The sequence below is a fragment of the Oncorhynchus tshawytscha genome, linkage group LG23, assembly GCF_018296145.1.
Source record: "Oncorhynchus tshawytscha isolate Ot180627B linkage group LG23, Otsh_v2.0, whole genome shotgun sequence".
Classification (NCBI taxonomy): domain Eukaryota; kingdom Metazoa; phylum Chordata; class Actinopteri; order Salmoniformes; family Salmonidae; genus Oncorhynchus; species Oncorhynchus tshawytscha.
The window spans coordinates 20,597,716-20,704,631 of record NC_056451.1 but is presented as its reverse complement, the minus strand read 5'-3'; the positions used below and the strand labels follow the sequence as shown (position 1 = coordinate 20,704,631).

Sequence of the window (106,916 nt, the reverse complement as noted above, 5' to 3'; positions counted from 1 at the left end):
TCAATGATACCGAATTCCTAGCTGCAGGCTAGTAATTAATATCAAAGACTTGTTCTTATTCTGCCGGTATCGAGAGTCAAGAGTTTAACCACGTGGTATGGTTAAAAGATTCAGCAATAGTCTACAACCTTCGTCCAAACATGGTCTGGTGATAATTTCTCAAAGTTGGGTTTTATTCGGAATTGCAGAAAAGGGGCTGTCCCAGGATGCCTGACCCTAAGGCTCAGGGGCGGTCCTCTGATTTAGTTCAAATCAAAAGGGAATTGTATTTTCCTTCATTAACTTCTTAAGGATGATGCAAAATACTGTTCCCACGAAGGAACAGCACTCAGCGGATTTCAGAGCGCCACCTATAGTTTTTGATAAAACTCATAATTTCATGAAACTTTCATTAAAATACACATTCAAGGTAGTGAATTAAAGCTACACTCGTTGTGAATCTAGCCACCAAGTCAGATTTGTAAAATGCTTTTCGGCGAAAGCATGAGAAGCTATTATCTGATAGCATGTACCCCCAAAATACTGCAACGTCACCTAAACAGACAGATTTTGCGGTAGACGGCGCTACCCAAAACGCATAAATAAAATATAAAACATTCATTACCTTTGACCATCTTCTTTGTTGGCACTCCTTGATGTCCCATAATCAATATTGGGTCTTTTTTTCGATTAAATCGGTCCATATATAGCCTAGATATCGATCTATGAAGACTGTGTGATAAACGGGAAAAAATAGCGTTTCATAACGTAACGTCATTTTTAAAAGTTAAAAAGGCGATAAACTTTCACAAAACACTTCAAATACTTTTGTAATGCAACTTTAGGTATTAGTACACGTTAATAAGCGATAAAATTCATCAGGAGGCGTTGTAAATGCTATAGGCAATCGTCTGGAAAAAATGACCGGAAAAACCTCGACCAAAACATCCTGTTTCAGGTCGGAGGGAATCGGTTCCCTTGGGTTGGTTCGACCAAGAATCAAATCCGAATCAAATGAGGAGACTCTATACATCCTGTGGAAGCTGTAGGTACTGCAAGCTCGGCCTCATTTAATACGGTTCACCTTCAACAATTCATGTAAGTGGCGCATGGATATTTTTTCCACTTTCAGTGATCAGATTTTCCTGCGCTTTTCGATGAAACAGACGTTCTGTTATAGTCACAGCTGTGATTTAACCAGTTTTAGAAACGTCTGAGTGTTTTCTATCCACACATACTAATCATATGCATATACTATATTCCTGACATGAGTAGCAAGGCGCTGAAATGTTGCGCGATTTTTAACAAAAAGCTGCGAAAATTCGCAGCCTCCTTAATTAAACAGTCCAAAATCATATTACACAATTTTAAAAACAGTATCATACTCATTCATCTTATACAACAATTAGATGTAAACCTCATATCTGAGGCTGTTATATAAACAGCGTTATGGTAATGTGGCCGCACCGTCTCCCATGAGCTTCCCCAAGTTGTAACAAACGGACCAGTTCATAGCTGAATTCTTCACCGATCTTTTATACTTTCTCCGGAACATGACATTTATTCGTACCTCAAGTTCTGTGAGGTGGAAGAAATTCCTTTGTTCTCTATGAAAATGTACTCTCTCTATACTGTGTCCATGAGGAGATCCTAAGGAATTTACGACGTCTCTCTAACCACAGCAGCCTAGTTGAAGGAGGAAAGGGGGAGGCAGGGAGAGGGGGATGGGGCTTGCTATCCCCAAAGAGGGCAACGTCATGACAGTATGGTTGACATAAATCTGCTCTTATGAGACCTACCCAAGAAGACTCACAGCTGCAATCACTGCCAAAGGTGTTTCCAACATGTATTGACTAAGAGGAGTGAAAATGTATCTAATCAAGGTATACTATAGTGCTCTCCATAGCCTATATAGTGCTCTCCATAGCCAAAGTAAGTAAGACCTTTAAACAGGTCGCAGGGCCAGGCGGATTACCAGGACGTGTACTCCGAGCACGCGCTGACCAACTGGCATGTGTCTGACCAACTGGCAAGTGTTCACTGACATTTTCAACCTGTCCCTGACCGAATCTGTAATACCAACATGTTTCAAGCAGAGAACACCAAGGTAACCTGCCTAAATTACTACAGACCCGTAGCACTCACTTCTGTAGCCATGAAGTGCTTCAAAAGGCTGGTCATGGCTCATATTAACACCATTATCCCAGAAACGCTAGACCCACTCCAATTTGCATACTGCCCCAGCAGATCCACAGATGATGTGATCTCTATTGCACTCCACACTGCCCTTTCCCACCTGGACAAAAGGAACACCTACTCTTTACAGCTTCTCTGCACTCTTCAGTCCACCAGGGAACTGGCATTCTCCTTCTCCCCCCTGTACCTGTGTGTGTCACCTGCCTTGAGGCCTCTACTATTGCCCCTCTTACATCATTCACTGTTTCTAAATCTGTACGGAGATCAACCTGAGACAGCCCCTGTTCACTCATGAGGTAGTTTTGATGTAGTGAACTACTTTTTCAAAGTAACTAGTTAAGTAAACTATATTTTTCTTAAAGACTTGCTCTGATACTTTGGCGACTAAGAAAGTATTTTTTTAACCTGCCGCTTTGGATGTGGCAATATCATGACACACGGCGAGACCCAGATGCAGATGATTGGAGTCTTACAATGTTTAATAATCCAAAAGGGTAGGCAAGAGAATGGTCGTGGACAGGCAAAAGGTCAAAGAGGTACCGAGTGGCAGTCAGGCTCGTGGTCAAGACAGGCAGAATGGTCAGGCAGGCGGGTACAGAGTCCAGAACAGGCAAGGGTCAAAACCGGGAGGACTAGAAAAAGGAGAATGCAAAAAGCAGGAGAACGGGGAAACGGCTGGTTGACTTGGAACATACAAGACGAACTGGCACAGAGAGACAGGAAGCACAGGGATAAATACACTGTGGAAAACAAGTGACACCTGGATGGGGTGGAGACAATAACGAGGACAGGTGAAACTGATCAAGGTGTGACAGTCAATGTAGTTCATACATGCATAATCTATGAGCAGACTTACTGTCTAACTTCAATTAGCCACGAAATCCCTAGTTTTCTTGAAGCTGTGCTGCACCATTTTCCCTACATATCCCAGCATGTGGGCCAGCCCCTTAGCAATTCGAGTTATAGCCCTTCGCACTTGAGTGGCAGCTAGCAAGAGGACTGCCCAGCATTATCCAATGAGGTTACAGGGAGGCCCAATGGCTCAGTTGATACAGCAGAGAGAGCAATGACGTGGTGCACATACCTGCACATTTGTGATGGCGTACGCAATGTTCGGGGGCCACTTTTAGCTTGTGAGTGCTACGTTCAGAACTACTGGTTAAAAAAGTATATAAAAGTACAGGAGAATCTCTTTAAGTGTGGCTTAGGGTTCCCCAAACCCGGTCCTTGTAACGTGTGCGCTGGGATGTCGGGAAGCAAGTTCAGGAAGTGAATCATTTAATAAATGAACAAAACATAATACATGCTAGTGTAGCCTAACTTCTTCCAGTGAGAAGTAATTGGTAGCTTGGTCAACTATAGAGTAGCTGTTGGAGGCTATGTTGGACTATCTGTCTGCTTTTTAGATTATGGGTACTGTAGATCCTGCTGCTACAGTGGAAAACAAATCCAGGCTACTCACAGTGCATCTACATGAATTGAAATTCTCCCCTGTGCAGTCTAAGCACATGAGAATGAGAAATCCCCTGGCTTTGATCAATGTCGCCCTCTGCATCCCACTGGAACACCAAAACAAAATGATTTGCTCTGGGTGTAATGAAATAAAACTATACAGTTTCATGTCACTACTAAATAAAGAAATGTTACAGGAGAAAATTACACTCTCCCTGTACTGCTGGTATACTGCCAACATACCAGTTTCCTGTAAAAGAGATTTAGCAAAAAGACATCACAATTGGGGGTTCATCTCCTTTTATTAAAAAAAAAAACAATTCTGGAAAGTACATTGCCTGGAACACACGTAACAACTTTCATTAGACGCTATAGCTGCCATCGTTTCAATCAATAAATACATGTAATTTATAAAGCCCAGTAAGACAACTGCGGATATAAAAGGTGATTTACCTGGGCCTGGGCTAAATCCCTAAGCAAGTAGCAGTAAGTCAAAACTCCCTACAAGGAAAAAACCTTAAAAGGAACCAGATTTGGAGCAGAGGTACATATGACCATCTAGTGTTGTGGTGTGCATCTCCCATTGTATTGTGTTGAACTTTGTGTATAATGTATTGTAGTTCCGATTTTACAAAATGACTTTCTATTAAAATGTATATTAGTATAAAAGTCTGTCCCCCCTTTATGTTTTCTCTGTAAACAAGCTCTGGCATAAAGCCTGTTGAGTGACCATGGACCGAAGGCCATTCTATTCTTCTGTTTTCTTATCCTTTTTGGTCTCCTGCTCAGACCTCTTCCAGGATAACAGGAGCACCAATCCCAGCAGCATTAGAAGCAGGGGATATATCAACAATCTGCTCCTCTGCTCAGCAGGCATCACATAGCACACTGTGGAAGGGAGGAGAGAAGAAAGGAGCACTCAACCTCAGTAACTGAAATAGACAACATTTCCCTCTATATCTGACTGGTGTTTTATGAACTGTAGTAGAGTATTGTGAACAACACAAACATTGGCACAAACACACACGCACGCATACACACGATAGCATACGCACTATACATACACATGGAGTTAGTACACATTAATAATGTTAAAACACATGAATGATCAATAATCCAAAATATCCAATAGTAAAAAGAACTCCAAATAAAGTATCTGATAACAACATTGAGTCAAAAAACAAACCTTGGAACCCTGATATTTTACCTGGTGGTGGGTGGAGTGTGAGAAACTTGGTGAAACTCTGGTCCAGCACCCTCAGTCTCAGCTCGGCTGTAACAGTCAGAGTGCTGTTCAGCCTCAGGTCACCTCACTCTCCAGCTCATAGAGCCCCTTGCTGTCTAACTCCATAGTGGTGTTGGTACTGCCCATCACACCTTTCCACACTGCCTCTGGCTGGGGAAACCCCTGAGAAGCACTGAGGGTCACAACAAAGCCGTCACAAGTGGCTTGGATGGATATCCTGGGCTCATCATAAGGGGCTGGTTTGAAATATTAGAAATACTTTTGTAGGGGCAGTTATCATTATTTACACTATACAATATAGATGGAGCAACAATGGAACCTACCTGCCACTAGAAGTTGTAGCTTTTCCTGGGTGCTTCCCTGTTCATCTGTCACATCACAGGTGTATGGGCCCTGGTCACTCGGCTGCACACCACTCAGTCTAAGTGAGGCATTTCCCACAGTGAGCTGGTCTTCAAACAGATGAGTTCGTCCCTTGTAAACAACACTCTGTCTTTCCAGCTGATCTCCCCCATGGTAATATGGTAATAGCTGTGGACCACCTCTGACTCCCCACGCTGCCAGTTGACGACCAGGTTGTTGAGGTTCAGGTTTTTAGACAAAGAGCAGCGAAGGGTGATGTCACTGCCCGGAGCTGCCACTTCTCTTGGTTGTAGAATGGTTGTAGTTACCACTGATGATATCACTGATAAATGGAATAGGTGGAATGAGAGAAGGATGATGTAGGAGAGAGAGTGGTGTTGGTAATAATTACAGCAAATCAAGCATTGTTCTAACATGTTATTGTACAGTTGAAGTCGGAAGTTTACATACACCTTAGCCAAATACATTTAAACTCAGTTTTTTCACAATTCCTGACATTTAATCAGAGTAAAAATTCCCTGTTTTGGGGCAGTTAGGATCACCACTTTATTTTAACAATGTGAAATGTCAGAATAATAGTAGAGAGAATGATTTATTTCAGCTTTTATTTCTTTCATCACATTCCCAGTGGGTCAGAAGTTTACATACAGTATATTAGTATTTGGCAGCATTGCCTTTAAATTGTTTAACTTTGGCCCATTCCTCCTGACAAAGCTGGTGTAACTGAGTCAGGTTTGTAGGCCTCCTTTGCTCGCACACGCTTTTTCAGTTCTGCCCACAAATTTTCTATAGGGTTGAGGTCAGAGCTTTGTAATGGCCACTCCAGTACCCTGACATTGTTGTCCTTAAGCTATAACTTTGGAAGTATGCTTGGGGTCATTGTCCATTTGGAAGACCCATTTGCAACCAAGCTTTAACTTCCTGACTGATGTCTCGAGATGTTGCTTCAATATATCCACATAATTTTCCTTCCTTATGAAGCCATCTATTTTATGAAGTGCACCAGTCCCTCCTGCAGCAAAGCACCCCCACGACATGATGCTGCCACCCCTGTGTTTCACGGTTGGGATGGTGTTCTTCAGCTTGGAAGCCTCCCCCTTTTTCCTCCAAACATAATGGTCATTATGGCAAAACAGTTATATTTTTGTTTCATCAGACCAGAGGACATTTCTCCAAAAAGTACGATCTTTGTCCCCATGTGCAGTTGCAAACCATAGTCTGGCTTTTTTATGATGGTTTTGGAGCAGTGGCTTCTTCCTTGCTGAGTGGCCTTTCAGGTTATGTCGATATAGGACTTGTTTTACTGTGGGTATAGATAATTTTGTACCCGTTTACTCCAGCATCTTCACAAGGTACTTTGCTGTTGTTCTGGGATTGATTTTCACTTTTCGCACCAAATTACGTTCATCTCTAGGAGACAGAAAGCGTCACCTTCCTGAGTGGTATGACGGCTGCATGGTCCCATGGTGTTTATACTTGCAGACTATTGTTTGTACAGATGAACGTGGTACCTTCAGGCGTTTGGAAATTGCTCCCAAGGATGAACCAGACTTGTGGAGGTCTACAATTTGTTTTCTGAGGTCTTGGATGATTTATTTTGATTTTCCCATGATGTCAAGCAAGGAGGCACTGAGTTTGAAGGTAGGCCTTGAAATGCATCTACAGGTACACCTCCAATTGACTCAAATGATGTCAATTAGCCTATCAGAAGCTTCTAAAGCTATGACATAATTTTCTGGAATGTTCCAAGCTGTTTAAAGGCACAGTCAACTTTGTTTATGTAAACTGCTGACCCACTGGAATTGTGATACAGTGAATTATAAGTGAAATAACCTGTTTGTAAACAATTGTTGGAAAAATGACTTGCGTCATGCACAAAGTAGATGCCCTAACCAACTTGCCAAAATTATAGTTTGTTAACAAGAAATTTGTGGAGTGGTTGAAAAACAAGTTTTAATGACTCCAACCTAAGTGTATGTAAACTTTAGACTTCAACTATATCTCTACTTCTTTGCTGTCTAACCATGAAAGGGCGGAATGGATGAAATGACATAATCCATACAGTTCCTATAGAAAGTCTACACCCGCTTGAACTTGTAGTGGAATATTCTAATCAAGTGAGAGAGACCTTGTAATTTCTTCAAACAATCATCTTTATTCAATATCGATGAATTATTGCAATAATGAGGCTGGTTCGACCCAACACCCTTGAGTGTTGGACCGAGTTAACTAACCTTTACAGAATGCAGAGTTCTACATATAGCTGACACTAAGAATGCTTAGTCATGGCTGGTTCCACCCCAATGGGCATCATAAGCCACTCTGGGTTCATCCGGTCATTATCTGTACAGTGTTGTTGTCTTAATCTCACCTTGGCTTAGTTTCCCAGATGCCATGATGATTATGAGACAATGAGGGATTGTTCTAAACTCTTCCAGGCTACCGCTATCTCGGTTACACCCACCACATCTCATCTATGTAATGCAGTTTTTAACTAATTTGTCAGCTCAAGCCATCTCTACTGACCATACGCCCAGATTGGCTGCAGGGAACTAGAGTGGATATCATAAAGACAGAGCAATAGTAGGACAGAAATGTCTTGCTATTAGTTAAATCTTAATCGTTAACCATTAATATCAAATAAATCAGGTAAATACGCAATTTTCACAAACTTTTTTCACATTTTGTTGCATTACAAAGTGGAATTGAAATATATTTATATTAATTTGTCATTGATTTACACAAAATATCCCATAATGTCCAAGGATAAAGAACATTCTACACATCTTTACAAATGAATAAAACTAATAACTTGAATAGTCATTGCATATGAATGCACCCCTTTGATTAGGCTAGCCTAAATTAGTTCAGAAGTCAAATTTGGCATAACAAATCACATAAGTTATATGGACTCACTGTATGAAATAGAGGTTGACATGATTTTTTAATGACTACCCCTTCCTCTGTCCCACATACAGTACAAAGAAAATCTGTATGGTCCCTCAGTCAAGTATTACATTTCAAGCACAGATTCAACTACAAAGACCAGGGAGCTTTTTGTAAGCCTCATAAAGAAGGGCAGTGATTGGTAGATGGGTAACAGTAACAAATCAGACATTGAATATATATTTAATTATGGTCAAGTTAATAATTATGCTGTGGGTGATGTATTAAACCACCCAGACACATCAAAGATACTGTCGTCCTTCTGAACTGAGCTGCAGGACAGGAAGGAAACTGCTGATGGATGTCAGTGAAAAGAAGAATACAAATATACAGAATAAAAGTATTCCAAAACATGCATCCAGTATGCAACAAGGCACTAAAGTAATACTGAAGCAAAAACCCACTGCAAAGGAATACCATTTTTGGCCTAAATGCAGTAGCCTTATGTTTGGGGTAAACTTTATGTTTATGTTTGGGGTAAATCCAACAACACATCACTGAGTAACTGCCTCCTTTTTTTCAGGCATGGTGGTGGCTGCATCATCAATCAATCAAATGTATTTATGAAGACCTTTTTACATCAGCAGATGTCACAGGGTGGTATACAGAAACCCAGCCTAAAACTCCAAACTGCAAGCAATGTAGATATGTAGAAGAATGGTACGGGTATGCTTGACATCAGCAAAGGCTGGGGAGTTTTTCAGGATGAAAATAAACGTTATGGAGCTAAGCACAGGCAAAATCCTAGAGGAAAACCTGCTTAAGTCCGCTTCATAGCAAACACTGGGAGAGGAATTCACCTTTCAGCAGGACTATAACCCACAACACAAAGCCAAATCTAAACTGGAGTTGCTTACCAAGAAGACAGTGAATGTTACTGAGTGGCCAAATTACAGCTTTGACTTAAATGTACTCTTAGGAGACCTACCAGAGAAGAATCACAGCTGCCAAAGGTGTACCTATTGCACTATTGGTTAGGGCCTGTAAGTAAGCATTTCACTGTTGTATTCGACGCACAAGACAAATAAACTTTGATTTGAGTGCTGCACAAATATGCACTAATCAATGTTCACGTGATCATTGATGAGGGATCCCATTTATTTATGAATTACTAAAAAAGGTATTTGTAAAGGTTTGATATTTGCCCTACTACTCGTCCATACACACCATATGAAAATACTCAATTTTTACTTACTGATAACAAACAGCACAGAGACCACACACAACCTGAAAGACAAAGAGAGACACATACTCTTTGAATTCTGCTTCTAATAATCCATGGACTAACTTTATCCTGCATTTTCTTTATCCTATATAATGCATTATAGAGCCTATTAAGCATGGGAATCCAATTATACATATACCCCTTAGTTTCTAAACTTTGTTAAAAATTTGAGTGAATGAATGAAATGTTAGCACTTACCCCATGTGCAGAGGGAACAAAGAAAGTGCAGCACAGGGTGTAGATGGCCAACTTTAACTGTGCATTACCGCCACCAACTGGACTGGAGTGTGGACCAGAGACAGAAAAGGTATAAATCCAATCCATTAATCTTGTCTCCCTAAGGAAACTAAATATGCAAAGAAATACATCATGTGAAGTTTGCCTGAACAGTACAATTAAACTTGTCTCTTCAACACCATTATTCCTTGAATCTAATAATAATCTCTCCCTTTCCCTCTCATAGTGCTGGCACTGAAATAAAACATGTTCCACTGTCTCCATCTCCTCCTGAAAGTGATCACACTTCCCAGTTGGATGTTTTCCTACCAATTTCAAATGTGTGTTTCAGCCTTGTATGTCCCAGTCACAGCCTTATTACACTTTCCACCCTTCTCTCTCAACCTGAGGACCTCCGTGCCCCTACCTTTTCCTGCATCTTCCCTTTCCCTCCCTGTTCCACATTTGCTGCCATTTGTAATTAACTACTGTTATTACTAGTCCATTGGCTTCTGCTTTTCCTATTGTAATTTCCCTGTTGTGGCAGACCAAGGGGTTTGGTCAAGACGTTTACACAGATCAGACACGGACAGAGTATGATTAGCTCGGTTTCATGGGTGTTTATTTAAATAATAAATCAAAAATAAAATGATAGGTCTCCCCCATGAGACCCTCTCTGGGATACCGTCTTCTGGTCTCGCTGTCGGGATCAAAACTGCACTCACTCCGGTTACCGCTGTAACCGTCCCCAACTATACGGGATTCCTTTATTTCCCCCACTCTCCCTGTGTGCTGCCCTTCTGGCAGCTTTATGGGCAGCTTTATGGGCAGCTTTATGGGCCTTTATTACTCACCAACTCCCAATCAGCCACAATTAGTCCTGGCCGGAGAACCCGTCAAGACCTGGCACGTCCAGCAGATGGAGCCATCACCTCGTTGATTTATACACCGTCTGTCACCAGGCCTCGACGAGTCTCCCCCTAGTGGCTGACTTGCTGTACGCCACAATGTTAACATTAGGATATTTAAGAGCCTGCTTGGCAAGAACATCCGACTCCTCATTCCCCTCTACTCCCACATGAACTGGCACCCAGAGGAACCTCACAAATGCCCCATATGTCACAATCTAAACAGGCAATGCAAAATCTCATACAAGACATCTTGTCTGCTCTGTGACACAAATTAATTTTAAGTTCATCAGTGCAGCACAGAAGTCAAATCATATGACTATCCAGTCTGTCTTCACATCCTCCATCCCCTCTGCAGCCAAGAGTATGGCCAGCAACTCCATTGTGTAAACAGATAAATGATCCATTGCTCTTTTTGTCACTGCAACCTTAAACCCAGGAACACTAAAAGCTGCACCTATCCACCCTGTTTTAGGGTCCTTAGATCCATCAGCGAGTACAGTATATTCAAGAAAGCATAGTACTGTGTTCTAAAGTGTTCACTTACAATATTTACTGGATCTACTCCTTCCTCACCAACCTTTACCCTCTCAAGCAGAACTCCTTCTCAAACAGTCCCATCTCTCTCGCCATAATAACTACCTATCCAACCAAAATTGTATTCAGCGCTATATATAGCATTTTCAACACCATTCTATGCAGCCCCCACTCCATTCCTGACAGGCAATACATCACATTCAATATTTTATTTCCTTTGACAACTACTCTGTTAATATGCTCCACCCACGTCATTCAAGAGTCAAACCAGACCCCCAGGAACCAAAACGCCCGTACACCTTCAGGCATATTTCCTCCCCAAACTTCCTTCTAGTAAAAAACAGTCTGTATTTTATCAATGGAGAACTTGAAGACCCACCTGAGTGACCACTGAGCAGCTTGTCTCCTTGAACTCTCCTGGCTGTATCGGGAATATTTCTCCCTCTCTTCCACAGTGCCCCGTCATCGGCAAACAATGACCTCCCAATATTTGGTCTCACCTTGGAGAATACATTATCTATCACAATGGAGAACAACAAAGGGCTAATGACACTTCCCTGGGGGATACCATTATCCCCCTCATACCTTTCTGACATAGAGCTCCCTACCCTCACTTGTGTTGATTGTCCAAAAAGAAAGACCTTTATCCAGTTAAAACACTTCCTCCAACCCTCATGATTTCCAGTTTGATAAGCAGACCTTCCTTTCACATCACATCACATAAGTTCCATATGTCTGACTCTAGGCACAGTACACTGCCTTTTCTAAACCCACTTTGGTCTGGTGACAATAGTCCTCTGCTCTCCAGGAAGTAAGTGAGCCCTTCTGTTATCATCCTTCCATACATTTACACCAATGGCGATTTTAGCATGTAAATCTTGGTGTGGCAAAAAAATATATGCATGCCAGAAAAGCCACTACACAACACTACACAATACATTAATTGCATTCTAATGGTGACAAACGGTGCCCACAAAGTGTTAGGGCGTACATAAAGCTATCCCAACAGCAGTCCCAACACCTTACCACTGCCATACATTGCTTTCAGCAGAGCCTTGTCTGGCAGCGAAACAGTTCATTTAGCCTCATTTACTACTTTACTATTAAAAAAAACATAGCTGATATGGCTGACTTGCTTTAACAAATGTGGTTTCTACTGACAATTGAGATGTACAAACTATGGCATAAGGGGACGACAGGCGGATAAGAGGCAATCAGTCATTTCAATTAAGACATTAATGAGCGAGCTAGGACATAACTATAAATAACTATTTGTTCAGCACTTTTGGAATGTACAATGACAGAATTCAGAACATGGGCAGTCCTTACAGTATTCTCCCTGTAGACCAAGCGTAGGATAAATAACAGGGGCATATAAGCAGACAATGAAAGCTCTTACAATCATTTATGCAGCAGCATACAATACATTTTTGGACTAACATTGTTGTGGTGTGCTCACTGCTCACTTCTTTCCAAACCACTCATTGTTGAATTTGCGATTTCCAACTTGTTGTGTAATGTTTATGTCCAATGGCCGATGAGCACTGATACGTTTTATCTATAATTTATCTTCATATGACAAGGATTGAAAAGGATTGTCGACTTGATTCATGATGATGACTGCTAGCTAAGATTTTGAAAGCTACTGTACATTTAACGTGATTTGACATCATTTTATCTGTAGCCAATGACCTTGAGCCTTCTTGGATGTGCACTTCTAATGTAACTATATCAGAAGCAAAAGGGCTAGAATTTTCAAGGTCTCCCCTTACACTTTAACGGTGACATAGTGTCCCCATGCTCTGCAGATTTTTCTGCAAGGAGGCAGAGTCATTAGATCGTTTATTTTGGTACTGTCCATATGCTGAAGGGTGGAATTAATAACAGCAAGATAGCAAATGTAAAACATATGGGGTCTGTAAAATGTATATACGGTCAGAACTTTTGTGAAAGAGCACAGTTATAAATATATGGTGGGACTAATAATGTAGATATTCTATGTAGATATTCCATAAAAAATCAGCCATTTCCAGCTACAATAGTCATTTACAACATTAGCAATGTCTACACTGTATTTCTGATCAATTTGATGTTATTTTAATGGACAAAAAATGTACTTTTCTTTCAAAACAAGGACATTTCTAAGTGACTCCAAACTTTTGAACGGTAGTGTATATATTTACCCCAAAAATATATGGGGGTGTCACGTCCTGACCTTAGTTTCTTGTTTTTGTTTCTATTTTAGGTTGGTCGGGGTGTGAGTTGGGGTGGGCATTCTATGTGTTGTTCTAGTTTTGGTTTTCTATGTGTTTGGCCTGGTATGTTTCTCAATCAGAGGCGGCTGTCAATCGTTGTCTCTGATTGAGAACCATACTTAGGCAGCCTATTTTTCCCACTTGAGTTGTGGGTGATTGTTTTCTGTCTTTGTGTGTCTGCACCAGACAGAACTGTTTCGTTTGTGCCGCTTTGTTTTTTCTGTTTTTTTCTTCCCTATTGTTCAGTTTCTTTATTAAATCCACCATGAACACGTACCACGCTGCACCGTGGTCCTCTTCACCTTCTTCCACCGAGGATAACCGTTACAGGGGGATTGGAAATTATGCAGACAATTACATTGATGGAAGCAACAAGCTATCCGCAATATTAAAACAAATTTATATATAGACTAAAATAACAAAAAAATGAAAAACAACTGTGTGCCCCTGGCTATCTGTAAATCAAAGATATATATATATATATATAATATTGTACCAAGTAATGCAGTAACTGATGCTCCTCCATCGATAGATGCTTTTAGTAACAGGGGTATATTTACATACATAAAAATGTTCCCTATTGGGTTGCACTAAAAAACAGTTAGCAGGAAGTTAAATAAAATTCAATTTCAAATCAAATCAAATCAAATCAAATGTATTTATATAGCCCTTCGTACATCAGCTGATATCTCTAAGGTAACTGAGCTAAACGACTACCGCCCCGTAGCACTCACATCCGTCATCATGAAGTGCTTTGAGAGACTAGTCAAGGACCATATCACCTCCACCCTACCTGACACCCTAGACCCACTCCAATTTGCTTACCGCCCAAATAGGTCCACAGACGATGCAATCTCAACCACACTGCACACTGCCCTAACCCATCTGGACAAGAGGAATACCTATGTGAGAATGCTGTTCATCGACTACAGCTCGGCATTCAACACCATAGTACCCTCCAAGCTCGTCATCAAGCTCGAGACCCTGGGTCTCGACCCCGCCCCTGTGCAACTGGGTTCTGGACTTCCTGACGGGCCGCCCCCAGGTGGTGAGGGTAGGCAACAACATCTCCTCCCCGCTGATCCTCAACACTGGGGCCCCACAAGGGTGCGTTCTGAGCCCTCTCCTGTACTCCCTGTTCACCCACGACTGCGTGGCCATGCACGCCTCCAACTCAATCATCAAGTTTGCGGACGACACAACAGTGGTAGGCTTGATTACCAACAACGACGAGACGGCCTACAGGGAGGAGGTGAGGGCCCTCGGAGTGTGGTGTCAGGAAAATAACCTCACACTCAACGTCAACAAAACTAAGGAGATGATTGTGGACTTCAGGAAACAGCAGAGGGAACACCCCCATCCACATCGATGGAACAGTAGTGGAGAGGGTAGCAAGTTTTAAGTTCCTCGGCATACACATCACAGACAAACTGAATTGGCCCACTCACACAGACAGCATCGTGAGGAAGGCGCAGCAGCGCCTCTTCAACCTCAGGAGGCTGAAGAAATTCGGCTTGTCACCAAAAGCACTCACAATCTTCTACAGATGCACAATCGAGAGCATCCTGGCGGGCTGTATCACCGCCTGGTATGGCAACTGCACCGCCCTCAACCGTAAGGCTCTCCAGAGGGTAGTGAGGTCTGCACAACGCATCACCGGGGCAAACTACCTGCCCTCCAGGACACCTACACCACCCGATGCTACAGGAAGGCCATAAAGATCATCAAGGACATCAACCACCCGAGCCACTGCCTGTTCACCCCGCTGTCATCCAGAAGGCGAGGTCAGTACAGGTGCATCAAAGCTGGGACCGAGAGACTGAAAAACAGCTTCTATCTCAAGGCCATCAGACTGTTAAACAGCCACCACTAACATTGAGTGGCTACTGCCAACACACTGTCAATGACACTGACTCTACTCCAGCCACTTTAATAATGGGAATTGATGGGAAATGATGTAAATATATCACTAGCCACTTTAAACAATGCTACCTTATATAATGTTACTTACCCTACATTATTCATCTCATATGCATACGTAGATACTGTACTCTATATCATCGACTGCATCCTTATGTAATACATGTATCACTAGCCACTTTAACTATGCCACTTGGTTTACATACTCATCTCATATGTATATACTGTACTCGATATCATCTACTGTATCTTGCCTATGCTGCTCTGTACCATCACTCATTCATATATCCTTATGTACATATTCTTTATCCCCTTACACTGTGTATAAGACAGTAGTTTTTTTGGAATTGTTAGTTAGATTACTTGTTCGTTATTACTGCATTGTCGGAACTAGAAGCACAAGCATTTCGCTACACTCGCATTAACATCTGCTAACCATGTGTATGTGACAAATAAAATTTGATTTGATTTGATCTCAAAGTGCAGTACAGAAACCCAGCCTAAAACCCCAAACAGCAAGCAATGCAGGTGTAGAAGCACGGTGGCTATTAAAAACTCCCTAGAAAGGCCAAAACCTAGGAAGAAACCTAGAGAGGAACCAGGCTATGTGGGGTGGCCAGTCCTCTTCTGGCTGTGCCGGGTGGAGATTATAACAGAACATGGCCAAGATGTTCAAATGTTCATAAATGACCAGCATGGTCGAATAATAATAAGGCAGAACAGTTGAAACTGGAGCAGCAGCACAGTCAGGTGGAAGTTGAAACTGGAGCAGCAGCATGGCCAGGTGGACTGGGGACAGCAAGGAGTCATCATGTCAGGTAGTCCTGGGGCATGGTCCTAGGGCTCAGGTCAGTTGAAACTGGAACAGCAGCATGGCCTGGTGGACTGGGGACAGCAAGGAGTCATCATGTCAGGTAGTCCTGGGGCATGGTCCTAGGGCTCAGGTCCTCCGAGAGAGAGAAAGAAAGAGAGAAGGAGAGAATTAGAGAACGCACACTTAGATTCACACAGGACACCGAATAGGACAGGAGAAGTACTCCAGATATAACAAACTGACCCCAGCCCCCGACACATAAACTACTGCAGCATAAATACTGGAGGCTGAGACAGGAGGGGTCAGGAGACACTGTGGCCCCATCCGAGGACACCCCGGACAGGGCCAAACAGGAAGGATATAACCCCACCCACTTTGCCAAAGCACAGCCCCCACACCACTAGAGGGATATCTTCAACCACCAACTTACCATCCTGAGACAAGGCTGAGTATAGCCCACAAAGATCTCCGCCACGGCACAACCCTGGGGGGGCGCCAACCCAGACAGGATGACCACAACAGTGAATCAACCCACTCAGGTGACGCACCCCCTCCAGGGACGGCATTAGAGAGCCCCAGCAAGCCAGTGACTCAGCCCCTGTAATAGGGTTAGAGGCAGAGAATCCCAGTGGAAAGAGAGGAACCGGCCAGGCAGAGACAGCAAGGGCGGTTCGTTGCTCCAGAGCCTTTCCGTTCACCTTCCCACTCCTGGGCCAGACTACACTCAATCATATGACCCACTGAAGAGATGAGTCTTCAGTAAAGACTTAAAGGTTGAGACCGAGTTTGCGTCTCTGACATGGGTAGGCAGACCATTCCATAAAAATGGAGCTCTATAGGAGAAAGCCCTGCCTCCAGCTGTTTGCTTAGAAATTCTAGGGACAATTAGGAGGCCTGCGTCTTGTGACCGTAGCGTACGTGTAGGTATGTACGGCAGGACCAAATCAGAGAGATAGGTAGGAGCAAGCCCATGTAATGCTTTGTAGGTTAGCAGTAAAACCTTGAAATCAGCCCTTGCTTTGACAGGAAGCCAGTGTAGAGAGGCTAGCACTGGAGTAATATGATCAAATTTTTTGGTTCTAGTCAGGATTCTAGCAGCCGTATTTAGCACTAACTGAAGTTTATTTAGTGCTTTATCCGGGTAGCCAGAAAATAGAGCATTGCAGTAGTCTAACCTAGAAGTGACAAAAGCATGGATTAATTTTTCTGCATCATTTTTGGACAGAAAGTTTCTGATTTTTGCAATGTTACGTAGATGGAAAAAGCTGTCCTCGAAATGGTCTTGATATGTTCTTCAAAAGAGAGATCAGGGTCCAGAGTAACGCCGAGGTCCTTCACAGTTTTATTTGAGACGACTGTACAACCATTAAGATTAATTGTCAGATTCAACAGCAGATCTCTTTGTTTCTTGGGACCTAGAACAAGCATCTCTGTTTTGTCCGACTTTAATAGTAGAAAGTTTGCAGCCATCCACTTCCTTATGTCTGAAACACATGCTTCTAGCGATGGCAATTTTGGGGCTTCACCATGTTTCATTGAAATGTACAGCTGTGTGTCATCCGCATAGCAGTGAAAGTTTACATTATGTTTTCGAATAACATCCCCAAGAGGTAAAATATATAGTGAAAACAATAGTGGTCCTAAAACGGAACCTTGAGGAACAACGAAATTTACAGTTGATTTGTCAGAGGACAAACCATTCACAGAGACAAACTGATATCTTTCCGACAGATAAGATCTAAACCAGGCCAGAACATGTCCGTGTAGACCAATTTGGGTTTCCAATCTCTCCAAAAGAATGTGGTGATCGATGGTATCAAAAGCAGCACTAAGGTCTAGGAGCACGAGGACAGATGCAGAGCCTCGGTCCGATGCAATTAAAATGTCATTTACCACCTTCACAAGTGCCGTCTCAGTGCTATGATGGGGTCTAAAACCAGACTGAAGCATTTCGTATACATTGTTTGTCTTCAGGAAGGCAGTGAGTTGCTGAGCAACAGCCTTCTCTAAGATTTTTGAGAGGAATGGAAGATTCGATATAGGCCGATAGTTTTTTATATTTTCTGGGTCAAGGTTTGGCTTTTTCAAGAGAGGCTTTATTACTGCCACTTTTAGTGAGTTTGGGACACATCCAGTGGATAGAGAGCCGTTTATTATGTTCAACATAGGAGGGCCAAGCACAGGAAGCAGCTCTTTCAGTAGTTTAGTTGGAATAGGGTCCAGTATGCAGCTTGAAGGTTTAGAGGCCATGATTATTTTCATCATTGTGTCAAGAGATATAGTACTAAAACACTTGAGCGTCTCTCTTGATCCTAGGTCCTGGCAGAGTTGTGCAGACTCAGGACAACTGAGGTTTGGAGGAATACACAGGTTTAAAGAGGAGTCCGTAATTTGCTTTCTAATAATCATAATCTTTTCCTCAAAGAAGTTCATGAATTTATCACTGCTAAAGTGAAAGTCATCCTCTCTTGGGGAATGCTGCTTTTTAGTTAGCTTTGCGACAGTATCAAAAAGGAATTTCGGATTGTTCTTATTTTCCTCAATTAAGTTAGAAAAATAGGATGATCGAGCAGCAGTAAGGGCTCTTCGGTACTGCACGGTACCGTCCTTCCAAGCTAGTCGGAAGACTTCCAGTTTGGTGTGGCGCCATTTCCGTTCCAATTTTCTGGAAGCTTGCTTCAGAGCTCGGGTATTTTCTGTGTACCAGGGAGCTAGTTTCTAGGGGTGCAACTGCATCTAGGGTATTGCGCAAGGTTAAATTGAGATCCTCCGTTAGGTGGTTAACTGATTTTTGTCCTCTGGCGTCCTTGGGTAGGCAGAGGGAGTCTGGAAGGGCATCAAGGAATCTTTGTGTTGTCTGTGAATTTATAGCACGACTTTTGATGTTCCTTGGTTGGGGTCTGAGCAGATTATTTGTTGCAATTGCAAACGTAATAAAATGGTGGTCCGATAGTCCAGGATTATGAGGAAAAACATTAAGATCCACCACATTTATTCCATGGGACAAAACTAGGTCCAGCGTATGACTGTGACAGTGAGTGGGTCCAGAGACATGTTGGACAAAACCCACTGAGTCGATGATGGCTCCGAAAGCCTTTTGGAGTGGGTCTGTGGACTTTTCCATGTGAATATTAAAGTCACCAAAGATTAGAATATTAGAATATAGATTAGAATATTAGATTAGAATATATTTCAAGACACTGTGCTGGTTGGCAGGACAGTTCATCATTAAGATGGGGGCGAATTAGACAAAATATCTAAATGAACTTATTATAAAACAGACTTTGCAAATGTGGGTCTGTTGTAGACCCACTTCTTCTCTGCTTACCTTATGTCAATATAAAAGTCCCCCACAAGTGATTACTTTTTTGTCCACACATGGCACACGTGCAGGACCTTTATTTTGACATGAGGAAGTGGGTCTACAACAACAATAATAATAATAATACCTTTTATATATTTTGTCTCAGTTCCACTCGGCTCTTTGAAGGGGGGGGAAAGATGGCGGAAGTGGATGTTCTGTTTGAATTAGATGGTGTGTCGACTGGAGATGAGAAGGAGAACAATTGGGTTACAGTGTGAAATACAAAAGGAAATAAGATAAGTGGTTGTGGAATCTAGTAAATCCAAGCCTAGTTCTGGGGAAAAAAAGAGTAAGGGTTTTGGGTAGATGTTAACTGGGAGACCTGTCCACCAATTGTGGATGTGTTGGATAAGGTGGTGTCGGTGAGAGTAATGAGAAGTGGGCTTATTTTGGTTTTCGGTGTATCTATGTAACAGAAGTAGCGTCCTTTGCTTTGCACCTCAAGAAGATATCGGATTGGAGTGTGTCGTGTTTATTTCCGAAGCAGAGTGCCTATCAATGGTGTTATCTCTGGGGTAACGCTAGAAGTGAATGCAAAGGATATATGTGAAAAATTGGATCAAGTGGTTGGTGCACACCGACTGACCCGCATGGTGGAAGGAGAGAGGTAGCCCACTCCATCCATTCTCTCCCTTATCACATGTATTTTTGGGTTTTGTGAGATACCCTGTGAGAGCTTTTGTACCCAAACCCATACAGTGTGATGAATGCAAAATATTTGCCCATGTGTCAAGTGTATGTAGACAGGAGGACTATCGTATGCCAGCTGAGCCTAAATGCTGCAATTGTGGTGATGATCATGCGGTGATGATCAAGTTCCCTGTTAGTGTGAAGGCAATGGAGGTGGCAAGAATAAGGGCTGTCCAGCATGTCTCTTATCCGGAGGTGGTGAGAAAAGTAGAAGAAAGAAGTGATGTTGAAGAAATAATGGTAGTAGGAGCAGAGACACCAGAGAATATTTATTGTCAACAGAGGGATCCTGACATGTTGCATGTTAAGAAGATGGACTTAGTAACGTTGATTGCATTGGTTATCATCAAACTCACAGCGCAAACAGAGAGGAAATCTGAGGAAATAGGCATTGTTGTGAGTGCGGCTGAACGTTTTGTGGGACTCAGGGACTCAGGGATTTTACAGAAGGAATTGTGGCGATGAATGCTCTGTCCTCACAGGCCCCGGAGTCTGTGTAGGAATGAATTTAACTTCTGGCTTCCCATGGACTGTTTTTTGTGCAACCCAATACAATAGGGAGCAACGTTAGTGTATGTAAACACCGGCAACATGTATTTGAGTTTTATGTTGCATTGATTGCCATGTGGATATCAATAAATCTTGAACTTGACCGCTTTCTGTGTGATTATCAGACCCTCTGGAAAAAGTTTTGCCTAGATGTGGACAGCTTGAGGTGGAGTTGGAGCAAGCTAGCTAGTGGACTTGCGGCAAGATGGAGGATGGCGAGATGACACAAGGCAGAAAAAAGAGCAAAATGATGTGAGGCAGAAAGAAGGGGGCGAGGTTCAAACCCAAGACGACATTTGCTAAATACAAGTCGAGTACTTTCTCCTTTGACTCAAGTACAGGAGAGATAATTACGTTACACTCCTGAAACCCTGAGCAGTCGACAGATAGTGAACTTGAAATTGGACCTGACAGAAGTGAAGAGGAAGAACCTGAACACTTAGGTGAAGGCTTTTGAGCCTCACCCCAATGATCAGGAAAATGCCTAAGATTACTCTGGCCCAGTGGGAGTAGGATTCATTTAGAAAGTGGATCTATGCCTTTTGACTGATTAGTTTGCTGGGTGAAGAAGTGAAAATATTCAGAAGTTGACTTCTGTAGATTTTTATGTGTGTCTGCTGCCCAGGGGGAGAGGGCGCTGCTCGTTTTGCAACTCGGAATGAGAGCTGTGTCCTGCTTTGCTCTCAGGAACAAAATTCTGCTGAAAGGCGTGATAACTGGGTTAGTGTTGAGGTGGATCGAATTATGTTGAGGATCCCCGATGTCTGTGATGCATGCCCCTAGACTGAGGACACCCTCTCTGTCCTTCTGAGTTTAGATGCAGTGTTTGTTGGATAAAGTCATGCAAGGGTATATAAGTTATCCCATGAGAGCTTTTATTCAGAACACACTACAGTGTTTCAGGTACCAAGTTTATGGTCATGTTGCAGGAGTATGTAGGAGGGAGATTCCGAGGTGTGAGAAGTGTGCAAGAGGACATGGTACAAAGGAGTGTGTTCTTTCGATGGGAAAAGTGGAGTGTTTCAATTGTGGGGGTGTCCATGTTGCTGGGAATCAGAAATGTTCTGTGCGAGTGAGACAGCTTGAAGTTTCCAGGATGAGAGCAGTGCAGAAAGCGTCATATGCTGAGGCAGTGAGAAAGTAGAGGATGGTGAACAAAGTGTGAGGGAAAGTATCCCTGTGAGTAGTAGGCCAGTACAGAGTGACTTGAACAGTTCTCTACACCAGCAGAGAAGTTTTTGGGTGTCAGATATTTTACTGCAGAAGAACTATAGTGGGTTTTGAGAGAAGGGGACACAGGCTCCCTGGCCAACGGCCTGGTGTAGGATCTGTGAGAGCCAAAGTAGTGGGAAGGGGTAGTGGGGTGTGTTGAGGATATTGCTGTTATAAACTGTTTAGTAACGTTCCTGGAGCAGTGAAAATAAATGTTTTGTCATACCTGTGGAATATGGTCTGATATACCACGGCTGTCAGCCAATCAGCATTCAGGGCTTGAACAGCCCAGTTTATAAATAGGGTTAGTTGGTGGTGCAATTTCCCTTTTTTGTGAACAAATGTGCATTGCACTTTCTGAACTGTGAAAGGCAATAATATTCAACAAAGTGTATTGTCTGTCGGAAATCTACGCGAAGAAGAAGAACAGATCCCCTGGAACGGACCCAACCACACAGTCGTGATGGAACAAAACCACGACTCCACGTCATAATAATGCGACTGGCCATTTTGGACAACGTTGGACTCGGTTTGTAGGGACGGATAAATACAAAAATTCATGCTTTATTTAAATAGCTAGTTAAGATTAAAGAGTTTTGGAACGTCACGATTTAGGGTAATAACGTTTTGTACGTATACGTGCTGTACTAACTTGCTGTTTTTTTTTATTATTATGGCATCCTGGTTAACGTTGGCCAGACAACTAGCGATAACTGTTAGCAAACAGTTAAAGTTACGAGCCAATACAGTAGCTATAACGTAAACAAGCTAACTATCAATGCCTTTGGTGTTAGCCAAACGTTAACTGTACACATTTTCAGTAGCTACCTAGGTGTGTTTACCACCAAAGAATGGACTACCAACAAAACGTTTGTCTTTGCAGTAAGTATGGCGATGAAATCAGGAGAGGAGCGGTTGAAGGAGATGGAGGCTGAAATGGCTCTGTGAGTACAAGAGTTGAGGCATGACACTTCGGTTACCTTCCATAAGATTGCAATGCCGTGTGTGGTGACTATGCCAAAAGAACCCCTACTGAATGGTCTTACTTCTCTATCAGGACAGGCAAACAATATCTCACGACAATCGTCATCTGTTTGTAACTCTTGTGTTGGTTCTGAACCAGGTTTGAGCAGGAGGTCCTGGGGGGTCAAGTGGCAATGACTGCAGGAGACCCTGTAGTGATGGAGTTGCTCCCAATGGGTGTTCCTATGACTGTTCCTATGATCCGACCCATCATCGGCACCAACACCTACCGACAGGTACTGAGCTCTTGAAGGAAGATTGATTGAACATTATATAGGAAAGATCAATAGTAGAATGAACGAACTCAAACCTATCTTCTGCTAAAAGCAAACAGAATGTGGTGGTAGCCGGATGCATCCAACTCCTTCAAATCCCCTTTCTCTCTCAGGTCCAGCAAACTTTGGATGCAAGGGCTGCCACTTTCGTGGGACCTCCACCCCCTGCATTTGTAGGCCCAGGTGACATGGTTTGATTCACGTTTATTAACATAATACTTTGCATTTGGAATGTATTCAGACCCCTTCCATTTTTCCACATTTTGTTACAGCCTTATTATTCTAAAATAGATGTAATACTTTCCCCCCCTCATCAATATACATCATAATAACAAAATGAATATCAGGTTTTTGTAAGTTTTGTAAGAAAAAAAAAACGGGTACCTTATATACATAAGAATTTAAACCCTTTGCTATGAGACTCGAAATTGAGCTCAGGTGCATTCTGTTTCCATTGATCGTCCTTGATGTTTCTACAACTTGATTGGAGTTCACCTGTGGTAAATTCAATTGATTGGACATGATTTGGAAAGGTACACACTTGTCTATATAAGGTCCCACAGTTGACAGTGCATGTCAGAGAAAAAACCAAGCCATGAGGTTGACGGAATTGTACGTAGAGCTCCGAGACTTGATTGTGTCGAGGCACAGATCTGGGGAAAGGTGCGAAAAAATCTCTGCAGCATTGAAGGGCCCCAAGAACACCATGGCCTCCATCATTCTTAAATCGGGGGAGAAGGGCCTTAGTCAGGGAGATGACCAAGAACCCGATGGTCACTCTGACAGAGCTCCAGAGTTCCTCTGTGTAGATGGGAGGACCTTCCAGAATAACAACCATCTCTGCAACACTCCACAAATCAGGCCTTTGTAGTAGAGTGGCCAGACAGAAGCCAATCTTCCCCAGTCCGCCCGTTTGGAGTTTGCCAAAAGGCATTCTCGGATCTGATGAAAACAAGATTGAACTCTTTGGCCTGAATGCCAAGTGTCACGTCTGGAGGAAACCTGGCACCATCCCTACGGTGAAGCATAGTGGTGGCAGCATTTTACTGTGATGCTTTTCAGCAGCAGGGTCTGAAATATAGTCCGGATCGAGGAAAGATGAATGGAGCAAAGTAGAGATCCTTGATGAAAACCTGCTCAAGACCTCAGACTTGGGAGAAGGTTCACCTTCCAACAGGACAACGACCCTAAGCACACAGCCAAAACAATGCAGGAGTGGCTTCGGGACAAGTCTCAATGTCCTTGAGGGGCCCAGCCAGAGCCCGGACTTGAACCCGATCAAACATCTCTGGAGAGACCTGAAAATAGCTGTGCAGCGATGCTCCCCATCCAACCTGACAGAGCTTGAGAGGATCTGCAGATAAAAATAAGAGAAACTCCCCAAATACAGGTGTGCCAGGCTTATAGTGTCATACCCAAGAAGACTTGAGGCTATAATCGCTGCCAAAGGTACTACAACAAAGTACTGAGTAAATGGTCTGAATACTTGACTGCCCTTGACCAGCACAAAACCATCCTGTGGCGGACTGCAATAGCATTGAATAGTCCCCGCGATATGCAACTGTTCAGGGAAGTCAGGAACCAATACACGCAGTCAGTCAGGAAAGCAAAGGCTATCTTTATCAAGCAGTCATTTGCATCCTGTAGCTTTAACTCCAAAAGTTTTTGGGACACTGTAAAGTCCATGGAGAACAAGAGCACCTCCTCCCAGCTGCTCACTGCACTGAGGCTAGGTAATACAGTCACCACCAATAAATCCATGAAAATTTCAATAAGCATTTCTCAACGGCTGGCCATGCATACCTCCTGGCTACTCCAACCCCGGCCAACAGCCCCCCCCGCAGCTACTCACCCAAGCCTCCCCTGCTTCTCCATCCAAATCCAGATAGCAGATGTTCTGAAAGAGCTGCAAAACCTGGACCCGTACAAATCAGCTGGGCTAGACAGTCTGGACCCTCTCTTTCTAAAACTATCCGCCACCATTGTTGCAACCCCCATTACCAGCCTGTTCAAACTCTTTAGTATCATCGGAGATCCCCAAAGATTGGAAAGCTGCCGCGGTCATCCCCCTCTTCAAAGGGGGTGACACTCTAGGCCTAAACTGTTACAGACCTGTATCCATCCTGCCCTGCCTACATAAAATCTTTGAAAGCCAAGTTAATAAACAGATCCCTGACCATTTCGAATCCCACCGTACATTCTCCGCTGTGCAATCCGGTTTCCGAGCCGGTCACGGGTGCATCTCAGCCACGCTCAAGGTACTTGAGATATCATAACCGCCATCGATAAAAGACAGTACTGTGCAGCCGTCTTCATCGACCTGGCCAAGGCTTTCGACTCTTGTCAATCACCGTATTCTTATCGGCAGACTCAATAGCCTTGTTTTTTTCTAATGACTGCCTCGCCTGGTTCACCAACTACTTCTCAGATAGAGTTCAGTGTGTCAAATCGGAGGGCATGTTGTCCGGACCTCTGGCGGTCTCTATGGGGGTACCACAGGGTTCAATTCTCAGGCCGACTCTTTTCTCTGTATATATCAACGATGTCGCTCTTGCTGCGGGCGATTCCCTGATCCACCTCTACGCAGACGACACCATTCTGTACACTTCTGGCCCTTCCTTGGACACTGTGCTAACTAACCTCCAAATGAGCTTCAATGCCATACAACACTCCTTCCGTGCCTCCGACTGCTCTTAAACGCTAGTAAAACCAAATGCATGCTTTTCAACCGTTCGCTGTCCTCACCCGCTGCCAGACTAGCAATCACCACCCTGGACGTTTCCGACCTAGAATATGTGGACAACTAAAAATACCTAGGTGTCTGGTTAGACTGTAAACTCTCATTCCAGACTCATATTAAACATCTCCAATCCAAAATCAAATCTAGAATCGGCTTTCTATTTCGCAACAAAGCCTCCTTCACTCACGCCGACAAACTTACCCAAGTAAAACTGACTATCCTACCGATCCTCGTCTTTGGCGACGTCATCTACAAAATAGCTTCTAATAGACTGTATCAGTTTGCTGAGTAGAGTATCACAGTGCCATCCATTTTGTTACCAAATCGCCTTATGCCACCCACCACTGCGACCTGTATGCTCTAGTCGGCTGGCCCTTGCTACATATTTGTCGCGAGACCCACTGGCTCCAGGTCATCTATAAGTCTATGCTAGGTAAAGCTCCACCTTATGTCAGTTCACTGGTCACGATAACAACACCCACCCGTAACACACGTTCCAGCAGGTATGTCTCACTGATCATCTCCAAAACCAACACCTCATTTGGCCGCCTTTCCTTCCAGTTCTCTGCTGCCAGTGACTGTAACGAATTGCAAAAATCGCTGAAGTTGGACTTTTATTTCCCTCACCAACTTTAAACATCAGCTATCTACCTACCTTATCTCCATACTGTTTTTAATTAATTTTCTGCTCTTTTGCCCACCAGTATCTCTACTTGCACATCATCATCTGCTTATTTATCACTCCAGTGTTAATCTGCTAAATTGTAACTATTTGCTCCTATGGCCTATTTACTGCCTACCTCCTCATGCCTTTTGCACACACTGTATATAGACTTTCTTTTTTTTCTACTGTGTCATTGACTTGTTTATTGTGTTATTGGCTTGTTTGTTTATTCCATGTGTAACTCTGTGTTGTCTGTGTCACACTGCTTTGCTTTATCCTGGCCAGGTCGCAATTGTAAATGACAACTTGTTCTCAACTAGACTACCTGGTTAAATAAAGGTGAAATAAAAAATAAATAAATAAAAACATATGTAAATGTGATATTTCAGCAAAAAATATGTAACCTGTTTTACCTTTGTCATTATGGGGTATTATGTGTAGATTGAGGATTTCTTTTTAAATCTATTTTAGAATAAGACTAATGTAACAAAATGTGGAAAAGGTGAAGGGGTCTGAATACTTTCCGAATGTGCTGTATATGCCATTTAGCAGACGCATTTATCCAAAGCGACTTAGTCATGCATGAATACATTTTTTTATGATGGGGGGTCCCAGGAATCAAACCCACTATCCTGGCATTGCAAGCACCATACTCTACCAACTGAGCTACAGAGGACTACTTATTGTCACATGACATACTTAAAATGCATATTTTACTCAAAGTGTTCATCATTTACACCACCATGTCTACAGGTCTCTTCAGTTTATGCTGTTCTTTTTTTTTCTTCTGCTCTTCAGCTATAACCCCAGGTGTCAGACCACCGCCAATGATGAGACCAGCGTTTATGCCGCACATCCTGCAGAGACCAGGTCATTTATTTCTACTGTTGCTGACTTCACCTCAGTGCTAGCTAAATGAAATAAGAAGGAGCATCAAATCTCTACAGCGATTCAGTCTTCAAATGAAAAACAAGGTGTTGGGAGGCTAATTTGAAATCTCTCTGTCAGCAGGTCCGAGGATGCCTGTGATGAGTGGTCCCCCTCCACAGGGTATGATGGCTCCCCCACTGCCACGCCCCCTCCTCCCCGCCCATGATGATGGCACCCCCATGCAAGGACCCCCTCAGCATCCTCAGCATCCCATGGACCCAATGGGGCATATGAGCTCAGTAGGACCCCCGGTTAGTTGCTACAGTGCCTTTTTTCTACCCCGAGGCTCCTTGGGCGACTGATATCAATGGCCTCCCTAAAGGCCCATGCAGACTCTACGATTTTAGCCATCTTATGCCACGATTTGGCCCTCCCAGACAGCATTTCTACGTTGTTGGAAATTCTTAGGTCATAAACGATTTTCTTGGCTCGTTCAGTGTGACATGGTCTTGGTCTGCTGATTTTGAGTACCAGTACATGCAGTCGTAGGCTCAGACAAAGTTCTGGCGGTGTCAGAAATGTTGAGCCTTTATCGTGTAGTGTGGCTGGTGTCACGAGCCGATCCCGGTGACTTACCAATAGGAACACAGCCGGCACTGAGTATGCACACAACAGTAGGATTATTGTGAATAGTCAGATTAATATACAGTGAGTTTCCATGAATGTGATGATTACAGATAATCCTGAATTGTGAATAATGATAAGTGAGAAATAAAATGCTAACCTCCCGTTATTGTAAAGATAAGAGGTTAGTCTTAGAGGTATGGTATTTGTGCGTCTAACTTTCTCACTCATTATTTACGATTCAGTCAGGATGATTCGTAATCATGGTAGCATCCACATTAATGTAGAAGTATTTAGAAACGTTCTATTGTTATTTTATAATAAACGTGACTAAAATCACACAATACATTATTTACCATTAATTTCTATTGGGCACAACCTAATCTGAAACAACCAAAACAAAGAGCAAATGCATCCAACAAATTTTAGCCAGAAGCTTGATGTAGTCATTTTGTGCTATGAATATGGGAACAAATACTTATCTTTTTACTACTTTAATACACAAGTGAATGTCCCAATACTTTTGCTCCCCTAAAATGGGGGGACTATGTACAAAAAGTGGTGTAATTTCAAAATGTTTCACCCAATACCCTCAAATTAAAGCTGCCAGTCTGCGCTTTAACCTCCATAGTCATTGTTTAATTTCAAATCCAAACTTTTGGAGTATGGATCCAAAAGAAGAAAACATGCTTCACTGTCCCTGTAATAGTTTGATTTAAACATTTAAATGCTTTGCAAGAAGAACAATTTCCCTAATCTTGTTTAGGCTACATCTGACATGTTTGACATCTGAAATCAGATGCACCGTACAGTGTTGGAAGGCCTTTTAAGGAAATTCGGCATTAACTGTGTCTTCAATTAGGAATGTGAACAGGCTTGGTCAATCTTGCCCTATTCTTATTCGAGTCATTATCTCCGTTTCTCTATATGCTCTTACCATATCTTACCATCTACAGGTGGGGTCGACCCATGGTACACCCATGGGACACTCCATGGTGTCTGCACCCTCCAGGTCTGTGACCCAGGCCCCTCCCAAGCTCACCCCCTCGATCATCTCTGCAGCCCCCACTGTCTACACGGCTCCCTCCGGACCCAAGATACCAGACATCCATGCCCAGAGAAAGGCTCGCATGGTAAGTACACTCACTTCTACTATTTAGTTTTCATTGCCTTTGCATTAAAAAAAAAATGTTGAGCGACTACTTCAAATTTGCATTCTACATACTTGCCAAGTTTGCTGCTGTTTGTTGCAAATTCACACTGAATCTCATCTATCATCATATCTCTGATTTGTTTTTTTCTGACTTCATCAGGAGGAGCTGGCAGCGTCTGTAGCAGAGCAGCAGGCAGCAGTGATGGCCGCCGGACTGCTGGAGGCTAAGAAGGAGGCCAGCCTAGCCGCCTCAGATGACAACGTTATCGGACCCAGCATGCCAGAGCCCGAGCCCGTCCACACTGAGGTACAGAACACTCTGCCTTGTTTATCAGCCCTGGCCCTAATTAAAGGGTTTAAACTTTTCTGCATTCAAAATGCTTGTACAATTCAATTGGTGGATTGAAATAGACTTGACCCAAACCCTACAAAGGATCAGTATTGCAGCAATCTCGAAAATATGTCTGACTCGAGAATCTTGTTTCTCTGCAGCCAGCGGATAGCACAACAGAGGAGAAGAAGAAGGGTAAGCAAGAGAAGGCGAAGAAGTGTATCCGTACAGCCGCAGGCACCAGCTGGGAGGACCAGAGTCTACTGGAGTGGGACTCAGGTAAACTAGCTAATGACTTCAGATTACACTGACACGATTATATAGCCCGCCGGATGCCAGAAGTTCAATCAAATTAAATTTCCACTTACTCTGCCAATTGTCCATAGGGTTGGTCCTTATGCAGGGGGGAAATTGAGAAAAAACATCTAATAGAACATAAATTAGACTTTCCAAGAGTGGGTCTTTCCTCAGCTTACCTCATGTCAAAATAAAAGTCCTGCACGTGCGCTATACATGCAAAAAAGAAAAAGCACGATATTGTGGGGGACTTATTTTGATGAGGTTAGCAGAGGAACATCTAAAAGGAATGCATAGTTAAACAGAATTTCAGGTGGGTCTGTTGTAGACATGCAGTTCCTGAGAGAGATCAGTTCTTCTGCTTATCTCATGTCAAAAGCCCTGATTTTTTTCTTTTTGTTAGTTATGGCACACGTGCAGGACTTTAAAAAAATACTTTTTCATTCCCCCTGCATAAGGATAATTAACCGAGTAAGTAGAATTTTTTTTAAATGATTTTGCAAGTTAATTCCCAGCAACACTAGTGTGTAAATTCTAGCGTTGCTTAAAGCAGCTACCTACTTGCCTGTATTGAGAATAGTTTTCACTACAATAGGCCACTGTCCCATTCCCTTTTTGTCCCTTCCTCTTTGCTCAGCCTCACACCTCATCTTCTAACTTCCCCTCCTCCATCCAGATGATTTCAGAATCTTCTGTGGAGACCTTGGCAATGAGGTGAACGACGACATCCTGGCAAGGGCATTCAGCCGCTACCCCTCCTACCTGAAAGCCAAGGTGGTGCGGGACAAACGCACAGGCAAGACCAAGGGCTACGGCTTTGTCAGCTTCAAGGACCCCAATGACTACGTCCGAGCCATGAGGGAGATGAACGGTGAGCAATAGTGTGTGTAATATGGCCCAAAAAGTTTTGTATCCAACCCCAATATGTCATTTTAAAATGGGGAGTAACTCCTGATCTGGATATTTTCATTCTGAGGCTCTGTAGTAGTGAGTAATATCTCGCTGGAACATGGACTTTTCTTTTTCATGCAATAACAGGATTTTCTGCATAATTGGCAAGAAAGCATAGTTAGAAAGCTAATGAAGGTGACAAATGCACGGCCAAGGGCTACAGCTTTGTCTGCTTCAAGGACCCTAACGATTATATCCGCACCATGAGAGAGATGAACGGTGAGCAATTGTTTGTGAGGGGAATGACTTACTCTTCTCCTCTCCTAACAGCTACCTGTGTGGTGGTGCCAGTCCAATTCTCAACTGATCGTAGACTTTTTTTGTCCACAGGGAAGTATGTCGGCAGCAGACCCATCAAACTGAGAAAGAGCATGTGGAAGGACAGGAACATGGAAGTTGTACGCAAGAAACAGAAGGAGAAAAAGAAACTGGGACTGAGATAGATGGTATTTCCCTTGAGTATGTATGTGCGAGTGTTGTTTTTTGACTGGGAGTGTGTGAAAATCACTCTGATGGCAGAACACTGTTGCCATTGCCCAGTTGGAAGGCCACTCATCCAGCTATCTGACATGTTTTCCATTACCACAGAGTAGGGATGTCATTTTACTCATGGAACATGGTTAAACTAGGCTACAAAACACTGTACATGGTCCTGGTTGTAATGGTTAGACATGAACCATGCCCTTCTGAAGTTTAGAATGTACTGATCTCCTGTTTTTGTTTTTTTACATTTTAGTTTGTAAAAAAATTCTCAACATCACTCAGAATTTCTTAGTTGGTATGGCTCCCATGCATCTCATGATTTTTGTCTGAAATGTGAGTTTGGTGATCTTGTTTATGTATATGCTATTTGTGGAAACTATTTCCAATGGCAATTATGTATTTCCGGAGAGCCTCTGTTATTCACACAGGGTTTAAAAAAAAAAAAAAAAATCGAAATATTTGTACATTAAAGTGGATTATTTTGAAGAAGCAGTGAATTGAAAATGCAAAGTTTTTTTTAAAATAAAACCAAATGTCTTAACCGGCTTGACATATTTGCCTGGCACTCACCTTTCCTGTCTCCTCCAGCCCAGGCAATGATAGCATTAGGTGAGGTGGGATAGTTTGGAAATTGGTCACAAGATGGGGCTCCAATATCATCTATTGATTATTTAATCAACCAACTATTGAAAAGTAACCTTAATATATATACCTTGCTTTAAATTGTAATGGTATACAAAATAGAAGATAATGTCAGCTTTGAAGATAACTTATGTTGAATATTATGGCCAACTACGATTTGGAGTATTCAATGTTACCATAGCCAGAGGGTAAGGCATTCTCAAGTGTGCTATACAATGGGGGAATATAGGATAACACTGTTGCGGATTTGATTTGAGACTAGGAAAGTATAGTGGAACTAAAACCTTTTGCCCTCACAGTGCACCATTTTTAGGAAATGGCAATGTGTTAAAGCAGATTAGAATGTCTGTCTAGGAAAGTAATTGGATGATAAATGATTGTATCAAGTCTCACCAATCTAAATATAATTCGAGGAAAAAGACGGTGAGCTAGCTGAATTGATTTTGTTGTAACTTGAAAGCATAAAAAAGGATAGATCGCCAGTCTGCTTCTTACGGCTTTGTCTGACCGGGGGCATCAACTGGACCTCAGCATTCACACAAAGCAGGGGAGCTCTATCGCCTCAATCTAAAAGAGTATTATTGGCTGATCAATGAAGATATAAAAAAAATGGTTGATGTGTCATTGTTGGCGTCGTTAAAATAATGTTATCTTATTTACGGTTAGCTAGAGCATTTCACGCTATCTTTGCGTTTCCATAAAATACGCATATCCCTTTGAGTTTTTGGTATTGGCGGATAGACACTGCTTATCCACATTTCAACCACATGTGTGTTGAAACGTCCCATCATTGCCTGAATTGAGGCAAAGAATGCAGTATACTGACAATGTAGAAAGGCCGACTTTGCATGAACCGAGAACTTATCTTCAGATTTCTAACTAGCAAATTATGTCGTCGATAATATGAGGACATTTGTCTACATTTTCATAAGGATCTCGCTGAAAATAAGTGTTTTTGCCAAAGCAAATAACTCGATTTCGCCACCCCCTCGTGGTCCCCGTCCCTCCCAGTCCTGTCTTGGAAGGGCTAGTGACGAGTGGTTTGGTCCTTTTTCGTGTTAGATTCACATCAACTAGGAATGATGCTTCGACATTTTCTAAATGTGAGGTAAACTGTTGGCATAGTTTGCTAACGTTACGCATCAATGTAAGAAAAAGAGGGCCACTTTAACGAATGCATCAATCAAACATTAATTTAAACCAGTGAGATTGGAATTTGAAGACGGAGACCCTCCGACCCTTTCCCCCGAAACTGGATATCGGAATGGTGGTAAGTCATTTTGTTTTTTATTTCAGGCTGCATATGTGTCCGTAGACATGAGGCAAGTGGGGAAAAAAACGTTTTTTTATTTTAGTTTGACCACAAAACATGTGCTAGCTAGTTTGTCGTACCATGTCTGTAATATATGGCTAGTCTGTGTGGCAAACTGAAACAGAGGATGCTGTCCAGTCCGTTGTTGCCATTAGTTACAGGGACACTGCTGAACCCTGGCCTGTCACTGCTTCGCTCAAGTAATTTGACATGGTTATTGTCTTTATCTGATCAACTAACTAAACCATATAGCTAATGTAATTCAGCCAGATCCCACGTGGCTGTTCCGTTTTTTTTTAGCTCATTTTAGCTAACTAACTAGTTACGTTATTTCATCTAGTGTGCTAGCTAACTCCAGTTAGCCACATCGCGCGCCCCTCCCTTGAAATGCAAGCATGAATGGCGGTGTTGTCTGTCAGCCAGGCAGGGTGATTCGGTTTTACGGGGCATTCATCACTTGGCTTAATATTGGTATTTATGTGCGGTCTACAACGTGTCACCGTTTAACACAATCTAGCAAGGCTAGCTAATATTATTATGATTGCCTTGTTACTGTTTGCCAGCTCAAACAGTTCTGAAAACTGACCGTCTTTTGTCTACTCCGGCCGCGGCTTCCATTTCATTAATTGCGCTCAAGTTAGTCACACAACAAAGAGACACTAATGTAGCTAATATGATTTTTAAGTTCGTACTAAAGAAACGAATGTTATGCTCAGCACATTACAATGACTGTTTCCCATTGCCAGGCTGCAACGTTTTCAGATAGAAGCTTGTTAATGTCCCTATCCTTCGCTTGTGGATACAATTAGTCCAATGGGAAAACAATTGATTCCAGCTAACTGCATCAGCGGGATGAAGTATCACTTCAGACCGTTTCAACGCTTTGCCGTCGTCTTGCACTTTAACATCACTTCACTGACTTCGTGTTTTCCTAAGAAATTAGACCTTATGGTTAGTCATAAGTGTGCTGTGCAACTTGAAATATTGTTTTTGATTGAATGGAGCGATTTGCCTGCCAACTCAATGTTGATATCTTGTCTACTCCCCTCGATTTATGCCGCGTTGACGTGCCAGTCAGAACTAGGAAACTCTGAAATTTCTGACTTCCTATATTTGACTAGCACGCGAACGTGGCATTATTCTTACATACAGCAGTGTTTTCAATAGACATTGAGGTTGTTCTAGCAGAGAATATGGTGGTTTATGGTCAGAGGACACAAATCCCCCTCCATCCATGAGTCTCCTGCTCTCAAGACTGACAATTAGTAATTTGGGTTAGGTCCCAAGACTGTCTCTTAGCCGCAGCACAGGGTATTTCTGTCATTAATGATCAGCCCGTCATTAATCTACCCAACCGCAGTGGACCCATTATGTTACAGCTGAAACAGGCTGAACTGGTGCTTAGCTTCAGATTATGTCACTTATGTTTATTCTCAGACTGTACATTACTTTTCCCTTGGAAAACTAGGAATAGCCAGGCCTATTTTATGTTTCTGTATTCTCTAATGCCTGGTAAAACAAGGCATGTGTGTCATTACTGCTTTTTCCTTTATGGAACTAAATCTTATGGTCATCATTGTGGCTCTGTTGGATAGACTCACTGGCTTCCATGTTCTAGAGAAGCATTACTGTGTTGTCAGTCCTGAGTTTAATGCTTCGCTCAAGGCTATAGTTTACCCTCCATCCCACAATCTCAAGAACCATTGTTTACTTTGACTTCCCTAGTCTGAACCCTTTCCAGTATCCAAGAATGTTGTCATTCTGATTCCATGTCCAGCTGGTGTAGTTTACCTGCTCTCCCCAATAGTCAGTTTGAGGATTAGCTCTGCCTCCAGTGTGAGCAGCAGTGGGTGATCAAGGTGTTTAATTACAAACCCAGCATCTTCATAACTCTGTCTGGCAGGAGCTGTGTGTTTCAGAGATTGAATGAGACTAAGACTGAGGGCCTGAGACAGAATGCCTGAGACGGAGACAGTGTGTGTGTCTGTGTTTGTATACCATACAGAGACTGAGCAACAGAGACAGAAAAATACTGTGTGTGTGTCTTTGTTTCGGACAGATGGTTTGTTTACAGCTGTTGGATGGACTCACTGGCTACATACCTAATTTATTTCCATTTAATTGTCTCATGTACGGTCACTTGCAATGTTTGGTAAGAGGAAAATCAATGCAGACTGATGGTAATGTTGTGTTAAGAGCCTTTTACGCTTGGACATTACATTTGCTGAGCAAAAGTTATTCTGCTTCCTTTGCATTGTTGGCACACTGTGTAGTCAGCTGCAGTTCAATGTGTGTGTAGTTTTTATGTACGTATTTGTAGTGAGACTATTATAAAGATTAGGCTTCCGTTGCAGCACAAATTAGCCTATCCCAGCCCCAACTGAACCCAAATGCTAGTTGTTTTCAACATGCCTGATTTAATGTAAATGCTCCCCAGGGTTGCTCACTTGCCAACAGGAGAATGAAATGCTTGGCCTGTAGCTGCCAACAGCTGAATGATAGGGGGCTCTTACTGTACAGAAAGGAACTCGCTAATAATACATCCTTTTTATTTATGCATCCGGTCCCATGTTAGTTGTGTTGCTCTGGTGTGCTCTGGCTAATTTAATCCTATTGAAGATTGTGCCCAGCTTTTGTCCCTTCTTGCAACCATTGGTGACCTGAGGAGTTAGAGTGGTAAGGGAAGTGCCTCAGTACACACACACCTTCCCTGTCCTCGGCACACCAGCATTATTATAACAAGTAAACATGAGAGGAATGGTTGATTTTGATATTCGTCAGAATCAGCACTGCTGTTACGTAACCTCACATTCTATTTCACTATTCCCTTCCCCCTCTGCCACTTGGGCTGCACAAATTACATAAAGATGTCCTCAATGTGCAAATAAGGTAGACAGAGAACCTAGACAGGAAGATGGAGAGAAAGGTAGAAAACAGAGACATGTCACAGCATGGGCACGCCCACCAATAATCCTCTCCATCTCTCCCAGCTTCCTGTTTACTGTGAGGCAATCCTACTCCCTTCCTCTCTCTACCCTGAATTCTTGCTTCTCTCTCTCTCTCCAGACAGACAGACAGACAGACAGACAGACACCTACCTACCTACCTACCTACCTACCTACCTACCTACCTACCTGTGTGGATCTGCCTGTAATGGAGCATAAACACAGAATACACACCCAAATCAATGGCTGCTTACAGACTCTGTAACACTAGCCGTTCTGGCCACACCTCTGTCATTGGCCACTGGTTTGGTTCCTCACTGACAGAGAATTATTTTATCACATACCGTATACTAAGAAAGGAAACAAACACAGCTGCATTAACAACAACATTCAGTCACAAAGCAAGCGGTTTATGTTTGAGCTAAAATGAGGATGTGGAGAGAGGCAGGGGGGACTTGTTTAGGCAGCGCACCGCTTGTTGTCAGGGGTGACGGTCAGACAGTCCTCCTGTGTGCTCAGTACTGCTCTCTGCTCGTCTCTACTTCCCCCTGCATGTGGACTCACCGTGAGGACAGATGTTTAGAAAGATCTAGTTTGACAACCTCAGAGTACTACTACGCCTATTGTTTGTCCTGTGTGCTTATTCTGTGGCATATTATTCAAGCAGCTCGCCAAAATGTGGTGCTGCATGTAGCCTAGTGGTTAGTGTTGGGCCAGTAACCAAAAGGTTGCTAGATCGAATCCCCAAGCTGACAAGGTAAAACTCTGTCGTTCTGCCTCTGAACAAGGCAGTTAACCTGTTCCTAGGCCGTCATTGTAAGAATTTGTTCTTAACTGACTTCACTAGTTAAACAAAGTAGAGGTCGACCGATTAATCGGAATGGCCTGTTTCAAGTCAACAATTGGAAATAGGTATTTTTGGGTGCCGATTTGCTGATTTTTTAAAATATTTTTTATATACCTTTATTTAACTAGGCAAGTCGGTTAAGAACACATTCTTATTTTCAATGACGGCCTAGGAACTGTGGGTTAACTGCCTTGTTCAGGGGCAGAACGACAGATTTTCACCTTCTCAGCTCGGGGGATCCAATCTTGCAACCTTACAGTTAACTAGTCCAACGCAATAACGACCTGCCTCTCTCTCGTTGCACTCCACAAGGAGACTGCCTGTAACGTGAATCAGTAAGCCAAGGTAAGTTGCTAGCTAGCTAGCTAGCTAGCTAGCTAGCTAGCTAGCATTAAACTTATCTTGTAAAAAACAATAAATCATAATCACTAGTTAACTACACATGGTTGATGATATTACTAGATATTATCTAGCGTGTCCTGTGTTGCCTATAATCTGACTGAGCATACAAGTATCTGACTGAGCGGCGGTAGGCAGAAACAGGCGCGTAAACATTCATTCAAACAGCACTTTCCTGCGTTTTGCCAGCAGCTCTTCGTTGTGCGTCAAGCATTGCGCTGTTTATGACTTCAAGCCTATCAACTCCCGAGATGAGGCTGGTGTAACCGAAGTGAAATGGCTAGCTAGTTAGCGTGCGCTAATAGCGTTTCAAATGTCACTCGCTCTGAGCCTTTGAGTGGTTGTTCCCCTTACTCTGCATGGGTAACACTGCTTCGATGGTGGCTGTTGTCGTTGTGTTACTGGTTCGAGCCCAGGGAGGAGCGAGGAGAGGGACGGAAGCTATACTGTTACCCTGGCAATACTAAAGTGCCTATAAAAATAGCCAAAGGTTAATGAAATACAAATGGTATAGAGAGGAATAGTCCTATAATTCCTATAATAACTACAACCTAAAACTTATTACCTGGGAATATTGAAGACTCGTGTTAAAAGGAACCACCAGCTTTCATATGTGATGTTCTGAGCAAGGAACTGAAATGTTAGCTTTCTTACATAGCACATATTGCACTTTTACTTTCTTCTCCAACACTTTGTTTTTGCATTATTTAAACCAAATTGAACATGTTTCATTATTTACTTGAGGCTAAATTTATTTTATTGATGTATTATATGAAGTTAAAATAAGTGTTCCTTCAGTATTGTTGTAATTGTCATTATTACAAATAAAATATCATAAAAAATCTGCTGATTTAATCGGTATCGGCTTTTTTTTGGTCCTCCAATAATCGGTATCGGTGTTGAAAAATCATAATCTGTCGACCTCTAAAACAAAGGTTAAATAAGTAAATGCCTAGTGTAGGCTATGTTATTGACTCATAACCCCAAACAACACACAACACAGATCATCACCTCAACTAGCTGTCTGTTAGTTTTTAGTTATTAAATGAAAAGGCTTTTTTCCTACAGTGATAATGGTGAATTGAATTACCGCTAGCTAATGTTTTGCTGAGCATTTTAACATGTTGAGCATCTTTCAAGCTGCTTTCACAGCAGGCCCTTTAGAGAGGTGCTGCGTCTCATGTGAGCCTTTACTATGTTATTACCAGGCACTTAACTGCTGTACCTCATGTCATGTGAATAGTAAAGGGATCTTTGATCCCTGATAGGTCTAGAGAGGTGAGCTGTAAGCTGAGATAAAGAGGCATGACTGGGGACACCAGCCCTGACCCCGTTCCTAGGGCCTAAAGACTGAACGGCTGGAGCTAGAGAGCTGTAGCTGGGCTCACAGGGCTGCTGCTCACAGCTTGGGGCCAAGGGGTGTCAGAGTCCCGCCTCAGGCTGGAGAAGGGCTGGTCTGATCTGGTCGAGGGCACTGCCTCACGCCTTGTCACCCATCATCTGCTCTAACGCCCTCAGAGGAGAAGCCAGCCACACCCAACGCATGCGCACACACTACTCACCCTGGAAATGGAAAAATACTCTTTAATGGGTGCTTAACATTAGATCTCTGTGTTAATACTGTGTACGATCATATATGGTTTATTTACTGTACATTAACCTGTATACAAACCTACGACTTTCATCCCTTCCCCCTCTCACTACTCCTCTCTCTCTGTCTGTTTTGGCCTGGAGGCTGGAATGTGTGCTATGCCAATATCTGTTTGCCTCATGGATCACCCTTCTATCCTTGACTTACAGTACAGTCAGTGCCTATAAACCGGTTTTGCATTATGATTCATATCCTGGTTGTCCAAGCCCTTATACAGCATCTTGAAGAGACACTGACTAAACAGACAGCATGCCTACCTATGCAGTACAGACACAAAGTCACTATCTTGGAGTGTAGCCCTCTGTCTGTCCATATACTCAGCCACTAGACATGCTAGCTCTATAGTTTAAAATCTTTCATGTTGCCTGGACATCCTCCACACACTGCTGAAGCATGTCTTCAGAACGCCTTCCCTCCCTTTTACCATGGCTGGGACCTTGTTTCCCCCACCAGACCTCCACATATGGATCATTTGTTTTCTGTGAGTGTTTTCATTCAATCATTCTCTCTTTCCCTCTTTCCTTTATGGTTTTTCTCTCTCTCCGCTGCAGTCAGATGCTCTGGGTGCCAGCTGCCTGCCCCTATAGAAACATCTGTTCTGAAGCCATGCCCACATTGTTCCGTACCAACACAAACGGCCCCCTCGTCCACTGTCCCTCATGTCTCGCTACACACAGCCACACACACACCACACACTTGTTCACAACAGTCAGTCTTCTGATGAATTCACCCTCTTTCTTTCCTCCCCTTCTTTCTTCACCCACATCTCTTTTTTTCTACTTTTTAGTCTCTTCTCTCCCACTCTTGTGTCTCTGTATCTCACGTGGCTGCAGCTGGAATGAGGGCAGTGTTTGGTGTTTAGTATGCTGCCGGTGGCTCTGTGCCTTTCCTGTCGCGTGGAAGAAAGAGGACGGGGCTTCCAGAGAGCCTCTTTTTGGGTAACGTGGGGGGTGACAGGGGAACTGTAAGAGGACTGTCTGTTTCCCAGGGACCCTCTTCTGGAATGTCAGTGATAGAGCCCACCTTGCTCCTTTCTTACACTACCCTGACCCTCCCCAGCCTTCCATCTCAGCTAGCCTTCCCTATGGCTTCCCACGTCAACTTCCCATGGGAAGGCCAAGGCCTGTTTTGTTCTATGAAAGGTCAGAGGGCAGTGGTGGGGGGGGGGCAAACGGAGCTCATGCATTAGAAACACACTCCCAGTACAGTTGTATTGAGGCTGAGAGACCGAGGAAGCACCCCTCTGGTACACCTCTACAGTGTTAGTGATGGCATACTACATCAATAACCAAGGGGCCTGAAACATGAAAAGTAATCATGTGCAGTCTAGCGTTGTTGTGACTATCTAGCTATACCTCACTGAGTGTATTTACATGTGCCATTGGGCTGTCAACCTGCTGAATGACTTGACCCCTGGCCTCTTGTGTCTGGATCCAGGCTGAAGCTTCTCCCCCATGTCCAGTCCCCAAGCTCCTGTCACCGTAGTAGCCCCTGGATTTGAACAACAGTCCCTGTCTGTCTCCGTCAACCCCTCCCCCCACGTGTGCAGTGTGTCCAGCGTGACAGATCGCCACTTGTAGCCACCACTGTACTTGGCCCACACTGGCCCATTCACGTCACATTAGCCCAGCCGCGACCACTTGTAGATGATGACAATAACAAAAAGAGCAGATTTGTGATGCCCATCCTCCTCACCCCGCCTCCCCCGAATTCTCTCAAGACCCGTCTCCCAACATTACTCACTTATTCAGTCCTCGGAGAAAGAGGGGCTGACACTTCTATTACACTGGGTTGCTACGAAAGAGAGGAGGAGGGAGAGTGAGCATGAAAGGACACTCTTTGAATCTTTTCTTCCCCCTGGAGAAGGAAGGAAGGAAAGAAGGGTGGAAAAGTGTGGGGGATACTCATTGTCCTCTTTCATACAGAAAGTGAGTGAAATGGAGGAGGAGTGAGAGAAGCAGGGCATGGGGAAGTAGCAGGGGGAGTTCTAGACAACGAGCAAAACTGTTGGAGCAGCTGGGTTACGCAAACAGACATTCACCTTTTGGGCTGTAGTATTCTCTGTTGGCAAGATTGTCACTCAGAAGACAGAAGAAGTAAAGTCTTCCTCTTATCTATGTTTGATGGCACATGCGGCCAGGCTTCCTCTTGTGGGTTTTCCCATTATCATCATCCCATTCAACCCAAGCCAGACCCAAACCAGGCCAAGCCAGACCCACCCAACCAACCCAAGCCAGCCCAAGCCAGCATTGTGCTGTGACCTGAAGAGGACAGACCCAAGACTCCTTGACTGTGAAGACAGTGATGCTTGGAGTGGGGGAGTTTACTGACTGTGGGAGAAAGAGGACAATAACAAATGGCTCTTCTTCTGCTTGACTGACCCTCTATCCTATTGTCTTATTTTGGGGTCAAGATCCAGGACACCTGCTGAGCCGCAGAGTCAAAACAATCATCGTAATAATAGCCAGCCAGGGATTTAGTTATGAGAGATTTGTCAGGATTCATTTACGCAGAGTGGTTTTGAGCTTGTTGTTTTTTAGTCGTCATAAGTATATGGTGCATATGTGTGTTAAATCTGTGTGTGTGTGAGACCCACTTCACTCAATACACCTACAGGCATGAGAGAGTTGCTGGCCACTGTCGCTACACCAACTTCTGTGTCAAGTCCAGAGTTAGTAAAGGAATGAGAGGAATATACACTCATGGTGCTCACTCATCCCTGCACACACACCGTCCAGTTCACCCCACACAGAGTCTAGCACATTTGATCCTGCTTAAATCCTCTCAATCGCACAAAGATAGTAGTTGAATCGGGCACTCTCACCATTATTTTTCTTTCCCTGTGAGAGAGACACACGCACACACACTCTAGTATGCACATCCACACACTCTCTTATCCTACTCTGACATCCTGTCCACCCAAATCTTATCCATGCAGTCCTTTATAAGCGCAAGCAAGCACACAATCTCCCTCTCACGGCCTGACATGCATAAACGCGCTGCGTTACCATAGCGATGCTGCCCACATGATGGAAGATCTCGGCAACTGTCGGTAAGGCCCTGGCTGACTACAAAGCACGGAGCCTCACTCCCACATCACAAACACCAACGTCTGACTGCACAGACCAACTTGCCGCCCACTGACTCTAGTCAACATTTTAAACGCATTCAATGCATGAGACTTAGTAAGGTTCATGGAACAGCCTCACTCATGTGTGATTCATAGGGTAGAGTAAGCCTAGCCGAACTCCCTACATTCACTCAGCCTAACCCCCCCACACACACAGCATAGCCACACCAAATCTTTTATACACACACAACTTAGGCCTACTAAAGAAGGAACAAAACGGTCACATTTAACCCATTTCCTTAGTGTGTTGACCCCTGTGTGTGACCCATGTCTGTCTGCTCCTCTCCCACCTCCAACTAACTAGATGAGTCAACTCCCCTCAGACAGACCGAGAGTGTGACAACACTTCACTCTGCTGTAATACTGGGAAGCCCAAGCACAATGATGCTGTCCGTGTTGACAACCTGACAGGTTAGACTGTTAGAAATGGTATGTGACTGACTTATCGAAATACCAAGGGTTGTTGTCAACAAAGAGGAGTATTCAAAACCAGCATAGGCATTTGAGATACGTTTCTCTCTGTGGGTTATGGGTTAGATGGCACTATTATAGGGATGGTTCTGTATGGGAATCAAGTGATCTTTTAATTGTCAGAGTGGAGAAGGCTTTCAGAGCAGTGGTGTTGATGCATGGCCTTGTTACATTAGATTAAGGGCTGGTTGGTTAGGATTTGGCTCTTTATGATGGAGCGTGAACAGTCAGCCAAGTCCTCTCGCTCCAGCTCTCAACACAGGCCACTTGGTGTTACAGCAAAGCTTAATAACATTGTGGATTAAATCCTCAATGTTAAAAAAAAATACTAAAAAATTTACCCTCAAACAATTAAGCTAAACAAAAGTCTGACTTTTTCTCCTGAATCAACTGTGAACTTAATCAAATCCCTCAAGGAAGCAGTCTAGAGTGTAATGTCTCTTGTCTACACACAATAAGCCTCTTGTATGAAGGGACGGAAATTAAATGTGCTTCCTTCGTTTTCTTTTTCTGTGTGAAGTGTCGTGACCCCAGTGGGTTGGGAAATGCACCATGTTTATACGCGCTATGAGTCGGACAGTCATGTCTGGTAAGTCTCCGTCTACCCAAACTATCTGTATGCACCTCTTTATGTCTGTGGGTATGTATTGTGCCTGTCTATATGTGGTCTGTCTGCATGTGTGTGTGTAAATGTACATGTGCATGCGGTCAACAATTATTACAAGTATTGTCAACCTCTGTCATCAGCACGATAATGTCTATTGGTGTGGCTTTACCCAGTGTGGTGTGAGTGATCTGCTATTCTGGTAGATATTCTATGCATGCTTGTTTTGTCTTATTTCCCTGAATGTCTCCATGGTGACCATGTCTCTCTGTGGCACTGTTTTCCCACTGTTCTGTGGCAATGTTCATTATGGCACATTGTTATGGACCTAACACTACCCAGCAATGGATGACTTTGTACCAGTGTTGGGGAAGCTCCTCTGTTAATATTGATTACCAAGCTACCAATTACTTCACACTGGAAAAAGTTAAACTACACCAAGTTCATTTGAAAAACTAGTTCACTAGATCCAAGCTACTTCTAGATACATTCTATCTAAATCTGAAATGTCATATACTACAAATTGTTAAAACAGATCACTCTGCAGTAAGATAACAGAATGTGCATATTAAACACAAAAACTGTATTTCAAATGAGAATTCGGGGAAGGGCTGATGCTAAAAAAGAAAGGAAATTCTTGTTTACTTCAGCCATATCATCTTTTCTATTTGCGAGAACAGTAGTGTGTAGTTCCAGTAGTTAGCTACAACGCTACATGGCAAAGAAAGTAATTAACTAAGTACTAAAACACTACCAAGATTGGAATTTAGTTCAACTACCACCAACTTCAAAATGTAGTTAAGTTACTTGTTGAACTACATGTAGTTCACTACTCCCCAACACTGCTTGGTACTGGGTAGACACTGGGTAGACACTGGGTACCCGGCTTGGTACTGGGTAGACACTGGTTACCCTGCTTGGTACTGGGTAGAGCTGGTGCTGAACAACTGCAGCCGCTCTTCCCAAACAGGCTTTGAATTCCGTTTTTTCCCAGTCCCTAAAGAGAGGCTGGAATACCAGGCATGCATTACATGGACTGTTGTTGTTGGATCAGGGCACAAACATTCAAACTATGTGGGTGAGATCTGATGACAGCGGCCTTACTGAGAGAACCAGGGCTTATCATTTAAAGATGTCTAAACTGAGAGGGGGTTTATATAGCATGCTGGATCCTCTAGACTCAACAGAACACGGTTTCTAGGTCAGCCTACTATACAGTTCTTCTCTGTACCACCAAGACTCCCTCCTCTTGGCCTTGTCGAAGCATTAAACGTGACACCTTTTTATAGCCCCCTTATGTGGTTTTGCTATGATGTGGAGGTTGTGTTGCCCTGTATAACTGCCAGTTGTCGCTGGATATATTAGGAAGGAAACCAAGCGTTTATATAAAGCGACCGACCGCCCGTCAGTCCGTCTCCTGCCCCTCTCACAGAACAGCTGAGAAGCCTGAGCTCTGGCAATTGCCCAGGGTTCAGATCGCTGTGTGTGTGTTCACACTGTGAAATGTTCAACATTCAAGTATGTGTCTGTGCACACGCACGCAGACGTAACCGCTAGGTCCACTTACCTGTCCTTCTGAGCAGAATGCACTGAGAGGGTACAGGGGTGATGGTGATGGCTGGGCGGAAGTAACCATGGGAGACTGATGGTGACAGACGGATAGATAGAGGAGATGCATAGCACTGGAGATAGACTACACCAACATCTAAAAATAACCCCCGCTCCCCTTGAAAGGTTTGGGAAGGGTCCCTCAATATGTTCAAGAAGAGGAGGATGCGGAAGGTGGAGAGAAAGAGGGATGCTGTGGAATCAATGAGGGGGTGTGAGTGACTGCAGGGGTTATTACCCTGCCTGAATACCATTAGGTTTCTCATGTTTTTGGTTTTGGTCTGAAGAAGACCTGTCTGCGTTGTTGCTGTACAACAATACCTACTAGAGCCTAGTCTCTTAGGATTAATGGCTGGTATTGTCCCTGACGGTTGTGTGTGGATACTGCCCTGCTCTGACCGCCTGCCTGTGTCTCTGACCATCTAGCTAACTGTTGTTTGGGAGCGGTGGCTTCCATGGCAGATCCAGTTTCAGGTGCCTGTTGTTCCATACTGGCTGCCCGTGAAACTCTAGCCTGGTGTAGAGTGAAGAGGGGTGTGAGTTGCTAGAAGAGCAACGACATGACGTGGTCCTCTACGTGGTCCGCTAATGACCTTTAGCATCCATATAATGTACCAGTCGGGTGGTGTACTAAGGTTTTACAATGTTGGAGATGGAATGAATGCATGTTGCAGACAGTGCAGACTGGATAAAGGCCAGGGTTCTTGTCTATAAATACCTCATCCCCTGCTTTGTAATGATGGACTCTCAGCTCGTTGAGTTTCTCTGCTGTTGCCACGTTGTCAGCCTCGACTCAGTCCCTCTAAGGGGCCGGGCTGTACTGAGGGCTGAAAAGACACATCTTGGTGTGTGATACACTCAATGCTGGAGTGATGCAGCTCTGATGTATTCTGATGAAGCCTAGCTGTGCCCAGTTTAGCCCCAGTGCTTTCAGCCTCTAAGGGCCCCGCTGAGCGTGTACACACACACATACCAGGTGGAGGCAGGGCTGTCCAGGCGTACTGTTAACAGTCAATTTACCACAGCAAGCCTATGCCAGCTGCTCGCTCGTCCACTCTCCCACTCACTCACCCAGGAACGGTGAGGGTGTCAGTTGTCCCTAAGCGATTGACCAGGACCAGTTTGTGTGGGTAAGGTCAGTCCCAGGAGTAATAGTACGGATCCTAGGCCAATACTCTGAGGAGTAATGTTTTTCCCTGGATCTGCAGTACTCTATCCAGCTCTGCATCCTCTGCTGAGGAATAACCTGTGAACAGACGCGCTGTTCCCAATCACAAGTGATTCACAACTGGGAAGGTTTTAAAAGCCCAGGTCTTTTCATTGCTGTATCCTTTAAAGGTGTTTCAGGAGCCCATGACAGGCTGAGTAGTGGAGAATCTGATCTTCAACCTGGTTTGCACCCTTCCAAACTGTATCCAGCCTGTTATTGTCACTGCTGTTGGCATGTGAGAGTGAGACATTGTAAGACAGGCCAACTCTCTGAGAAAGCGGTAGATTCTCCTACACTTGTTCAGGTGGGGTTTTGATATTTGATCCCATTGAGTATTTTAAGGAGAATCGGGAATCACTCATCCACATACTTTTAGCCAAATTCCCATCCCATCCTCCCCCCATCTGGGCAAAACCATTTCTCACCGTCTTTCTTGTGAATGGAGATGGTTGTCACCAATTCATCTCATGGAGGTGACAACCATGTGTATATTACAACCCTTAGTCTATTTGGGACATATTTTCCTGACAACTGACACACACACACAAATGACCTCAGTTAGCCTCTACCAAAGCCGTGTATGTGTGTATGTGTGTGTGTGTGTGTGTGTGTACGTGTGTGTGTACGCGCGTGTGTGTGTACGCGCGCGTGTGTGTACGCGCGCGTGTGTGTACGCGCGCGTGTGTGCGCGCGCGCGCGTGTGTGTGTGTGTGTACGCGCACACAGTGAGTGATTGATGTTCATTCCCTCTGGTGGTTGACAGCTCATCTGTGCTGCTACCTGTTTGTGTGGGTGTGTTGGTTTGCATTCATCAGCTGGATAATATGGAAAGGAGGTGAATATTGACATTGCAGGAGAGAGGTAAGAAGGAAAAGAGGGACATATTTGTCTTTGTTCATTTGTGATGATGACGATTACATGGCTGTATGCTGGTTTAGAGATGAGTGAAGGTATACCTAAAGCCAGAGGGAGAGGAGGGGTGTGTGTCTGGCTTGCCGTAGGGCCTGTGAAGGTGTGAACCGTGTGATGATTAGAGCTGTGTTTCCACCTGCTGTTGAGTCAATGCGCATTCAGCTCCACTGTGTGACGGCTGCTGCATCGTCATGCAGATCCTGACAGGAAGGACTGGATACGCGCAGGGACAGGGATTTACTAACTAACAGCTTATATATGCTACACAATGTGAAGTAGAATCAGACACAGCTACCACTACTACAGTTTACTCTGTCCTCTGCAGTGGTGTTAGTTGTGCTGTGTTTGTGTAAGTATCTTCTGCATGTTATGTACTGTAGTCAGGAGTGGCATCGTGGGGCTGAGGAAGTTGCTTTGACAGAGTCAAATCACCGTCAAGAAGGAAGAGCCATGCTGTATACAGATTTTGTAGATGGTGTAGCCTATAAACCATACTTAGTTACTACAGTCAATCTAGATATATCTGATGTCTTCTTGAGATTTGTGTCTTCCCTATCTCCCTTTGAGTACAGTCTTGACCACCACCCCTGGAGACAGACAGACACCATGTAACGTGGCCTGTTGACTATCGTGTTTTACTAACTGTGTCTTTTTCCTCTTTCCAAATCTACCTCCCAAAGGCTTGGAGCACCGATAATCTGGACACTTCCGGGGAGCCCACTACCCGCTCCGTGGGCACCACTGCCAACTTGAAAGGGAAGATGAGCAAGAGGTGAGACTGCCACTAAGACTGGCACACTGCCCTCCAGGTCTTAATCATTTCACTGAGGGTGAATTGGAACAGTTAAAGATCATTTTAAAGAGGGTGGAACAAGTACACTGCTGACCTGCACACGGGAAATGTGACTGCAGTGTAGTTATAGGATGCAGAAGTGGTGTGAAATGTAAAACCTGAGGCACCGATGGAACTTTGGTGCCAGACAAGGGATGCCAAGCATAGACTGAGAGGAAGGGTGTATATTATATAGACTGTAGTATTTCAGGTCCGCTATACTTTGTAGCTGTGCTCTGTGATGAATGCCCTTGTATGGACATCCCTGTCAGGTCTTAAACCACTTCTGTAGAGACACGGGACAGAGAGAAGTTTAAACGCATACAGAGAACCTCAGAACTCCCCTTACGGCCCACGCAGTGCTGTGAAACAGGAACGTCCCCAGTTTCATTTCCCCCTGGCTGCTGTAAGGTTATGTGGTAGTTGACAGTGGGAGGTTGATGGTAATGTGTAGCTTAGAGGAGTGAGGGATGTCACTGATCAAGTTTGGCCCTGGTCACTGTATTGCCACTAAATAACCACAGGTTAGCATAAAACCTAACCTTAACCACACCGCTAAACCTAATGTCTAACCCTAACCTTAAATTTAAGACCAAAAACACATTTTTTGTTTTCATACATTTTTACAATATAGCCAATTTTGACTTTGCAGCTGGCCCATCTAGCAGAAATCGCTCATATCTGCCTGCAGGACAAGATTCATGACAATAAATGTTGAGCTGCAAAAATCACCATGCCATGGAACTGCCGCAGTCAGTGTGTGCATTTAGGAGTAGGGACATGTAAAGCAGTCTGCTCAGTGTGGTTTCTGTTCATACGAGAACCACGGTCACTGTCAAGCTCTCATAGCTACAGTTTTGTTTGTCCCATAGCTACAGTTTTGTTTGTCCTGGCTACAGTTTGTCCCATAGCTACAGTTTTGTTTGTCCTGGCTACAGTTTGTCCCATAGCTACAGTTTTGTTTGTCCTGGAGCTTCTTCTAACCTAAGTGTAGGTCTACTAATTCACCCAAACATAGACAGACTGTATACAGGGCTTCTACTGCTGCACTAACGTTAGAACAGTGTTGGTCTGCTGCTGTTCAAGACAAATACATTCTCTGTATTGTGACTCTCACACTGTGACTGTATAATGCTGTTATTTAATCTAATCTGACTGCTGTGTGTGTTTCTATCTCAGGCTGTCTGTTGTGAAAGGTCACTTCCCTAAGCTCGTTGACTGTGCCCACTTCCACTATGACAATGTGGAGTTTGGCTCCATCGAGGTAGGTTTTGACACAAGACTGTGCGTGCGGGCTAAAATGCCCATTTTAGAAATGTAAACTACAAAAATGTCCGGCTGACTGTAAATGAAGTGTGTTTTAGCCATGTCTATTACTCACGTTTTGGGTCCTTTTGGATGTTCCAGTGGCCTGCATTAGAACCCCAGCCTCATGCTGTAATGTTACTGTAGTGATGACAGCCTCATGCTGTAATGTTACTGTAGTGATGACAACTCCAGCCTCATGCTGTAATGTTACTGTAGTGATGACAGCCTCATGCTGTAATGTTACTGTAGTGATGACAACCCCAGCCTCATGCTGTAATGTTACTGTAGTGACGACAACGTCAGCCTCATGTTGTAATGTTACTGTAGTGACGAAAACGTCAGCCTCATGTTGTAATGTTACTGTAGTGACGACAACGTCAGCCTCATGCTGTAATGTTACTGTAGTGACGACAACGTCAGCCTCATGTTGTAATGTTACTGTAGTGACGACAACTCCAGCCTCATGTTGTAATGTTACTGTAGTGACGACAACGTCAGCCTCATGTTGTAATGTTACTGTAGTTAATGTTACTGTAGTGACGACAACGTCAGCCTCATGTTGTAATGTTACTGTAGTGACGACAACGTCAGCCTCATGTTGTAATGTTACTGTAGTGACGACAACGTCAGCCTCATGTTGTAATGTTACTGTAGTTAATGTTACTGTAGTGACGACAACGTCAGCCTCATGTTGTAATGTTACTGTAGTGACGACAACGTCAGCCTCATGTTGTAATGTTACTGTAGTGACGACCCCGGCCTCGTGCAACGTCAGCCTCATGGTGTAATGTTACTGTAGTGACGACAACCCCAGCCTCATGGTGTAATGTTACTGTAGTGACGACAACGCCAGCCTCCTCGTGCTGTAATGTTACTGTAGTGACGACAACTCCAGCCTCATGTTGTAATGTTACTGTAGTGACGACAACCCCAGCCTCATGTTGTAATGTTACTGTAGTTAATGTTACTGTAGTGACGACCCCGGCCTCGTGCTTTAACGTCAGCCTCATGTTGTAATGTTACTGTAGTGACGACAACGTCAGCCTCGTGCTGTAATGTTACTGTAGTGACGACGAACGTGCAGCCTCGTGTTGTAATGTTACTGTAGTGACGACAACGTCAGCCTCGTGCTGTAATGTTACTGTAGTGACGACGACCCCGGCCTCGTGCTGTAATGTTACTGTAGTGACGACGACCCCGGCCTCGTGCTGTAATGTTACTGTAGTGACGACGACCCCGGCCTCGTGCTGTAATGTTACCCGGCCTCGTGCTGTAATGTTACTGAAGTGACATCGGACCCCGTGCCTCGTGCTGTAATGTTACTGTAGTGACATCGGCCTCGTGCTGTAATGTTACTGTAGTGACCGGCCTCGTGCTGTAATGTTACTGTAGTGACATCGGCCTCGTGCTGTAATGTTACTGTAGTGACCCGGCCTCGTGCTGTGTTAATGTTAGTGACATCGGCCTGTGCTGTAATGTTACTGTAGTGACCGGCCTCGTGCTGTAATGTTACTGTAGTGACGACGGCCCGTGCTGTAATGTTACTGTAGTGACGTCGGCCTCGTGCTGTAATGTTACTGTAGTGACGTCGGCCCCCTGTAGTGACGGCCTCGTGCTGTAATGTTACTGTAGTGACGTCGGCCTCGTGCTGTAATGTTACTGTAGTGACCCCGGCCTCGTGCTGTAATGTTACTGTAGTGACGTCGGCCTCGTGCTGTAATGTTACGACCCCGGCCTCGTGCTGTAATGTTACTGTGACGTCGGCCTCGTGCTGTAATGTTACTGTAGTGACCCCGGCCTCGTGCTGTAATGTTACTGTAGTGACGACGGCCTCGTGCTGTAATGTTACTGTAGTGACGACGGCCTCGTGCTGTAATGTTACTGTAGTGACGACCCCGGCCTCGTGCTGTAATGTTACTGTAGTGACGACGGCCTGTAATGTTACTGTAGTCGTGCTGTAATGTTACTGTAGTGACGACGACCCCGGCCTCGTGCTGTAATGTTACTGTAGTGACGACGGCCTCGTGTTGTAATGTTACTGTAGTGACGACGACCCCGGCCTCGTGTTGTAATGTTACTGTAGTGACGACGACCCCGGCCTCAGGCCTGTAGTGTTGCTGTCATAATGATCACATGTGAACAGGACTGACACACTACTAAGGACCTCACAGTACAGGTCTCACTGTGGGTTACTGTGGGTGGGTGGGTGTGTGTACCGCATGTCTGTACTGTGTGTGTTCCTGTCAGAATACATCAGGGTTATGGGTGGAAGGGGGTGGGCACAGTGGAGAGATGAGAGCAGCAACATCTCCAGGGCTCAGGCTGGCTCTTTCTTTGTACCCAACCTACACAAACTCACTCACGCGCAAACAAACTCATTCTGATGTTCAGTCCATGGGCATCGTAGTGGAAGAGCAGCAGTACTCTCTCTTTTCTCTGACGTTCTCACTCATACCTCTAGATATAGATAATGTAACGTCATCCTATTACAAGGATTAGGTAACTTAATGCCATTTTAAACATATTCATGATGATGAACACCTGATGTAGTGAGCGACATTATTACCTCCATGTCTCTTCCCACCCAGCACAGCTGTTAGTGCTCTCGTTCTCTGTGCTGGAGTGTGTGTGTGTGTGTGTTGAGCTGAGGGAGCACTGCTCATTAGTGTCTGAAGACCCTGAAGAAAAGAGATCTGATAGAGGCCATTCTCATCTCATTGTCCTTGCTCTCCGAGTCAGAAACAAACACACGCCAAAGCGCCTCCTTTTCTTCCTCTTTCTTGCATTTGCTTTCTTAAGTCTCTCTGGTTCCTTTCTCTTTACCTCTCCCTCTCTCTTCCTACCACCCTCCACTGAGTCTCTCTCTCTCTCTCCCTCTCTCTGCATCTCTCTTTTTGTCCTTCTGCTGCTCTCTCTATCTCTCTCTGCATTAGTCATAGTGGATTTGATGTGAAGGTCCTTCAGACAAACGTTTCGAAGTCCACAACACTGCCGGTCTCATTTCAGATGAAAGTATTTTCTATTTTAATCCACCTGGAGCCTCCACACCGCCCTCACTTCTTCCTCCTCTTCCCCAAAAAAGAGAATAGACACGAAAAAACTGTCTTCCTTTTGTGCTTGTTTGTAGAAGCCCACTTGTTTGTAAATCCGGGCCACCAGAACCCCATGGGTGTCCTACGGCTCCACCCGAGGCTTTCTATTAGTGACACATGGTTCTGTTGTCATTAGTTTAGCAGGCTTGTCTTTTCACAGCTTTCTCTGCATTGTTAAGTCCATTAAACTTTAATACTGTTTGTTGGCTGCTTGTCGGCCATTTTGAAAGATCTCCTCTGATTTAGTTGGCTACTTTATTAGAAGATGCAGAATCTGGGTGACTAGGAGGGAGGTTGTGTAAAAGGTACCAGGCAAGGATTGCCATTTCCCTGGATATAGTGTATCCTGATCGTGTGTGTAGGTATAGGAGGGTGCTTTGCAGTATCCTTGTATGTGTGTTTGCTTATTCGGTGTACAGTAGGCTGGACTAGGAACCGGAAGGTTGCAAGTTCAAACCCCCGAGCTGACAAGGTACAAATCTGTCGTTCTGCCCTGTGTGTGTGTGTTTCTGTTCCTCAGTTGCAGTTTGCGAATGAGCAGAGCGTTGCTAGCTGGAACTCGGGCTCTGCCAAAAACCTGGTTTTCCTGGTGCAGGTGTCCTGCCAGGTGAGTGGGCATGGCCACATACCCTCGCCCAACACGAGTGCACACACACTCGCACATCTCCTTGCCAGGGCTATATCTAACCCAGACACATTCATACCAACACATATGAGTGGGATAGAGTGGGAATATATTTTGTATATATTTTGTATTTGTGTGGGAATATATTTCCCCCTCCCTCTCTCCTGTCTTGACTTATTACCCCCCTTCCTTGCTATCCTCCTCACGTTAATATTTATGTCCCCTCTTCTTTCCCTCTCTCTGTCTCTATGTGATGTAGGCTAAGATGTGGATGGTTCGGCGCTCCTATGAGGAGTTCCGTACTCTGGACGCTCACCTCCACCAGTGTATCTACGACCGGCGTTACTCCCAGCTGCTGCCCCTGCCACCCCTCAGCGAGATCGGGGACAGGGTAGAGGTGAGTGGGGACTGTGGGAGAGCTTATTTGTTGAGGTGGTTATGTAGCATTCTGGCTGAATTAGCTGTAGAATGTTTTTCTGTACTGTATGGAGGTCAATGGTACCTCGGTAGGTTAGCATGAAGACCTCTGAGAATGACATGAAATTACCTTCATCGAGGTGATGTAGTCATGGTTGTCTGTGACCTGTCTGTCTCTACACATTTGTTCTCTGATTCTAGCTAGCAGGTGTTGATATTTGGGTCATGTTATTCATCTATAGTATCTGGGAGTAGATGTATGTAAATAGCTGTCGGCTCCTACAGTAGCTGTGTGTTAAAAGTCCTGTGTCAGTTGTTTTTGTTGTTTTTCAGATCTTCACCCCGCTGCTGTCGGAGTACCTGAGCCGCCTCTCCATGATCGTGGACAACAAGCTCAACTGTGGGCCTGTGCTCACCTGGATGGAGGTGAGACTAAGTATCTTTAGAAAACATAAGAGCGTGGCCTGTGTGGTCCAGTGGTTACAGCCGCTGACCCCGGCTCACATATATGCCAGAGTCGGCATGGGTTCGAATCTGGCCCACTGCCTATTGATTCTCCCTCCCCCATATTTCACACGGTAGTACGATCTCTTCAATAAAGATAAAAAAACAAAACATAGTGGGACTGCTTTTTTTTTTGAAGGAGTGGGGCTGCCCCTCCCCCTGAAGACGTTGAAAGAAAGAGTGAAGGTGAGAATAAGCTGTAAAAATATAAGAAGTTGGCCAGAGAAAGAAGACTATTGTTGGGGAAGACCAAAGAAGAGTGGGAGAGAGAAAGACAGCTAGAGAGACAGGCTTTGTCTTACCACCTGTGCATTAGCCCTACTACTATAATTAAGGGATATTGAGAAAGTGGTGTAATTATTTGCCTGTCTATTCCTTAAACAACAGAGGTTTGTATTTGCTGTTCCTCCCAGATTGACAACCGTGGGAATCGGTTCCTCCTGAAAGAGGAAGCTTCGCTCAACGTTCCCGCCATCGCCGCTGCTCATGTCATCAAGCGCTACACGGCGCAGGCCAGCGACGAGATCTCCATTGAGGTATGGAGCTGCTGCAGGGATACACAGAACCAAATGAGATTTACATTAGTGGCAGTCATAGTTTTCAGATTTCTGTGTCACCTCTGTCTGGGCCTTGGTATCTCTGTTTGGCTGTCACCTTCCTTTTCCTTCTCTTTTTTCCTCCTACATCTTCATGTTCTGTCTATTCCTGTCCTCTCCTCCTCCTACTGCTCCTCTTTCTGTTTCTGGGCCAGAGCACCCTGGAATGGGGTTACCCAAACACTGAGGCACATTTTAGCTCTTTCTTTCTTTGTGTCGCTCTCTGTCTCATCTCCTCTCTGTCCTGTCCTCCTCAAAGTGAGGAATGACAACTGTTTCTCATCTGTTCTCTGAAATAAGTTCAGGCAGGACTATATTATGCCCTGCTCCAGCTTGTTGTGTCTGGATAATGTTTAGTTTTGGGGCTGGTGTTTTGACTGCCGAGGCTGTATTATGTGTGTTGATGTACTTTTGGCTCAGATGGTGGGGGTGATAAATGAAGTCATCTGGCTCGTTTGCCTATAGACTTTGTTTGAAGTCGGAGGTTGTTTAATGTCTTTGTCTGTGTCTCTCTCTACAGGTGGGAGATATCCTGTCTGTAATTGATATGCCACCCAAAGAGGACTCCAACTGGTGGAGGGGGAAGCATGGCTTCCAGGTACACAACACAATCACTGGAGACTTCCGCCGCTGGCTGTCTCCCTCACACACACGCCTGTCTCCCTCACACACACGCCTGTCTCCCTCACACACACGCCTGTCTCCCTCACACATACGCCTGTCTTCCCCACCTACTCTGAAGAGTTCTCCAGATGATGGCTACGTTCACTATCTCACGTCTCCATGTTTCTGTACTTTCTTTTTCCTTCTCATTTTGTTTCCTCTTTCTTTATATTTCTTTCTTTCACTGTTCTCTATTTTCACTAAGCTTCTACTTTTAACTCATTTGCTCTTGTTTTTTTAACCTATGTCATGTGTAAGCTATTGTGTGTTTTTGTGTGTGTCCGTGCTGGTTATCCTCAGTTACTTTGATGGTCTTTCCCCACTTTAGGTGGGCTTCTTCCCCAGTGAGTGTGTTGAGCTCATCAACGAGAAGCCTCAGTCCACCGCTAAAATAGGTAGCTTACACACACACACACGTTATGACACCACCATACTGAATCCCACTTACTGTACCTTATCACATACAGTGCCTTCGAAAAGTACTCAAACATTTTGTTGCGTTAGTCTTATTCAGAAATGGTTTAAGGACATGTTTTTCCTCATAAATCTACAGACGATACCCCATAATGACAAAGCGAAAACAAGTATAAAATAAACAAATAAAAAAACAGGAATACCTTATTTACATAAGTATTCAGACCCTTTGCTATGAGACTTGAAATTGAGCTCAGGTGCATCCTGTTTCCATTGATCATCCTTGAGATGTTTCTACAACTTGTTTGAAGTCCACCTGTGGTAAATTCAATTGATTGGACATGATTTGTAAAGGCACCCACCTGTCTATATAAAGTCCCACAGTTGACAGTGCATGTCAGCAAAAACCAAACCATGAGGTCGAAGGAATTGTCCGTAGAGCTCTGAGACAGGATTGTTTTGAAGGCACAGATTTGGGGAAGGGTACCAAAAGAACACCGTGCCCTCCATTCTTCAACGGAAGAAGTTTGTCACCACCAAGACTCTTCCTAGAGCTGGCCCGCCCAGCCAAACTGAGCAATTAGGGGGAGAAGGGCCTTGGTCAGGGAGGTGACCAAGAACCCGATGGTCACCTTGACTGGGCTCTAGTGTTCCTCTGTGGAGATGGGAGAACATTCCAGAAAGACAACCATCTCTGCAGCACTCCACCAATCAGGCCTTTATTGTAAAGTGGCCATATGGAAGCCACTCTTCAGTAAAAGGCACATGACAGCCCGCTTGGAGTTTGCCTAAAGACTCTCAGAACATGAGAAACAAGATTCTCTGGTCTGATAAAACCAAGACTGAGCATTTTGGCCTAAATGCCAAGCATCATGTCTGGAGAAAACCTGGCACCACCCCTACGGTGAAGAATGGTGGTGGCAGCATCTTGCTGTGGGGATGTTTTTCAGCGGTGCGGACTGGGAGACTAGTCAGGATCGAGGGGAAAGATGAACGGAGCAAAGTACAGAGAGATGCTTGATGAAAACCTGCTCCAGAGCATTTGGGATCTCAGACTGGGGTGAAGGACAACGACCCTAAGCACACAGGACAACGACCCTAAGCACACAGCCAAGATAATGCAGGAATGGCTTCGGGACAAGTCTCTGAGTGGCCCAGCCAGAGCCTGAACTTGAACCTGATCGAACATCTCTGGAGAGACCAGAAAATACCTGTGCAGCGATGCTCCCCATCCAATCTGACAGAGCTTGAGAAAAATGGGAGAAACTCTCCAAATACAGGTGTGCCAAGCTTGTAGCGTCATACCCAAGAATACTCAAGGCTGTAATCGCTGCCATGTAAATGTAATATTTTTTAAATTACATTTTTTAAAGTAAATTTGCAAACATTTATGAACTGTTTTTGCTTTGTCATTATGGGGTACTGTGTGTAATTTGAGGGGGGAGGAAACAACTTAATACATTTTGGAATAAGGCTGTAACGTAACAATGTGGAAAAAGTCAAGGGGTATGAATACTTTCCGAATGCACTGTACACCTGCACTGTGTCACCAGATCAATGTCAAATGTATTGAGTCACGTTTGTGTTTCCAGATGGAGATCCAGCCAACTCCAGCGCACCAGGACCTCCCTCTCCTACATCCGGTAAACAGAGGCAATCAATCAATCACTACTGTATGAGTATTCAGTCTCCACAGAGCGTGTCGATGGTTTTGCAGGGGCTGGCTTGAAATGAGTTTGACAACATGCAGTACTAGTTGTCATGGTTATTATGTTTTCTTTCTGGCATGCAGCATATATTGCTTATATTTAATTGAACTGTGTATAACGGCCACTTTTCCACCCTCCCTTGTATCTTCGTCTTGTAAGTCTTCTAAGTAAACATTATAAAATGATATCTCTCTCTAGACAATTTTTTTATTAAAGGATCCATGACCTCGTGTTATAACCAGAAACACACAGCGGATCACATAGTTTCACAATTACTCAGCCCATAGGTAATTTTGCTTGCCTAATGTGGTCACCACAACATCTTTGCTATCTTCATATTTGTATCTCCGACCACAGTAGATCTCTGTTTTGGGAGTGCGAAGTACAGAACAACAGTGTATTTAGCTGGTGTTCCAACCACCTTCCTGTTGTATCGATTTCCTTTCTCTCTTTCTCTCTCCCTCTCTCAGTTCCTCAGCCTTGGTACCTAAGACTTGCTGGTAACAACAACTGAAATTGAATTTCTCTCTCTCATTAATCTATTTGTCATCTAATCAGAGTCCTTCCACCGTCCTTATCTTTCCTAATGCCCCATCTCTCCCCTTAATACAGGGCCTGTATAACACATTTCCCCTTAAGCCAACCAGGAAACGTTCAATAGCCATTTATACAACTAGCCAAGCCTAGGGCTGTTCACATGCAGCATGGCAGGAGTGGCGAGGATGTTTTTAGAGTAGAATTAGTGTACATGTATTTTAGAGTCACCCATAAATCATAGGAACACAATGGCGCTTGTTGTATAAATGAGAAGCAAGTTGTTGTTTTAGAGGAAGACAATACAGGTTTATTATGACCAATGACAATCATTATTTCCTTAATCCTAATCTTCACCATGCGTCCAAGTAATCTGCTGCTGCTTATTGTTCTAATGATGTTGATGGTCGTGGCTCATTGGTCCAGAACACGGCCCAGCCTCCTACTAGTGTCCATGCTCCAGCTCCCACTAAACTCTCCTATTTTCTGATGTCTTTTCACACGTTTTATATTCGATGATGACATTCATGTTAAACATTCACATGTGGATACACACACACACATGAAAACACACACGTTTGCAGGCACTTCTCTGTACACACAAACAAAGACACGCCCCTCACAAAGATGGACCCCTCATCCACCACAATAGTCTCTTTCCCACTGTACTGTCATTACTCAGCAGCTCTCTGTCGCCCCCCTCTGACAGTTTCTAAGAAGCACGGCAAGCTGATAGGATTCCTGCGCACCTTTATGAAGTCCAGGCCCACCAAGCAGAAGCTCAAACAGAGAGGCATTCTTAAGGAGAGGGTGTTTGGCTGCGACCTGGGAGAGCACCTCCTCAACTCAGGACTGGACGGTACATAAAACACACTTATCCTCACGTAACCTTTTGGGGATGTATAGAAGAGTTGAGTTGCTGGCTGCAGAGAGTGAGCGGTTTTGGTGTGTCAAGTGAACTCGGAACAATATTTAAGTCAATCATGCCATTTTAGGATCACATTAGTGCTTCGGAGTTGATGAAATGGGCCCATTGCCCTAGTTAGAGTTCTATAGTTCTAATTCTAGAGTCTCAGGGAGTCATCTCTGTGTGTCCTTGAGAGCCTGATCTGGTTTGGTGTACTACTGTAACATGTGACATGGATCTTTGTGTGCTTCTCCAGTTCCACAGGTTCTAAAGAGCTGCTCAGAGTTCATAGAGAAGCATGGTGTGGTGGACGGCATCTACAGGCACTCTGGAGTCTCCTCCAACATTCAGAAACTCCGGTACCACTCCTCATGCTAACCCTAACCCTGCATGTCAGGCCCTGAACCTGTAAAGTCTTAGAAGAACTACATAGATCATTGACTACATTAATAAAATACATATATGCAATACTTTTTTGGCATTCAACCCTATTTGACACTCTCTCCACCAGACATGAGTTTGACTGTGAGAATGTTCCAGACCTGACCAAGGATATGTACATGCAGGACATCCACTGTGTGGGGTCCCTGTGTAAGCTCTACTTCAGAGAGCTGCCCAACCCCCTGCTCACCTACCAGCTCTACGACAAGTTTGCTGTGAGTACATGGCCATAACCCAACACAACTCCCTCCAACTGAAAGTACTGTCCATTGTCAAAGGCTAAACCATCTGTTTTTTCCCTGGTCTTCCTCCGTAGGACTGTATGGGAGAGATGACGGACGACGAGCGCATGGTGAAAGTACATGATGTCATCCAGCAGCTCCCACCACCGCACTACAGGTATACACAGCACAGCCATGGAGACTGAGACTACAGTTATACACACAGCACAGCCATGGAGACCGAGACTACAGGTATACACAGCACAGCCATGGAGACTGAGACTACAGTTATACACACAGCACAGCCATGGAGACCGAGACTACAGGTATACACACAACACAGCCATGGAGACTGAGACTACAGTTATACACACAGCACAGCCATGGAGACCGAGACTACAGGTATACACAGCACAGCCATGGAGACCGAGACTACAGGTATACACAGCACAGCCATGGAGACCGAGACTACAGGTATACACAGCACAGCCATGGAGACCGAGACTACAGGTATACACAGCACAGCCATGGAGACCGAGACTACAGGTATACACACAGCACAGCCATGGAGACAGAGACTACAGGTATACACACAACACAGCCATGGAGACATGGAGAGAGACTACAGGTATGAGACTACACACAGCACAGCCATGGAGACCGAGACTACAGGTATACAGCACAGCCACAGCCATACACAGCACAGCCATGGAGACCGAGACTACAGGTATACACAGCACAGCCATGGAGACCGAGACTACAGGTATGGAGACCGAGACTACAGGTATACAGCACAGCCATGGAGACCACTACAGGTATACACAGCACAGCCATGGAGACTACAGGTATACACACAACACAGCCATGGAGAGCCAGAGACTACAGGTATACACACAGCACAGCCATGGAGACTGAGACTACAGGTATACACACAGCACAGCCATGGAGACAGAGACTACAGGTATACACACAACACAGCCATGGAGACAGAGACTACAGGTATACACAGCACAGCCATGGAGACAGAGACTACAGGTATACACACAACACAGCCATGGAGACAGAGACTACAGGTATACACACAACACAGCCATGGAGACAGAGACTACAGGTATACACACAACACAGCCATGGAGACCGAGACTACAGGTATACACACAACACAGCCATGGAGACGAGACTACAGGTATACACACAACACAGCCACTACAGGTATACACACAACACAGCCATGGAGACAGAGACTACAGGTATACACACAACACAGCCATGGAGACAGAGACTACAGGTATACACACAACACAGCCATGGAGACCGAGACTACAGGTATACACACAACACAGCCATGGAGACAGAGACTACAGGTATACACACAACACAGCCATGGAGACAGAGACTACAGGTATACACACAACACAGCCATGGAGACAGAGACTACAGGTATACACACAACACAGCCATGGAGACAGAGACTACAGGTATACACACAACACAGCCATGGAGACAGAGACTACAGGTATACACACAACACAGCCATGGAGACAGAGACTACAGGTATACACACAACACAGCCATGGAGACCGAGACTACAGGTATACACACAACACAGCCACGGAGACAGATTGTGGACTGATGTTGTCTCTCTCTGTCAGGACCCTGGAGTACCTCGTTAGACACCTGGCTGGTCTGGCCACCTGCAGCGGAGAGACCAACATGCACATCAAGAACCTGGCCATTGTCTGGGCCCCCAACCTGCTCAGGTGTGTGCCTACCTATTGTACCTGCATTGTGGATCGTTCCTATAGAATTATATTGTTTAGAACAGGTGTGCCTCTGACATGTACAGTAAGGAATCATGTCAGCTCTATTCATGGCATTTCTGTCTGCAACACCTTCCTGGAGTGGCTGTGTTGTCTCCGTGGCAGATCTATGGAGATCGAGGAGGTGGGTTTGAGTGGTGCTGACCCGTTTAAGGAGGTGCGGATCCAGTCTGTGGTGGTGGAGTTTCTCCTCGGTCACGTGGATGTGCTCTTCAGTGACTCCTTCACCTCTGTGGGACGCTTCACAGGCACAGGTATGCACATCACATCACCATAACCCAAACGCTGGCTTCTCTAACGCTCACTGGACACAATCCTCCGAACTTGAGTTCCATTTGTGTGGATACACACATTTCCCATTGAAATCAATGTATTATTTGCATCAGTTGGCAATCGTCAGCGACGTGTGTATTTCAAGTTAGGATTCGACTGAAAATGTCTTCTCTCCTTCAGAGTGCTCCCTCTGTCCTCTCTCCCTCTGTATCAGCTCTGTGGTTTTGTGTTATCAATGCCACACACAGAGCATTTACCTCAGAGCCTCAAAGCCTCTTTTTAGTACCTACAGTAACTAGCTTTACTACTCAGCCAGCCAGGCTTCCTCTATCCTCTACTTAATGCTTTTAGTTGTCTGGTTCAACAGAGAGCTTTGGCTATAGCCCTGTATATAATGGATGACACTTCTACCGCCATTACAACTGTCACCACCGCCCGCTGTCCTCCGCTTTTTACCCCTCAAATGCTGTAAGTCTATGAAAGCAACTCTACTTGAATGACTCTGTGATACTAATATTTCATTGCACTCTTTGTCTTGCCTCGCAGCACAGTAGAACATGTGTATGACTAGTCTAAAATGGCAGTAATATAAGTGATTTCTCCACTGCATCCATTTTCTTCATAATTGATTTTCCAAAAAGTAGTACAATATTTGGCAACATTTTGTTCTTTACTCTCGATAAACATCTGTATTAAATATGGAATAAAACTGAAAACTTGCCATAAAGGGAGCCCTCAGCCACACTGATACCACCCCACTGGGCACAGACTTCAATTCAACGTCTATTCCACGTTGATTCAATGTAATTTCATTGAAATGACGTTGAAACCACGTTGATTCAATCAGTGTATGCCAAGTGTGATTGAAGCAGCAGATAGTGAGCGAAAGCTGTGTGTCTCCGTAGCAACGGGCAAGCTGGAGTGTAAGGTCTCTCGGCAGCACCAGAGAACCAGGCTGGTGAGTCTGCAGGAGGCCAGGGGTGAGGAGGAGGTGGGGGAGACCAGGGGTGAGGAGGTCCCTAAGGCCCCCAGGCCCCCTACACTATCTGCTCCTCTTCTGGAAGTCACCGTAGAAAGGCGACGCTACTCCATGTTCTGACAGTCTTCTCGCTCTCTCTATCTATCTATCTATCTATCTATCTATCTATCTATCTATCTATCTATCTATCTATCTATCTATCTATCTATCTATCTATCTATCTATCTATCTATCTCCTATCTATCTATCTATCTATCTATCTATCTATCTATCTATCTATCTATCTATCTATGCTGGATGCTTACAAGCGCTCTAGCGTTGATTGGTTTAGTTTAGGATTGGTCTACTTTTGGCTTCTGTGTGACCCATTTTTCCTGAGATCTCTGTACGATGTGCACAAGAAAGAGTTCATGATGAATGTGTCTCATCCTATTGGGCTTTTGTCTGTTGTTTTCCCAGTAGATAGCAAGTATAGCCAAGTTGGCCTCTTGAGTGGCACAGTGGTCTAAGGCATGTATAAACCCACACTAGAGATTCTGGGTTCGTGTCCAGGCTCTGCCGCAGCCGGCTGTGACCGGGAGACCCATGGGGCGGCGCACAATTGGCCCAGCGTCGTCCGGGTAAGGGGAGCATTTGGCCGGCAGGGATGTCCTTGTCCCATTGTGCCCTAGCGACTCCTGTGGCGGGCCGGGCACAGTGCACACTGACAAGGTTGTCCAGGTGTACGGTGTTTCCTCCGACACATTGGTGCGGCTGGCTTCCGCGTTAAGTGGGCATTGTGTCAAGAAGCAGTGCGGCTTGGTTGGGTTGTGTTTTGGAGGACGCACGGTTCTCGACCTTCACCTCTCCCGAGTCCTTACAGGAGTTGCAGCGATGAGACAAGACTGTAACTACCAATCAATTGGATACCACGAAAAAGGGGTAAAAAAAACAAACATTTAATATAAGTTTTGTGTGCACATGCTGACATGTGTTTCTATAAACCCAGTGTCTCTTCATGATTTTAGTCACTGGTCAGCTGTAAACTCTCACATGATTTTTCTACTATATTGACAGTTTAATAGGCAATAAACTTCCATCCTGGTTCAAATTCATCCCATCTTGAAGTAAATGTGGTCGGTTACATTTTGTGTTTACTCCAATATTTGTTTGTGACATTTGAAATAGTTATTAAAGTAACTTTTTTAGGTTGTTTTGCGCTGTAATCAAATCAAAGTTTACTTGTCACGTGTGCCGAATACAACAGGTGAAATGCTTACTTACAGGCTCTAACCAATGATGTGAAAAAAGGACAAAAAGTGTGTGTGTGTGTGTGTGTGTAGGTAAGTAAAGAAATAAAACCACAGTAAAAAGACATTTGAAAAAAGAGTAGCAAGGCTGTATACAGACACCTGTTAGTCAGGCTTATTGAGGTAGTATGTACATGTAGGTATTGTTAAAGTGACTATGCATATATGATGAACAGTTGTAATGCTCAAACTATTAAAGAATAGACGTTGTTTTGATCAATGTGCCACAAATGCTGTGGATGTTTCTTTTAAGAGGATTACATTGAGCCAGAACCACCAGGTAAAACAACCATGTTGCATTGATTATTCCCAGCTTCTGTGATCTGTTTTGTCTTGTCAGCTAGCTAAATAATCAATAGGCCCTATAGCTAAAATGTTTAACCTCAGTATTGTCTACAGATCAGCAGTATCTGTGTGCTTCTCCAGCTGAAGAGTTTTTGTCAGCGTCCCAGCCAGGGCTCAGTTAGATGCTTTGCTTTGTGTCTCAGACTCCACGCCAGGAAAGTCCCAAAAATATTTTGGTTGTCCGATTGTTCTGGCTATTCTCACAGAAACTTAATTGGCAGGATGAATGTTTGATATGGTTTTTACATTTGTATCACAAACCATTTGTGAGAAAATCCTCTAAGACCCTATGATCTGTGAACTGTACATGATAGTGTGCTCTAAAATATGGATTATGTCTAGATTATGAATTTGTAACATTTATTCAACATAACATATTAGTGAATATCTCGTACCATTTCGATTTTGTACATTTTTAGACATTGTTTTAAACTATATACTGCACAAATACATAAACTTTTCAACATTCTGCTACTTTTGAAGTTATGATAAATTGTGAGCACCACCAGTGAATGGGGAAATGGATTCAAATGGAACTCCCTCTGCTGGTGATTTGCTGAATGTGATTGCTTAATGACTTAGATCAATGTTTATGTTTAAAAGTAGCAGAGCACAATTTGAAGTGTTTGACTTGTTGTTCCAACAATTTGTCCCAAAAATATGCTAAATCAAAAAGGGTACTTTTGAAATATTAATATAAATACTTTTATGTTGAATACATTTAATGTGAAAAATTGTATTGCAGTAAATTAATGTGGAAAAAATATTTTTGGGCTTTCCTGGCATGTACTTGCCCTATAAGACACTGTTACAGTACTCTGTTAATTGCATTATAATAATACATATTTGTTTAGATGTTAATCCTGCCTGATGACCTATGCTCTGCTCTCCCCTGACGGGTGTCCTGTTTAGCAAACCTCAGCAAACTTTGCCATTGAGGTTACTTTGGTTGCTCTTTGATTTGGAGTTTCAAATGAAAAGGTCCAATATCCTCTGCGTACCTCAGCCTTCCCTCCCTTTGTGTTGTTTACTCCATGTGATTTCTGATTTGCAAGCGTGTCCATGTCTTATTCGCTCTCGTTGGGCAAATCTGTAATGACACCCTATTTCCTGTAGTACTCATTTAAAAAAACATTTTTTGAATATATATATATTTTTGGCCACATAGTGTGCCACTTAGGGGCTTTGGCCAAAGGTAGTACACTACTATACAGGGAATAGGATCTCATTTGGAACAAAGCTTTTGGCCTCCGTCACCAAAGCCTCCTCACTCTCCCACCCTCTACCTATTACTAACTGTCCTCTCTCTGCCTGCAGGGCGGCACTCTCTGACTAGGCCCAAGTCCTTTGTGTCCGCCAGGCTGCTCTCCCTAGAAGAGGCCCAGGCCAGGACACAGGCTCCTCTGCTTCTCCAGGGGGCGCCAGTCCAGTTCCAGGGCCAGTTCCACACCGTGCTGGACCACCCTGTCGACAGGTGAGTGTGAGGCCAGGCTTATTCCAGACCATGCAATTTTCTGTAGTTTTGCTATCACATGCAGTTGATCTAGCAGTCTCACCCACTTAAATCTCTCTCTCTCCTTCTCTGTCTTGCTCTCTCCTCCCCCTACAGGAGGAAGAGAGGGATGAAGGTACGGAAGGCAGCTGGAGGGAGCTGGAAGACATTCTTTGCGATCGGGAAGCCTCCGGGGGCGGGGAGACGTAAACCAATGAGGATTAGCTCCCTGTTCCAGCCCGCCACCTCACACGCAGGTAGATATCATGTCTGATTTGGACCACCACCTGGATGCAGGTGGAAAGAAAAATAAATGCCAACTCCACAGTTTGTCAACCTTTTTGATCCCCTTCTCTCTTTGTATGACAGATCTCTCTTTCTCTCTCTCTGGCTGTCTCTTTCTCCCTATTTTCTCTCTCTCTACTTGGTTTCTCCTGCAGGTTGTCGTGTGGACAGTGTGACCCTGCGTTCAGCTAAGAGTGAAGAATCCTTATCGTCCCAGCACAGTGGAGCAGGTACACCACAGTAGGCCATAACTCACTGACGCTAATACTGATACTCATCTCAGCAGGTTAAGTCCATTGACTGATCGATAGCAGAACCTCTCTCTTCTCGTCCGTTAAGTATAGAGTATGAGATGTCTCTGTCAGGGGAGGCTGTGGAAGAGAAGTAATGTGTCTGGAAGCAGTGATGATAGTTGATTTTGGGACAGTCGGAGTAGAATGGATCGTTTAGGAGCTGGTTGGAGCACTAAGAGACGAGCACTACAGAGACGCTTATTTTAAACCATGACTATTCCTTTTTTTCCTACCTCTCCTCCTCTCTCTCTCAGGACAGTCTATCCGTCTGCGGCGGCCCCGCTCCAGCAGTGACGGTCTGTCTTTGGCTGCCTCCATGGACCCCCAGCACCTGCCCCAGCGCCCCCCGTCCCGCCTGCCTTCCAGCCGCTCGTATGACAGCCTGCTGCCTGAGGACCGCCGGCCCAGGGATGATGGAGACGATGAGGAGGATGACGACGAGGAAGGCATCTACATGCTGCCTGACTTCTCCAACCAGGACCCGGCTGCTTCCTGGATGGCCGAGGACGTCATTGACTTCAGCCCCACCTTCCTGGAGGACGGACCAATCGGCTTGGGCAGCAGCGCAGTCACCGCAAGCGGCAGGGAGTCCCCGCCAACTGCCACGCCCCCTCCCTACCGCTGCCTCAACCACCAAGGACACTCTCACTCCAGCAGCCAGCGCTCAATCACAGAGGACCCCGACTCGGTGCTCAACCAATCGGATGCGGCCGTCAGGAGGAGTCTGATCATCGCCGCCACAGCCCCGCCCCTTCAGGTGTTCTGTCAACACAGACCGGCCAATACCAGCCCATCTGCCGGCCAATCAGGGGAAGGCTCCAACCGGAGTACCTCAAACAGCCAGGGCCAGCCCACTACACCTGTGACCTCTGCCCCCTCTGCTCAGCCCCCAACAGAGAGAAGATCTTTCACCCGGAAGATGGTGAACGCCTTCTCACAAAAAGCCCCCAAGTCCCCTACACTGGACATCTCTGACCCTGTATCCATCAGCGTCCCTGCTAAGGTAATTCCTCCCTCTCTGTCACTCCTGTCCCTGTATTTCTGTATCTCAGGATTGGAGATTACTTTCCTATATACTCTGTATGATAAATTTGCCTCCCCAAACTTGACTTTCTCCCTCGTAGGTATTGGACATGATTGGCGGGCGAGCTGGTGAATTACAGCCTGGCATCCCAAGCAGTGGACCCTCCCAGTCACAGCCTCCTCAGATGATCTCCATGCTGCTGAGGTCATGTGACTTCCAGCTGACGGAGAGCTGCCAGCAGGAGATCTGCAGCAAACTGGGCCCCGAGGCCAAGATCAGAGGACAGGGTGAGTAGACAGGAATGGACTCGGCCAACACGTTTGATTGATTGAATGTATTAGTTGATTGATTTATAGTCATCAAAAATGAGCTTGTTTTCAATGATTCGAGGTTTTACTGCAGACCATAGTCATGTAATTTAACCCTCCTCTCCCCTCTACAGGTAAAACGGAACCCACCGGTGCCCCCCTGCTCTCCCAGCCTCCCCCTCCCCCTCCTAAAAACCCAGCACGCCTCATGGCTCTGGCCCTGGCTGAGAGTGCCAACAAGGCCCTGAGACAGGGTGCCTCGCCCCCTACCGCCCCCCCCAGTCGCGGTCCCAGGACGCAGCCGACACCCACTACCAGAGGTCCTTGTCTGCCGACGCAGGAGAGCTGCTGTCCTCTGACCCCAATCCGCTCTACTCCACAGTGCGCCCCCTGTCTGTGTGGATGACCGAGGGAGAGGAAAACGCGACAGAGACTGCAGCAGATACAGGACACGGCCAGGAAGAGAGGACTCCAGGACAGGTGTGTGGGAGTGTGCACATGTCTGTAAGTGGCACTGTTTGGGTGTACCTTTGTGTAAACTGTGTCCGTTTGTACTGTGGTAAATTCTATGTGGTGGATATGTTGTTTTGACTGTGCTGGAGATGTTCTAGTTTTGGGCTCCATATGAAGAGTGACAACAGTGCTGTCAGGTCATTTTCAGCAGAGCCTTCATTTCCTAACCATAACAAGCAAGATGTTTACAGTTGCCTGGGCAAAATTAGATTCCTTTTTTTAAACTGTCGTTGTTATGATACTGACAAAGCCCATGTTGTATTTTCCCAGCTGGTTAATCAGGCTTAGAGAACAGTACAGTAAAGTATGTCCGGCCGCACGTAGCTACAGCAGACATGACTAACCAGTACTGTAACTTAATGTATGGCGGTAAAAAAAGCTATACTTTTTTTATTTTTTATTGCAGGATACGGAGACCCTATCCTCTGAGACATCTGAATCTGTGGCGTCCAACTCGGAGCTGTCTGGTGGGAGTGCCTCTGGAGACGACCAGACCCCCAGCCCCATCTACAAGAACCAGAAGCAGCTGCCCCAGTCACAGCCCCCCAAACCAGGCCAGTCTGGGGAGAGACCTAGCCCCACTGAGTCCCAGTCTCAGAGGAAGCCCCCAGCCTACTCACGCCAGTTCTCTGCCCCTCACCTCCAACAGAAATCAACCTCCACCCAGTCCAAGCCGTCCTCAGCCCACCCCCAGCTCCTGCACTCCAAGTCAGAGTCCCCTCTGACTCAGGTCCGTGCCTTCCAGCCCACCCGCCCCAAAGTACCCCCTAAGCCCCTAGATCTGAAGCGTCCCCACAGAGCACCACTGGCCCAGAATGAGATGCGTCGCTCCCTGGACTCAGGGCGCATCAGGCGGATCTTTGGTCAGCAGGGGAACCCTCCTCTGGCCAGGGCCTTCTCAGAGCGTCTGAGTGGAGCTCCAGACTACCTCGCCCGCTACCACGCAGCCAGGGCAGCCAGCCAACCATCCCCGGGTCAGCAGCCCCCTCAGCAGACCCAGATCCGGCCCGTTCCCCTCTCCTCCACCTCAGAGGACCAGGGAAAGATGGAGAACTTCTACTACGAGATCGCCGGTCCTGAGAACCCGCAGGGCCCCCTCAGCTATGCCCGCCACAGCTACCAGAACATGAGGCTGGACCTGGAGGGTAACTTCCGCCCGGCCCCCCACCCAGAGGCCAACAAAAGGCACATCTCCCGGGGGCATCACCAACACCAACCCCAGCCTCTCCACCACAACCAGGGTGGACCCAGAGGGGAGAGGGGGCCCCAGCTCTGGTCCAAAGAAGCCACGCGGGCTTGGGCAGCTGCCCACTCCCAGTCCCACTCATTCTTCCACGGACACTCCCACTCGCAGGACGGCTCCACCCACCACCATCACCCCTCTCACCCCCGGCCCCAGCGCCAGACCTCCTCCTCAGTCCGGCTGGCCCGTAGTGAGATGCACCCCCTCCCCTCCTCCTCCATGGTTCCCCTGGCGCTCTACCAGCACCAACACAACCTCCACCGCTCCAACAGGTCAGCCTCCACAGACCTCACCTCCTCCCAGCTACACCCCTATTTTGAAAACGGGAAGGTGTGCTATCGTAAGCCAGAGGAGGCTCCTCTGAGTCTGAGCCAGCCTCCCCAGGGCATCTCTCTCCAGGGTCAGCCATCCCAGCCCTCCCCTCCCCAGGCCCACAGACCAACCTCCAAGGACATGTCTGAGCCCATCTACGTCAACTTCCCTTTCCCCAGCCCCTCTACTGGGGCCCAAAACACGAAGAACTGGACCAGCACAGACCTGGATGGAGACTCTACACAGGATTCTGAACCTCTTGCCACACCAAATGACCCCCCTGCCCCAGAGGACCAGAGACAATCCTCCCCCTGCCTGGCCCCTGACCAGGGAGGCTCCACCAGCGTTAGCCTTACCCTCTCCACTCCAGACAGCCCAGCCGCCCACAACGACTCAGCTGCAACGACCCCAGGGAGCATCCAGGAGAGCGACTTCCTCCCAGCTCCCACAGCCTCTACATCGACAGGGATCCACTGCCGCAGCCGCTCAGACCCCCAGAGCTCCAGCTGTAGTACGGAGCCCATCCCGGGCCTGTCGGGGAAGGAGATCGCCTCCCTGCTGATAGAGAAGCTGGCTGAGGAGGAGAGGGCTGAGGGTCCCTCCACAGTCACCTCCTCCTCTGCCTCCACCAGCTCCTCCCCTGCCATGGAGCACCCTGCCAACCCCTACCCCAGCCAGCAGCACAACCAGCCCCCGCCTGCCTATAATGTCTACACCCCGGGCCCCTCACTGATCAGGGCTCCTCAGAGGGCCGGGGCAGGGGGCTTCCAACGCCAAGACCCGCTCCGGAGGTCCTCGCCGGGGGGCCAGTACAGGCAGGCCTTTGACGTCATGCCCTCAGGCGATCAGGTGCTCAAATACTACCGGACCCAAGACTTTACCCCTGGGCCCCTGGGAGAGCACCAGCGCTCTGGCGCTAACCCCTACCCCCCTCAGCAGCACTATCAAGAGCCCCCATCCACAGCCCCCAGGACCCCTGCTCCTCCGGCTACCCCAGCCAGCCCCTCTTGGAGCCCTCAGACTCCCCGTCTGCAGCCTTCTCCAACCTGACGCTGGGAGCCCCCAGGCCCTACCCCGGCCAGCCAGGAGGCCCCCAGTACAGCCAATACCCATTCCATCCTGGCCCGATGCTGGGCCAATACCCCAACCCTCCCCCCCGCAGAGATGTGGTCCACGAGCCGGTGCTGCGGCCGCAGGGTCTGAGGAACCAGAGAGGGCTGGCACGGCAGGGCAGCTTACCTGGACCATCACCCAACTGGACCATCCATACTGAGGGTCAGACACGCAGCTACTGCTGAGGAGGAGCACAAAGTAGACTTTTACACACGGTACCCTATCAGACTGAATGTGAAAGAGAGAGAAAGAGCTAGGAAGAGACCATGTAAAACTCTCATGGTCCACAGAGAAAGGGAACAGGATGATAGAAAGCCTTCCTGGAAGCGTGAGACAACCAGTCATATTTAGAAATGGGACCACGGGCAAGGCATTCTGGGGTAGCTAGACATAAAGTCCAGTTTCCTGTTTGAACATTCCCTGGGCCTATCACCATTTCACACCTGCAACCACTGGACCCATGAGGAAGAAGAGATCAAAGAGATGAACTGAAAAGTGGCTTAGATTTGAAAACATTCCAGAGCAGACTGTTGTTGTGAGTGTTGAGAAAGAAAGGCAAATGGCTGCCAGGGTCTTTTCTGGATCAAAATGTGCTTAGGTGGTGGGCGTGGCCAATGGTGCGGTGGCCGAGCAATCATTTTAGAGGCCCTTCTGTTGGCCGCAGTGACAGAATGTAGCAGTTTTAAAGCACATTTTCTCCAATTCAAAAAAACTATTGTGGCCCCATGCCATGACAAAAACATCTGGGGGCCCCATGCCATGACAAAAACTCCTGAATGCATCATTTTATGAATTGTAGATTCTCCCTGTGTCTAGCTTTTATTTTAGTTATGGTTAGTTCTCAAAGATGATCTTATTAAAAAAAAATATATAGGTCCATTGTCTTTCTACATAATTAACATCTCTTTTTAGTAATTTAAGTTTACACTGAAAACGTTTTATCCCGACAATTATTTATTATATAATAAATATGTATACATACAGTACCAGTCAAAGGTTTTGATACAGCTACTCAAGCAAGGGTTTTTCTTATTTTCTACATTGTGGAATAATAGTGAAGACATCAAAAATATGAAATAACACATAGAATCATGTAGGAACCAAAAAAGTGTTAAACAGATTTTAGATTCTTCAAAGTAGCCACCCTTTGCCTTGATGACAGCTTTGCACACTCTTGGCATTCTCTCAACCAGCTTCACCTGGAATGCCTTTTCAACTGTCTTGAAGGAATTCCAACATGCTGAGCACTTGTTGGCTGCTTTTCCTTCACTCTGCGGTCCAAATCATCCCAAACCATCTCAATTGGGTTGAGGTCAGGTGATTGTGGAGACCAGGTCTGATGCATCACTCCATCACTCTGCTTCTTGGTCAAATAGCTCTTACACAGCCTGGAGGTGTGTTGGGTCATTGTCCTGTTGAAAAACAAAGGATAGTCTTAGCGCAAACCAGGTGGGATGGCGTATCGCTGCAGAATGCTGTGGTAGCAATGCTGGTTAAGTGTACCTTGAATTCTAAATAAATCACTGACAGTGTCACCAGCAACGCACCCCCACACCATCACACGCCCTCCTCCATGCTTCACTGTGGAAACCACACGTGGAGATCATCTATTCACTTTATTCTGCATCTCACAAAGACATGGCGGTTGGAACCAAAAATCTCCCATTTGGACTCATCAGACCAAAGGACAGATTTCCACTGGTCTAATGTCCATTGCTCGTGTTTCTTGGCCCAAGCAAGTCCCTTTTTCTTATTGGTGTCCTTTAGTAGTGGTTTCTTTGCAGCAATTCGACCATGAAGGCCTGATTCACGCAGTCTACTCTGAACAGTTGATGTTGAGATTTGTCTGTTACTTGAACTCTGTGTAGCATTTATTTGGGCTGCAATCTGAGATGCAGTTGACTCTAATGAACTTATCCTCTGCAGCAGAGGTAATTCTGGGTCTTCCGTTCCTGTGGCGGTCCTCACGAGAGCCAGTTTAATTAACTGTTAATTGAAATACATTCCAGGTGACTACCTCATGAAGCTGGTTGATAGAATGCCAAGACACTGCAAAGCTGTCATCAAGGCAAAGGGTTGCTACTTTGAAGAATCTCAAATATAAAATATGTTTTGATTTGTTTAACACCTTTTTGGTTACTACATGATTCCATATGTGTTATTTCATAGTTTGGATGTCTTAACTATTATTCTATAATGTAGAAAACAGTAAAAATAAAGAAAAACCCTTGAATGAGTAGATGTGTCCAAACTGTTGACTGGTACTGTATATAATCATAATATATAGTCCTTTTTATTTTTTACATAAGCAGCCCAGAAAAGCACTTAGGCAGCCCACCCAAGACTTTTCTATGTAGAAAAAACCCTGGCTGCTGTACTTTTGAACAGATGATTTGGTGTTCTGCACAGTGGTTTGATTGGGTTTGCCTTGTTGTTTTTTACAAGGTTGTGGTACTGAGAGAGGACTACACAGGGAAATATCCGCAGTCTTTCTCCTTTAAAAAAAAAAGAACCTCAAATGCTGCTGATTTGGTTTAGTGGTTTTCAGAAGCTTGATTTTACATGTTATATTTATTTTATATTCTGTTTCGAGGAATGCATGTAAGGAATGCATTGAAATAAGTCTGTCGTTCCACCAATTCGGTGCCTTTTGATCTGTATATTGTTTGTTGATTTCACCTACTTTTAGACATTCTATCATAAAGAGTACATGTTCAACTTAATTTAAAATACACATTTTCCCATCTCGAGTTTGAATGTAAAAAAAATGTACTAATAGTAAGTGCCAAGTAAAGTAACAAGCTTGACGATTTTATCTTAAATCAGCCATAAATCCCCTTGTGGCAGAGCTTGTTGTGTGCAGCAGGGAGGGGAAATTGAATGTAAGCTTCACAAAACAATAGAATTCTTCTAAAATGTCGAGCCTGGGCATCTATGGTTAACCGGGTTGATGTGTTGTGCTCAGTTTTCCACTGCAAAACTCCAGAAATGTTTTCAGAAGAACCAGCTCACCTGCTCTTACTCAATTATTTGGACTAATAGATGTTCAATGTGTTTTTATTAAAAATGAATATTATTTAAAAAGTTTCACCATATTAAAAGTTCTCAGAACCGGGTTGAGCTTAAAATTAGGGAAAGGTTTATTTTTTTCTTTAAACTGAATGACTAATCGCATTTTAAATGAATAAAAATCTTCAGAAATGACTGTCAAAGCAACAAAATAACTAGGACTTTACAATGATGGAGAAATGTTAATCTTCTTGGAAGTCACAGAGAGACATCAAATGCAGAATTTTGGCAATTTAGTAAGTCTTTATTCATATAAAAAAAACATATTTATTGAAATCTCCATGTGGTCTATATTAAAGGGCACTTCATCAAATATAACGCTGTTAAATTTTGTACTTAAAATATCAAAGGGATGCAAAGGGCACTTATTTAGTGGAACGACCCAAGTAGAATTTGATTGTTTTAATTTTTATCCCTGGACAGAATGTGAGTGTGTGTGAAGGTATGTACGCATGTCTACTCTGACGAGGGTCTCTCATGGTGAGCTAAAAAGCACATAATTCATCAAATGAAAAACTGAAAGAAAACATTGCCTTCTGTTTTAGGGAAAGTGTTTTTACAGACCGTGCTTTGTCATTTTAGGATTAGTGGTACTACACTAGTTTGTGCTGTCATTCTGAATGCTGTGTGTGTGTGTGTGTCTCTGTCTGTCTGACTGACTGCAGAAAGTTTGTACTGTGCGTCTTATCTAATGTACTTATCCTTGAAGGATGTTTTTGTACATGTTAAAAAGCCTAACAGATACTTTTATCCAAAGCAATGTACTGTGCTGATAATACAATACCACTCACACTGGTCCTCTGTTGTTTTTCTGTATCCATTGGTTGAATACAACAGAAGCACCCCACATGTCCTTAACTCCATTTTGGGAGTTGTACTCACTGCCTGCCCCTATGCAACATATACCTGACACGTACAACACATTACTAAAGATGTGGTGATTCAGTAGAGGCAGAAACCACATACTGTATGTGTTAATATCATTCCATTAACACACCACCATGTCTTAATTCATGTCTCCCCCATTCTGACGTTATGGCTGCAATACTGGTATTGGACAGCAGGGGGAGACACTTCATCTTGGTAGATCATTACCTGTACTGTAATGGGTTTTGCACAGACTTCCACTATATTAAACTGTGTGCGCATGCACATGTTTATCACTTCAATAATGTCGCTATGACTGTGTCAGTTACAAAACTGGTTCAATCCTTTCCCAGTCGTTGATATGTCTCACTAATGTCTTTGTGGATACTTTTCCATCGCAGATAGACAAATGTCCCAGTGGAGTTGTATTATAGGAGAGCGAAACAAAGGACACGGTTGTTTTAGGCTAGTTTAGCTTAGCAGTGCTGTCCATTGAACATTGGGAACTATACATCTTTTCAGGGGTGTTTCCTCAACTGTGTTGTAATGCTGTGATACCACTGTAATGAAGTGAACGGGAAGGAAGAGCTGTTTTGTAACGGGGGTAAGAATGTGAAATATGGTGTCCGTATTCCTCACGGTGCCACTTCTAAGATGTACTTTTGGGGTTTTGTTCAATGTGCCTTTTTGATGAACAATCATTTGGTTCCATAAAGCATGTTAAGGCGGTAACTTTCTCTCTTTAGGTCCGGGCTGGAAACATTGTGAATGGTATCTTGCCACGTGCACTATAGCTCTTTACTATGACGGTACAAGGCAGCATACAGGACCTGGTACTCTTTGTCCCTAAACTCCTTAGATTAGATGAAAGAAAATTGCACATTTTTCATTGAACTCCCTAATGACTCTGGACTTGGGCTTTTTGAAGGATAATTGTTTGTGTAAACGCATGTGTTCTGTTACTGTATGTGTGTGAGTGTATGGTCCTGTTGTGTGAGCAAGCATGCATCCCTCCCTCGCTCTTCTCTTTTTATATCTATGCAGTGACCAAGTACATTGAAGTCCCATACAAGTTGGAAAGACTTAAAATGGCTATACTACCTATGTGTGTGTTTGGGTGTAACCTGAATTTTCAGTCCAATACGATCCCTTTCAGCCTTATAGCACTTGGCAAAAGGCAGTTCATCTTATTTTGTAATATTTTCCAAGGTGTGAATTAAAAACCTGATGGTTACATCAAAGATTAAACCATTTGTAGTAGTTTTTTTTCTTAAAATACAGATTTTGTCATGGAATAGAATACTAAAATAAGAATTTAAATGTATAAACATACAATGGACATTTTGAAGATTAAGACCGTTGTAGTTTCATCAGCAATTTTAAATGAAATGTATTCTTCATCCATATATTTACTTTACCATTATGCAGCCTTGGGATTTCACCTTCTACCCATTGTTTGATTGAAACTAAACTGGTTCTGCATTCTGGCTGTAACCCAGAGAGTAGAATAGCACAAAACCAAGGTAACATTAACCTTCAGCTGCATAGATGACAAACAGTTAAACAGTTCAAACAGTTATTCTTTATACCAGGAGACACCATTTTGTTGTCTTTGGTCCCTTGTCCTGATATTTCTTCAAATGAAATGTGAACAGTGGGGCTATCTTCAATGTACAGGGTGTGTTTGTGGAGTTGTTTGTCTCTTGCCTATACCTGTGATGACATCACCTGAAGTTGGTTGTACATCCTGACCAAATGGCAATCCTACTTTTTGATGAGGATTCATAAAATTAGACCGAAACTAAAAGGTTTGAGTGTGACGTATTCTATAGGTGTGCCATGTCCATACACAAAACACAGAGCAGGGAGTTCTCCACGTTTTTGCTTTTGGCACACCCAGACAGCAAATACTGGTAAAACCAGAAAACAATACCTCCTATTGCGCAATTAAAATATTTTGTCATCCTTTTTTGTCATATACTGTAAAAAATCTATAATTACAATTTCCAAATGAAAGATTAGACCATTTAGGATAATTTGAGTACAACAGTTATGCTGTGCCTAGCAAAGTATTCAGACATGGTGGATTTCTATTGTGTTATAAAGTGTGATTAAAATGGATTTAATTGTCTTTTTTGTACAAATCTACACAAAATGCTCTTACAGTGGAAGAAAAATTTATATATTTTAAAGATCAATACAAAATTCATAACTAAAATGTAGTTGTGGCCTAAGTATTCAGAATCTTTGTTCAGGAAATCCTAATGATTTCAGGAGTGCAATTTGGCTTAACAAATCACAAGTTATATGGACTCACTCTGTGTGAAATAATAGGGATTGACATGATTTTTGAATGATTAACCCTTCCTCTGACTTCAAAGTATTCACACCCCTTTTTCCACATTTTGATGTTAATTTAAAATGGTTGAAATGTAGATTTTGTGTCACTGGCCTAAACACTACCCCATAATGTCAAAGTAGAATTATGTTTTTAGAAATGTTTACAAATGAATCAAAAATGAAAAGCTGAAATGTTTGAGTCAATAAGTATTCACCCCCTTTGTTATGGCAACCCTAAATAAGTTCAGGAGTAAACATTTGCTAAACAAGTCACAAAAGTTGCATGGACTCACTCTGTGTGCAATAATAGAGTTTAACATGATTTTTGAATGACTACCTCATCTCTGTACCCCACATATACAATTATCTGTAAGGTCCCTCAGTTAAGCAGTGAATTTCAAACACCGATTCAACCACAAAGACCAGTGAGGTTTTCCAATGCCTCGTAAAGGAGGGCAATGATTTGGTAGACGGATAAAAAAAATGTTTTATTAATTACGCTTTGCCGTGACTGGGTGTATTGATACATTATCCAAAGATAGAGGCGTCCTTCCTAACTCAGTTGCCGGAGAGGAAGGAAACTGTTCAGAGATTTCACCATGAGGCCGATGGTGACTTTAAAACAGTGGAGACTTTTTAAATGGAGACTTTAAAACAGTGTTTAATGGCTGCGACTGGAGAAAACTGAGGATAGATCAACATTGTAGTTATTACTCAACAATACTAACCTAAATTAAAGAGTGAAAAGGAAGCCTATACGGAACAAAACTATTCCAAAACATGCATCCTGTTTGCAATAAGGCACTAAAGTAAAACTGTAAAACATTTGGCAAAGAAATTAACTTTGTCCTGAATACGAAGAGTTATGTTTTGGGCAAATCCAAACATCACGGAGTACCACTCTTCATATTTTCAAGTATGGTGGTGGGCTCATCATGTTATGGGTATTCTTGTCACTGGCAAGGGATTTTTATTTATTTTTAGAAACAGAATATGGCTAAGCACAGGCAAAATCATAGAGGAAACCCTGATTCAGTCTGCTTTAAAACAGACACTGGGAGACAAATTCACCTTTCAGTAGGACAATAACCTAAAACACAAAGCCATATATAGATTGGAGTTGCTTACCAAGACGACATTGAATGTTCCTGAGTGGCCTAGTTACCGTTTTAACTTAAATCGTCTTGAAAGTCTAGGGCAAGACTTAAAAAGGAATGTTTAGCAATGATAAACAACCAACTTGACAGAGCTAGAATAATTTTTAAAAGAATGTGTAATTATTGTACAATCAAGGTTTGTACTAAGCTCTTAGAGACTTACCCAATAAGACTTACGGCTGTAATCAATGCCAAAGGAGTTTCTAACATATATTTAATCAGAGAGCAGTTATTTATATTTTGTTAATCAAAAAAAATATATACACTTTTTCTTCCACTGTGACAGTACAGAATATGTTGTGTAGATTGTTGACAAAAAAATGACAATTAAATACATTTTAATCCCATTTTGTAGCACAAAAGGTGAAGAAATCCAAGGGGTCTGAATAATTTTGCAAGGAACTGTAGCTCAGAGATTCTTGAAAGACAGAACAATCTCAACTTTTTCACAAATAATATATTTTTTAAATACTGTAAAGGATCAACCATTTGTAAAAATATATATATTTTTAAATGCAATAAACTGAATTCATGTCAACTCAGTCAGACACCATAAAAGGCATTTTATTTTTTACATGTATTGTCCAACAAGTGTTTAAAGGCCTTGCTTGTTTCATTCTAACATGAGATTATTCAAATACGTTATTCAAATCTCCCAACTTTTTATTTATTTATTGCACTATATAATGCTTCAGGGCTAATTTTGTTAGCATTTGGGCATGTTTCTATAGATGCAGAACATAAAACATTTATTCAAAGTATCACTTAGGTATATCAATACAAATACTTCAACAGTTTAAGCATATTAATATTTATTCAGAATATTGACAAAAGTATCGATCTTAAGGTTGTTACCCATTAGTGACAGTTGAAATGCCTCTAATGGAGTACAGATACTTAAAACAGACATTTTTAAGTTCAATACAAACATTTTCTAAATAATGGAAAATAATTCATTAGAAATTCCCCAATAAAAACATAACTGTTCTATCAAATCTTTCAGCAACCTGGCAGAGTTGACATTAGACATAAATCTGACGGAGTTGATGTTTTATGGGATTTTTCTTCAACCTTCAAGTGGTATACTTAACAGCAATTTAGTTTTTCCTCAGTTATTTTATGACTCTTAAACCTAATTAAAATGAACATATTTGAACCATAACTCATATTCTATCTTAATCTATAAGTAGGGTGACCACATGTCCCTGATTGTACAGGACAGTCCTGCGTTTTGGCCCTCTGTACCGCGTCCCGCAATCATGTCACGCATTTGATCAAATTTAATTAAACACCACAAAAAAAAATTATAAAGTTTGATTTGTCCCTTTTTCAGTCAGACTTCCCAAACTCTCTTGCAGTTACGTTGCCCTTATTAAAAAATATATATCATTGTACTACTGGTCTGCCCAAATCTGCAACATGCTAACATGGATCACAAACAGACGAGTCAACGTGGATTCAGATAGAAGCCCAATCCTGTGGTTCATTGCCCTTAAGCTCAATTATATTCATTAATAACTTTAGTGAAGTGGGCAACATAGCCAAAACCTTTGTGATTTACAGCACCTTACTAGCGTGGAGGGACTGTAAGAAATACCTGGGCATTTCCTCCCAAATATGTTCTCACTCGCCTATAGTAGGCAACCCAGACTTGCCAAAAGCCCTGAGGGATGCCAACTTTAATCTTTGGCATACTCTAGGAATCAGGACCTTTTCAGACCTATTTCATCAGAAAACCACTACACTGAAATCCTCTCAAGAGCTCTGCAGTGAATTCGATGTGCCAAGATCCCATTTTTTAAAAATATCTTCAAATTAGACATGTAATTTCCTCATTTACCTCCAAGAGGAGGTTTAGAACTCAGTTGAATGAAGTTGAAACCCTTCTTGTCACAGCACAATCCATTAAAGGCAAAATATCTTACATCTATAGACTCCTTTCTGAGAAAGGAAGCTCCTCCTTTACTCCTTTGAAAAGAATCTGGGAAAAGGACCTTGGTCTGACTATCAGTGATGAGTTATGGGCGGAGGTTTGCGACAGGGTATACTGCTCCTCTAACAGTGTAAAAATGAAAGAATCTAATTACACATTTTTGTACAATTTTTTTTATACCCCTTTGAGACTCCATAGAATGAAAACAGATATGTCTCCTAACTGTAAAAGATGTACCTCTGAAAGTGGAACCTATATGCATGTATTTTGGAGCTGTAGAGAGATTGCCAGATTCTGTACATACTGCTGCACAGAAAATACTAGAGGTACAGTTTGATATGACCCTGTGTATCTATCTTCTTAATGCCCAGCAGGACTTTGTTCTTGATCCTGACAGAGAAAATTTGCTTATGACTGTTACATACTTTGCTAAGAAATGTATTCTTCTATTGTGGGCCTCTTAATACCCCTCCTACATTTAAAATGTGGATTGACCAGATTGTTGACTTTCTTCCTCTTGAAAAGCTCACTTATGACCTCCACAAGAGACAGCCCAAGTTTGATAGACTCTGGTCTCCACTATTCAACTATATTTCAAACTGGACAGAGTGAACGGGGTGACTAGGGAAATGCGCAGATACATGTTGTGTAAGGTACTGTAAAACCTAAAAACGAATTATTGGCCCGTCGTCTCAGCGAATGCTTGAAATAGCTGATAAGAACCTTGATAGTGCTGCTGCAAGTGTTTATATTTTTTTTTTTGTGTTTTTATTTTAATTTAGTTTTTGAGTACGTGTGCGTGTGTGTGTGTGTGTGTGTATGTATGTATGTATATGTGTGTATGTATGTACGTATGTACGTATGTATGTATGTATATGTATGTATGTATGTATGTATGTATATGTATGTATGTATGTATGTATGTATGTATGTATGTATGTATATATATATATGTATGTATGTATGTATGTATGTATGTATGTATGTATGTATGTGTGTATGTATGTATGTATGTATGTATGTATGTATGTATGTATGTATGTATGTATGTATGTATGTATGTATGTATGTATGTATGTATGTATGTATATATATATATATATATATATATGCACCAAGGAAAATAAATAGATTAAGAAAAATAAATGTTTTTATCTGACTTCATCATTAATTTTAATTGTATTTTAATTTTTAATTTTTTCAAATGTATTATTATCTTATTTTTTTTATTTTAAGCCTGTCACATCTGTGAATGTGGAATGTGTTTTGTTGGTTGATTGAAAAACAAGAAAACTTAACAAAACTTTAAATTGAAATAAAAAAAATATATATATATATATATATCATATATATCATAATTTATATCATAGGATGATAAACACTTCTCCAATCATTGTTGATATCATAGGCATATCATCAACCAATCACATTTCTCAAATCCTTTCAGGCTGAATTCCAGGTAAACATAGAGAGGACAGTTAGTCCTCACTACTTACAAAAGGGTGTTACTGATGAAGAGCTACAAAAGTAAGTAAATAGCCGTATTAGACTTAAGCAATAAGGCCCTAGGAAGTGTGGTATATGGCTAATATACCACGACTAAGGGCTATTCTTAAGCACAATGCAACTAAGGGGTGCCTGGACACAGCCCTTAGTCATTATATTGGCCATATATCAAAAACCCCCGAGGTGCCTTTATTGCAATTATAAACTGGTTACCAACGTAATTATAACAGTAAAAATACATGTTTTGTCATACCCATGGTATACGGTCTGTCAGCCAATCAGCATTCAGGGCTCGAACCACCCAGTTTATAATGAAAGATATAGGCCTAAGGTAATTTCGCCAAATTTGTGAGGCTCTCCAGGCTCTATGCTCATTATTTGCTCATTCAACATATTTGATGATTTAAAATTTCGAAAAATGTAAGTCTACCTATTGTTTTACATTCCCTGAGACCAACCAGAAATATTTCATTGGCCACATATTACCAGATTTTCATTAAACAGACACACCTGTTCTCTAGCTTGTGTATTATCACATTTTGCACTGAGGAAAAATAATAGGCTATATGCCCTTAAATTCAGCTTGGTCTCAGTGGCGTGTAGTCATGGATGCCAAGAGAAGCCAGGCTTCCCCAAAACATGGACATTTTTTAAATATATATAATGTATCTTTCTCTCTCTGTGCTTCATAATTTTCCTTCAATTTGCAAGAGGCTGAATGTATCTCATCTCACGGAAAGCATCCGAGTGAGTGAAACAAAGCCCCTCTGTCTCTGTACTGTATGTGAGCCCATCTATTTGATGCTGTCTGGTAAAATATATTGTTGCTGCCCCTAGCATTGAATACAAGGGAAGCCAGCGAGCATTTGGCCTCCCTTGATAGATATATATATATATATATATATATTTTTTTTTTTTACATAATAGCCAATCAACATTGAGCTAAACTAAGTGAGCTCAACTGTGAATGGTCATAGCGCACCAAAATAAATCCTATAAGGGAGATGGAGTTGACAGGTTATTGTTGTGAACATGGTGATTTCAATATTGTTTGTTTAAATCTATCAAAAGTGGAGGACTTTCAGGACCATGCGTTGTCTTGTTGCACTACATGCAATCAGGAGATGAAGAAAGGGTTGTCATGGTATAGCTGACCCTGCTCATTCATTTCTGATTCATTTAATAAAGATAGACAAATCTGATGGAGATGAACAAAACTCCTGACACATTTTTTTAGGAATCACAGTTTTCAGATACTGTAAGTCAGGAAACTACATGAGATTCTTTAAGTTATTTCATTTTTGCCATAATTTTTTGGGGGACACTTTCAGGGAGTTTGCTCTGGACAAGGGCATTTCCTGGCATACAGTCAACATGGAAATCAATAATATTGAAAATATTTTGAAAATTACCTCAAATAAATATTTAAGCTTAAATAATGAAAAAATAAAAACAGCCATACAAATTAGTCTCCCTTCCCAGACAAGGATTGTCCTGAATTTCAAGAATCCCCGAGCAAGGATCTCTGTTAATAATATAACACAACTCAACAAGAAATGGAAAATGGTATACAAATCTGAAATGCACAACAGCCATGTAAATCATGTTCTTCAAAGGTTTATATAAATTTTCTCTTACAGTATCAATCAAAAGTTTGGACACATCTACTCATTCAAGGGTTTTTCTTTATTTTTACTATTTTCTACATTGCAGAATAATAGTGAAGACATCAAAACTATGAAATAGCACATGGAATAATGTTGTAACCAAAAAAGTTAAACAAATTTGTTAAACAAATCAAAATATATTTTAGATTCTACACGACTCCATATGTGTTATTTCATAGTTTTGATGTCTTCACTATTGTTCTACAATGTAGCTTATAGTCCAAATACAGAAACACCCTGGAATGAGTAGGTGTGTCCGAACTTTTGACTGGTACTGTACATTTAATGATAAGAACTATATATCTATCCTATTACCAAAGCATTTAGGACATTGAAGTTTTCAGGCCAATCACCATTTGTTCATCTAGAATATACAGTGCAATAAACCATAAAAAAAAAACATAAAATATACAAATTTGAGACCATTTACCTAAAAAGATGGAGAATCCCTACACAGTGTTCATTGTCTATATATCAGAAACACTTTTCTGTTATCATTCCCACAGACATTTGTTATTTAAGAAATTAGGTACAGTGGCTTGCGAAAGTATTCACCCCCCTTGGCATTTTTCCATTTTTTTTGCCTTTACAACCCAGAATTAAAATAGATTTTTGGGGGGTTTGTATCATTTGATTTACACAACATGCCTACCCTTTTGAAGATGCAAAATATTTTTTATTGTGAAACAAACAAGAAATAAAACAAAAAAACTGAAAACTCTAGCGTGCATAACTACACCCCCTCCAAAAAAAAAGTCAATACTTTGTAGCGACACCTTTTGCAGCAATTACAGCTGTAAGTCTCTTGGAGTATGTCTCTATAAGCTTGGCACATCTAGCCACTGGAATTTTTGCCCATTCTTCAAGGCAAAACTGCTCCAGCTCCTTCAAGTTGGATGGGTTCCGCTGGAGTACAGCAATTTTTAAGTCATACCACAGATTCTCAATTGGATTGAGGTCTGGGCTTTGACTAGGCCATTCCAAGACATTTAAATGTTTCCCCTTAAACCACTCGAGTGTTGGTTTAGCAGTATGCTTAGGGTCATTGTCCTCCTGGAAGGTGAACCTCTGTCCCAGTCTCAACTCTCTGGAAGACTGAAACAAGAATTTCCCTCTATTTAGCGCCATCCATTATTCCTTCAATTCTGACCAGTTTCCCAGTCCCTGTCGATGGAAAACATGGTGTTTTTGGTGTTCTCAGGGTGATGAGAGGTGTTGGGTTTGCACCAGACATAGTGTTTTCCTTGATGGCCAAAAACCTCAATTTTAGTCTCATCTGACCAGAGTACCTTCTTCCATATGTTTGGGGAGAATCCCACATGCCATTTGGCGAACATCAAACCTGTTTGCTTATTTTTTTCTGGCCACTCTTTTCCCGTAAAGCCCAGCTCTGTGGAGTGTACGGCTTAAAGTGGTCCTATGGACATATACTCCAATCTCCGCTTGCAGTTCCTTCAGGGTTATCGTTGGTCTCTTTGTTGCCTCTCTGATTAATGCCCTCCTTGCCTGGTCCGTGAGTTTTGGTGGGCGGCCCTCTATTGGCAGGTTTGTTGTGGTGCCATATTCTTAAAATGTTTAAATAATGGATTTAATGGTGCTCCGTGGGATTGAAGTTTCAGATATATTTTTAGAACCCAACCCTGATCTGTACTTATCCACAACTTTGTCCCTGACCTGTTTGGAGAGCTCCTTGATCTTCATAGTGCCGCTTGCTTGGTGGTTTCGCTTAGTGCTGTTGCAGACTCTGGGGCCTTTCAGAACAGGTGTATATATACTGAGATCATGTGACCAATCATGTGACACTTAGATTGCACATAGGTGGACTTTATTTAACTAATTATGTCACTTATGAAGGTAATTGGTAGCACCAGATCTTATTTAGGTGCTTCATAGCAAAGAGGTTGAATATATATGCACGAGCCACTTTTCCGTTTTAAATTCTTTTACATTTTTTTAAACAAGTAATTTTTTAAATTTCACTTCACCAATTTGGACTATATTGTGTATGTCCATTACATGAAATCCAAATAAAAATCAATTTAAATTCAATTACAGTTTGTAATGCAACAAAATAACGCCAAGGGGGTGAATACTTTTGCAAGGCACTGTAGTTGCTGAAGTGAGGGTTGGTGTGGCTTCAGCAGAAAGTCAAAAACATGGGTTAGAGACATCACCTCCAGACTTCTCACAGCATCAGGTAGTACACCATGGCCAGGATCAACAGCAAGAACTGAATCAAATAAAGACAAGGGAACGTTAGACTTACAGCAAGAAAGAGCAAGTGTTGTTAGACTTTATGTTCTGATAATGTCTCTACTGGACAAAAGTGTCCGATAAATCATTTTCAGGTAATTAAACTGTTGCAACAAATACTTAACTATTTACCAACCTAAGTAGACCAGCTGAAAACTCACCATAAACATTAGCACAGCGAAACCATACCAGCTGATAGCCCATGTATATCGACTGAACACAGACTCAATGTGGTTGAAGCAGCCCTGGGTAGAAAGATAGAGCAACATTTTTATTTATTTTACCACTATTTAACTAGGCAAGTCAGTTCAGAACAAATTCTTATTTTCAATGACGGCCTAGGAACAGTGGGTTAACTGCCCTGTTCAGGGGTTGAACGACAGATTTTTACCTTGTCAGCTCAGGGATTCAATCTTGCAACCTTTCAGTTACTAGTCCAACGCTCTAACCACTAGGCTACCTGTCGCCCCAATGTGCTTGTGCTTCAAGAATGTGCTTACTTTCAAGTGGGAGGTATAAATGACCCCTAACCACTGATACTGTACAGGGTCAGATATTTTTCATACTGTTAGTAGTTACAGTACAGTTATAATTCATGGCAGGTACTGTATAATCAGATCCTACGTCTGTGGTTATGAGCTACTTAAATCTTGAGCCTTCAAGTGCAAATCAGAGAACCAGAGAATCTCTTAGGTTTTAGGCAATGGGAATGTGTTTTCTCACCTTAGTGAACATGGTGGTGTTCTGACCGTTCTTACAGGCCTCCACATTCACCACCTCGTAGTTGTTCTTCCTCTTGCAGCAGTGGGTGGGCCAGGGGTAGTCTGTACCAAACTTCTCCCTGAAGGTGGAGTTGTACTCTATCCAGTCCACTGGGCCATCCGTTCCACAACACTCCACCTGAAATAGGGTAGGAGAGGATGTTGTAGAAACAATAGATGGGTGAGGAATATTCTTCAATCAAACAGGAATAGTTTAGTTGTTTAGTCGACAAACTGATGCTGTGACAGACTTAACTCACTTCACTCAAACTGAACGAGCTACTGTATAAGTATTTGTAGAACGTGTTACTGATACACATGTTTACTGTGACAATTGTCTACTGTGACCCTCAGCTCTACATTCTTTATCCTAGCTACATCAACACAGCCTGCAGTGGTTGTTTCTGTCCCTGTGCAGCAAACTGATCCCATCCCTTGTGTTTCCCACACTATTGGTGCTGTCCAAACCTGTTCATCCAGCAGAGACGCAGCGTGACTCTGGCATTGATGATGGAGAGAGAGGGACATGCTATGTCATGTCAGAGCTGAAAATTCATCTGCTACTCCCAAGGGTGTGTGCGTGTGAGTGTGTGACTGTGTGTAAGTGGAATGTGATACCTTTCCCTAACAGATATTCCACACAATAACCTAGGTTTAGTCGGTCTTCGTGCTAGTCATCTGTTTGGAATGTGTGGTGTGGCTCTGATTAGTCAGATTATCCTGACAGATTCCTTTGATTTGGTGACCAGTCACCTCTTTCATCACTTTGTTCCATGTCAGTGTGATCTGACTGCCAGAGTCACCGTCGGCTGCATAGTACTTCAGCATCTGCTTCTTCACCAGATTACTGTTTCCAACCAGCTACAAACAGCACATAGCAGAGGATGAGACAAAACAGTAGAATACATTTAAGTTGTGTTTCTAGAATTGTGCTGGTCAAACAATGTGAAGATCTGAAGGTACCCCAAGGTGCCCATTTCCCATGTACTCACATAGTCTCTGTGGGTGACTGCAGTGATACACGAGGCACACTCAAATATGTAGATGATCAACATCAGGATCAGATACTGTCAAAATCACAAAATAAACATTTTCCTTTACTTGAAAAGATCAACAGAGAAAGAGATATAGGCATACCATATATTCCACTTGAATTATATTTTTTCAGGTGAACAAATGAAGAACTTTGGTGACCAAATAAATTGTGATGAATTTAGTAACCTTAGTCTTACTGTTAGCATTAAGGCACGGCTCTTCATCGCAGCAGCCAAGATACCAAAGACGCACATGCAGAAGAAGGCAAAGCCTGTGAAAATGGCAATCCAGGCCCCGGCAAAGATGTCATCTTTCCCCGACACACCAGATATAGGGTAGAGCTTGAATTGATCTACTGCAACCCAGATGGCCAGAGCACAAAGGGCAAGACCTGCTGCCTATAATAAGGTAATAACAGGTTTATTAAGAGTTGTTATAACAAATTGTAACCCATTACTATAACAGGATCCTACATTACAATTTAAAGTGTTAACAACCCGTACAGCATAGTGCTGAAAAGGACCAGAAATCGAATGTACTGTAGTAAACACCATAGATCTGCACACCATTTGTCTACCATATGATTACATATGATTAAAAAAATACTTTCAAAATACAGCTACTATAGGAATGAAATCAATTGCCACTCTTACAGCTCCAAATATATTCCCCAGGATGAGAATGACCATAAGACAGGTGAATCCCTTTCCATCAGCCATGGTAGCAGTCCTTCTGTCAGCTCCTTCTAAACCCACTGCTCCTGAGCAGAGAAGAAGAAGACAGTGAAGAAATAACAGACACAAGTACAAGTGTTCCTAACAGATCCAAGAGAATGTAGGGTCTGGCTGGATGTAATGAATTGTAGACATGGGAATGTGTCCAGGGAGTGGCTTGATCTTATTCACACTAGCAGCAACAGAAGTGGTCCAACCAGTCTGGCGCAGCAAGAGATTGCATTGTGGTCCTTTTGAATGGAAACACTGAGATATTGACTACAAAATATGACAAAAGAAATGGATTCATGATCAACCTAGACTACATCTGGCCCAGACAGAGAGTGAGTAGTTCTGCATGAAGCCATCAATCTTCAGTCTACCCCTGGGCTGTATAATGTTACACCTATAGCAACCGGTATTTAACCATTCTTGACCTTTTTAGGTTACAGCAGTCTCTTAAATTAGCAGGTTTAAAGACTGTTAGAGTTAGAGCCATCGTCACATTATCTATTTTTACACACAACAAACATTACCTCCCCTGCAGTGATGTCAGGCCCTGAGCATCTTCTTCTGTTGACCAAACACCTGTCATTCTGTTGCACCTGCTGTGCTCAGCACCTGTCTCAGCTTGCTGTTAAATATAATCTACTTCCATGATGTCATGGGGCATGTCTGCACATGTCCTGATCCCAAGTTCCTAAAAATGAATACAAATCTTTGTACAGTATGTTTGCATGCATCTTCATTGTTTTGTATATGTGTACTGTATATTGACTAATTGGGTAGTTTGCAACATTGAATTTATTGTCAACAGGCCTATTTGACATAGCTCAATAATACACTATTCCAGTGGACTGAGTGGTGTTACTATTAGAAGGTTGAGATGAAAAGCAATGATGACATCTGCTGGGGAGAAGTGCCATTGATCTTCTTAACTGTTCACACTCAAACAGGATACAGGACAATTGCATTAGGTAGTAGGCTACATTGTTGAGAATGGTGTTTCTCATGAATGGATGATTAAAAACCTCTACAAAGTAATTTCATGTCACAATAATGCTTTTGTTAGGCTCCACATTACATTTGGTCTATGAATAAACTTGTAGGTTATTGTCTTAAAATCTCTTTGGTGCAGGCGTGCCGCTAGTGACCCACCTCGACAACATCCGTTGAAATTGCAGAGCACCAAATTAAAATTACAGAAATAGTAAAAATAAACATTCATGGGAAAAAAAGTGTTATACATCAATTAAAATATTAACTTCTTGTTAATCCAGCCGCTTTGTCAGATTTCAAAAAGGCTTTGCGGCGAAAGCATAACGTGATTATCTGAGGACAGCGCCCAACACACAAAAGCATACAAACATTTTCCAACCAAGCAGATGAGTCACGAAAGTCAGAAATAGCAATAAAAGTAATCACTTACCTTTGAAGATCTTCATCTGGTTGCAATCAGAAGGGTCCCAGCTACACAATAAATAGTTGTTTTGTTCGATAAAGTCCATCTTTATATCCCCAAAACTCTGATTTGTTGGCACGTTGTGTTTAGTAATCCACTGGCTCAAAGGTGGTCAAAACATGAAGACGAACACATCCTAATAGTACCGGTAAAGTTTGTTGAAACATGTCAAACGATGTTTATAACTAATCCTCAGGGTGCCAGTTATCGAAATAATCAGTCATATTTAAACCGGACAACAGCGTATTCAATAGAAAGGAAAAATGAAGGGTGCGCACACAGTCACGTGCGCAAAACAGTACTGCATGCTTCCCCAGTCCCCTGACCAAAAGGTATTTTTCTTCATAGTTTTTAGAAACCAAGCCTGAAACCATGTCTAAAGACTGTTGACATCTAGTGGACGCCATATAAACTGCAATCTGGGCCCTAACCAATTACATAGTCAATAGGCATTCAATGGAAAACCACTCACATCAAAAAAATCCCACTTCCTGGATGGATTTTCCTCGGGTTTTCTTCTGCCATATCAGTTCTGTTATACTCACAGGCATTATTTTAACAGTTTTAGAAACTTCCGAGTGTTCTCTATCCAATTCTACCAAGTATATGCATATCCTAGCTTCTGGACCTGAGTAACAGGCAGTTTACTTTGGGCACGTCATTCATCCGAATTTACAAATACTGCCCCCTGTCACTAAAAAGTTACATGTAAAGTAAAATAAGTGGCATTTGTATGGTTATACTTATGATCTGAATATCAAACAACAAATGTAATCTTGTTTCATACCAAGTAATATTCTTGTGATGAAAGCAGCCAGTTCCTGTGTTTCCAATAACAGTCACCAGTTTGTCTCTCTGTATTCACACACCGCAGTCTTGCTAACACCAGCCTCTCTAGCTCGCTGAATTGTCCCGTGGGTCGTGGCCAGCCAGACTACACACACCTTGCTCCACCTGGAAAAAAAATCTATATCTGTGGTGTATTTACGATGCAGCATGTGACTGACTTGATCAACAGTGAAGTGAACGGGGTTCAGATGTTATTCCTAAAGAACTTACTACATTGGCAAACTTACTCAATTCAAGAGGAAAAACCACTCGAGTGATATTAGCCTTAAAGTCAAGTCTGCATATACTTTTTATTTTATCTCTGCAAGGTAAGTAGTCTGTCATTATTTATGCTTATGTTTATCCATCCAACTAAATCAGCATCACTTTACATTACAGTAGACGGGAGAAAGTGCTGTAATGTAGTGCTACCCTAAAATCTGATTGTTTCTTACTTCATAGTGTTATGTAGTAGGTAGCGTAGCGTAGTGTTAGCAAACAGGTTAAGGAAGGTGAGGAGGATGACAATAAGAGAGATAACCCTCCCACTGAGAACCAACCGATCATCCTGCACCCCAAATCACCAATGGTCCTGCACCCTAAAATCCGCAACATTTGGATTTGGACAATTCCAAGCCTCGATGGCCAAAACCACCCTATTGAACACTTCGATGGGTTGGTGGTCCTCACCTCAGACTCTGGGAGGTTGTCCTGGTGCTGCACTGTCACGGAGCTCCGAGACAGGGACCAACCACTGTTCTTAGTCAGAGCTGAACAGGAGTGGGACCTGGTCCAGGAGAAGCTCACAGGACCCTGTAAGACCGGTGCCTGGGAGAGAATGAGTCAGATGGAGATTGAGAGGAAGACGCTGGGAGCCACAGCTGGAGGAGTTGAGGTCCCAGAGGATGTGAAGCAAACGTTACTAGAGTTAAGAGAGATTGGAGTGGCCATGAATACAGCTCTGCCTGAGCTGAGAAAGAAAGCCTTCTGCCAGTTCATGGTGGATGTTTTCAGAGAAAACAGAGTTCCAAAACTGCTGAGGAATGACGAACAGTGAGTGTGTGTTTAGTCTCATGTTGTGGTTAATTGTGCAAACAGTGTGTGTACAGATAATTAATATTGATGAAACTACATTGCAATTTTCCAGATTTAGAGTAAATTTTCAAGTTTGTCCCTTGAGGAGATAATACAAATTATGTAATGCTTTGTTTTACAGTATTGTGAGATAAGGACATTTCCCAGGTATATATCTATTTTTCTTTTACCCAAATCACACTAATTTGTATCATTGCATCCTTTTGCTCGTAGCCTTCCCTTACAGGCCTCTGCTGTCAGCTGGTCTGAGAATGGACAAGCTGCGTCCGGGGGACATTGATCGGAATGGACACCTGTTCCAGTCCAGAGATCTGACCAAACCCCCCTCTCCCCATCCAGTCTTCTCTCTGCTCCCACGGCCCTGGAGCACCTCCGACTGGGGGTCCTGGGGCAGACGGGTTGCGGCAGCTCCAGCCTAGTCAACTCACTCCTGGGCTTGAAGAACCAGGACGAGAGGGCGTTTCCCACTGGAGTCACTGAAATCACCATGGAGGCTTTGGGGTTCTCTCACCCTGAGCTGCTTTGTGTCTGGCTGTGGGATCTACCAGGCATGGGCAGGGTGGGGGATCTGGCTCCCTCCTCAACTAAGACAGATCAGAAGGCTACTTCATCTTCTCCGCAACCTCAATCTCCAAACCCTCCGATGTCGCTGACTCCTCTTTAGCCACCATGTGATGTCTACATCCTGGTCTCGCATCTCTCAGGCTTAGCCAGGTCTGTGTCCAGCTGCTGCAGAGTCTGTCAGCTCAGGGGAGGATGTGATACCTGGTCCTTTCCAAGGCTGACTTAATGGGGGAGGGGGCTGTTGAAGAGGTTAGAAGGTGGAGTGAGGAGGCCCTAGGTTGACTAGGCCTCAAACAGACCACTTTCCTGGTGTCAGCTCTCCACCAGGGGAGCTGGACTTCCCCAGGCTGCAGGAGCTGTTGTGTAGTGCACTAGCTTCCCACAGAAAGGCTGCCGTTGTCCAGGTTCTGGGTCCAGGTTCTATATTAAAATCTAGATAACATCTAAGTTTATTGGTCGCATACACAGATTTAAAATCAAATGTTAATTGTCACATGTGCCGAATACAACAGGCGTAGGTAGACTTTACAGTGAAATACTTACAAGACTTGCCGGTGTTATGGCAGGTGGATCGAAACACTTGTTACTATAGTTGAAGTCGGAAGTTTACATACACTTAGGTTGGAGTCATTAAAAATTGTTTTTCAACCACTCCACAAATTTCTTGTCAACAAACTATAATTTTGGCAAGTCGGTTAGGACATCTACTTTGTGCATGACACAAGTCATTTTTCCAATAATTGTTTACAGACAGATTATTTCACTTATAATTCACTGTATCACAATTCCAGTGGGTCAGAAGTTTACATACACTAAGTTGACTGTGCCTTTAAACAGCTTGGAAAATTCCAGAAAATAATGACTCTAATATAGAAAATGATGGCTATAGAAGCTTCTGATAAGCTAATTGACATAATTTAAGTCAATTGGAGGTGTACCTGTGGATGTATTTCAAGGCCTACTTTCAAACTCAGTGCCTCTTTGCTTGACATCATGGGAAAATCAAAAGAAATCAGCCAAGACATTAGAAAAAAATTGTAGACCTCCACAAGTCTGGTTCATCTTTGGGAGCAATTTCCAAACGCCTGGAGGTACGTTCGTCTGTACAAACAATAGTATGCAAGTATAAACACCATGGGACCACACAACCATCAGACAAACTTAGGAAGGAGACGGGTTCTGTCTCCTAGAGATGAAAAGTGAAAATCAATCCTAGATCGACAGCAAAGGACCTTGTGAAGATGCCCTGAGGAAACCAGTACAAACGTATCTATATCCACAATAAAATTAGTCCTATATCGACATGACCTGAAAGGCAAGGAACAAGGAACTGCTCCAACACCGCTATAAAAAAGCCAGACTGCGGTTTGCAACTGCACATGGGGCCAAAGATAGTACTTTTTTGAGAAATTAAACAAAAATGGAACTGTTTCGCCATAATGACCATTGTTATGTTCAGAGGAAAAAGGGGGAGGCTTGCAAGCCGAAGAACACCATCCCAACTGTGAAGCAGGGGGTGGCAGCATCATGTTGTCGGGGTGCTTTGCTGCAGGAGGGACTGGTGCACTTCACAAAATAGATGGCATCATGAGGGAGGAAAATTATGTGGATATATTGAAGCAACATCTCGAGACATCAGTCAGGAAGTTAAAGCTTGGTTGCAAATGGGTCTTCCAAATGGACAATGACCCCAAGCATACTTCCAAAGTTGTGGTAAAATGGCTCAAGGACAACAAAGTCAAAGTATTGAAGTGGCCATCACAAACCCCTGCCTCAATCCCATAGAAAATGTGTGGGCCGAACTGAAAAGGCGTGTGTGAGCAAGGCCTACAAACCTTCTCAGTTACATCAGCTCTGTCGGGAGGAATGATCCAAAATTCACCCAACTTATTGTGGGAAGCTTGTGGAAGGCTTCCCGAAATGTATGACCCAAGTTAAACAATTTAAAGGCAATGCTACCAAATACTAATTGAGTGTATGTAAACTTCTGACCCACTGGGAATGTGATGAATGAAATAAAAGCTGAAATAAATCATTCTCTCTACTATTATTCTGACATTTCACATTCTTAAAATAAAGTGGTGATCCTAACTGACCTAAGAAAGGGAATATTTACTAGGATTAAATGTCAGGAATTGTGAAAAACTGAGTTTAAATGTATTTGGCTAAGGTTTATGTAAACTTCCGACTTCAACTGTATCTCCAACAGTGCAGTAGAATGTCTCACAAATACAGTACAAATATATACATATATTTTTCTTCACCTTTATTTGACCAGGTAGGCCAGTTGAGAACAAGTTCTCATTTACAACTGCGACCTCGCCAAGATAAAGCAAAGCAGTGCGACAAAAAACAACACAGAGTTACACATGGGATAAACAAACGTACAGTCAATAACACAAAAGAAAAATCTGTATACAGTGTGTGCAAATGAAGTAAGGAGGTAAGGCAATAAATAGGCCAATAGTGGCGAAGTAATTACAATTTAGCAATTAACACTGAAGTGATGGATGTGCAGATGAGGATGTGCAAGTAGAAATACTGGTGTGCAAAAGAGCAGAAAAACAAAACAAATATGGGATGAGGTAGGTAGTTGGTTGGATGGGCAATTGACAGGTGGGCTGTGTACAACTGCAGCAATCGGTAAGCTGCTCTGACAGCTGATGCTTAAAGTTAGTGAGGGAGATATACGTCTCCAACTTCAGTGATTTTTGCAATTCGTTCCAGTCATTGGCAGCAGAGAACTGTAAGGAAAGGCAGCCAAAGAGATGTTGGCTTTGGTGATGACCAGTGAAATATACCTGCTGGAGCGCGTGCTACGGGTGGTTGTTGCTATGGTGACCAGTGAGCTGAGATAAGGCGGAGCTTTACCTAGTAAAGACTTATAGATGACCTGGAGCCAGTGGGTTTGGCGATGAATATGTAGCGAGTACCAGGCAACGAGAGCATACAGGTCACAGTGGTGGGTAGTATATGGGGCTTTGATGACAAAACAGATGGCACTGTGATAGACTGCATCCAGTTTGCTGAGTAGTGTGTTGGAGGCTATTTTATAAATGACATCGTCAAAGTCAAGGATGGTCAGTTTTATGAGGGTATGTTTGGCAGCATGAGTGAAGGAGGCTTTGTTGCGAAATAGGAAGCCGATTCTAGATTTAATTTTGGATTGGAGATGCTTAATATGATTCTGAAAGGAGAGTTTACAGTCTGACCAGACACCTAGGTATTTATAGTTGTCCACATATTCTAAGTCAGAACCGTTCAGAGTAGTGATGCTAGTCGGGCGGGTGGGTGCAGGCAGCGATTGGTTGAAGAGCATGCATTTTGTTTTACTAGCATTTAAGAGCAGTTTTAGGCCACGGAAGGAGTGTTGTATGGCATTGAAGCTCATTTGGAGGTTTGTTATTAACAGTGTCCAAAGAAGGGCCAGATGTTTACAGAATGGTGTCATCTGCGTAGAGGTGGATCAAAGAATCACACGCAGCAAGAGCGTCATCATTGATATATACAGAGAAAAGAGTCGGCCTGAGAATTGAACCCTGAATCTGAGAAGTAGTTAGTGACAGTGTTGCCAACTCCTCAGTAAGGAAAGTAGCTATTGGCTGTCCTAAAAGTTGCTAGAAGTTGCTAAATGATGTCATCCCCTAATTTGCATAATTGGTCATGTGCATGTAATTTTGATGGACGCTGTAGGAGAGAGGAATAACATCGTGGGAGAGACAAAAAGTGAGTAAAAAACACCCTAAATATGTTTAGAACTATAAATGAGCAAACTGCAGAGAGTGGCACACACAGCGAATAAGAACATACTCCTTCTGCACTTTATGGACCCCATTGTTAATCCCTGTCATAACAGAGGCATTGTCAGTCCCTATCTCCAGGAGTTTCCCTTTTTTAAGACAACACTTATCGAGGAAAGCCACAACAGCACGGGCTATAGATTTGGCATCTCCTCCCTCCAACTCAACAAGCCCCAGAAATGTTGATACAATTGTCTGCTTGGTGTAACTAAAGTACCTTATCACAACCCCCAGGTACTTAGAAACACTTACAACCGTGGACTCATCGAGGAGGAGGCTGAAATGCTGGTCACCCACATCTGTGGACTCATTGAGGCTGAAACGCTGGTCACCCACATCCGTGGACTCATCGAGGAGGAGGCTGAAACGCTGGTCACCCACATCTGTGGACTCAGGAGGCTGAAACGCTGGTCACCCACATCTGTGACCAACTTTTTCAGAAAGTATGGTGCTAGAACACCATGAATAATTTCTGTGCACTTTGACCTGTGCATTTTGAAGTGGGTAGCAGCAGTGGAGTCTGAGAAAGCAGGTCTACATGCTTCTCCAATATCACATGTCAAGATGGAACAGTGTTCAGCGATCGCTAATGCCATGGTGGCCTCAGCCTTTTTTGCAGAGTCAATTTTTTTAACCATAAATGGCAGCTTGTTTTGGGTGGAACTGTTATTAGGCTTTGCCTTTTGAGTATGTTTTTGAGTTGTCATGTGTCTTGTTACATCACTAAGTTTGGCGTAGAAATCAGCCTTACATGCTGACCAGACCGGACATGTCGCGTGCGCTGCAAAACACATTTAGAAATCCATGTTATTCAATTATTGCACCAACGATTGTCTGCGATGCCAAGGGCTAAAATAGAACTTATTTCTATTTCTGACGCAGATTGCGTTGCAAGTCTGTTAGAGGAATTAAATTCCTCTATGTTTATTACCCAATTAAATTAATATACTCAGCCCATTTCTAAGGATTTGTTAGAAACTTATTTGCATAAAATGGGCGGAGACCAGTCTCAAAATCAAGCACTAGAGTTTATTCTCGAGAGTACTGAACATGATACAATTTACAACAGGTTAAAAACTGAAAATGACATCATTAGGTTTCAAACTGTCCCGTTCCTCCGGTACAATGGCAGTATAGTTCAAGCCTTCCTACCTCATCCTTCACTAGTTTAGATCATTTATGACTAGGCCAAGGCCTCCCTGTGTAGATAAGCATTCTAGCCAGTCTGACAATAAGTTCATTCGTTTCTACCAAGGAACAGACAGTCATTGTTCTAATTCTTGATTGTAATTAGACACATTCAGTACTAGGATTAAAATATAATTCATACATCTATACACTAACATAATAGTATTCTGATTAGTCAGTCCTGATTGAAATGTATACATAAGTCATTATTGATAAAAAAAATCCCTTAACATATCCACCCAATGATTAAATATTATGCATCCAATCACATATCCAGTTTTATTAAAATATTAAAAAGCATACATCTACTTGTATTAGAAATATTTATTGTTATCAAAATACCTTCTAACATAAACCAATACTTGCATTCACCATGACTGTTTAGGCCTACATCAGAATCAGAATTCTTATGAGGATTTTCGTTAACATCTTCATCGAAACAAGATACAACCTAACATCTAAATATCAAAATGGTCTAATCAATACCTAAGTTCCTCGCATATGAAGAATCCGGATTCATTCATCTATTTAGGTTTGAGGCATGTGTTCATCATTCCACTGGTCAGATCTTGGAATCAGTCCGTATCGCACCATCTGTTTTCTCATTGATTTCTCCAGAGTCCTGGAAATGAGACCTCATACACAGGGAATTAGACAATAGCCACACAACTAAAACAGACACACAGGTGAAGGTAGCCCATAACACAGTGATCATAACATTTATCCATTTTCCAAACATACTATCAAACCAATTAGTCAGAGAAGTATCCACCCCAGAGTTCTGTCAACTCGTGAGCCAGGGTGGTCAAACCAGCTAAGGCTTTGGTCCCTGATCCGTCCGGAGCTGTGTCATCGGGGAACAAACCACCTCGACCCACTCTCACCCTTTCCAGCCAACAAACATATCCCAGATTAATTCTATTCTGCCAAGTCATTAATTACATCTCTGGTATAATTGATGAAGCGCTGTGGATTATCCTAAATATAATTGATCCAGTTCACATTTTTATTTGAGAGTGGACCACTAGAAAATACTAAACTCTAATCCTGCTTAGATCTGATTTCTTGCTTTGAACGCGTCTGGTATCCCCCGTGGAACCCCAATGTTACCAATATATACTGTCTCGTCAAAAGACCCAGATGGAGTACTTCTTTTCTCCAGTTTGGCCAACTTCATGTCATGGTGTTGAATGAGTGTGAAAGGCATTCCCATATGACCGAGAGCGCATGGGCCTGTCCAACCTGTAGATTTTTTTCTTCTTTATTTCCCATAATATCATTCCTCCACACAACCACCAGATGTCAGCCCTGGCCCACTACGTTATTGAAACAACATTCTCTGTCCTATTGCAGGTAACAACTTCCCCTACATATTTCCCATAACCGGCCAAAGAGTATTATCTCCTTCTGTCACTGTAAAGGAAGGTAGTCTCGATTTAAAGGGAACCTGTGGATATAAATAGTGCAACTCAATGTAACTGTCATTATCTGGCATTCCTGCTTTCGTGAACAGCTTTACCATATGGTTTTCACTTTAATACGTGTCATGATTTGATTTTGTTCTCGCAAGGTTTTGGTTAATACTCTTTATATATCTTTAACCTGAATTATTCGTTGTTAGTGAGATTATGGTCGCCCGGAGTTCATTCTCCTTACCAACTCTAACCTTTGCCACCTGGAACGGTACCATAGTATCAGTTGAAAACTGGTCAAAGCCAACATACCATAACCCGAGATCCTGGGTCTTTACTATCTACTTTACTATTCAGTTCCAGTGACCTGCTAAGATGCTATGGTAATATCACAGTCTCCTCGTCTAGCACAAGTCAAGTTACCCTCTTTGGCCTTCTCGGGGTTCATGGTGTATCAGGAATATGGCTCCCATGACCAAACAGCTCATGACAGATCAGTACACCTGTAAAGCCCCTGTAAAGCCCCACCCTTTCCCAGAAAAGACATCAGCAGCCAGAGGCCAGACACTCCTCCACTTTTATGAACAAGCACAGGGATGGAATGACGGGAAAGGAAGTCTTCATTCAAGAGATGGCCCCCGGAATTCTGTTAATTCCAGTTCTCCTCTCGAATACTGTGATTGTGCGACAGTGTCAGCGCGTCTTACCCTCCCGCAGTGTGTGATATGAATCCAGGTAGTTATTTTAGCTATTCTCACAGCGAAGGCTGTCACCAGGAGTCCTTGGTATGGCCGCTCCAATGTGCGGTTTCCCGTCTATTCTCCTCAGGGACTGGATTGAGTGAATCACCTTATCCTGTAGTTCACCTGTAGTGCATAAATCTTGGACATGCAGGTTTGGTTAACAAACAGTTTCTCACATGTTCTATCTGATTAGATCTTTAACTTCTATGCCTACTTGTTAGCAAACGTTTTTTTTTATACAGGGCGCATAAAACAGACCAGACCAGCCCAAACACAGGACCAAACAGTTCAGAGAATACAAACATGAAAACCACAACCAACAGAGTAACAAAAAACAAAACAATCCCACACAAAACAAGGGCGGGTCAAACTACTACATATAGGGAAGCTAATTAAACGAAAATACACACAGGTGAAACTAATAAGACAAAACCAACAGACAAACGAAAAAGGGATCGGTAGCGGCTAGTAGGACGGTGACGACGACCGCCGAGCACCACCCGAACAGGCAGGCGAGCCAACTTCGGCGGAAGTCGTGACAATTATCCAATAGGCCACTAAGTTTCCTATCCTAGACCACATTTTACCCATCCCCCATTTGATACCTGGCTATGCCCAGGTAACAGCTTTGCCTACCCTAAACAATGTTCTGACATTATCATGTAGGAACGCCCCTTTCATTCTCCACTTGTCCAATTATCCCTTGGGTGTCCATTCATATCTATCCTGTACCAATTCTCTGTCAAGTGTCTTATCTATTTTAAAATAAAAATATTCAATGGTTAATTAAAGCCAAAACGAATGCTAACCATATCATATCCCTTTCCTGTGTTAATGAAATCTCTCCTTCGGGAATCTACTGTATTTTATCTAAAAATAACATGGGTTAAACTTAAAAAATCAGTCACATCAATCATTTAATATATGTTGCATAGTTTGAGATACCTTATCTACCGTAATTTACCATCCCTAAGAACTGCAACTTATTGGAACGTTATTGTGTATTCAACGTAATGACGCAGCAAGTCAGCCTGCCTCTTGTCAAATATATATCCCCTATTCAGATTGAGTTCTGCTTTAAATTCTATCGAAAAAGTAAAACCAACCGAACTTCCCAACTTTCTATACCCCAAAATTTAAACGTACCATGTTCTTTGCTCAATTTATATCGTATGTCAGTCGATTCATAAAAAAATATATAACATCCTGATGGCACAAAACTTTATCGTATCTCTCCGTTATTCCTTAGAATTCATCAGGTTTAGGTAACTTTCTCTTCTATGATACATTTATTTAAATATGAAGAAAGCCATGTTGTAATTGCTTTCCCGTACACTAGATGGCAACCATACAGAAAGAACAAGCAAAGGATTTCCAGCAAAGAAGACGAAATTAGTGATTGTAATTGGTTGTTCAAAGCAGCAACGACGAAGTCCGCTATCATCAATGGTATGTCACGGAGGTTCATGAGTCGTGACTCCAACTTTAGACCGCAAAAGGTAAATTCTAGACATTTCTACATTTATTCCAATAAGCATATCGATATGTCTGTCTACCTCTCTCTCGTGAAGTTGTGCCTTCCTTTGCAACGTATGCTACACCTTTTTCCCAGTTGTGTTGCATGCTAACCGGCTAACATCGTTTACGGTTATTTTGAATGCATTGGATAACACCTGACAACCGGTGTTGTGAGCGAAGACTCCTTCAAAACGAACGTTACTTTGTTCCATCTGATGTTGCCGGTGTATTGTAATTTACAGTAAAACTGCACACAACCGAATGACTGCCTTTGGCCCCTAGTGTAATTTGGCATCATGCCTTTGCACGTTCACTGGCCTTACTTATCAAACTAGTTATTAGCTAGCAAATCAAATCAAACTTTATTTGTCACGTGCGCCGAATACAACGTGTAGACCTTAACGTGAAATGCTTACTTTACAAGCCCTTAACCAACAGTGCAGTTCTAGAAGAGGTAAGAAAATATTGACCAAATAAACTAAAGTAAAACATAATAAAAAGTAACACAAGATCATCTTCAAGCTAGCTGTATTTAGGCTATTGCTGTATCCAGCTACTGCTAGACATCTGCTCAACTGGATCAGAGTGAACACTGTCACTGACTGTACAGAAAGTATTTTTTTCAAGAAAGTACATTTCTCTTGTCTCTGAGTCTCCAGACAGCAAGCAGATTGAAAGGGGCTGTCATTATGTCATCATCTTATCAGGGGTCACCACCCAGACCCAACCCTCCTTCTCCACTCAAGATTAGTGGGAGACATGTGCTACAACTCTCTGAGTCAGTTATCCGTTTGATGAGTGAGAGACACCGTCATATTGTTTTAGTAACGGGCCCTTGTAGCTAACTAAACTCAACTCTGTGGTGAAGGAAGTTTCTGATTATCTCCACCCACGGAGTTGAGCAGGGACCAGGCTTTGTGGAAGTCAGTCTCTGAATACATTGATTCACCCAAGGTCAATACTTTAAAAAATAAATAAATTATGAAACACTTACTGTGTACCTATGTTTGTCTTCTGTAGTTGCGTGCCTTTCTTTGTCCATGCTTTTTAACAAAACGTTGGTCAAATACAACCACTGACCATTTCAACTTTTCTATTGCTCAAAACGTACATTACCCTGCCAAATCTGAGATTCAATTGGCACATTTTAGAGCAACAGAAATTAGGAAATGGTCGGTGGTTGTATTTGACGAACGTTGTATTACAAAGTATGGATTTCAGCAAACGGGCACGCAACTACAAACATAGGTACACAGTAAGTGTTTAACAATTACAATTTTTAGAAGTATTGACCTTGAGCAAATCGATGTAGTCATAGCTGAATTCCACAAACCCTTGTCACTGATCTTCAAAAACACTTCATCATGGGGTCAAGTAGGCTTGGCCAGGCCTTTGATAGTTACCGGTCTGACAGTGTGCAGCTGTCCTTGTTTCCCCCCACTTTAACCAAAGCCAAGCTTGGTCACTTCACTGAAGTTTCTATTAACATTACTTGGCTTGCTCAGTTGCTCTTAATGCCATTTACACATGGATGTTTGAGGGATTTGTGTGGTACAGAATAGACATTACAGCCCTGTTCTGTCCCATTGCACAGAGCTGGGCATCCTAGGGCTGAATGCAGAAGACGGTGGCTGTCCTGGGAGGGGGGATCGGGGGCCTGTCAGCCTGCTTCCACCTCAGCAAGAGCCACCAGGTCTCCAAGGTAAATATCATTACCACAACTATCTCCACATATGCTGCAGGTAGACTACATCTCTACTGTAAGTCCAAACATACTGTAATTAAGCTGTTATTACACTATTGAGATGCCCACTAGGCCCTGCACAGGTACACCATTAGATTAATATCTCTCCCTGTCTGTCTGTGTAGATAGTGCTGCTGGAGGGGGATGGACGGTTCGGAGGCTGGCTAAGTTCAACTCGTAGGGAGGATGGAGCTGTGTTTGAACATGGACCCAGAGGGATACGACCTGCAGGAGCCGTGGGACGAAACACACTCAACATGGTAGGCACTGTAGTGTGTGTGTGTGTGTGTGATTGATAGTAGCTAGAAATCTAAGTCTGTTTTCTACAGGTGGAAGAGTTGGGGCTGGAGAGCGAGGTCCTCCCAGTCACCTATGATCACGTGGCCTCTAAGAACCGTTACCTCTATGTGGGAGGCCAGCTACACAAGATGCCTTCTGGCTTAGGGTAAGGGGGTGTAAGGATGAATGATGAAATAGTACCACGTTAGACACAAACAGCTATGTTCATGCATTCACAACATGGTGAATTGAATCAACTGTAGGTAGTCTGTCTATCCAAGTCACCCTCTGCCTCCCTCCATCCAGTGGAGTAGTGCGTACAGTCGCTCCGTTCTCTCGTCCTCTGGTCCAGAGCGTACTGAAGGAGATACTGATCAGCAGAGGAAAGGAGGAGGATGAGTCTGTTCATTCCTTCGTGTCGAGAAGGCTGGGCACTGAGGTGAGATGGCATTAAAAACAATACCCTGCACACAACTTCCACATCAGTTCAGAATGACAGTATTCTCCTCTTCTCTCTCTGCATCTTGCAGACATTGCCATTGACAGCCTGTGCAGGGGAGTGTTTGCAGGGGACTGCAGGAAGCTGAGTGTGCGCTCTTGTCTCCCGCCACTCTACAACGCAGAGAAGGCCAGAGGTTCCATCATCCTGGGAATGTTGCTGGGCCCAGGTGAGAGAGAGTCCGCCACCACACCGAAGCTACATAGGAATTCTGAATCTTAAATGTCCCCATAACAGTCATATTGCTGACCTGTCTAATTGAGTAGATGAATAACAAGTGTGACTGTCCCCCCAGGCCCTGGACCAGACGAACTCTCCTCTACCCTGACCAAGAGGGCTGCTCAGGAGAACTGGGCCCAGTGGTCACTGAAGAGGGGCTTACAGAACCTTCCGGAAGCCCTGGAGGAGAGGATGAGGAATGGGGGACGTGTAGAGGTGCATAAAGACACCCCTGTGATGGGGCTAAGTACTAATGGCACCGGCTGGGAGGTGAGACTGCTGGAGATCTGGGGGTTGGGACACATGTATGTGTACTGCCATTGCACTGGAGTTGTGGTATGTGTATTTTTAAGTTGTTCATTAAATCCAGTAAATGAATCAACTGATGTCTGTGCAATTGATCTTTTTAACACAGATTCAACTGGAGGACGGCACCATCAAAGCTGATCATATCATTGCTGCTCTACCAGCAAAAGGTAAATGAACTTTTACTAAACTTGATCACTGAGCCTAAATCTTTTAACTTCACACAGTGATTCTTAAATTCAGTCCCTGCCGTTCTGTCTGTGGACCTGGAAGCCTGTGTGGTTTTGGTCTTCAGTTGTGCGTGCTTGTGTGTGTTGTTTTAGCTCTGGTCTCAGCACTTCTCACTGCTGCACAGCCCCTGTCACAGCAGCTACGTGAGATCGCCACAGTAACCGTTGCCATGGTAAACCTGGAGTACGAGGGTTCCGTCCTGCCTGTCACGGTGAGAACAATGAAGCAATTTTTTTTTGAAGATTCTTTGTTATTTTCTATGGATATGCGTGTGTTTCAGAATGTGTGTATCTAATGTGAGTGTTGTCTTGTGTGGCCTCAGGGCTTTGGCCACCTGGTGCCATCCTCAGAAGACAGAGGTCTCCTAGGGGTGGTCTATGACTCTGTTCCCTTCCCCCAGCACAACCGCACTGGGGGACCTACCACAAGAATAACAGTAAGAGACACACAATATATATGTACTATATTCTCTCTCTCATACACAAACAATTACATAATGTGCGTATTATAGGCCGTGCAAGAATGCTTTCCTATGTTAATAATGCACAGCATGGCAGGGACCAACCTTCCATGTATAAACTACAGTAAAACCCATCAAGATATACAGTGTTCCGCTCAGCGTAAATTATACATGCTTTAGACAACAGGATGACAGATCTCCAAGTCACTTACAAACACAGTCCAGCCTCAGTCAGGCTTATGGGGTCATGTCACAAGGAGGTGGTGGTGGTAGGAGTTTTCTGTTTGGAATACCCTGGTGTGGAAGACATATAACTAACTGCAAATAGCCTCTGGTGCCATGTGACTTGACTTCTACAACAAATGTCACTCCATTATTGATGTTCCTCCTCGCTGCCTTAAGACATTATTTGTTTACTGGGCAGATGCCTGTTTCTCTAGACATGTATGCAAACAGACAAGCTGCTGCCAAGGCAAATACGGTGCAGCCATCCGTGGGACTATGTCTCAGTAGCCCTGAACTAGGCTGTTGTGGAATGTAAACTCAGCAAAAAAAAGAAACTTCCTCTCACTGTCAACTGTGTTTATTTTCAGCAAACTTAACATGTGTAAATATTTGTATGAACATAACAAGATTCAACAACTGAGACATAAACTGAAGAAGTTCCACAGACACGTGACTAACAGAAATTGAATAATGTGTCCCTGAACAAAGGGGGGGTCAAAATCAAAAGTAACATTCAGTATCTGGTGTGGCCACCAGCTGCATTAAGTACTGCAGTGCATCACCTCCTCATGGACAGCACCAGATTTGCCAGTTATTGCTGTGAGATGTTACCTCACTCTTCCACCAAGGCACCTGCAAGTTCCCGGACATTTCTGGGGGGAATGGCCCTAGCCCTCACCCTCCGATCCAACAGGTCCCAGACTTGCTCAATGGGATTGAGATCCGGGCTCTTTGCTGGCCATGGCAAATCATACACAGAACGAGCAGTATGGCTGGTGGCATTGTCATGCTGGAGGGTCATGTCAGGATGAGCCTGCAGGAAGGGTACCATATGAGGGAAGAGGATGCCCGCAGGTGTGATTTTCGGATGTACCGATCCTATGCAGGTGGTGTTACACGTGGTCTGCCACTGCGAGGACGATCAGCTGTCCGTTTTGTCTCCCAGTAGCGCTGTCTTAGGCGTCTCACAGTACAGATATTGCAATTTATTGCCCTGGCTACATCTGCAGTCCTCATGCCTCCTTGCAGCATGCCTAAGGCACGCTCACACAGATGAGCAGGGACCCTGGGATCTTTCTTTTGGTGTTTTTCAGAGTAGAAAGGCCTCTTCAGTGGCCTAAGTTTTCATAACTGTGACCTTAATTGCCTACTGTCTGTAAGCTGTTAGTGTCTTAACGACCGTTCCACAGGTGCATGTTCATTAAATGTTTATGGTTCATAGAACAAACATGGGAAACAGTGTTTAAACCCTTTACAATGAAGATCTGTGAAGTTATTTGTATTTTTACTAATTATCTTTGAAAGACAGTGTCCTGAAAAAGGGACGTTTCCTTTTTTTTTTAATGAGTTTTGTTCTATTTCTTCAGCAACGGTCTTATAGGTCCTTTAGGACAAAGGATGGTTGATGAAGTTTATTATTTAACTGGCTGGCTGGCAGACAGACAGTTCTCTAAATCAGGGTTTCCTAAACTCAGTCATGGTGCCTCCCCTGGGTGTACGCTTTGGTTTTTGCCCTAGCACTACACAGCTGATTAAAAAAAAAAAAATTTTAAAAACGAATCAAGCTTTGTTATTTGAATCCGCTGTGTAGTGCTAGGGCAACAACCAAAATGTTGGACAGAGTTTGGGAAACCCTGCTCTAAATGGTTGGTGTCATGGCCTTACTGTGTACTGTCTGTGTTCCCTAGGTGATGATGGGCGGGGCCTGGTTCCAGGAAGTGTTTGGGAATCCAGAGGAATTGACGGAGCAGCTCCTCCTGGACAGGGCCACCCAGGCGGTGACATCACACCTGGGCGTTACCACACTACCTATCTGGAGCGCCGTTGCACTGCTCAAGGTAAGACGTGTGAGCGAACTGTTTCACATGTCTTCATTTGTATTTCAAGAGATTTGAATGAAAAGCCTCTTCTTGTTAAAGTTCATTCTTTAACCACTGTGTCACCAGAGGTCCTCATTGGGCCCTGTGTTCAGTTAGTATTCGAACCAACCAATGATGTATTCAGTTGAGCTCCACTATGTCATAACTTATCAATGTCCCAGGGGAGCAAGACTGGAGCAAACAGATCAACAAGCCTGTTGATGATCACTATCTCACCGGATGGATGGCTCCTCTGTTTCTGTATTGGTCTTTCTCCCCATTCCCTCTATGGAACTGGATAGGCAAGATGGAGAGAGGCACTGGGATGTTAGATCCTCTTCCCCTTTTCCTACACACACACACACATCTTCACAGACACACACTACCCTAAGTCAGCTACATCAGTATTCATAGTGCTGCATCTCCCGGTTTCTAGCTCAAATCGTGATGTTTCCCTTGCACCATGTCATTCCCCCTGTTGTATGCTCAGATGTTCTTGTCATTTATTTCATCAGCACCAACAAATCATTTTCCATTTGTGTTATCCCTGAGCTCCCATGTCAACCAACAACCAGGCAGCAGAGATAGCAGGAAGTTTTGAGCTAGACAAATAGTTC

At 43.5% G+C, this 106,916-nt stretch overlaps 5 protein-coding genes across 12 annotated transcripts in view; 3 read left to right on the top strand and 2 right to left on the bottom strand.

The window, feature by feature from the left end:
* Window positions 1-3,910: 3,910 nt before the first annotated feature.
* Window positions 3,911-5,467, bottom strand: LOC112245874 (CD276 antigen; the record flags this gene model as incomplete). The annotated part of the gene is made up of 3 exons (XM_024414041.1): window positions 3,911-4,515; window positions 4,835-4,900; window positions 5,197-5,467. Coding segments are annotated over 3 exons (477 nt in total), but the record flags the coding sequence as incomplete, so codon positions are not given.
* Window positions 5,468-22,332: 16,865 nt separating this feature from the next.
* On the top strand, window positions 22,333-31,837 carry LOC112245865 (RNA-binding protein 42). Of its 3 annotated transcripts, none has more exons than XM_024414036.2 (11): window positions 22,333-22,488; window positions 22,756-22,816; window positions 22,996-23,131; window positions 23,284-23,353; window positions 27,373-27,444; window positions 27,586-27,755; window positions 29,025-29,201; window positions 29,382-29,528; window positions 29,714-29,831; window positions 30,526-30,720; window positions 31,131-31,837. In XM_024414036.2, exons 2-11 carry the CDS (start codon window positions 22,761-22,763, stop codon window positions 31,241-31,243), a joined length of 1,254 nt encoding a protein of 417 aa, XP_024269804.2. In that variant the 5' UTR covers window positions 22,333-22,488; window positions 22,756-22,760; the 3' UTR covers window positions 31,244-31,837. The 3 variants fall into 3 exon arrangements, with proteins under 3 accessions (XP_024269804.2, XP_024269803.2, XP_024269805.2); XM_024414035.2 differs by having other exon boundaries at window positions 22,339-22,401; XM_024414037.2 differs by having other exon boundaries at window positions 22,356-22,501.
* Window positions 31,838-32,430: 593 nt separating this feature from the next.
* Window positions 32,431-68,444, top strand: LOC112245899 (Rho GTPase activating protein 33). Of its 5 annotated transcripts, XM_042304844.1 has the most exons (24): window positions 32,432-33,195; window positions 43,201-43,269; window positions 47,695-47,786; window positions 49,026-49,110; window positions 52,767-52,853; window positions 53,131-53,268; window positions 53,622-53,714; window positions 54,206-54,328; window positions 54,909-54,986; window positions 55,380-55,446; window positions 57,058-57,108; window positions 58,418-58,567; window positions 58,872-58,974; window positions 59,127-59,271; window positions 59,373-59,455; window positions 60,930-61,037; window positions 61,203-61,351; window positions 65,301-65,457; window positions 65,593-65,732; window positions 65,916-65,990; window positions 66,308-67,056; window positions 67,178-67,364; window positions 67,520-67,865; window positions 68,305-68,444. In XM_042304844.1, exons 3-23 carry the CDS (start codon window positions 47,776-47,778, stop codon window positions 67,789-67,791), a joined length of 3,051 nt encoding a protein of 1,016 aa, XP_042160778.1. In that variant the 5' UTR covers window positions 32,432-33,195; window positions 43,201-43,269; window positions 47,695-47,775; the 3' UTR covers window positions 67,792-67,865; window positions 68,305-68,444. The 5 variants fall into 5 exon arrangements, with proteins under 5 accessions (XP_024269843.2, XP_042160778.1, XP_024269844.2 ...); XM_024414075.2 differs by lacking the exon at window positions 43,201-43,269 and having other exon boundaries at window positions 32,431-33,195; window positions 67,520-67,889; window positions 68,305-68,440; XM_024414076.2 differs by lacking the exon at window positions 43,201-43,269.
* A 16,469-nt stretch (window positions 68,445-84,913) lies between these two features.
* upk1a (uroplakin 1a) lies at window positions 84,914-88,479 on the bottom strand. 2 transcript variants are annotated; one of them, XM_024414059.2, is made up of 8 exons: window positions 88,404-88,479; window positions 87,808-87,914; window positions 87,352-87,552; window positions 87,112-87,186; window positions 86,873-86,980; window positions 86,082-86,258; window positions 85,520-85,603; window positions 84,914-85,335 (listed from the first exon to the last, which is right to left on the bottom strand). In XM_024414059.2, the coding sequence occupies exons 2-8, from the start codon at window positions 87,871-87,873 to the stop codon at window positions 85,291-85,293; spliced, it is 756 nt and encodes a 251-aa protein (XP_024269827.2). In that variant the 5' UTR covers window positions 87,874-87,914; window positions 88,404-88,479; the 3' UTR covers window positions 84,914-85,290. The 2 variants fall into 2 exon arrangements, with proteins under 2 accessions (XP_024269827.2, XP_042160777.1); XM_042304843.1 differs by lacking the exon at window positions 88,404-88,479 and adding an exon at window positions 88,185-88,242.
* An 11,851-nt stretch (window positions 88,480-100,330) lies between these two features.
* LOC112245878 (protoporphyrinogen oxidase) overlaps window positions 100,331-106,916 on the top strand; it is an 8,403-nt gene continuing 1,817 nt past the window's right edge. The window contains exons 1-11 of the mRNA XM_024414044.2: window positions 100,331-100,458; window positions 102,072-102,179; window positions 102,347-102,481; window positions 102,551-102,666; window positions 102,807-102,939; window positions 103,000-103,168; window positions 103,295-103,488; window positions 103,634-103,694; window positions 103,848-103,966; window positions 104,078-104,191; window positions 106,129-106,278. Of these exons, the coding sequence (XP_024269812.1) occupies window positions 102,093-102,179; window positions 102,347-102,481; window positions 102,551-102,666; window positions 102,807-102,939; window positions 103,000-103,168; window positions 103,295-103,488; window positions 103,634-103,694; window positions 103,848-103,966; window positions 104,078-104,191; window positions 106,129-106,278 (1,278 nt within the window). The 5' untranslated portion in view covers window positions 100,331-100,458; window positions 102,072-102,092. The remainder of the gene's footprint in view (window positions 100,459-102,071; window positions 102,180-102,346; window positions 102,482-102,550; window positions 102,667-102,806; window positions 102,940-102,999; window positions 103,169-103,294; window positions 103,489-103,633; window positions 103,695-103,847; window positions 103,967-104,077; window positions 104,192-106,128; window positions 106,279-106,916) is intronic.

Bases quoted from the DNA above. Each gene is read 5' to 3' on its own strand.
- LOC112245899 (XM_024414076.2), top strand. The intron at 53,269-53,621 runs GTGAGTGGGGAC...GTTGTTTTTCAG, and splicing joins AGATCGGGGACAGGGTAGAG to ATCTTCACCCCGCTGCTGTC. The intron at 54,329-54,908 runs GTATGGAGCTGC...CTCTCTCTACAG, and splicing joins GCGACGAGATCTCCATTGAG to GTGGGAGATATCCTGTCTGT.
- upk1a (XM_042304843.1), bottom strand. From the start codon at position 88,227: ATGCAGAACTACTCACTCTCTGTCTGGGCCAGATGTAGTCTAG. The intron at 87,553-87,807 runs GTAAGAGTGGCA...ACCTTATTATAG, and splicing joins TGGGGAATATATTTGGAGCT to GCAGCAGGTCTTGCCCTTTG. The intron at 87,187-87,351 runs GTAAGACTAAGG...TGATTTTGACAG, and splicing joins GCCGTGCCTTAATGCTAACA to TATCTGATCCTGATGTTGAT.
- LOC112245865 (XM_024414035.2), top strand. From the start codon at position 22,368: ATGCGACTGGCCATTTTGGACAACGTTGGACTCG. The intron at 22,817-22,995 runs GTGAGTACAAGA...GTTCTGAACCAG, and splicing joins ATGGAGGCTGAAATGGCTCT to GTTTGAGCAGGAGGTCCTGG. The intron at 23,132-23,283 runs GTACTGAGCTCT...TTTCTCTCTCAG, and splicing joins GCACCAACACCTACCGACAG to GTCCAGCAAACTTTGGATGC.